A 111202-nucleotide genomic window follows, 5' to 3' on the forward strand; every position below is an offset into this window, starting at 1 on the left:
AGATATGAAGACGTTATAGTCCATTAACGCCTTAAAAGCGGAAAAAAAATGACATAGTATAGTATGGCAAAAAATTGAAAAAATGAAAAAGTATAATAAAGCATAAAACCAATATGAGAATGTTATAATATGGTAAGGTATGAAGACATCATGGTATTATAATGCCCCAAAAGCGATAAAAACGACATAGTATAGTATGGCAAAAAAGTGAAAAAAACAACATAGTATAGCATGGCAAAAAAATTGAAAAAATGAAAAATTAAATAAAGTATAAAAACATCAAAAAAACTCATAATATAGTAAAATATGAAGAGTCATAGTCATTTAACACCTTAAAATTGAGAAAAATGACATATTATAGTATGGCAAAAAAGTGAAAAAACGCCATAGTATAGTATGGCAAAAAAATTGAAAAATGAAAAAGTATAATAAAGCATAAAACCCTCTGAATACTTGATAGTATGGCAAGATATGAAGACGTCATAGTCAATTAACACCTTAAAAGTTAAAAAAAATGACGTAGTATAGTATGGCAAAAAAGTGAAAAAACGCCATAGTATAGTATGGCAAAAAAATTGAAAAAATGAAAAATTAAATAAAGTATAAAAACATCAAAAAAACTCATAATATAGTAAGGTATGAAGAGGTCATAGTCAATTAACGCCTTAAAAGTGAAAAAAATGACATAGTATAGTATGGCAAAAAAGTGAAAAAAACGACATAGTATAGTATGGCAAAAAAATTGAAAAAATGAAAAATGAAATAAAGTATAAAAACATTAAAAAAAACTCATAATATAGTAAGGTATGAAGAGGTCATAGTCAATTAACGCCTTAAAAGTGAAAAAAATGACATAGTATAGTATGCCAAAAAAATTGAAAAAATGAAAAAGTATAATAAAGCATAAAACCATCTGCGAATGTAATACTATGGTAAGGTATGAAGACACCATGGTATTATAAGGCCCTAAAAGCGAAAAAAACGACATAGTATAGTATAGCAAAAAAGTGAAAAAAAACGACATAGCATAGCATGCCAAAAAAATTGAAAAAATGAAAAAGTATAATAAAGCATAAAACCATCTGAGAATGTTATAGTATGGTAAGGTATGAAGACATCATGGTATTATAAGGCCCTAAAAGCGAAAAAAAATGACATAGTATAGTATGGCAAAAAGTGAAAAAATGAAAAAGTATAATAAAGCATAAAAACATCAAAAAAACTCATAATATGGTAAGATATGAAGACGTCATAGTCAATTAACACCTTAAAATTGAGAAAAATGACATAGTAAGGAATGGCAAAAAAGTGAAAAAAACGACATAGTATAGTATGGCAAAAAAATTGAAAAAATGAAAAAGTATAATAAAGCATAAAACCATCTAAGAATGTCATAGTATGTTAAGGTATGAAGACGTCATTGTAATATAAGGCCCTTAAAGCGAAAAAAACGACATAATATACTATGGCAAAAAATTGAAAAAATGAAAAAGTAAAATAAAGTATAAAAACATCAAAAAAACCTCATAATATAGTAAGATATGAAGACGTCATAGTCAATTAACGCCTTAAAAGTGAAAAAAATGACAGTTTAGTATGTCAAAAAATTGAAAAAAACGACATAGTATAGTATGGCAAAAAAATTGAAAAAATGAAAAAGTATAATAAAGCATAAAACCATCTCCATGTCATAGTATGGTAAGGTACGAAGACATCATGGTGTTATAAGGCCCTAAAAGGGAAAAAAATGACAGCATAGTAAGGCATAAAAACATTTTAAAAAATGTCATAGTATACTAAGGTAAAAAATCTTCGCAATATAGCAAGGCATAAAATGTCATAAAATGTCACAGTATAGCAAGGCATAAAATGTCAAAAAATGTCATAGTATAGCAAGGCATAAAAACTCATAGTATAATAAGACATAAAATGTCATTGTATAGTAAGCCAGAAAAAACTCATAGTTTAGTAAGGCATAAAGAGTCATAATATGGTAATTCTTAACAATCAAGTATATACTAGAAATGTATCAATTTCTAGTATCTATATTTCTCTGCAATCCATTCAAGCCAAAACAACTCAGTCTAGACCAAAAAGTGACTCAAACCTACCATTTCAACACAACACTTACTCTGCCATTGCACGTCGTAAAATAGCTGATTGAATAATTGTCACAGCGTGTGAGTTGATAGCTCATTTGATACTAAAGTATATGTGATACTCCCACACTTCCCTGTTTAATCCTGAGTGCTCATTTTGTGGTGCGTTTACGTCATATCAGAAGAAACCGAAGAACGGGATGTTGTTACCTCAACTGTTAACACATGTCGGAACACCCACATCCAAAACCAATTGTATTCATGACTTGAAAATCGATGAACTGGAGCACATGTTCACTTTTTTTTTACCAAAATTTGTGATTTTTTTGTTAACTTTTTGTGTTAATGCATCCACAGCTGATGATGTATATTACACTTTGTAAAACCTCCCTAAATGTCATAGTTCCTTTATATGCATTCAACCACTAATTGTTACACATTCCATATTCCTCTTCTATTGGTTGGCCCACTTTGGTCCAGACTAAAGGTTTTTTGTACCTTTTTTTTTATCAGACTGTGTCCCAGTGATAAAGTGAAAGCTAGGTAGGCCTAAGCAGCTCGGGCCATTAACACCAACATGTAACAACACAGAGAACAATGTGCTGTTGACTTCAATGATCTGTCTTGTTAAATGGTCAAATTCAATCTTACATGGTTTTGATCAGCTGATGTGGTGCACATGTGATGCCTCATGTGTCCTGCCTGGACTGACACAGACCTCCCTGGAGAGAAGCCCCTGGGGTGCAAACCACTACAGTGAAGTTGCACAATATCACAGCAATATTTGGATCAGAATTAATTAGCATGATGGCAAAATGAGGCACAGATGAAAATGGCTGTAATCATCATATTTTTAAGTCAGCAAATGTAGATTGCAGTGCAATGCCTGTTATTTCCCAGGTTTTTACCCAATTTACAACATGATCCAGCTTAAAAATATTTACATTGAGCTAGGAAGGGAGGAAATCATTCACTGAACTAACAGACAGCTATCCCCTATGAATTACTCTAATTTATATCATTAACTGAAGGTGGCTATGCCTCTCTGCATGTGAGCTGCTGGGAAGCATTTTCTTTTTCCATCTCCCTCAACAAACTATTCCTTTAAGCTGAGATCCAGTTTCTTTCCAGTCATGCAACATTAACTGCACTTTAAAAATCAGTAGCTTGATGTTCATTCTCACAAATTAGGCCATTAACGTCATTGGTGTGCCAGGAACAGCACTCACATTTCCATGCCAATGTATCAATGGAGGCTTAAAGAATGAGTTCCTCTTTTATAACCACCTCAGCCCATTTTTTAAAATTATTATTATTATTATTATTTTGAAAGGGCTTACTATGGATCTTTGGTGCCCCAATGACTTCCAGAAGAAACATACTCTTTAGAGGCATACAAGAGTTGAAAATACAATATACAGCAGCTCCAAATGAACCTGGACAGACCAATAATGGAAAAAAAAACAAAGTGACCACACTTGTGCAGCTTATGTTCACTTTAACCAGTGTTTTATTTCTACACAATAAATGACAGCAAAATGAACATGATACTCATCTGTATGACTCTTCCTTATGAAAATATAGTACACATCAGACATGTTTTGCCATGTACCAGAGCACCAAAAATATATATAATTGCAACTGTGAAAACAGAGAGAAACATCGACTGAAACATAAAAGTCCAATCTGTTGTATATGTGCCTGAAAAAGTGCATACTGTGTAAGAACCAAAGAGAGAGGAGGCCATCAGAGGGAGGGAGGGAGAGAGGGAGGGAGGGACTACTGAGTCTGATGGCTACCTTTACAGTGTTGGTGAAATTCTCAGCAAACACAAAGGCATAGGGATAAGACTCAACAATATACAGTATGGAGTGAGGAGAAATGAAAGCTGTTGGTTGGTGCCAGATCAAATTTGAAAACTTCTCAATGCATAACAAAGATCAGTCAAGCTTGATTATGAGGATCAATTTCAACAGACTCCTAAGACCCAGAAATGACCATTATGATTTTATTCATCTTGACAACAAATAAATAATTTATGACTCAATGGATAAATTCATGGTTTAGACACCTGACAACAGTGCTTGTACTAAGCCTTTATGAACAAATAAATGCTGACAGCGAGTGGTGTGGTAAAGCATCACAGGTCTTTTTTTTTTCTTTTTTTCTATCTTTGCAGGTGATACTTTGACACAATGCACAACATATTCACGGTTCATCTCTTTGTATAATAGTTATGATAAAAATCAATCCAAGAGAGCTACTCCCAAACAGTTAGTACATGGTTTGCAAATACAATCATCATATAATATTATTTACATCTTAAAATATATTTGTTGAGCAATCAGGTACGAAACATTGCAGTAATACCACTAGATATCCACATAATATGTAAATACACTTTTTTTTGTACTTCCCACTTAGAAAAAAGGACAATTCACCTTTTTTTATTTATTTAGGGATTAGGAAACAGACATAAGTGGACCATTCTATAACCAGAGGCCTGTGAGAGGTACTTCATGTGTTACAATACACAAAGAAAATGTCTTACAACAAGATGGCACATCAGTATTTTTCTCCACAATGATCTGAGCAAAAAACATTAGGGCTTCAGACACTCTTTATTATACTCCCCATCGCTTCGTAATGAGTTAGACACTACAAAGTTTCTGCCATTTTTAGAAGAGCAATACAACAACCAGGTGTGAAATTAGAAACAAAGAAGCGACTGTTGGTGGAAAATGTGGAGAGGTATCAAAGCCTGTCAAAAAAGACTGCTACACAAATCATATTATGTGATAAGCATAGGCTCTAGGTGAGAAGAACTGTGTTCCTTCAGCCTAACTTCAAAAGGCTCTGTAAGCTGGGCAAACATCCTCTCTCATTTTCACAGGGCCAGCTTGACCCTGGCCGCCCTAAGCAGGCATACCTGACAGTGACAGATGAGGCAGTGTGTCGAGGAGTGGGGAGGTGGAGGTAGGAGGGTGGTGATGGTGGGTGGGGGTGGGGGGCGGTGGGGTGGGTGGGGTCGGGGGTAGGGGTGGGGGGGTCCTAGAGAGGGATGGCTGCCACCCCTAGAAGAAACTCTGACTCATTGGCCTCGGCTTGTTGCCAGTCAGCACCGGCCACCACTGGCCCAGGGGCAGCCTCTGTGAGTACACATTTTCACACCTGGACAAATACCTAGACTGGCCAGGAAAAGCAGCCCACCCATCCCTACCTCTCTCTTTGCCCACCCTCTACCCCCCCCCTCTAAGAGCGCTCTATCTGGAGCACCATCGGCTGCCTTTTGACCTCCAGTCCTTCTTTCCCTTCATTTTTGATCCCTCTCTTTGCCACTTGCCCATTTTCTCCTGCCCTCAGCCGGCTGTGTACATATATTCCTTGTGCCTTACCCTGGCTCTGAAAATGTTGTTTGCTATATTATGGATTTATGTACTTGACCATTATATACTTGGTTCTCCTTTCACAACTCCTTGTAAGTATGGCTAATGTGTGCATTTAAAAAAAGCAAATCAAGAAGAACAAAAAACAGAAAACAAAAACTTTACATTCTGGTTTTAAAGGGAAAAAAAGATACACTGCACTCAGTAACATTTTAAATGTGGCAAATCCTCATTGGATACAAGCAGTGTCCATCTACACTTAATGACCAATGAGATTTCGTTCATGGTTGTGGGCTTGAAGTGTACTGTATGTCTGATCAACGCTTGACGCCAATGATCACAACCGAGTGTGATGACAGACAAAATGACAGTTTTGACTCACAACCAATAATGTTTTTGTTTATAAGAACAATGTAAAAAATAACTTACATGGACATTAAATATAACTTAAAAAAGTATAACACTCTCAATAAATAGTTCTACTATTTACACCATTGTTATGAGACGCAAAAATGTCACTAAAATACCAAAAATATAGAAGCAGCAAACATTACAGGCATGAGGTACAGCAAGGGATCCTGTGAAGACTACAGTAGAGAGGTGATGTCCTCATCCAATGCGCAATCTTATACTTTCTTCCATGAATATCTTGTTTAGCTATGGCTTATGGGTACCTTCTCCAATATTAAGAATATAATTTTTCAAGTTGACATGCAGTCACATTCTGTAGCCTTTCTGATAGTAATAACAATAAGCTGTTTTGGTATCCAGGTGATACAAGTAATTGTTGAGGAGGATATTTATAGTCAAAGTATGTGGAAGCAACAACAGGTTGTATTGACTCAGTTTATAGGATGAAGGGAAGGATCCAATGACAGATTTCGGATTCATCCATTCAAATGGTTGGAATTGGCTTTCCAGTGACCTCAATGGCAGATGATGAACCACAGTACTGCATGTCATTGGCATAGTGTAGTGATTGCAGGTCAGTCTCTCCCCACTGGTAACAGTTCTATGTAAAGCAGCAGTATCTGGAGTACTAACATTACATATAATTTGATAATATCAACATAATACAAGTCTTTTTTTATTCTTTTTTTTTTTTTTTAACCAGGGCTATATACTTTTCATATAAAGTGTTAAATGCAATCTTTGAAGATGATGTAACCTTTAGAACGTCCTTACAAAGTTTCATATTTCATAAAAGTTACAAATTCTTTTAAGAGTCCCTTTTTTAAATGGGAGTTTCTTCATTTAAGCTTTTCCTTCACCTTCAGCATCTCTAGGTTTCTCCAAAATTTACACCTTTAACCTAAGATAAACATCAGGGCAAAACAAAAGACAAACAAATTTGCAATCTAGCTAGACCTTAAATATGTGGACAATATACGGTATTTCTATAGATAATGCATTGGTGTGTACCCTATTTTGTAAGATCTGGGGCCTCTAAAGATGACGGAAGATGAATATATGGTTCATAGTGACATTGATAACATTGAATGCAAAGTCAAGAGGAGTATCTAGGGTCAGATACGACTAAAACACTAATGATAGGAAAGCTAATAGCAACACAGGGAGTCAAATGACCGAATATCATACAGTTTGTTTCAGATCACCATTCTGACAATAGCAGCTTCTAAACATTTTTGAAAGATATACTTTTTCTTCTTACATGGCAACTAAAAAGTGCAGTAACTGAGGTCAATAATACAAACACTGATTAAATATGACATTTTGTAAAAAAAAAAAAAAAAATACATGAAAATGAAAACAAAAAAAAAACAAACTAAAAACATTTCTCAACACTCCTGTCCATCAAGAACATATATTTATATTTACACAATATTTTTTTTCTTTGTATTTGGTGGAAAATAATACCTTTTCACTTTCTCCGCATGTTGTGGTATTGTCTTAGTTCTTCACTAACATTGGTTTGAAAAATGACATGAAATTGGTCTTACATCACCACTTGTACAGCATGTTGTGTACACATTGTTTCCCTACTTATGAGAATGATCTGGAATGCTATAGCAGCCTAATATGAGTCAGAGGGACTGTGCCATTGACCCAAAATGAAATTAAAAGTTATAACCATGCTGACTGTAACCATGGTTATTGTTGCAGCCAAGTAGGAGCAGCAAAATTTGGACCAATATGCCAAGCAGCCTTCATTATCAAATGTGCATGAGAAAAAACTAGTGTGTATATGTGTGTGTGGAATGATGAGTAACAAAATACAAAGCTGTTGTAGCAGCCATATAATCTAATGACGTTAATTGGTGGGGACGGACACCCAAGTTCACAATACTGAAAAGTGCTGATCACAACCAAGTGCACTTTTTTACTGCAGAGACAAACATAATAGTAAAATGACTAAAACAGAGAATCTTAGGGACCTTTGATCATATTGTGACTGCTAATGCTGTACTGACATATACATCCAAATGTCATTTTTATAGACAACATTGTTGCCTGCAGAGCTGGAGCTGAGAGTCCAATACTACTGGGAGGGGAGAGAATGAGAGAAAAGTGTATATGTATTCTCATGGGTGTGTGTGTCACATGTGGTATCCTTCCACCTATACTCATTTTCACTAAGAGCCATGGCCTATGTCCAGCCCTTTTTTTTTCTGTACTTTTGTGTGACTGTGCTGTGCAGTACTGTGCAATCAAAAAAATAAAAGAAGCCACAGACTCCTGAAAAGCATTGACTACATTCTGAAAAGGGCTGGGATCATTTTATTTTCAGTTTAAACATTTTAAATCAGTGCTTGAGGTAACAGTGTTCTCATCAAGCACCATGAGGGAGGAGTTCAAACTGAAACTAAAATCACGCCAACCCGAAGTGAGGTGTTATCGATGACATTCTTTAAGTCGTGGTCAATGTGTGTAGTATTTTCTTGGGCAGTTGGGTTAAATGGGAATGACAAGTGAAGGTTCTGGGTTTTTTTTTTTTTTTTTTTTTTTTAAAGTTCTTAGTGCATTTCATATGTGGTGTTGTCAACATGTATTAATGTGAGCTGAAAGTATAGTGTACTAACATGCAAGTGTGAATGAATGCTAGAAGGAGGTACTGTAAGCAGCAAGGCAGACAAAGCTGTCTAACCCTATCAGATATCATGATGTGACAATGGCGAGTAGCAGCAAACACAGTAGCAGAAGTCATGCTAAAAATGTTTCGATTATGCATTCAGGATTTTGCTCTCAGGTTTTTTTGTGTTTGTGTATTTCGTTTTGGCTTTTGTGTTGAATCTGTGGCTTGAAACTTAATTAAGGCGAGACACGGCAGGCAAAAACTTTGTTTTTCATACACTGGTCAATTTTGAGATTTTGGGCTATTCTGCTTCCATATCATGTCTCCTTTTAGACTAGTCGAAAGATAACTTCCAAAATACACATTTAGGTGTTTATTTTACGACACTTTGTCTATTTGTTTCTGTAGATTTCTCCTAAATTCAGTTAGCACTCTAACTCAACATGTAGTACCGCAATCATTGTGCACACCATGTCGTCACAGGTGTCGTTGTAAAGCTCTCTCTCTCTCCTGCAAAATGTAATGGGATCCAAACATGGTCATTTCCTGTGTATCCTGTGTAAATAGTGGTTTCCAATAAAAATGTATGGAATTTTACAATAAATATCTTTGAAGGCCGTTTGCTCAAAATGAATTTTTTCCTCATACTCTGAGCCAGAAATCTCCACTTCAGCAGCACTTACAAACACCAAACTTTCCAGTTTTACTCTTGTCTGTATTCTGTAGGTTTTTACAGAGGGGTTTGTACATATATCATTCATAGCCTGATTTATATAACACTTTATTACTAAAAACATAGCCAAAATGAATTTGTTATGGCTGATAGTCATTTCTGATTCATGGAGAGATAAAAACATCTATTCAAAACCACCTCTGTAAAAACACTTTACTCTAATATGTCAACAAAAGGAAACAAGAATTTTGAATCTAGCGTCATCCAATGTTTAGATTTCTGTTAGAAATTAGATAATGCGTCATTTGCATATTTAAACTTCACAAAACTTGTAACATAAGAAATAATTGTCTTAATGTAAGGAAACAACTGGGAAAGTTTCATGGTGATACCTGTTAATTAATTTTTTTTTACTCTATTCACCTGTAGTGTCTTGCCTTAAGAATATGGCTGTCTCATTCCCCACCAAGCTAGGAATAACCTCTATAGCCTCTGATGTGCCTATGAAGAAACACACTTTACTGAAAAAGGACATAGAGATACAGAATGTCTAACCAGTTAGAAACCAGGAATGATATAAGCCCAAACTTCTAGCCCCTCCAAAAAGGTGTTGAACATGCCTTCAAAGTGTGTGAGGATTATTTTTTAACATTTGTTTTTGATTTCCTTCATATTTGCAAAAACACAGAGCCAACATCAACACAATCCCCAACTTGCACATTTTAAGGTACCTTAGGTTCAATCGTGTGATTGTAGAACAAGGTCACTAAAATAGACACTGAAGCCAGCACAAAACTGAACAAAAGGCATGCTACCTAGGCTTGGTTATGTTTTTGTTTAGGTTTTTTTTTTGTTTGTTTGTTTGTTTTCTTATTCTTTCAAAAAAAGTGTCTGTTTCATGTAATTTTTTTTCTCCTTGCTATGTTTTTTTTTTTTGTTTTGTTTTTTTATTGATGATATTGCAGGGTTACTTTCCTTTTTAGCTGAGAAATGAAGTTTTCTGTGGAGTCTCATGGGTCCCATCCTCTTTTTCTAGATCTTTCTGTGAGGTGGAGGTGGAGGCATTTCAGCTGGTTGGGGTTGCAGTATGGATGGAGAGGTATGCCTGTTAAGCAGCATGTGCAGGAAACTGGAGGCCGAGAGGAGGATGAAGGAGGGGTCTGCCTCGGCCACTCTGGCTGTGTTGTGTTGGAGCAAGGTTCCTGGGACGTTGAACAGAGGTCCCTGCTCAGGTTGGTCACCCCAGGGAATGGACGTGTTCATCCTTTCTGTTCTCTATAGCGTTGGGATCCCGACAGGAGCACTCATCCCGTATGTCGCAGGACATGGGGAATGGAATCACCTGGGCAGGAGAGACAAAGATACTTACAGTCATTAAGTGTAATTACCTTTGACTCTACAACCCATGTAATCATTACAAATGCATAGTTGGTGGTCGAACGAGGTTGAAACTGACAGCAATACTTTTAAGTTAAAGACAAGATCCCAAGTTCCATAAACACCAAATACCTGCATGTCAGGCGTAATTGCATCTGTTCTATAAAATCGAGTTCTCCACCATAAACATCTACATACACATCTTGCTGTAGCAAGTAAATAACATACATTGAAATTGAAATGAACATACATTCCATTAGTGCATTTGGCTCAGAAGACCAATGATATATCACAATCTCTGAATATCAGAAAAATCAATAACCATGGGTCTCTGATATTCTGATGTCAAAGTTAAACACTGTAGGTGAAAATAGAACCGGAAGATCATTGGCCATTGCCCCCAGCGTTTGACGTCACTGCACAACGTTGGCAATGCGTCACCAGCACCAGCTGCTGCTGCCTTGTCTGCTCGCCTCTCGGGGGGCCTGCTTCAGCTGTTTGAGTACACAAAATGTGTCCCCCTTCTCCAGGCCAAACAAGGAACACATGTGGTCCAAGTCATGGAAGGCAGGCAGCAGACCGAGGGCATGTATGCATTTGTGTTCTGGTGGCTTATCAAATCAATCTGTGGGGGCCTGTGGCCAGTGTCACTTTTTCTTATTAGGGCTAAGTGGTATTGCCTCTTTTGCACAATGGATCTCAGTATACAATGTAAATGTAATGACAATACCAGCCACTTTACCCAACACAGATATGTAGTTGACAGCACGCCTCATGCCAAAGACAGCTATTAGTTCAAAGCTATTAATGAAAGCTGTCTGGCTGCTATGGGAGGGGCTGTTTCCAGGGGAGGGTCATGGCGCAATTATGTGAATATGGAGTAGCTGCTACTGTAATACCATCAAATAAATTGCATCAAGAGCTAATACTATCTGGGAGGTTAGTCAAGTAATTACTGAATGCATTAGCAAAGAATGACTAAGAAATGAAAACTTCCCATCCACTAAAAGACACATTCATAACAGTAGTGTCCACTGCATTGCACACTGTCAGCTCCAAAGTTTTGGGACTTTGAGGCTGACTCACTTCCTGAGTGACTAATTACTAAAAAAAAACTAAATTCATCTTGTTTTGCTAGATATTAATGGAAACGTCATTGTGAGGGGTAATTGTTTTCAGTTTTTACACATTTTCACAAAAATACACGTATTCCTAAAAAAAAGAACGGATCTCTTAGAACTTTTCTTTTTAAAAAAATATAGATTAATGTCCCCATGTTTCCCACTACGGGAAGATTCTGACCACAATTAAAGAAGTTTCTTAGCTCAGATGATCTTTCAGTAATAGAAATTGGAGAGAAAAATGGATAAAAAATAAGAGTATATGTTCATTTATGGGAAATCAGATTTTATGCCTTAGTCTCAATCTCACGTTTTTCTTTGGATAGCACTGTAAAGTAAATGCCTCTATGCAAAACACAGGAAACAGCACCAACAGTTTGTGAGAGTCAGGGATTTGTAGACAGCAGTCCTGTGGAATGACATGGGGGAGCATGCTAGTCACTGAGGAGCAGTGACGCAGGCTCCCCTTTGAAATAGCGTATTAAATACGTTGTTTGTGTGTGTGAGTGTGTGTGTGTATGTGTGTGTGTGTGTGTTGAGGGGGGGGTGGTGGGGGTGTTCCTAATGTGAGGGCCAGGTGGGCAGTGCCCAGACTCCTCTGAGAAAATGAGGCCTACATGTGACGACTTTACAAGCCCAGGTCCGGACACACTTCAGAAACAGCTGTCAACCGTGTGAGCAGTGTTTCCTCTGTGGCATTTTGAAGCCAAGAACATGGGGCTCCTCACTCTCACCTAACTCTTTCTCAGTTTAATTACACTATCTCTCAGTTTCACACTTTCACCTTGTCTACTTTAGAGTCTCTTCCTTACTTTACCTTGCTTTATCCCTCCTCTCTCTCTCTCTCTCTCTCAGCACAATCCCCCACTACGCCTCCCACCTCCCTTCTACACCTCACTTCCCCTCCAAGGCCACTTCTGTTTATCTCTCTATCTAGAGAATGACGGTGGGTGGCAAATTTGACATGGTTTCCTTTGACCTTGACCTCCAGGGTGGCTGGGCCAGCTGCCACATCTGGCCCTGACTTGAGGTTCTCTCAGGGTGGCTGGGAAATGGGACTGGCTGGCCTTGTGAGCCTGGGGGCCCTCATGCTGCCCCATGTCCCAGGGCTAGAGGAGGGCTGGGGGAGGACACCCACTAACAGCAACATGAAAGCCCTTCTGAAGAACGCAGACCTTGTCAGAGCCCCATCCTTCCATCTCAGGAACAGGTCAAAATAACACAGAGTTCCTCTCTACATTTCTGTGTGTGCAGAGTGTGTCAGTCAGTGCGAAGGGAGGTGGTGTAAGGGGCACAGGCCTGGGGAAAAGGGAACTGGCTGATCTAGGGATGCATAACACACAGTTCATTAGCAAGTAGCTGAGGTTATTAGAGTTTATTACAACTAGCAACATTTCTGTCAGAAACTTCTTAGGCAACACGGTACAACTTTTAACTTAACCTTTCCCAGCTGTGTAGAAAAGCCCTGCATGTTATCCTTCCTTCCCCTCACTCTCAGATGCATTTTGCCCCCTTCACCCTCAGCCCCCACTCCCCACACACAGATACACATAGAAAAGTTGGGAATAAAGGAAGCTATGGAATACTGCTGCTTATTTAATGATTGGCCATAAGCATCACATTGCAGTGGTTTTACAAAACACAAAGTAAGATGGTAACAAACAATTTCTTGATTCCATGACCAAGAAATACCCCTAGTGCATGTGCAGACGCCTCAGCCCCCTCCTCCGCTTTAATTGCCCTGGCAGAGCATTGGGCAATGGGAAATAAAGTCAACTTAGCTTTAAAAAATAAAGAGCTGTTGATGGCATGCATTTTTGGCATCCAGTTATGTGAATATTTGATGCATCTAATAACAGAAACGAAATCGCCGAGAAGGAAATGACATTTTAAAAGGGAGCAAAGAGATTTGTCTATGTGAGTCACCAACTCAGACGGAGAGGTTAGTGGTCAGGGGTGGCTATCACGGACCATCAGCTAGGACACAAACATCAATCGTGGCACATAGCAAGTCACGTAGTGAGCTTACTTGTGCCAGACTGAGAGTTGTAAACAGGGGTGAAAGGCTGGGAGAGATCTCAGCACTTACCCTAGACCCCACCACCAACGCAGACAGAAAAACATACAGGCACATTTAGAAATAGTTGTTTTAGAGAGGCCAAGCCGTATAACTATATAATCGGTGCCCTCTGCGTACGGCTTCCAGCATCCAAGAAAGGAATTCCTTCCAAACTAAGGGGGGGGGGGGGGTTGAGGGGACCTACAAAAAGGGTCTTGCGCAGGCAACCCTCAGAAAGGCATACTCTTGCCTCCTCTCCTCCCTGCCTCTCCAAATCCAGCCAACAGCTTGCAACTATTAAGGGGAGATCCTGTGGTGACCTTACGTGCAGCCAGTCCTTGCACCTTCAAAGCTCCTGGGGTGGAATAATACACAGCAAGTCATCCAGAACTCCTTAATACACAAATCTCTACCAAAATAAAAGACGAGAGCAGCATTTGCTGGAAAGGGGACTAAAACTAAATGAGCAACTGAGTTCCATTGCCCCCCCCCCCCCACTTATTCAGCTTTTATCAGGATGAAACTCAGAGCTCCGAGGAAAAAGAGAAGAGAGGAAGCACGAGGAATCTGGAAATATTTAGGAATTGATAACCTAATTCCTACAATAGCTTTTAAGCTTGTGTGGAAAGAGCAGAAAATGCTCACTTGTTGTATCTGGAAGAAATTGTATCACATTCCAAAAATTATGATTTTTTTCATTTTGATGCATTGAATCATTTCATATTTGAAAGGCATGGCATTTGATGTTGGGGAACACAGTAATAAACAATCATGTGACTGCTGTAAAGAAGTCACTTAAGCATCTTCTGCTAGGGACGGGTGAGCAGATGTTTCCATCAGTGTTTTGTATCTCCTCCATCACTGGAGACATAATAGTGGTATGCACATTTGGTGTTGGGTCAGAGATAAAAACAAGTCAGGCAGAGGAGGATTTGTTTTTCAACTTTGGACTCTTTGGACAGGCTTAAAGGACCAAAAGAGATATGTATATGACTCTGGACGATGAGGGAGGATGAAGATCTGTTGTAAAATTTCATTTTGTCCCTTTCTTTTTCCTTTTGCCTCATTACTAAAGATCAGAGGGAAACAGTGCATGTAAGAGTTTGGCAAAGGACCAAATAATAGGTGTGTGAGTTTGTGTGGAAAGAGTCATACCATTGTCTCAACACACTGGGGACAAGAGCACTGACCAAGATTCCCACTGAGTCACCTGACTTCTGCATCAAAGCAACTGGTGGCTGGTGTGTCTGTTCATGTGCTGTATATGTTTGTGTTGTGCGTGTGAGTGACTGTGAACGGGAGAGAGAGAACATGAATGAGTGTGAGTGTGTGTGTTTCTCTCACAGATCATAAGGAAAGGAAGCAAATGTTTTATCTTTCAAATTGTGACATAATTCGGACTATAATCCGTTTATATTATAAACTCTTCCTAAAAAATAATAAAGTATCTGCTTCAACAAAGGTTGAATTACTGATTTTAATTTGAAAGCCTCAGCTATAGTAACACAAGTCCCTGGTTACTGCCGTTCCCCAGCAATAAAATCAGCAATAAAAAATATCTGAAAAGACCAAAAGCAACAATAACAGGGTTGTGAAGCTGTACTGAGAGATAGACTACCGTCTCTCATTACTTTACAGCTTCCAAACCCTATCTGTAGCACCAAGCCCAGCAGAGACTCCTGAAAAAAGGTTGCAAATATACTATATAGTTTCACTTTTGTTAAAGATGAAATCATTTCCTAAGACATACAGACTTTGGTTTACAGCAAACATTACTTTATAGGAGTAAATACTAGAGTTGCAGGATGATTTTCAGATGTGAATTAATAGATATTTGCTGTGCAGGTCCATATTAACTGTGGGATTCCCATATACGCATGGAATACACTAGAGTGACCATGTACATTGTAATGAAGCAACCATGTGGCTGATTGATGTGTTTTTGAAAGTTTTTGTAAAGGAATACAGTAAAGAGGAATAGCACTTGATAGCAGGATCAATTCATTGTTGGTTTTGTTTGTTCATGATATTTATTAACAATTAAAATACATAAAATATCACTAGAATTTGCTATAGCTATCATTCAAAGACACTATACTATTTTGGTGCCTGTATTTTTATTTGATATCCACTGCAAAGAACACAGCAAATCAGAAAATTACACAAACAATTTGTTCAAAAGAACAAATCTTTTGGGTGAACAAACCGAACTGAATCACGATCTCTTAATTCAGTTGAGCTCTGAGTAAGTTGCAACCGAACGTGCAGGGATACACTTACTGAGTGGGATACACGCAAGTGAGTGAGTCTATCCCTTCAAACAAATAACTTTCATATGTGAGCCTCAAGTGTTGCTCAGTGATTATCGGGGCTAGAGCTCCGATCAACGATTTAGAGAAAACTAAATTTTTAATGAACTGATTGCAGTGATTTGGGACACACAAAAAAAAAAAAAAAACTGCTTTACACATCACTACACACAATACTTTGTTGGTCTTTGAAGGAGCCTGATCTCTGACACCAATATTTTTTTAGGTCTTCAAGGGAGCAGCTTCTTAAACTATAATAGTTAATTAAATGCAATCCAATGAAAAGGTTAATATAATTTATTATAAGCACTTTCGATAACTTTTGATTTACTTAAGCAGACTTATTGCAGTAAGAAAAATTTTTCTGTGAAAGTTTTCTGTGTGTAAAACAGTTGCTATGAGCCGCAATAAATACAGATAGTTCCTAGCTGACATCAAATGAGATCCACCGTAACGCAGACAACAAAATCTGTGCTCAGGAACAATTAGACAAGTTGGGACAAAGTATTCACTTGTGGTCTGGACAAGAACATTGATTTCCCGCTAAAGAAGAAAAAACTGGCGTTCTTTGTCACCCAGCAAGTGTATTACTCAGCAGCTCGGAGGCGAAGGTCTGTCATAAATGAGTTACAGATTCCTTTTGTCATATATTGTGTCATTTTCCTTTGTTTTTGGAGGTTTTTATGCAGCTCTGTCCCTGTTGCCTGCCACGCATGTGTTCAGTTTGGTGGAAAATCAGAATCAGGTGCAAAGTATCCTGTTTCTGTTTTGACGGAGTTGATCAAATAGGGATAACTATGAAGGCTTTGCCCGAGAGGAATAAACAACTAAATCTAAATGCCTAACTAAACGCAAGTACCAAAACGATAACAAATACAGAGGAAATTTTAAAGTGGACAAAAAAATATCAAAGCAACGCAATAAAACCCCCAGATAAAGTTGTCAGGCTAATAATTTAAACCTGACATTCAGGTTAATTTGAGTTTCATGCAAACAAGGTTTATATTAGCCAATGCACCAAGCAACATGTGTGTGCAAGTAAGCAGCATCAATTAGGCAATGGGCTAACAAGTCAAAAGGGATTATATCAAACATCTGGCTTTCCTCTGTGCCCTTATCAACGTCACATATCAGCTCCATTCCTTAGTGTTTCCTTTTTGTTGTTCACCCACAGTAACCTTCCTCGCCCCTTTGCTCCTGGCAGCCGATAAATCAGATTATGATTGGTTATTTCAGAGTAATTTTTCGTATCTTTCTGAACAGTTTCCAAGGGACCCACAAGTGGAAAACACCAGCCAGACTGTTTCCTTTGAATAATGCCAAGGTAAAATGCCTTCAAGTAGAAATTGGACAAGCAGCCTGGAGTTCTTGAGCCCAGGTGATCCACTTACTGTATCATAGCGTAGCAACCCGCTGAAAAGAGCAAGGTTTCAGTAATCGGAATGGACCTTCTCCTCACCTAATCCATCTTTGCTGGTGTGACAGAAGTTAGTACCAAGTATTTACTTAATTTCCTCCATTTGCCTGCAGTTATTATTTCAGCCAACTGGTAACACCTGTTTTGCAGACACTACTATTGACCATAGGCATGTAGCATCCTTGGCTTGGAAATACTACAGCAGTAAACCTGAGCCAGATTCCTCATCAAGGCGTAAAGTCCAACTGCAATTACATTTAGTCATCCCCCTTTTTTGCAGTCAAATACAGGCAGTGCTATTCTAAAGGCATTATCAACATTTTTCTGTCATTTTAAGGAGGAAAAAAAAGTTATTTGGGGAATTATCAGAAATACTCTTTTTTCCTCTCAGCAACTGGCGAGGGGGTTATGTTCATGTTTGACTGACAGCAGCTGGTGGGCTGAACCCCAGCAGAATAAATAAACTTTCACTGTAGCTTATAATCCGTGAGCAGACATTGTTTTATAAGCAGCAGTATTGAAGAGTGAGGACCACACCAGGCCTATAAACGGACCAAAGTGATATTTGCAGATATGTTTATATGCTGTTTAATGTGCAGCAGCTGAGTAGCTAATTAGCTGAGAAGTTACAGTAAGTCAGCAGAGCACTTTCCCGCGTTTGAAATGATTGCTTGGTTGGTTGCTTGTTCGAGGAGCTAAGGTGCAGGACGAGGCACGTATTCATGTTTGTGAGCTCGGTAAGATGGAGCAGGAGAGCTAATGTGGGTTAACTCCAAGTCTGTGTTGTGTAGCAGGCTGCCGTCTGGCTGTCAATGATAAAGCTGTGACATTACTAGTCTATGCAAAGATAAATGCAAAAGTTAGGGGATGCCAACTTGAAACCAAAACGGAGAAAAAAAAAATTTTCTCTCTTTTTGTTTTATGTTTTTCTTTTATCCAAGGTGAGCGTAGGACGTTTGATTTAGAGAGCTACGTTTGCAAAAACACGCGATGTAATGTCAGTTGGATTTAAAGGCTAAATTCAGACTAAGCACATAAATTGTTCCTTTGGATTAGTCTTAACTGTTTTCAGGAAGTAGACCTTAAAGTCAAAACCATCAAAGGCATTTCATTTTTAAAACCAGAGATTACTTACTTGACATCCAAACAGACGATGTTCAGATCAAACCTCCCTTTGATGAACAACATAACAATTCTTAACTCTAACAAGACCCATTGCCTGCCTTCCTCTCACCCAGCTCGACCTCTTGTTGCTGCAGTAATTCAATGGAGTCTATCCTCCCATTGGGGTCTGTCAGTAAAAGTGAGTTATGCAAGTTCTGGCTGAGCCCCTGCACTGGATTGGGGCCAGAAGATGTAGAGATGAGATAGCGTCAATCAACAGCAGCGAAACCACTTCAGGAGTGAGGTCACTTCCCAGCAGGCTGCTCACCGACTTTCCTGCTGCTATTGAGCGGAGGATATGATACCTTCCATCTGATAGTAAAGTTATGAATTAAGGACAAAAACAAATCACGGACCGATGGACCTCTTTCTAGTCTGAGTCTGGTTTATGTATGTTCATAAAAAAAAAAAAAAAAAAAAAAAAAAAAAAAAAAAAGTAGCATAGCGCAATCAAATGAAGCATGAAGAGTAGTTGTTTGGCCTCACTAAAGTTGCCAGACATTTGGTAATTAGTGATAACTGCAAAAAGTCTCAGTGATCTAAATCCTGTGCAAATTTGCCTCGTCCGTTATTTCCTTGCATCGCAGATAATCCGACACATTGTAGACACTGATCGAGCGAGTGAGCGACATGCAGCATTACAAAAGGAGTAATATTTTATGATAAGTGTTATTTTTCTGTCCTCGACTGGACAAGGATAACGCCGGCTCTAGTCAAAACTGCACATGGAACAGACCAGAAGAGCAGATGCTGCAGCACAGAAGCTACAACACACTTCCAATCAGATCTCCTGCCAGCAGCTGGACGGAATGAGCCAGACAAAGCACCTCCTTGAATTAAGAGAGTTAGGATGACCAAACTTTTTGACATCTTAATGCTGAAATACAACACAGCCAATTCAGTGTTAAGAGATAAAAAAAATAAAAAAAAGATAGAGTGAAGAGGAGCAAGTCAATTATATTCCAAGTTCATATACTCATGACCCCTAAGTGTGTGATGAAAAATAAGATTAAAATGACTACCTGCATTTTGAGTAGTGGTATAAATACAGACACACAAAGATAAATATAGACGTTTTACGCATTAGGAAACAGAATACCTCAGAAAAACAAAGACTACTGATGAAGTCTGAAAACTCCCACTCTCTTGGATGTGGAGTCAGTAATCTGTCTACCAGTGATATAAGGTTGGACACAAAGCAAAGGAAGGAAGAATCTGTTTAGAGACGTTCCAAGAGGTGAAATAAACCAGTCTTCAACAGCAAATTCTAATCTTCCATAATACTTACCTTTTGTAGGTAGAATATATTATTCATAAATGCCAAAACTTGATAAAGGAAACACGCAACCTTCACTGGATGAATGGCAGTGAGAAAGGAAAGGAGGTCCAACTGGGTAAGGCGCAGGGAAAAAGAAAAACGCTCACATGTGAGGTTGGATTTGTCCCTGAGCTGTATGAGTTGGGAAACTTAACTGTTGATCAGTGTGACCAACCTCAACATCATGTCTCTGTCTGAAGGGTGAGATTTATTCTGAGGTACGAATATACCACTAACCTTCTTGGTCTTGACAGTGGATTGGCAGCAGTCTCCTCCGTCATAGTTACAGAAGGCTCTGTTGTTGACCGAATCACAGTAGTTGTCTCCCATAAATGGCTACACAAGAAAAAAGCAGCGTGTCAATTAGACAAAAAATACTGGGTGGAAAAAAAAGTGCTAACTTTTATATTGCTAACGTAACTGGTTGATAATGATTAAAAGGTGAATTACTGGAAAAAGCCTTTTGTTTTAGTAGTAGTTTCCTTTTCGGGGCCTTTTAGACGTCTGCGGATAGATTTGCTGATGAATCCGATGCATTAAATTTCCCTCATCTTTCAATGTGACTTTTTAAGCCCTTAGTGGGCCAGACCCGTAAGTCAAACTGAGGACACCATAAACTATTCGCTACAGAAAACACTCCAATAAGGTGATTTATTGGGTTGGCCCCACCCTCCACTTGGGTTACCAATCAGGTTATCCAGTTGGCCTAAAGGGAGTACATGATATCATTCTTCCGTGAAGTGGAATAGAATTCTTTCACATGTAAATGCACCATTTTTAGAGGAAAGTCGGTTTTAACCCGTGGTCACATGATCACGTGTACAGATTTTCCTGCGAGGTAATAAATCAGTAATCACGCCAAATTACAGAAAGTTAATACATTTCAGTGAGCTATATCAATGAGTACCAGATACCCACACAGCAACCTGTCCAGGTGGTTGTCCTCAACAACTGTTATCAGAAGAGAAAAAAAAAAAAACATTTCTTTCCAGAGTGTGTTTAAACACCACTGTATTTTTAACTTTACCCTCGCATCAGATAGCCTGTAGAGAAAAAAAGAAAACTAGTCGCTGATCTCAGTTGCACCTGCAAGTATGTTAAGAGTTATAAATCCAAATATTCTGACAAGAGATCAGTCCTCACCCACCAGTTGGTCTAAGTGTTTTACTTGCATAGCATCAGCCAATCCATTGTCTGTCTAAACTCCTTTTGGCCAACCACAGTGAATAAAAGTTTGTACTCCATACTACATACTATATATTCAAGATCAAGAAAGGTGGAAGAATGTAAGTAGTGGAGGTTTTGTGTGATAGATGAGACTATTACTCCACAAGTACAAAAGAAAAAAATATCTAATCCAGGTCGAGCCCTTACCTCACATCCTTTGATACAGTGGAGCAATTCTGGGTGTGGATACCACTTCAGTCCCATTGTGCACACCATAGTCTGTAAAATAAGACAAAAGTTGAGGTGGGGTTGAATTAATTAAGAAAACTGGTTCTTTCAGTGGTTTGGTCTGAAGATCTTATTTCCCTTATGTGCAGCACATGAACAGTTTTGCCAAGACTTTGTTCTGTTGACCTGCATTTCAGTCCACAAAACCCTAATCCTGACTAAAGTTGCTGGGTACTTTCTAGACACACACACACACACACATACACACACACACACAAACACACCTAAGACAGTGAAACACAGGAGATATCAACAGGGCTCATGTGCTACACATGGTTGCTTTTATTGTGAAGCCTTGTTTGATTTACACTGAGCAAAGAACAAAGCTGTATAAATTGATTTTGACAAGATATAACTTGATAAAAGTGGTGTTTTTTTACGACTAAGTCATGGCCCCAGGAGGGCAAAGATTTGAGAGCGAGAAAGAGAGATGGAGAGACAGAGGTAAAGAGCACCATGCTCTCAAATATCTTTGCAGAATGTGTGGAATCCCATCCTGTTCTCCCGCTGTGCTCTTCATTGTAATGCAACAGAAAACATTTGTGCTCAGGGGAGGTGGACAACACTGTGCATGGAATGTGTACCTGCAAATCTGTTCATACAGGCATATACTATGAAAATACTGTATGTTCAAATGACTCTCAGTGGGCATGTGTGCCTGTGCTGTACGCTGTATGACTATGTCTCCATAAAGTGTGTAGGGACAGTTGTATATACGAGTGTACTTTAGCCAGAGCGTGGAGAAGGGTTTTGTTTACAGCTTAAGTGCGTCTCCAGACTTGGGATAGTAGTGTGCACGATCAAAAGTGCCATCCACAGCAAAGGACCGGCTGACCTCCGATGGTTCATTTCTCAGACCCCCTGTGTCCCAATATCTCACAAATTTGACGTGCTTTTCTTTTGTTGCTGCAAACTAAGGTATTTTTCATTTCAGCACTGTCAGCAAATCAATGCAAAAAAAAAGAAAGATGGGGGGATGAAAGTAGAGAAAAAGAACAACATTACATCCGAGGACAACTGAGAGCTGCGGGAGTAACAGTTCTACTACTGTGATGTAGTACTGCATGGCAGAATGCAGGCACGTCTGCGCTATGTGCATGCATGTGTGTGTGAAGGGCTGTGATGCTTCGTCCATATGTGGTAGAAGATTAAACACATCAGTTTGTCTTAGAAGTGAAACTTTTTGCATCTACTGTACTTTTATTCTCTCTTTCTAGTGTTCTGCTATGATGATGTCATCCAGAAACTCCTTCTCTTCCCCTCTCTCTCATTTTCTCTCTCACTCTTTTTTTTTTCCCTCTCACAGCAAGGCCGTAAATCATGATAATCCATGATCGTGGCCTGGCTTCACCCCTCGCTACGTATGGGATCCTCACCCTCTGAAGCCTCCCCGGGGCGCTGATACCACATAAAAATAGATCCCTATCTCAGCGCCACCACAGACGAGGTCATGTCATATAGAAAATGACTAATTCCACAGCAAGCCCGACAGGGTAATTTTGCTGATAAAGGGGGAGGAGGGTGCCGGGGGCGCAGAATCGTTAGATATAGAGGGACAGGAAAAAGAAGAGGAGGAGGTGGAGGTAGAAAAGCAGGAGAGAATTCTAAGTGGGTCACACTAAGAACCGAAATACAACTAGTTTAAAGGCAATAAATCAACATCAGTTATTAAGGTGGGCAACATTGACCTCCAACTCAGCAAAGTAGAACTAGAAAGTGCATTTCAGGTCATGGATTCTCTTGAAGATACTGTATGAAGAATCCCATCCTAGGGTTGTTTAGAAGTATAAAATATCATGATGTCTACTCATACTTACTACACTCCTACTATTACTACAACTGTTAGCCATTGTCATGATTGATTTCTGTTTCCACCCCAGCAACCTCCTACTGTTTTTGTTTCTTGAAACCATCTTATATATCAGCCATATGCATCTGTTTTGCTTAGCTTAGGCAATTAAATGGGCAGCACTCTCAAGGTGGACCATAGAGGATCTCCTACCCTTTGACATGAGTGTAAATACAAATGGAAGATTTTACAAACTGACTGCTATTGGAAAAAGTGTCGCTGCTGTGCTTGTGCATGTGCGTGGGGACATGAAATTGATCCTCCTTGCATTTCCTGTATTCAGTGTTGTAGTACTTGAGTCCAGGACTCGTAAATTGACTTGGACTTGAGCACTGATGAGTTGGAGTCGGACTCGAGCACTGACTGCATTTTGACTCGGAAGTTGGAGACGAGGACTCTGCCTTTTTTGTTGTTGTTAGTTTTAGTGCGTGCACTTTTGTGCGCTTTTGTTTGGCCATTGTGTCACACACAGTAAATTTGGGTTAGGGTTAGAAATGGTGACAGCTTTGTTATTTGTGTGTGATGTAGACCTCTTTTATTTGTACGTCAGCTCTTTGATTGTGCCAGTGTGGAGCACCGGAGCCCATCTTGGAACTCGACTTGGATTTGGACTCAAACGCTGGGGACTCGAGGTTTAGTGACTCAACTGCCTGTATTAAGAAATAAACTTTACATAGCGGCTCAGGACAAAACATGTGCACACTACCTGAAAAATCTCCACCCTCTCCAACCTCTGTCCCTGGTGCATCATGTCTCGAGCACTCACCCCACCAACCCTCATTTCTCTGACTGCTCTTATGCTATCAACTGCCCCCAACAGCATCGGCTCGAGTCTCAAATTACCACTGAGGACAAATCCTATCAATTTCACAAATCCATGAAAAACAGATCATTTCATGTCCACGTGGCCCAACCCACTCCTCTCTCCCAACATCTACCACAAAAAGCTGCTGACTCAGTGTGACTGAAGCAAAAACAAAAGGAGTTGTGGGACAAAATACAGTGAGAAATACAATGTGTTCCCTTTTCTCCTTCTCTAGTTACAACACTTGATGCTATTTAGTAAGATCCTCCTCTCAGCTAAAAAGGGCATTGAGCTGAGTAAAACACCGAGAACAAATTGGACATCACTGACATTAATCAAGTTAAATGGGGAGGTAAAATCAGAAGAGTACACACACTCACGCCATATTCCTACCACCACCTCTTGACCCTGCCAAACAAGCCCAACCCCCCTTCTCTCGCCACAGGGACACGGTGTGCAGTTCTGTGTTTAATGACCTCCCCTGCCATAACCTCTAACCTCCGTGTTTTCCTATCTGCCAGTTTAAGCAAACAGTACTTAACCAGTACAGTCGGTAGCTGTGAGATATATATAAATCAACTAGTGAGCGTCATAGGTTTATTTCAGAAAATTACAGTGATTACTGATGATTTGCCATTTGATAAGGTTTTACAACTTGGCCATAGCCAAGAATTCAGCAGTAAGTTTTCTTTCTTTTTTTGTTTTTTGTTCTGCTTTTTTTATTTCCAGTAGTAAGACAAATACATGGGAAACTGAATGTTACAAATGGCACGATTACATGTTTGTCAGCGTAAGGGCAACAGTTAAATCCCAGAGACGCTTTTCCGCTTATTATCTCTTCAAGAAGGTTAATGAAATGTCTTCTTGATGACTGCGATGCAAGAGGGCAACGGCGTGTTGTCGCACTTCAAATCAAAAATAGAACAAAAATGTTTGAAGGGTTGCCATGCTGCTAAGACAAACATTTGCATGGCACTGGGCACAAAAGACAAGCATAAGACGGGCATCTTGCATTGTGGGTAATAGAGCCAGGATGTAGACACTATACGTGAAATTCCTTACAGGAGAGATGTGGATCGCAGAACTTTGTTAAGTGCGTCTGTCAGAGCTGTGAGGCGGACACAAACACACATACGAAAACCTACCTTGACTTTGTTCGGGTTCCTCCAGTGCTCTTTAAGTACACTTTCGACGGTCATGTTGCTAGGGAGGATCACCACGTCGTTGTTACTCTCTCTGCAGCTCAGCTCACACTCCTCACCTGTGCGAGCGCGTGAGCGAGAAAGAGACAGAAAAACAAAAACAGTCAAAGTATGCCCCGGCCACACCTAGATCAAACATTTCAAATGACATATCCTTACCCCTTTAACCTTTTTCTTTTCAAATGATTATGATTCAAAGTGCTAGCTTACATAACTGTGGTTCAGACATGTTGTTGACTCTCATTAAGAACAAATTAAAATGACTGTAAACAGTACAAACTGAAAAAGAATGAGTAATGATGACACAATGAAGAATAATAGCACACACAACAAAAGCTGTGAGTAATACGAACAATGAAAGATGACATCAGCAGTAAGAAAACTCAATTGTTATTATATAACAGTAAATTTGTGCATACAGACCTATGCCGTGTCCTCGCTTGCATGAGTACTGTAGGCTATAATGGAGGTTTTGAGGTAAAGAACACTGGCCTTTGCTGTGTGGGCACAGGCGGAACGACCCTGTCCAGTTTCCATCCTTCCTACAGCGGATCACATTGGATGCTGCACCCTGAAAAACCCACATATATTGACAGACAAACAATTATACTCACACACACACACACACACACACGTGCGCGGACACACAAACACTAGCAGGCCAAGGACATTGAGACGGCAACCCGTTGCAAAGTGGGAAATACAATCCAATTTTTTTTCAGGCGTCTAAGCCACAACGCCTGAGAGGCAGAACAGATTAAAAGGTGTATACATTTCAAAAGTCTGTGGCAGCAGGACTATTCTGGAAATCAATAGCAATCTAATTAGCATGGCGTCAAATTGAGTAGGGCTGAGGGAGACGGGGAGAGAAACGGGAATGGAGAGACAAATGCTCAGACAGTGAGGGTAATGTAAGAAGAGGGCAGAGAGTGTATTTGGGGAAACAAATAGGTTTTTACTCATTAATTCCCTAGTTTTGCATCTTATCATTAGCTATCAGATCTATATTATATGATATTAGACAGGAGTATGCTTATAATAATGTGTCTGTGGTGATTTTAACCAAACAATATTTAACAAACTATCCAACAAACACAAATTGCTGATCAATACTTCTATGCCATTAAACCATGTTGAACCTAAAGGTGATAAAAAAATTAAAAAAAACTGTAAAGATGCGAAGAAGAGAGAAAAAAGAGAGAATGTCTGCTTTTTATACACATGAGCAAAAGAAGATAAAAACATAGGTGAAGCAAGAATAGAAAGAGAGGAAAGAGATGGACAGACCTGCTTGCATGGACCGTGCAGCAGCCTCACCGTATGGGCAGAGCCTCCTGTGGCGGCGATAGCGGAATTACCGGCAGGATCTGAGCAGTTGAGTCTGCAGACACTGTCAAAGCGGAAGCCATCGGTACAGTGATAAGAGCCATGGAAAATTGGAGGTGGGGGATCACAAGTCACTGGCTCGCATGCCCCCTCTAGCCAGCTGCCATCCTCCGTGCACTGCCGCTTAAATGCACGCCTAAAGGGAAAGGAGGCGATTAATGGAACTGATTTCAGGCCTTATATACTTTCACCCGGAAACTTTCTGATGAAAGGCCAACTAAATACAACAACTACTACGTCTATTTCTTTCTCTACCTCTTAGGTTTGTTGGTGACATGGTAGCCTGGCTTGCACTTGTACTTGCAGAGCGTGCCCACTTTGAGGCCTGTCTCGTTGCATCGCTTGGTTTGCAGCACAGCATTGGGTACAGGAGGAGGGGCTGGGCAGCGAAGCTCACAAAGGGCCTCTGGAAAGGACCACAGTCCGTCTTCTAGGCAGGTAAGGGTGTTGTTTGTACCTGAGCAGAAAAATTAAAAAAAAAAAAAGAAACACAGGTTGGCAAACAGTAAATAGTAGTAGTTATTGAAAGAGCAATTAAAAAGGATGTTGATGAGGATGTTTAAAATGATTTTAAACTCCTGTAATGCAGTATGTTGAACTACATACAATCTATTAAATCTCTTGTTCATATATATATATATATATATATATATATATATATATACACATTTGTGTAAATTTTTTTTAGTAAACTTAACAAAAGATTGTTCGAGGATGGCCTGAAAATATTTATCTGTGCATGCTCCACTATGCATCTCACCTACAAGCTGGGCAGGTTCTCGACACTGAAAGGTGATCTTCTTGCCGTAGGTAGTGCCGTCTGGGAAGTTGAAATGGGCAGGATGAACATGGTATTTGTCAGGCAGACCACAGTCCACAGGCTCACACGACACCTGTTTGTTCCACTTCCCATTCGCACACGTTATAGTCACCGAGGAGTCCGACTGGAAAATAACACAAGATATAAAGTGAGTGACAGATACGAGCATTCATTTGCACATTGATGGGACAGATTGATTTCCTGCACACATCCTATAAATGTCTACCTCACAAAAAAATGATGACAGCAATTCCGCGCTCACTCCAACAGGTCTCTAATCAGCGTGTAACCGAACAAAGCTTGATCGAGCTTGGCTTACTGTATGTCAGTAAGCTTCACGGGCCACTCAGCAGCTCAAGTAACTGCTGATAGCATTTGTAAGGTCAAGTCATGCCACTCAGACAACTGATATCCAACAACTGCACGATCAGCCCGAACAGCAAACAGATTGACTTCGATAGGAAGGTGACAACTTCAGAGAAACACACACAGAAAGGGAATCTTCCACAATTGGAATACAACCCACTGTGAATGCATCCTCTTTCTGAGTTTCTGTGTAGTCATGGCACTAAGTAAACGGTTATATGCACCGATAAGTTAACATGTTTGACATTGACAAAGAAAATGGAGGGAAAAAGTAGGTAGGCAGTTGTTGCACAAACATTAAGTTAGCTAATGTCCTCAACTATGCTGCTTTGCTTTTTGATTGACAGTGCCTGTCCATGCAGTGGCCTGTCAACAGGAAAAAAAACACAACTTTTCCACTGTTTCTTCCTGTGTAAGCTTCTTAAAATCAAGCCAGACTGCCTCACATATTCAAGTCTCCAAAGTGCGCTCTGTGCGATTGGGTCCTTACATGTTGTTGGAATGCGGGAGGAAACTGGAGAACCCAGAGGAAATCCACACAGGGGGGAGAACATGCAAAATCCACAAGAAACGGACTCAGGCCAGGAGTCAAACTCAACAGTGGTAACAGCGCTCTACTATGACAAATGAAGACAAGCTCGAGTTTACGGCACGATATAAGACCTAATATAATAGATTAACATCCCTTCCATTCATATTATCGACCATCAATAGTCCTTAATTAGAAACAGCAGCCATTCTACTACTGAAGGAGGTAGGACCCAGCAAGGCCTGACTGAGACTTGCAAAGGCCACATGTCTTGCATTAATTGTGTATGTGTGTGTGTGTGTGTGTGTGTGTGTGTGTGCGTGTGTGAACTCTTTTCATCCTCATGAGCACATATAGATGTGTAACCATTCCTGATCAAGAGTCAGAATATAGCATTAAGGACATAATATTTGCTGGTATAAGAGTTCCTGGAAACAGAGAGGACAACCAGAATGTTTCCAAAACATTACATTTCAAAATGGGAATCTCTTGTTCCTGGGATGTTGTTTTTTTTTTTTCACCAGAAAAAGAATCCTGATCTTAAGTCTATTTCCTATTAGAAATAGCTCTGATTCCTGTAAATTATTTGGCTTGTGGTGTGATATTTGCAGATGAGATGAGACCAATATGGGGAGCCACCTCATCGTGCAAAACTTTGACTGTTTTCATGCTCTTCCATTAAATAGCACTATGTGACACGACGTGAACGCTTAAATTGATAATAGTGCCAAGAAATCTCACAACAAAACTGTCAGAGCTCAATCATTGTGAGTTTTCCTTCCCAGAATAAAAAAGGAAACCTGTGTTTTTTACCATTCTACCCCTGTTTTGGTTGCCTTTAATTACACACATCTTTTGAGAGAGTGGCCAAATTTTAAAGGCAACACAAGCTGGACTCAGTTAGCACTACATATCTATTGCTTCATAACCTTCTCTCTCTTCCCCTGTATTTCTATCTTTCATCTTGATCTCATTATATGATACTGCAAAACAGTATCAGGTTCCCTCAAAATAAATAAGCTCCTTTCGTATTTGGATATCCAACAAAGTAACATATGCATCGCATGTGAGCGCCTGCTGAATAAGAACTGGGTGTAGAGTTGAATGAGTCAGTCATGATGGGAGGTTGTGATCAAAAGTCTGCATGGAAGAAATGTGGAAGGATCAATTTAGTGTTAATGTGCCGACTGTAAATATGTATGCAAGTGGAATGTTAAATAAGTTTGTGAAAATGTGTGTGCGTTAAGTTTTACCCATCCTAAAACGTGTGTGTGTGTAAAACTGTGGTCAAGTGTACGTACACAGATACTCAGAAAAACACATTTACATTTACGTACATCTGCCGAAAGCCGTCTTAATCCGGCATGTATCCCCAAGTGTGTAGGTGTATATATAGGGTTGTGTTCCTGTGTGTACTATTATGTGTGTAAGTGTGTGGGAATTTTCCTTCCTTTAAAAAATTTACAGCTGACTATTTTTCTTCCAGTAGCGACTTTAACAACCGTTGGCTACTCTGCCTAATTCAAGCCAGACAGACTAACAGACAAATGAACTGACAGACTGACAGCCTCTTCCTTCAACTCAGGGGTTTGCCTCAACTCAGATTGCACACAAACGTAAGGCACACACAAAACATATGGTAATAGCACACAGCCGTTCATTGATAGGTAGACTTATTGCAGTGATGCTAAGGAATTAAGTATAATTTATTATTGTCTGGTCCTCATGGAAAAGCCCTTTTGAGGCTGTTTCTGAGGAAAAAGTTTTCTTTACTTAGAAGCAGAGGTTTTATTTGCCTAGAATATACACACTCACTGGTTTAACACAACACAACTCCACAACTGACTCTGGACAAGAATGTAGTCAGAGGTGTTACTGAGAATTTAACAGTACTGAGAAGCAGACATGCTTCTAAGTAGATACAATTCTGGGAGGCTTAGTTTTTCTTTAAATGACAACCACATTTGCCTGAACAGAGTGGATTTCAAACCTACTTGTGTTACAAATCACCATGTGAGAGCTTTTGTCTTCAGTGGAAGAATTAAATGTACATTTACACAGGCTTTCCATTAGCAGACATGGAGGACTCTGTAGGTTTGACCACTCTTCACTGCAGAGCAGCACATTGAAAATTTGTATTCACATGCTCGTCCAGTCGGGGAGAGTCAGATCCTAACTCAGCATCCACAAAGTCAGCAATGTTAAAGGGCTCTGTCTGTGCTTTAAAAACTGGTATTACACTTCGCAGCCTCCACCCTCATTCACCAAAGTAGGCTTATAAAGGTTGCTTATAGGCTTACAAAGGTGAACACCAGTGCAGGTTTTCCCTGCTGTGGCACTGTAAGGTCTTAGTTATACTCGCTTGTGGAAGCATACTGTGGACACCACGCACATACAGTTGCTCGGAAGATGCATTCCATGCATGCACAGTAGACCGTTGACTAGGTATTCCACGCATGTGCGATACCAATCAAATAAAAATGGAGACATCCGTGCAAGAAGAACAAAAGCTGCGGACCCCCTCACACAGCCTCTCTTCAAACTTAGCATCCATGTTTGTTGATACCCTTGTAGAATAGTGGGCGCACAGACAAATTGGTGGGTACGCCTGAGTACACAGACAAGCCTTGCATACACCCTCTGTGAATTTACATCACGTAGACCCTTGCGGACTCTCATGTATTAACGGATGTGGAACGTATTGGCTTAAATGTGGCACAAATGACACACATGATGGTCAGCACTGTCTGGTTGAACCCTGTAGACTTCCCTCAATATAAATTGAGACCAGGCACAAACAGTAGTGTCCACCATTCTATTTCCTGGCTGGGAGGCTGGGGAAATAAAAGGAGGCTGGGGATATCAGCGGGGGATGAGGTCTTCAAGTCATTTTAAGTTATAGTTATAGTGAATTATTAATAACCACAATGATATTTGCCCTTTGCATTTGACTCATCCTTACTAGCTGCTTACGAGCAGCTACTCTGGACTCACTCCAGCTCTCGGGCCAGTGCCTTGATAAAGGTCAAAGACAGGAGTACTGCTCACACAGTACCTTGCATGCATGGAGCACCCACAGAAAAGCTACGCATGGGTAAGGAAAGCGTCCAAATTTCACATGATGGACGAAATGAAAACTGGTTTCAGTGTTCCAACATGGTGCCTAATCGTTCTAATCAAAGTTGCTCACTGGGTAGATACACTGAAAAAGATATTCAGGATTCCACATTCGGGTGTCAATAGGATGTGCAGATAAAAGCCTTTCTCCGGCTGAGCTGGCCGACTGCCCACTCGTATGAATATGATGATAATACATCAATATGGATCTTAATAGCTCGTAAATTTACATTGGACATAATGGCTCAAATTATGGTGATAGCAGGAGTTATTTCTAGGAATTATTAATGTGGGACCATTTTCATCATCACTCGGAGACCTGAAGAGGGTTTTTCTGTCATTTAAAGAAAATGGATGCTCAGCTGGGGTAAGGCCATCATATAGAGGGCAGGTACAGTATGGAGGTGTGCTGGGCTTGTGTGAATTCAGATGAGCAAGTACTGTTTCATGGTGGACAGCAGTCAAGCCTGTGTGAAATAAAACTGACATACACAAATCAAACAAGTGAGGGAAACAGATTTCTTCTGAAGACAGCATTCTTTAAGAAGGTGGCGTTCCCAGAGCTACTTTGACATAATTGAAACAAGAATGTAATTGGCTAAAGAAAGGAGACAAGACAAAGCTTCATGCTGGACTTTTCGACCTTAGTTTGCAGGTGTGTGTGTGTGTGTGTGTGTGTGTGTGTGTGTTTTTGTAAATACTTGTGTGGCTGAAAAAAGAAGGAATGGAATAAATCAAGCGATGTGTACTAAGGGGATGTGGACAATCTGTTCAATTTTAAATTTTAATTCAATTTTATTTTGTTCCATTTTTGCTGTTTTACTTTTGTTGTGAAACTTCAAAATTCACTTTATTTGTTGATGTGGGTTTTCAACTATTACTCTATTTGAGGAGGAGATTAGAGTAGACTCAGTAGACTAAGAATCTGGCCAGATCGATTTATTACTGACCCTTTGATTCATAAAGCACTTTTCCATTCTTACATTTTTTCAAGAGTATTCCCAGTGTTTCTTTCAAATCTGTATTGTTCTAGTTATTCAGGTCCTGCAGCTATGCTGCTGTTGCTGTCAAAGAAACAATACAGTGCTGTCTCATGCTGGATTCTATAGCTAACAACAAAACCAGCTTCAAAATGTTGCTTTCTCCTGTCAGAATAAAGAAACGTACATGTCAAAACAACGACAAAACAATAAACAATACAACTGAAGTTTATACTAAATATGAAATGTTGCCCATGTGTTTATTTGCAGTGAAACTTCCAAAGGCTTTTGGGGAGAGACTTCCACTGCCCTTGGAGGGATGTGCAAGTGGAATCTTTTTCCAGAGAATCATTTCATTCTTTGGGGATAAAAGACTTGACTTGGAATGGATCAAAAAGCGAGTAATAGAAGGCACTCCTGCTATGGTAATTATAAACATAATTCAGTCTGCACATCTATTTTACAGCATAATCTTTTTTTAGCAGCGGCCTGTCAGCTGAGCAGAGTGATTTACTTGTCCTTATCAACTTTACGTGACTGGACTGAACATGATTTTGGAACGTCGCGAGAAGATTTTGGCAGCTAGGTTTCTGTCGCTCCTTCTGAATGAAGATGTAATGTGAGGTTTGAATGATGCAGTTCATCACTTTAATCATCCCACCAAGGAACTGATTATAACATCTGTAAACAACTTACAATTCCAAAACGTGGAGTAAATAATTCCAAGAGAGTTGTCATGTTTTGCAATTCAAAATGCTACAATCCAATGCATTTAAAAAATGAGTGCGACATGGGCCATTTCACACAGAGCAAAGGTCACAGAACACAAATATGATGTCAAAGAGGCCACATCTAAAAACATCTTGCCATCTGGTAAAGAAAATGACATAGTCTAAACTGACCTGATGTCGTTTAGTGGAGTGAATGGATGCAAAAAAGTTATTCATAAATAGCAGGTCCTCTAAATACCTTTGAAGGTCTGCCACAAATGATGAGTGACAGCTCAAAGTCTAAGAAAATGTTTTTTGGCACAGCCCCACTTCCTTTTCTGTTCTCTCCTGCCCCCCTTCACCCCACTTTGTCTGTACTTTGGTGCCTCTCCCTCTCTGAAAAGGATAATTTATCACTAGATGAACTGACATTGATGAATAGCCACATAGCGCACTGTCAATCAAAATCTAATGCAATTAGAAGTCTGTGCAGACTCATTGGAGAACTATTCTGATAGTGATTGTACATACAGTATGTATGGATGTGCATGTAAATGTGTTTCCGTGCATGTACGCAAACATATAGTATATTTGTGAAGGACGGAGGGAAACTCTCCAGTTATGACAAGTTACAGATCCCAGCAGCAGCCATGTGAAAGATGGGAGGAAGAATGAATACCAAAAGAAAAAAAATGAATTAAAAGATTTATTCTGTAAACACCCCCCACCCCCCCACCCCCCAGCTTCTTGTCTTAAATTTTCTGTCCATTACTCGTGCCACACCATCACAAACAAAAACACCTACACATACAGCAGTACAGGCATGTTTTTTTCCAGACTGAAATACACATAAAAACAAAATCTACCTTGTTCTCTGAACCTCCCGTCTCTCTGAGGGAGCATTAATAGATTGTCTTGCAGACTGCTTTACAGAGCCATGGAGAAGGATAAAGTGTTCATATGGCCTTTACAGCAGCTTGGCCCCAATCCAAAAGGTTTACGATGCGGTGTCAACTACCCTGTTTGTTTGTTTACTTGTGGTGTGGTGTGCATGCATCTGTGTGCATACTCTATCTGTCCGCAACTGCGTCCTGTTTATGCAGGAGATTGTCTGTACTTTGCTGTCTATGTGTTGGCATCAACATGGAAGCATTTAATGTGTTCTGCTGTGCGAGAGCGGCAGCAAATCTCTGCCCTTAAACAGAGACTTCAATGTGTGCGAAATGAGCAAGGATGGAGCGAGGGAGGGAGAGGGAGCAGACACTATGCGATGATGTCATCGTCCCGGTGGAGTAGCGATACAAAGTGACTGTTTGAGGTGATGGTGCGGCATGCTCAGCAAGAGACTAAACACTATTATGTCTGTGCTTGTGCTGAATATGTGTGGTGTGTGCGTGCATGTGTGTGTTTGTATATGTGTAGCAAGAGGAGGAGACTGGGGCATCTCCGCTGCTCAGTGCAGCACGTATCTACCTGGATGTTGATGATGTCATTCTCCCAAGAGGCTTGCCGTGCCAAGCCTAGTTTTTGCAGGTGACAAAATAAATGCAGAGATAGAGAGGAGAGCAGAGGAAAAGCGCGTTTGCACCTCTCTCTATATGGCAATTTGTGTACTTGAGTTTGCATCAATGCATGTCCAATGTGTGCATTCGCAAATTTATGTTTGCACGCATCCTCCCATATGCTGCAGAAATGCTTTTTGCACTTAAGGGTCTGCATGTGTACATTTATGCATTCATGTGCCTCTTTATGCACTGAGCTCTTTAACTGCCCGCATGCATTTAAACAAGTGTGTAGAGCAGTGTGCTTACCTGGCTCTTGATGATGTCATCATCCTGGTGGATTTGCAGGACGTAGCCAGAGTTGCAGGAGATGGTGCAGCGGTCCCCATTGTAGAAGTGGCGGCCAGGGCTACTGCACTTGAGCTCTGCATTGCGGATTAAGGGTTCCTGGCAGTCAATGGCTTCGCACGAATAATGTACACAACTATGAGGGAGTGTTTGTGTGTGTATATGTGTGTGTGTGCAGGGTGTCAGGGTGGGGTGGGGGGGGGTAAAAGAAAGCAAGAGAGGGAGGGAGAGAGAGAGAGAGAAACTAAAAACCACATTTAAAGTTACAACCAACATAAATTTAGTGTATAAAATAACACTGCAGACACTCAAACATGGAAGCAGTCACACATTTGTTCACAAACAGAAAAGCTACGCATTGAGTCAACCACATCCATCCATCAATGACTGTTTAATATATCAAATCAATAAACCACATGGAAAAAAGATTGCTATATTTGCTATGCGCATGAAAGGGGTGTCTGTGTGCACGACGAGTGTAGTTTGAGAATTAAGAGCGACAGGATATATTTCTGTGCAGGCTACAATGGCAGAGTTTGGCCACAGCTCTGTGTTGGTAGCCTGATGGAGAAGGCATTTCATGCTCTTGGAATGCTTGGATGCCCAAGGCACCTTTTTACAACAGTCCGCATTCTACAGTATAGGGTTCCCTTATGAAGCCGACAGAGAGAGAGAGAGAGAGAAAGAGAGAGAGAAAGGGACAGAGAGAGAGAGAGAGAGAAAGGGGATGTAAGAAAATACAGGTCTGGAGAAACATTGTTAAACTCACTCCTGCACCAATGGAATCTCTATTTTGCTCTTTTCATCCATTTGTTTTCTTGCTTCTGTTCAGACTTTCTATGCTTTTTCTCTCAAATTATTAATGATGCAAACCTCGTATGTACCTATATTATCCCTTATGTCTAACACCTGGTGTTAGAAGAAAGTTAAAGTAAAACCAAATGAACTCATAATTAAAATGTTGACAAGATGCTAAGGCACAAGAGCAGCAGTCCCTAACGCCTAGGGTTTTTAAGGACAAACTAGGGAAGCCTAGAAGCCTCCTCTGTGGACACTTTGGCTTGGAACAAAATCTCTTTGTGGTTTTCTGCTAGTCACTCTGGAATTTCTGACATAAATTACAATTAACTACCTGGAAAACTTTCCTCCTACACTGTGCATGAGAAGTACAGTATACAGCACAATAGCATAGTATGTACGACAAAAAGAAGAATAGAATAGAAAAGAGAGAACAGAACAAAAATAGTGTGAATATCCCATGTAGACTAGAAAACAACAATTCTTGATGTGGTAAGAGTTGATGAGTGTAAAAATTGAGTAAAAACATCAAAGTGAGAAGAAAAAAAACTGGTGCGAAAAACTTCGACAAAAGGGAATACATATATGTGCATGTGCTTGCAGACAAGCATGGAACATAAGACTGAGTCATGTTAATAGCTCCAGTTGTTAACAAGTCAGGGAAAAGGGGATGTGGTGTTTTGTGGAGGCATAAGTATTACGGGAAATGTGCTGCTCAGCCCAGGAGAATGAGAGAGGGAAAGCGGGAGCAGGAGGCACAGAAAGGGGAGAATTAAGAAGGAGATGGCAAACAGTTTGAGGGAAAGGACGAGGGGTGTGAAAGAAAAGGATGGGAAGACAGCACGGGATAACAGATATGATTCAGAGGACGGGGAGTCGAGATGGGATGGGAATATGGATGGAGTGAGGCAAAATGGAGAGGAGATATAAGAAGTTTTTTGAAAGTGGGGTATAGACGACAGAATGAAGATGATGAATTGGAGTTGATTAAAGAAAAGAAACAGATCAATGACACAGAGAGCCAGGATTCTCTCCTGATGTGTGGACAGACCCGCCAATAATAAACTCATCGCAATACTTTATTACAACATTCAGCTTGTAGCGTGTTCAAGTCAAAACTGCTGAGGATAAGTTGGCATGTCTGGTTGAATTGCCATCGTATAAACATGTAGTTTTCAAGAGCCTCTGGATATTAGATAAAGTGGAAAGAATATGAAAGGAAGGAAAGTCAGCGAGAACTCTGAGGGAAAGCAACTACTCTGTGTGTGTGTGTGTGCATGTGTGTGTGTGTGTGAGCATGTGTGTGCGGTAACAAACAATTTCCTGGCTGATGCAGATACACAATAGTTTTAATCTATTTAGGTGCTCTTGGATGTCTCACTGGCACACAACAAAAGCCACAAACAGCTCTATCTCTCCACACAGACCCCCCGACCATCCACTCTTTGTGTATTGTGGTGTTTATTAGTGCATTTCTTGTTGAAAGGGCTGTGGGAGCATCATCAGTATGAATTGTCTTATGCATGACAGTGGTGTGGAAATTGGTAAATTGTGACTCCTTGTGCGTGTGTGTGGTCTGGTTTAGCTATACTTGTGAGGAGGGACTTGACATCATGTGTTTAGTAGTTAAAGTTAAAGGTACGGCACACTCAAAATTGTGAGTTTTATAGCTGAATAGGCACTAATTCTTTTGTTGGCCTTGCTAACATCTTAAAGTTATCACCTTTGATGCCTGATTGAGAGGTCATTTATTTAATTAACAGGATAGACATGAGAAAATGGCATAACCTCAGTGTAGTATTGACTATTGCATAAACTATTGGAGAAAAAACTATTCTGGCATGATTTTTGAAAGAAAAGGGACATTTTTATGCAGTGTGCACTACAGCCAATACAAAACAATGTAAACAAGATTTAGTGTTGGATGCAGCGTGGTTAGGAATTTGTGGGCTGCAGCAAGAGGTCCAAATTGATTATAAATTCCCAGTTAAATTATATTTGTTACATAGAAAATTTTACTGTTATAGCTATAACTTCGGTCAGACGTCTAACATTAAACAGCTTGTTGGCGCCATTAATTTACACAAGACTCTCTCTCCCTCCAGCTCAGATACACATATAGAAACACGGTTGTTAACGTGTCTTGTCTCTTTTACCTTTCGAGTGAATGGTAACCTTGACTTGCATCTCATGTGTATGTGCAGTCTGTCCTCTTTCAAGGTGGTAGAGAGGACAGTTTTTGTCTGCCTTTTGTCTGCTCTGAATGTACAGCACTGCATGTCTGTCTGTCCTGGAGAAGGGATCCCTCCTCTGTTGTTCTTCTTTTTTGTCTCTGAGACAAATGTGTAATCTGGGGCTGTATAAATATGTATATAAAACTGACTTGCACAGTATGTAACATACGTAAGTGGGTATATGCAGACTTGGTGTTAGTTTGTGTATCTGTGTGTGACAGCATGGTCGTGTAAATGCACATAATCTTACGACTTCAATATGAATGCTTCTGGACTGTAATGTGTGTCTAACATATGCAACACTCATGCGCACCAGTGCTCCATTTCCATGTTTCTCGGGCTCACCTCTGGCCTGTGGGGTTGTAGATCTCATTGCTCTGGCAACCACTTATAGTGATGGGGTCAAAGGACTGGAAGGAGCGCAGACCTACACCCGAGATGGCCACAAGGCGAGAGGCAAACATGACCAGGATGGCCTTGGTGTGGTAGAAGGCCACGGACAGGTCGTGGTTCACTGGGATCACCAGAGGGTTGGTGCGGCAGCTGAGACGCCACTCACCTGTGGAGGGAACCAGAGTGGAAAATGTTAATCACACCTTAAAGGTGAATAAGGAGAGAATAAAAGGATGAAAGAGAGGAGTAGATCGCATGTTGGTGTACTTAAGGTTTCATTCTGCATCATGTAGATGATTGCTTTCCACTCATATGTATCATATTTAGTAATCTGACACCAAAGCTGAATTAAGAGGGTTGTAATATAAAGATAAGGAAGTTCTCACCAAGACTATGGATGCCCTCCTTGGTGTCCACTAGCTGAACAGTGATGTTACACTGAGTCTGGTCAATGTAGCCAGTCCCATCAGCAGCCAGGTGTATAATCACTGCCGCTGCCACCATGGGATGAGAAAAGTGGGCCTGAATGAAGGAAAAGTGTAAAGTTAAGGACAAAATCTTTAATAACTAGATGTCTGTGAAAGCCTTTCCTCGAAGCGGCCTGCGGATAGTCTCATTTTTATTCAAATGCTATCAGGAGTTGGATGTGTTTCTGCTTGACAGAAAAGAACTAAACACTTACAAGGTCTCTCCTTGGTCCTTCACCCTCTCAAGTTGCAGCAAAACGAGGTGACAGTACAGCAGTTTGACATGAACTATTGTTCCCCCACCAGGTAACTGAGTGCATTTCCTTTTTAGATGTCACCTGGGCCATATTTGATGGATATACAGTAAGTCTTACCTTGAGCCAATAGCTCGGATATCCCCAGGCTGACTCATGGGCCTCACGACAGGGGAACCATGCATACTGGGACACTCCATCTGATAGATCGAACACCTTGGACTGACATGTCTAGGGAAACATAAGAGAAAAGAAGGAAATTTGTTAATTTGGAGGCATCCTTCAAAATAAAGTCTGTTTTCTCCATTTTTAGATGGATTCTGCTATGTTATACATGTAAAAAGTCAAAACATGTGGTATATGTGATTTATTGGCTAACAAGCAATTACACTTTGAGAGTGTCAGCTGCTCCTGTTGTCAGTTATCATCTCTGAGGTGCTTGGACTTTTTCCAAATTGTCTGTCATCACAACAAACCTTAAAGTTTGACAAAAAAAAGACAACATGCTAGAATTCTGTTAAAATGAGCGCAAGCTGTGTAGCTAACTTGTACGTATTTTACACACTGTACTTATCTATGAAAAACCTTAAATTTGGTTACAGTCTGACCTTTTGACAATGCGGTGACCCTTGTTTTTCCACAACTGTCAGCTGTTTGTCAGCTGTTTGGGCTGACGTGCAGCTGACGTGCATTCATTGAAGCACTGTTTGTTTGTGTCTCGTCAACAAACCCAGCACCCTGTCATGTGTCGCACGCCCCGTGTCCCTCTCCCCTTCCCTCTGATTATTCCTTGTGCTAACCTCTGTTTTTGTGCTGACTTCTTTAACCCTGTCATGCCACACCTGTCCACTAGAAGCCCTCAGAGAGTTTTCATGATTTTATGAAGCACCTGTATCGTCACTACTCACTACTGTCATTACTCACTGTGGTGTATGCCTGTTCTCCCTTATTGTTTGGCATGTTGTCTAAGCTGTCTCGGCATTCTAGCCATACTCACCTGTTGCATGGATTGGCAACTAACCTTTAATGATGGTTATGATTGGTCTGGTGACGGGCAAACTCAATAATGTCTAATGAACTACTGCTGTTGTTAGTTTCCACACAGAGACAAACACAAACAGGTTGATCTAATAATCCCTTTAGATTTATATTACACTTTTGCATTGTAGAAATAAGGGTCAGCTTAAACCCTATACCTCAAAAGAAGCCTGTATATGGGAAATAAATAAATTGAGGCCTAGGATATAATATAGGTAATGTTAGAAGTAATAAAGTGATACACTGTATACAGTCAGAAATGCTTATCAAACCAAACTGTCATAGAGTGAAATTTAACTGAACTTCGCCATAATGGGACTTGGCCTCCAATCTACTATTTTCAACTTTCAATGCCCAGAGGCTGTTGAGGCTGTTCTATTTTTTGCTGACTACTATGGCAAGCCACCTGTGTGTACCTACGTAGATTATTCAGGAAAAAACAGCTCAGGAGTGGTGATTGGCTGCTAAACTTCTCACATTACCACTCCTTATCAGAAGCAGAGATAATGGCAGAGCAAAGCTTTAAAAGTGAAAACAATGCAACTGAATTCAAAAGTACTACATTGCTGTGGCTGTGCTGACATAAGTTCAAAGGCCCCACACATTATCACCTCATTAGCTATGCTGGGATGATGTTCGGCATGAGATTTAAAGATGGACGGGGCATTTTGATTAAACGGTAGGAAAAGTGGGAGAGGTGAAATGTTAAAAGATTACTGAGCAATAGATAAAGACAGACAAAGGGGAGAGAGGGCAGATACCCAAGGACAACGAGTTTCGCCCGCTGCCCTGAGCTAGTGAAATGAGACACCAGTAACATGAGAGTTTTGCTAGAGAGGCTACTGTAAGATCCTGCCACCGTGGAAAACTGGCCAGACCAGCTATCTGTCCATATATCTGTCCCCTAGATCTGTTGACGTGACCTTTCTGCTCAGAGCTGAAGTGGCAGAAATGAGAAATGCAGGTGAGAAACACCTGAGACTTTGGACTCCATTTGAGTGCAGTTGTGTAGATCTCCATTTTTCATTCCAGGTTTTTGTGAATGCACAAAACCATCTGTGAGATTTCCAGTCACTAAAAAACAGTCATTTGCTAAATGTTTATGTAATAAACACAGAAACTAAATTGAAACCAACGGTTATTTTACTCTGGCAAGTGCAGAGCTTCCCAGAGTCCAACATTACTTCCCAGCCCAACCCCAGCTTTGGTCTGGCCTTGACAAAAAACACACGCACCAGTCTGACTAACTCTCCCTGACTGTATGACTTAATTACCAATATGCTTTAAAGGCACTGAAGGTCTGCTAATGAACTGAAGTCAAGAGGAACTGTTTCCATTGCTAACCATTCACTGGCAGAGCAGGTGACAAAACCATTTCCATGTGAAAACTGATGACTTATTCATGTAAACACAGGTGGCACTAGCTACACCTTCCTCCACATCCCTCCACCTCTCATCCTTTCCTTCCCCCTCATCTCCTGGTGTGTTTTTCTAACAGCCTACTGTTGGAGACAAACACTGCTTGGCTTGCCAAAACCCTTGCCCTCAAGCAAACACCCCCCATCAAGTGTCACACCAGTAGGAGGTAATTCACAAGTCTCCCATGGCTCATTACACTTCCTCCAACTTCCTCACCATGCGATAGCAAAAGTCAAAACACTGAATAGATTTGTCATTGATGTGATTTAGTCATTAACAGAGGGGGTAAGGTTGGTGATGATAATAAAAATCCATCCATCCATCCATCCATTCATCCATCCATCCTTAGCAGGGTCCCAGAGGGCTTGAGACTATCCCACCACATATTGGTTGAGTGGCTGGGTACCCTAACCTGGACGTCTTTGGACTGTGGGAGGAAACAGGAGTCTCTGGAAGAAAACCTGTACAGGCACTGGCCAAGTTCTGGATTCAAACCCAGGACGTCCTCACTGTGATTTGAGTTTGTTTTTGTTTGTTTTATTAAAGCACAATGTTACAGTCTGTTGTCCATTTTTAAATGTGTTACGTATTTCATTTTCAAATGAAATGTCCATGTCCATGATGACTTCCACATTGCTCCTGCTCTTACATGCATCAGTGTCTTAGTCTGCTTTTGCACACATTATAAAACTCCAAAGACACTTTCATCAAGAGCGCCAGAGTGCAATCTAAGGTTCAGCCTTTGATCACACCACACACACACACGCACACACATGCACGCACACACATACACATAACCCAGTTTTAGCCTTTGTAATCAGGTTAATTCAAGTTCATTCATGTTCAGGCAAACAAACCTTTGAAAGGATTTTTTTTTCTTCACTGCTGTTATATCAAAGTGAAAAAATTACTGTAAAATGCTTAACTTTGAGAAGGTGTATTTAAGAATCAGCAACCTAAAGGCTTTCATAAAAACAAAAATAATAACCAGAATGATAAAAATGATAAACTGGACAAAAAACAAACAAAAAAAATCATCATTACACATTTTGTAGCCTATTATATATATATTATATATATGTGAAATATTAGTATAGAACGTTTCATCTTAATGCTTTTGTGTTGCTAGGAAATGTGAAAAATCCAGCAAGTTCTTTAAACTAAGAGCTGGCAAGCACTCCTACAGTTGAAAACAAATGTCAGACTACAGGAGATCATGGATGAAGATTCCTGTGTCTGGTTTGTACCATGATCAGGTGTTATTTAAGGACTGGTAAATGCATTCTCAACAGTTAGTCCCTGAGGATAGTAGAAGGCACATGTATTGATTAATGCACTGAGAAAAGAGGGAGGGGAGCCCAGAACCATTTATAGCACTCACTTTATCAAAGGTTAAGTAACAAAACCTGATCATTTTACACCGAAGTGCAAGTTCACAACATATGGCTACAATTGTCAATATACAAAGGCTACTTCAACCACTTTAACAAGAGTGGCAGCAGCACAAACACTGTACCACTAACATCTGCACAAAACATCAAAGCATTAACTAATTCTACTATAGAGAGTCTACCTGTTATTGACCAAAGAAGTCAACTTCTCTCTATGTCTTTGACATGCCCTTTTTCGGCCTCATTTTATAATCTGTCTCAGAAAAAGCATGATTTTAAAAATAAACTTTTATTGCTAATACATCATCTGAGTCCAATGAGACCAAATAAAAAACAGATGCGATTTCCTTTATCACAGACCTTCTGCAAGCCCTGATCAATCAGCCCGCCCCTAATATTAGGAATGTTCACCGAATAGCATTTGGAAGAGAAAGCAGTTGATGTCATGCATGTTATTCACCGTATCTTTGTTAGATGTGGTATTCAAAGCCACACGTCCTGTGCACACAAAGGTTTACTCTTAAAATAAAGACGACGCAAAAGTTTGCATGTGTGTGCATGTTGTTGTTAATAGATACTGTGTCCAGTGTGCTTGCATTGCATCACTTTATTGACCCCTTCAGCAGAGAGGCCAAACAGGCGTCATAAACAATGCTAGGAGGTTAACACTTAATGGATGGATCCTACAGGAAAGGGAAAGACAAAATATGTAAATGTAGTAAAGAAAACAGCACATATGCATCTAAACTAAGACCTGTTGTTGTTTGCCCACTGTCAGTCTGTTGTACCTATAAAATATATTACCTGCCCGAAGATCTTTAAATTAATCACTTGATTACTACTACAATTTCATAGGAGGAACTGTTGACAAAAGACAGTCCAAAGAATCTAGTTCCTCAGTTGGAAAAAGTAAGAGAAGGATATAGCAGATCCTTTGTTTGTGAGGTTAAAAAAATGGACGATTAAAGGGGCTATTTGTACGTTTTCTTACCAGGATGTGGTTGTGGTGACTGTTGCTTATCAAGAGTGTCAGTCATTGTTGCGTTTACAAGACAAGAGGTTATAATACGCCCTCTGAAAAGTGCTAGGTCTTCGGGGCAGATTGGAGGCTACAGTGCATCACTATCAGAAAGTGACAAGACAGGCTGGGGCTAGCTGGTTAGCATGCTAACCTCAGTAGAAGAAAACACATGGTAGAGACAAGTCTTAACATTTGTGTTGCCTCTTTACTGCTGAACACAGCTCTTGGCGAGTAAAGGAGTAAAGTTTGATGCTGAACTCGCAACGTTTCTTCTAGACTGGTAAGTAAACAGCTGTTAATGCTAACGCTGGCTATGTAGCAATAGCAAAACGTACAAATAGCTACTTTGAAATCGTTACAAGTGACGAGAAAATCGAATGTGGTAATGTAATGTTGTAATTGCTTCTAAGTGGAAACCATTACCGTTGTGCAAAGGGGATGCCAATTCAGTAAAACAACAAAACAAAAATGCTTAGTTCTGATTGCCTCTCCTATCCCCACTCATGCTAAACACATGGTTCCCTTGTTCTGATTCATAACAAGAATGTAGCAGTCATTATTACTTAGTACTATTCCAGGTACGTAAGTTAAAGGTTGAGATGTCTATTTGGAAAGAAACAACTTCTCGCCTTCCTTGGAAAACAGTCCCAGCAACACTGGAGATATCAGTTCAACTTCTTAACTCAAAAACACACACACGCACACACACACACACACACACACACACACACACACACACACAGTTACACACATGGTCTTAATTTGTACCAGCTGGCTAGTCAGACTGGCAGACAACAGCCAACCCCTGGTCTGTAGACACAAACTGGTGTTTGTAAATCACCACTTCAGATAAAAGGAGAGCTAAGTGTCTTGAGCCAGGGGAAACCAAAGGAAATAAAGGTGAAGTGAAAGAGAGAGTGCAACTGTCAGAGTCATTACCTTGAAAATATATCTGTACTGTAAAAACATTCATTAAGAGCATAAAACAATACATAAACTTAGAAAGGGGGAAACAGTGAGCTCCACTGCTAGCAAAGACAGAGTAATGACAATAATAATGGCCCTAATAACATAATGTACCTCAACTACAGCCTTTCCCCCCTGTGACAGAGATTTAGTGCCAGTGTGACGTTAGATCACTTCTTTCAGAGGGATGCCTGCACATAACACATATCCACGTTCAAACACACACAGACTCAAATACAAACATACACATATGTTACACCCACCTTGGCTCGGTTACTGATGTTGAAGCCTCCAGATTTTCAAAATGTCCTATCTTGGATTCAAATCAATAAACCTCACTGACACGCACACAAACATGGGCCATATGTTCTCGAGAAGACTACTGAGGCCCTCAGACATTTAGGAGGCCCCACAAAGGTCCTTCCTGTATCCTCCAAACACCAGAGGACGGCGAGGGAGCCTGAGGAAGAGCTTAGTGCAACTGTGGCCTTTTCTGACTCTCTACACTCATTTCTCTTTGCTTTGCGCTGCACACTACACAACGCAAAGAAACAACAGAGAGAGATTGTTCTCTTTAATGGCATGCCCTCTCATCCACACCTAGCAGGGTCAATAATTAAACTAGTCACAGTAACAAATTAACTTACAAATATTTCTGTGACAGTGTCTTGACAAATCACTCTCAGAATGTTAAGGTGCTGCAGCAGTTTCATCTATAGGTACTGGTATTCAGCATGATGCTCAAAAATGATTACATAGAAGCTTCCTGTTAAGTATTGTTGAGTTGTGGAGCGGAGATCATAACAACGTATCACGTCTACCCTCAGACAGACACGAGGACGCCATCATGACAACATAATGTCTCACATGCTATGTACCATGTGGCAAAATGCGAAAAAAAAAAAAAAAAAAATCACTGCTAGATATCATCAGTGGATTGGCTTGTAAGAGCATTTCTGTTGTTAAGACTGTTGGAATTTATCTCTGTCAACCAACTTTCCCACAACTCCTCTTGTCTACACCAATTTCCATGTTCCCATTCCCCCGAAATGATTCCAACCCCACTGTTTTAAGTCTCAGTATTTTGGGCATGGTTCTCGCCTTCAGTCAGTCGTTTACTTCAGCAGTGAACATAATCACTACAACATCTAAAATGTTTATTCTTTTTTTTTTTTTTTTTTTGCCACCCAGTGTCATCTGTGTAAGGGCTGGTACATCAGGAACTGTGGATACCTGCAGAGCATTTTTATTTCAGGTCCTGTTGTGTGACTTTGTGAGGTCAGGCTGTAATCTGGTTTGTTGGACTTTGGACACATGCAAATGCAAAGAAAAGCACTTCATAAGAGGATATTTATCTTGTCACACAACCTCCTAAAATGTGTCTATTTCCATCAACAGGTATTTCTTTTGCACTCCTCTTTCTCTCTTTGTTAAAGGCGTATATATAAAAATTTGAAGCCTGAGCATGGGAAGCAGGAGTGAGCATCTGTGAGGCATTTGTGAAGAGAAAAAGAGAAAGAGCAACAGAGAGAAACTAGTATGAGTTTCCAAGCACCATCCCATGGTTTACAGGAATGCTGGTGAGCGCCTGGTGTGTGAGGTAATGTCCTGTCACCCAGCCCCACCCATACCCACTGAAGCTCACCGTCTCATTGGTCCAGGGCTAATGATGGGCGACTTCCATGGCGTACTGAGAATGGGGCTGTAAAAGTTAGTGAGTGGCTGCAATTATGCAGTTTACCTATCCCAGTCTCATCAGGGCAGACATGGGTAGTGACTGGGTGGTAGGGAACACAGACCACAAACTAATGTATAGGGATTGGTGAGCATACAATGCCAGCAAGTTGAAAACAGATGGGTCTGCGGAGAATTTAAATGTCCCTCATTCAGTGGCCCCCTATGCTCAATAAAACAGGGCCAAAACCCTGCATATTAACAGCTTGAAAATGTTATGGGGGGGTCATCAGTGCCATGAAAAAAAATACACCAGCCACAATGAGGTTTCCACATGGCAGGACCACAATAATAATTGAAACGGGAAAAGTAAAAGGGAAAAAGGAACGCCATCCCAGAGGTTTCTTTTTAATGTTACCACACGCTTAAGTCACTGGCACCGTGCCTGACGAGGGCTGTGTGGTTTGGGGGAATGTTTGGTGAGAGAGACAGTGCCAGAGTAGCTGGCCCTCCTGTACTGCTGAAAGCAACAGCTCGGCTACTGTATGAGCTTTTGTTTTTGTGGGCATGCGTGTGTGTGTGTGTGTGTGTGTGTGTGTGTGTGTGTGTGTGTGTGTGTGCGTGTGTGTGTTTCAGCTTGTGCAACCGTATGTGTAACTTTTCTTGTGTGTTTGTTTGCATGTATATGCATGGGGAAATGTGTGCAAATGTGTATGTACACTCTGCAGTAGCCTATATACGGTATGCATGTATCCTTCACTTAAGTACACAAACACACACTGCCGGCTTTTTTGGGACCTGGGACAAAACTGGGCCAGTTATTGTTTCCTTGTTTTTACTAGTCAGAATCGTTTCCTTTACAGTGCCTCTCTTCTCCCTCTCCTTCCCCTACTTACCTAAAGATGAATGCAGTGGAGGTTATTTAATCCAGACCTCATGCACATATGTTTGTTTTACATCTCGAGATGGGTGAACTTCATATATAGGCAATTTCTTGCAGCGTGAGAGAACTAAAATGTTATCCCTTCTGTTGCTTATGTATAATTAAGGGGAGTGTTCTCCAGGGGTGCCCAGTGGTTGCGTCAGAGATTGCCTGGGCAGCAGCCCTCTCTGGAGAAATCACCTGGCTTGCTGTTTGATCTTAAAGTTTAAATGCACATGCACCCTCCCTGCTAACACAAACTCATCTACACACATGTACATGGAGGCAAGCAGACTGCACACATACATGACTACAAGCACATGGGCACACGCACACGCGCACACACACACACACACACACACACACACATACACACATACACACACACAGACACACACACACAAACACACACACACACACACGCACACACAAACACACACACAGGTTAGTTGCTAGGGCCAGTTCTCCAATCCAATCCCCCTAGAGCAAGTTGAGCTGGCTCACCATATTCCATGGTGTGGTAGTGGGGGAACATTATGTTCTGCTCCACAAAGACAGCAGTAGTACATTTCAGTCCCCTATGGACCTGCCCTACAATCCTGCATGGAGTCGGCACTGTGAGTGTGTTTGTGGTGTGTGTGTGTGTGTGTGTGTGTGTGTGTGTGTGTGTGTGTGTGTGTGTGTGTATGTTTGCCTGTGTGTCTCTAACTGTGTACCTGTGTGTGAGCTTGATCAAGGGAAAAGGGATAGTCTTTTAAATAAGCTTGAGCCACCTTACTGTATTCACAGGTAGCCCCGAATTTTAGATGAGAGGCCCTCTACAACATTGTGTAATAAGTCGGACATTGAAAGAGGGAACAAAAAGGTTAAAAACAACACAGCTACTAAACCTGGATAGAATTTTATACTGGCAGTTATGCATTTTTGTGATCATTAATGTGTCTCAACTTTATTAACTTCATACATTCTCTGGTGTCCATATGGTATTTTGATTGGATCAAACTGCTCATTTTGAGGACATTTTAATGTGGGAATGGCCAATGGTTTTGGACCATTTTCTACTTTCACAATAATTTTTATTCAGTGATGTATTTTCTTTTGACTGCAGTAAGACTGTCGGTCAAACTAATTTCCAGATTGTTGTACCTCCAATTACAACCGCTAACCACATCTGTTCCCCCGTCAGTCATTTGTCATTTATGGTTCTGATTCCCTACATTATGTCATATGTCATTTCAGCCATCATATAATGTATCGTTATATATCTTTCATCATTATTTCTGGTTTAACAGCACTTGACTGCCGCATTTCTCAATCTGCATGTTATTCTTTTCCTCTGTTTTGGCTTTAATCCCTATTTCACAATGGAATTACCCCTTATTTATCATCAACTATAACTATATCACTAATGGTCAATGGACTATAGCCTTTTTCTAATCTTAGAGACCACTCAAAGCCCAGGCCACATTTGCCCATTCACACTCCCATTCATACACCACGCCCATACACTGATGGAACAGCCATCAGGACCAATTCAGGCTTCCGCATCTTCGATGAACAGACTGGAGGAGATCGGGATCAAACCACCGGCCTTCTGATTAGCGGACGACCCGTTCTACCTCGTGAACCACAGCCACCTCAACCACGACCATTGCAGTTTTTTTTTTACCTCTAGAAGTCAGTGCTGGGATTCACACTCCATGACCCAAAAATGAATGTGTGTCATCCTTACAAAGATCTAGCACACGATTACATTCTGTAAGGTGGACTGCAGGCTACTGAGCTATTGTGTACAAATGGGCAGTATGTGTTTATGGCTCCATACACCATTTATTCTTATGTTGCTGAACTCTCCCTCAGCAGTGGTTTGAATGTGGGTAGCATTCGCCCATCCTTCTCCTTGGTTTTGCTCTGATGCGAGAAGATTCAAGTTAAGCAAAAAAGTTAAACTCTCATACACTAATGCTGCATATCGAGTTTATCATTCACCATTGCATTCAATGGATAAATTACGTGTTTCAGTATCCCTCTATGTTTGTTTGATTTACATTAGAAATATATTGCTTTGTATACCCCTTATTCACACACACACACACACACACACACACACACAAACAAAAGTGCATAGCACTTGAGATTTCGTGCAGATACATGATCTCTCTTTCTCCTCAAGTGCCTTCTTGCGCTGTTGTTGCTTTCTTGCATCCGCAAAGATCCCTATCACTGCTGCCCGCTTTGCTCTCTCTCTCAGACACACACACACACACACAGACCCACACACACAGAAACGCTGTCTTTAGACATCAAACGGAGCTGATACACAAAGCCAATACAGGACTTGTTTACTAGATCAGAAGGAAATGATGTACTATCAACTTCCCTCACCCCCAACACACTCATTCAGAACATAAAACACTCACAAACACACAGAGAGTAAGTTACACTTTAGCATTGTTCTGTATCAGGGAAACACATCTCTAGTCCAACTCTACCAAAGACCAGTGAACCATGAACACGGAAACATGATTAAATTAAACCACAAAGGAAGAAGTGAGTTTTTAGCAAGACAGGACAATGTGCTGTTGGTTTCTGATAAAACCAATTACTACAACTGGCACAGGCTCATTTGCGAGCCATTTTTTCAAGTGCTTGACAACATGGTAATACGGCAAAGTTTGGGAGAGTAGTTCATTTTTTTCACGTCCAAGTTTTTAAATTAATCTATCAGATAAAATATGGCTCCAGTTCTTAGTCCAGTTTGTTACTCTCAGACCTGAGAAATGAGGGAATGCCTTTTGAGGAGACTGGTGCTCTTCCTTCCAGTAGATATCCAGAGATTTGGAGAAACCAAGGGGCTATGGAGTTGTTCTGGTGGTTTGTGGTGGCCCAACACCTTGCTTAGACACTTAATATTGGTTTCCTTTGTGCACTCCCCTTGCACTTATAACCTCTTTCTGGGCCTCAGTTTGCCTCTTGCTCTTTATTCATCTCTCTCCCACATGAACAGACACCAGCACACAAACAAGCACGAGAAGGACAATAATGGTACATATTGCGGGATGAATGCTAGTGGTTAACCAGACACCAACTCCAGCAGAGAACTTTACTGTCATTTTGGCTTCATGCTGCAGTAATGACATTGTCTCGGGAGTGTGGTTGAGTGAGAGGGTATTCTGCAGTGCATTTGGAAAGTATTCAGACCCCTTCAGTTATGTTGCTGCCTCATGCTAAAATAATTTCATTTCATTTTTCCCCTCATTAATCTACACTCAATACCCCATAATGACAAAGTGGAGACAGAATTTTAGACATGTTTGCTAATTTATTAAAAAGGAAAAACTGAAATATCTCATTGGCAGAAGTATTCAGACTATTTGCTATGAAATTTACCTCAGGTGCTACTCTACACCATGAAGTCCACCTGTGGTAAATTCAGCTGATTGGACGTGATGCACACACCTGTCTATATGAGGCACCACAGCTGACAATGCATATCAGAGCAAAAGAAAGCTGCCATTGAGGTTGAAGGAACTGCCTGCAAAGCTCAGAGACAGGATTGTGTTGAGCTCAGATCTGCTCAGATCCAGGGAAGGCTTCAAAATTTTCTGCTGTATTGAATGTTCCCTAGAGCACACAACCTCTATAATGGAAAAAAGTTTGGAACAACCAGGACTCTTCGTAGAGATGACCAAAAACCCGATGGTCACTCTGGCTGAGCTCCAGGGATCCTGTGTGGAGATGGGAGGAACTTCCAGAAGGACAACCATCAGCACTGCACCAATCTGGGGTTTATGGCAGAGTGGCGAGACAGAAGACTCACCTCAGTGAAAGACACGCGAAAGCCTTCATGGAGTTTGTAAAGAGGCACCTACAGGATTCTCAGACTATGAGAAACAAGATTCTCTGGTCTGATGAAACCAAGATTTAACTATTTGGTCTCAATTCCAAGCATCATATCTCCAGTGGTGGAGCATGGTGGTGGAAGCACCATACTGTAGGGGTGTTTTGCAGCAGCAGGGACAGGGAGACTGGTCAGGGTTGAGTGAAAGCTGAATGGAGCCAAGTACAGAGATATCCTTAATGAAAACCTGGTCCACAGAGCTCAGGACCTCAGACTGGGCTGAAGGTTCACCTTCCAACAGCCCTTATCTCTGACATTGATCCTGTCCAGTGTACGGATCTTACTATCCTTATTTAGCATCATGGTCATGACTTCACTCACTTTAAGGTTAGTATACAGAGAGTGGGTGAATGACAAAGAGAGAGCGAGTGCACTATTTAACCCCAGAGCCATTTCGGCAGCAGCTTAGTTCCTGGCAGAGTTACCTTTCAGCTTATTTATGCATGGTCACTCAAAGTTCTCAACTGTTGTGTCTTGAGAAAAGATACTATGTCTCAACATGTTCCACATTTATACCTCAGTGACTTGAAGCAGGAGAGTGAAATTATTAAAATGATTAAGTGAAGTAATAGAACAATTAATCTTTTTTACCCAACAGTTTCTGACAAGGCTACAGTTTATTCACTTTTCAGACAAATGAGTACTGATCTGAAGGATAAGAGCAAGAAGGGAAAAAAAAGTAACTACAGTACACTGTCTTCACCGATCTCCCACCAGCATTTATTTCACACCAATCAGTTCCCTTGAAATGACTCAAAAACTCTGTTGTCAGATAGATTTAGTCTCAGGAATTATTGATCTGCTACCCGCAGAAGGAATACTTTTCATTCACATACCAATGTCCAGCTATGCTCCAACACAACTGAAGTCAACTCAGTGTCAATGAGTTGGATGCTGCAAGTTCTCACCAAAGCTGACATTCTTATCATATAGAGCCTGCAACAAGGTGACCTGATGAGTCAGGTTCATACTGTTTTTCCACGCCAAATTTAAAGTACGCAACAAGTAATATATTCGGTGTTGTCTCCCTTGAATGCAGAAAAATAAGCCTTGCAGTCCAGCTGCAGTCGCCATTTCTCAATCCTCGCCATTTTAATATTGATGACAGTCATCTTAAAGTTGCCAAACAGTCTATTACGCCAACAGTTTTCTAACTTCCCGTCAAGGGCAATATGTGAGTCTGTATCAGCAAAGCCACAGCACTTTTGGCAGACAACACTGCTCAGAAAAATTGCATCAAAACCTCAATAAAGATCATAGATCAACAGTATACCATCCTAAGTAACTATGTGGATCTGAGGCTCGGACTTTGGATCTCTTGGTTGTTATCACATCAAATGCCTTTCTCATCCCTTTGCACCGACAGATCTTGAAGGTCACCCAGGAAAATCAAACCCGTTATGTAAACAATCACCCACAAACCGAGAGAGCTAGAACAGAGCACTCTAGAGAGGTAATGCAGTCCAGATTCCTTAAAAATGACTATTTGTTGGGCGATCTATGGCAGATTCCTGTGTGCCATCAAGAAAAACATTAGCAAAAACAGCAATTAAAATACCAGATGGCTAGAAATCATCAAAGATCCTTCAAAACAGACAACATCTTCGATAACTTTGTTTTGCTACTGATCAGCCACTGTGGTGTTTTATATGTTGTTCTAAAGTGGCCACATTTTAACTGGATCCACGAATGAAGTCAAGCCTATACTCGCCTGCTCTTCATCTCCAGAACCAACCCTCACATGCTTCATCTGTGGCAAGAGCCTCCAGGACAGTCGCCATAGCCACACGCATCCAATTGCAGAATTGCTCAGGACCATTGCCTGAGCGAGGATCTCAACTCAGTTATTTGAGGCTGTGTTATGTTAGCTTTATTTTCCAGGGGACTACCACAAGCAAATAAATGTGCATGACGGTGTATGCATGTGTTTGCCAGAACACGCAGTGTTTTGGTTTTTTTGTTTGTGTGTGCGCATGCTCGAAACTGCAAGGACACAGTGTAGTCAAAGTTTATTTGGAGGTGAAGAGATGGCATTTGATGCTGCTGAAGCGCATGTTACTGGAGTGAAAACAGTGATTACATCAACATGATGTCGGTGACAGGAATGGGCTTTGAGGACACTATTTTTGATGTAACAGTGTACTTCCTGGATAGGTGACAGAATGTGTGAGAGAGGGAGAGAGACTGAAAAGGAGAGGCGGAGAGGCAGAGAGAGATAGTGACAAGACCGTTAGTGTTTTGTTAACCTGTGTTTGCATATTTTCCACACATGCACTTGTGTGTTCACATAGAGTGTACAGTCAGTGGCCTTGTAACGAGGTGATCTCATCACATATGACCCTTGGGGAACAGTGTGTTCTCCACAGTAAAAGTACTTTTTGTATGAACAATGTGTCCTTCACAGCAGAAATCCTTTCTTTATGGTTATATGGACATGTGCCACTGGTGTCTCATTCTTCTCAGAGAATAAAACATCTGCAATGTTGTTAGTTGGATCACATTCCTTTTTTTTTTTTTTTTTTGCTCAGACCAAAGCAGTGCCATATAAATATCAAATGCTTTCAGTGGTGTTGGTTAATCTCCTACCTCTGTTTGCGTAAATCCTTGCCAAAGTGTTCTTGAGCAAGGCACCTGACCACAGCTGTTCGAGAATAACCAGTACATTGGCCTTGTAAAATGCATCATCAGTAGTGGGAACAAGCTCCAGTTCCAACATCACACACTTCCAACATCACACACATGCCTCAGAGAGACAAGAGACAGCACTGTCAGTGTAGAGGAGCAAAGCCTTAATAATGTTTGAACAAAAACATATCTCCTTTGTAGGGTTAAAATATTTGTGATCATAAAATTTAACAATGGATATTGATGTCACTCTTAACATCAAAGTAAGTAAGTTAACATTTGGTTTTAATAACAAATACTCTGAAAGCTATCAAGAGACTGGACAAGTGATATAATAAATAGTGGCTTTAAAGGAGATAGTATACTTCAACAACAAGCCTTAGCGTTGACCATCCATATTAGAGAGGGGATTAAATAGGATTGAGCCTAATGCACTTCTTTTTGTCCAAAGCTCTCTCTCTGTGTGTGTGTGTGTGTGTGTGTGTGTGTGTGTGTGTGTCTCTGTGTCTGTGTCTCTGTGTCTGTGTGTGTATGTCTCACCCTAATGTTTTGGGCAATCAGGTCTTCTCTGCGTTGCGACAGCAACAGATCAATGCTTCCACTGGGCTTAGGTGGAATCAATGGCTTCTTCTCTTGTCTTCAATAAGCATTACTTTAATGAGAGCAGCAAACATCCGCACCCACCATGGGACACATCTAATTAAATGCCCCAGTCTCTAAAATTATTTAACTGGTAAACTAGCAAAATAAGTTTTTTTTTGTTTGTGTCGAGCAAAAATTGAAGCAGGAATACATGACTATATCTGTATTTGGTTTTATGTCTACATTTGGAGAATTTAATGCTTGTCAACCTCTGACATGATAAATTACATCAAACTATTTTGCTTTTTTAACTGAGGGCACCTGTAATGTGCATTAGATGGGAGGAGCTGTGCATCTTACCTTAGTAACAGCAGGGTATCCAGCAGCCACCTCACCAGAGCAGTAAGGCTTCTCCTCATGGGAAACCTCGACGGTGGAGGCCCATTGGTCCAGGAAACCACTGGGGGTGTAGAGGCCACAGTCTCTCACACCAGTCTCTCGTTCAAAGTCCTCACACACTCCATCACCATCATAGTAGTAGCACATGCTTGGCTCCTCTGCAGGTGAAAAGAGAACAGGGAAAAGCTGTAACTTCGAATAAACCACTGGATGTGTTTTTTGTGACTTTTTTTTAAAGGTAAAGCGAGGATTGAGTACAGTTAATGTCAGCTGGTCAGATTCATCATAACCCCTTCCACCACATTTCTCTTCCGTGTCTAGCATGTTTTCATTTGTGCAACACCATGCAGGTGAGGTTTTACAAACTCCAACATTTACTACCCGCCCTCCCTCCTTCTCTCATCCTTTTTTATAGAACTTTCATACCCCTTGATCCTTTGGGATACAATTTCTAACCTTATCTTTGTTATTTTGGAAGGTCAGGAGGGAGAGGACCAGATAAAAAAAAAAACAGGGGAGGAAGGTAAGGGATAAAAGGTGCATGGGGAAAATAAGAGGATAAATTCTTGAGTGTGTGAGGATCTACAAGTAGAGATGAGAGAATATGTTAAGGTCAGGAGGAAAGACACAAAAAGAAAGAATAAAAGGGAGAGAGGGATAAAATGAGCGAGAGAGACAAACACAGAGGGGGGAGGGGGGGGGCAGCGGGGGAACCAGACAAAGTCAAGAGGTAAAGAAAGATACAGCAGTAATTTTTCCAGACATCCCACCCGGAGTTAAGGTCTGGAACTGGAAGCTTATGGACTGGAGGAGAGGGGAGCAGAGCAGGGAGGTTGCCTGGGCCTCATTGCTCTCAGCTCTCAGCTAAAGCAGTGTCAGCCGGTGGGGTTCCAGTTAGGGGGAAAGGCGGCATTCTGTGCCAAGTTGGCCGGGGCCTCCTCCTCGAAATTCCAGCCCTCCCCAGCACAGCCAAAAACTCAAGTTAGTTCTGTGCTCTGCCAATGGTGAAACGAGGGGCTACTGAGGGGGCATACAGAATACGCTCCCGCCACTCACTCAGCAGGAACAGAGGCAGAGAAGAAGGGAAGGGAGCGAGACTGGGACAAGAGGAAGCTCGAACAGTGGCTCGTGAAAGCTGCAGGAGCAACAGAGCAGAGTGTGAGCTAAAGAGAGAAGAGGAGGGAAAGGATGGAAAAGGAGAAAGAGTATCGCTACAGTATTTGAATTTGGACAGGGATAGAATAAACAGATAACGGAAAAAGTGGAAAGGTGATTGAGTGCAAGAGCAAAAAAAAAAAAGAGAGAGAGAGAGCTCTACAGTTGCAGAAAGAAAGAGAGTGATGAGTTGACCAAAGATGGATAGAGACAGAGAAAAGAAAGGTGCAGAGGCTGACAAAATAAACTGTACCTGTTTCGTTTGTTTGTACCTTCCAAAACTATCACTTCGGTGATAGAAATAATATGTGAATATGGCTTAAGAAAATCATATTACATTTCCTTTATGCTTTATCTGCACCTGCGTTTACTATGGCTTGAAGCCCTGTTGACACATGGCCAATGAGACTGTAATGCCAGGTGGGGTCATGTGAAAAAACTTGTCGATTTCATCAAGTCCAGATATAATTCGGCTCAGTCGTGTGAATAGCCTATTAAAGCTCATCCAAACTGTAGCACGCTGGCCCTGTTGTATACTCAGTGTCAATTCTCCATCCAGCTCTCTCTTTTACTCTCCAGCACACTGACAAGCAGGCACTCTCTCACACATACAGACAGATGGACAGAAGGTCCCGTCATTATAGTGTCAGATTTCTGTGCAAAACTACAACTATGTCAGACAGTGTCAGACTCACACACACACACACACACACACACACACACACACACACACACACACACACACACACACACACACACACACACACACACAAACACGCACACACACTTACACACTTCCCTGAGCACTGCAGTTGGTGGAAAAACAGCACAGCCAATGCAGTCATCCAGCAATCTGACAGGGATTAAGTGGCCACTTCACAGAGGCTCACATATGTGTGTGCATGCATGCATGTACTGTACATGCACAAGCGCACGCACGCACACACACAATCACAACAGGGGGGCAAAATGATTGTCAGACAGCAGGAGAACTGGACGGGAAACCATCCATCTATTCATAAAACAAAACAACATAGGAGATGCCAGTCACTCAACTATGTAAAATAAGATCACTCAGCCTTGTAAAAAATAATGATTTCCAGATTTTTTTTTTTTTTTTTTACAGGTCAAAGTGATTATGATATCTAATGGCATTCATATTATTCTGTCTTTTGAGAAAGGAAAGACATGGGGTACTTGGATAAAAGATGCCCAGATGTCAAATCTGTTCATTCACAAAGTTAGTCTGTGGTTCTCATCAAAAACTTTACAGCCCTGCTATTTTGTGATATAATGCAAAAAAAACAAAACACAACTGTGTCAGTCAAATCCAAATGAAAACAGAATTGTAATGTTATGTAAGAAACTGGTGGTAAAATCTTAACTTGATAAATGCTGCATGTACAAGTCATTTAATATATCACTTTTATATCAGCAGTAAAATATGACTAGATCCTTATCAGTCAATATTATTCAAGTTATCACCCTTTAAAAAATGTGTTAGACACAACGTGTAATAATACTCATTTAGTAGTTTTCCTTTCATATTTCAATAACTTTTTTTCCCTACAGGATTAGTTTAAATAAAGCTGTACTCTCTTTCCAGACCATATTAGCCCTGGATACATTTCCTACACAAGCAATGCTTTGCCATGTATTACAACCACATCCTACTACTGGTGCCAACAGAGCAGATCTGCTTGAGAAGTCAGGGGTTAAATACCTTGATCAAGGTGCACTAACGGCAAACTAACTCTCTTCAGTTCCCAGAGAAATAAACCAGTGACTGCAGGCAAGAAGTATATCATCACCCACAAGACTCACCAACACAGTTGAAGAACGGCTCCTTCTTGCACTGACTGGAGCAGCCATCCCCATTCATGGAGTTCATGTCATCACATTCCTCTCCTTTGGAGCTAAAATAGCAGGGAGAAGTACTTAAAAAAAAACACACACACACACATACTGATAAATACCAAATTAAACACATTCAGAGTTATTTTTTTCTGAAAATGTTTCATTCCATAGGCTGTCTGTATGCAGGCATTTTAGTATACATATATACATATATATATATATGTATATATATCTTTTGATTGTGTGTGTGTAGATGCCTGTTACCTCTGGATTCGTCCGTCCCCGCAGTAGGGCGACCCCAGTTCGTGCACCAGAGGTGGGGAGGGCTCACTCTCACTCCGGCTGGATATGGTTTGGACTTGGTAGGTGTACGCAACATGTGGCACCACATCCCTGCACAGAGAGAGGCATAAATCACAGTAAATCCACGTATTTTGGGATTATGTGAAGCCTCAGATAAAGAAACGTCAGATAAAGAATCAGAGCTAAGGAGAGAAAGAGTAAAAGATCGTGCTCTGAGCGATATACTCGGACCAGGCCTGTGGAGAACGGGTCGATGGGACTGCTGCTCTTTTTGCTAGTGAGGTGTGCGTGTGTTGCAGCAATCTATTAGTATCTAAGCTAGCCAACACAAATAAAAACATCTGTCTCAGCACACACTTCCACTCATCTACCTATCCGGTCACGCGCTGATAAACGTGCGTTTACCCACTTTTGGGGTCCAGTTCTGTTTCCTTATCATAGTGATTCAAGGAACCATCATGATGAATACACAATGGACAGGAGAAATATTGGGGGACTACTCACTTTGCCGATGTTAAGTCGCCATGATGGTTTCTTGAGTCACCATGATAAGGAAGTCTGAAAAAAAAGTCTGAAAGGAAAAAAAACATAAATGAGAAAACCCCAGATATAAACCAAAAAAAAAAAAAAAAAAAAAAAAAAAAATCAAAGCTGTAAATGAGAAACCAAAACCATAAGCAAAGCAACAAAACAAAACTCAAGAAAAGAAAACTGTAAATGAGAAACAACATTAGTGCAAGTGAGGGTGCTGTCATGACATCAGTTGTCCTGATTTTTATCATGTCAAGTAGCTACTTTTTCTCTTTGATCTGTTGTTTTGCCTTTACATGTTACTTGTATTGCCAATAAGTTCTGTTGGATTCTGTCCCTGTTTAAACTATAAACAGGCATACTGGTTCCTGTGAGCCACTGATCAAGTGAATGATACACATCGAGGTTCTGTTCAGGCTCATCAAAAAAAAATCTTCTGCTTTAATTGCTCAAAATAAATAGAAACATGCAGCTGGGATCAAGTAGCCGGCTTTATGAATCTAGATTATTATGTCCTGTTTCGTGTTAACAAGCTTCTGAACAAGAATTGAAAAAACATGTAAAGGCAAGTAAATAATTTGAGCGTTTCAGCATGTATTGATCTATTTAAATTATTTTAAACAATAGAAATGGATAACTGATCTTCACATCAGCACTCTCATTTGCAACTGTATTGTTTACAGTTTTCTTTCCTTTTTGAATTCTTCTTTTTTTCCTTTTGCTTATAGTTTTGGTTTCTCACTTGAAGTTTTGATTTGTCGCTTATGGTCATGGTTTCTCGTTCATGGTTCTTTTTCTTTGGCTTTCAGAGTTTTTGGCCCAACATTTTGTGAGCGTGTGTGTGTGTGTGTGTGTGTGTGTGTGTATATCGTGTAAAGACTGATGACCAAGGGATTGACATAATTTCTTTGAATTCTAATTTTGACTCAGACGAGCTCTCACTCTAATAAATAATTAAATCTCTTCTATGTTTTATGTGTGTGTGTTGGTTCTGTATTATATGCATTGATCGTTGTCTGAAGATTGTCCTCCGCACACCACCGTTCCCATTTAATTTTCATGTATAAATGTAGTTCCAATTCCCTACTGTTTGAATGACAGCTGATTACTATGCTAGATTACAAAGGGAAATCCATTGGCTCCCTTATCTACTGTATATAACTGACAAGAACACATTCCATTGTTTATTATAGTAATATTTTCATTTTTACTTGTTTGCTCATGCTGGGACAATATTTAACTTTGATAGATGGAAGAAAAAAAAAACTAAAGAAACAAATAATTATTGACAATGGAACACAAGGTGGAATCAAGGGATATCAGCAGGGAAAATTATACAGTTTAAAGTTCAAAAATCAGCAATCAGCAATATAGAGAAAATGACTACTGCAATGCACGCTATACAGTATGTTCTCTGTGTAATTCAAAGGGGATAGGCATGCATAATTGTGTATAATCATGGCTAGTATCGGTTATGTACATGGGCAAAAATTATTAGGTTTATTAGGTATATGGGTGGGGGACAACATCAGTAAATGAGGGTAAATAGGAAGAACAGCCATAGATCATTTCATGTGGACCATCAAGTACCGTAGACCTAATTTTGGAATGCCCTCTGCAACGCTGTAAGTGCAGTGACAAGCATGCAAGGATATTGTACTGCTTACATGAATAGCAGAGTATAAGTGGACTCAAACAGTATCCCCATTTAACTCTCACAACACATGCAGGCATGTACACACACATTCCTACACACACACACACACACACACACACACACACACACACACACACACAACATCTTTGTTATTAGTAACCCACTGCCTGTCACCTATAGACTTCAAGCTTAAACAAGAGTACACAGGCATAAACCACTATTCCCTCTTCTTCCATAATAATAATAATCCCGAGTGTGAGTGCAGTGCAGCACCAGCGGCAGACACTGCTCTGGTTCCACAAAGGCTAAAGCTAAAGACGGCAATCAAACCAAGAAAGTCTCTCTGTGATGTTCGGTGAAGCCATACACTTTGATGAGCTTGAAGTCAGACCATTCAATTTTTGATATGACATCAATGAAAGAAGCAGATATTCAGCATACCCATGTACAAACATATTACACCCACAGCAGATTGAAAGGTGAACATATGTGCATTTGTTTGTGTGCATATATGCTCTGCCTTTCGTGATTCATGTAAAAAAAAAAAAAAAGAAAAGAAAAAAGAAAAGAAACACAAACAAAAGATTTACATCAGAAAAGTTTCAGGTCATTTCTGACTGCGGTACATGGCTTTTGTTTTATTCCCCTCATCTTCGTTTCTCCATTTCTCCTGTGTTTGTTCATCACATTCCCAGCAGACGAAAGCAGACCAAGTTCAAGTTAGCTGTGTTGTCCCAAGTATAAAAACCGATGAACCTAAAGATCAAGTAACAAAATGAATTTCCCCATAGCAGAATTCGTGCCTAGGATGAGATATTTATGTTGGCTTTATCATTATCAACACAGAATGTTTGACCTGACAGACTCTCTTTTATACTACACTATGTCCTTTTCTGCAGCGTTGGCTCATGCTGGTGCAACTCCAGGCTACACTCAAACATGCCCCCTCTAATTGAATTAGTTTAGCCCCTGGAAAAGTCAAGCTGTGGGAGACTTTATCTTTGAGGAGAGCAAACACACAGAATAGACAGAAAGAAGAGAGAAGCAGATATTGCTTTGCAGAAAGGAAGCCCATGAATTTCCTTTTAGTGGATAATGACTATGATACTGTAGATACTCTAGGTAATCCAGTGCACAGAGAAGTAATTGCTCTGACTGATCAGGCCACACTGAGAGACATGGTCATGCAAGAACAGGCGAGAAGAAAGAGTCAAGTGGCGGGATTCGCGTGAGTAGGAGATAAGGGGACATAGAGAACAGGAAAATACATAGAGAAAAAAAATTAAATTGAGGAACAGATAAGGAAAACGGAGCAGTAAATGGTGATTTCTAAAAAGAGAAGTTGTATAAATAGGGCATAGGGGCTTCTGTGGAAAATATGATGAGGTAACAGTCATCTATTCCTCATTATCCTGAGGTTTATTCCATGTAGCTTCCCACAGGTATTCTACAATTATAGTGAGAATCAAGATAGATCCCAATAGCTTTGATTCAGCTGATGTCAAGTTAATGTAGCCAGTTACTGGAGTTTTGGAGACCGATGACACCTGAAAAATGACAGCATTAGTTGCCTGTTTACACTTTTCTGACAAGTGACGTCTTGCGATCCGAAGAATAATGGCAGTCCTCTTTCAACAGCAAAGGTGGAAGTTGCATGATGTTGGTGTACCGCCACAAAAAGGGAGGTAGTCGAGGTGGATGACTAAGCGCACAACCACGATCTCTTAGTCTGTGGTCTGCGTACAGTCAACGCTCATTTTCTTTTGTAAGTCTATCTAGGCTAAGAACTGCAAACCGGTTGGCAGTGCCAATAGCAGCCTTCTGCAAACATTTTCTTGAACCAGACCCCACAACTTTCTCCTGAATGCAACTGCTAAAGCCTTGATTGAACAGCCTCAGAAGCCCAGATGTCATTTAACTAAAAGTCCTTTCTTTCCCTTTCAGGTTCATAGTTACAGTTCAAAGCAACAACTGTTGAACTCTACGAGACAGCAGCAGTAGAGTTATCTATACCGTTCCTAAATTATTTCCCCAGACTACACTAAGAATTCCAATGCCACTGTATCATGAATCATTACTTCCCTTATACCATCAAAGCGCCTGAAGACCTTGATTCTGGACTCCTCTGCCTTGTCACTGTGGTTCCAGATTCAGTGTTTGGATTCTAAACGGTACATCCACACACATAGGTTTTCATTGAGCATTTTAGCTCAGATTTTAGCATTTCAGCCCTGTATCATGAAAAATCTCTGTCCATACTACCACACCTGAAAACACATATCACATGACCATTAACGTACACTGGGCATGTGCACGCCGGTGTAAACAGGAAGCAGATTGTCTACACTTAAGTTGGTTAGTTGCAGAAAATACTATGCACGAGGAACAGCAAAGGCAGTTGTAGAATTATAAAATTCAGATGTATTTAACTGCACAACAGCTGCTAGCAAAGACAACAAGGTCAGTAAGACAAGGTGTCACATGATGAGATTTCATCATTGGTGCGTCCAGACACTTGTAATTTGTTAGCCATGTTAGTGGCTGGTGGTCGAGGTTGATGAGAGCCAATCAGGGAGCAATCTTGGGTCTCTATGTCAATGTTTCCAAAGGTCTCCGTTTCTGCCCGTCCACACTACTACGCAACCCCTGGAGTTTTCAAACTAAAACAGGGCCAGCAACATTTCCAAAAGTCTCTGTTTTGAGGGCTCAAAAACTCTGGAGTAGTGTGGATGCCACACCATTAACAGCGTTTCCCTGTTTCCCTGTTGTTGCAAATCCATTATATGTAAACAGAGAAGACAGGGTTGACCTCGAAGCATCTAGGTAAACACCTTTCCTAGGCAAAGGGCTCCCCTAGAAACATGACAGCACTATTTGTTCAGGTCACTAGCAAAGGGCACTACACTCTGTACACTGAGTAATGTGATTACTCATTATAGAGCTGTGAAAGAGCAAACACAAAGCTAGCCATTGCTCATATCAAAGCTTCTTAATGACTGCAAGAAAACGACTATGGAAGATCCGATTCCTTGTTAGTTCAAAAATGGTAAATAAAACAAAGTATTTCTAAATGGACTGTAGAGGTAGATATATACAGACATAAGGGTGTATCCATGATCTACTCTACCAATAGTGTTTCTACATCCTGCACTGGACTGAGAGCTAAAGTATGCTACTAAGCAACACGTAACCTAGGTGTCATAATTCACCTTTGGCTCTATTGGGTCAATAGTGCTACTCTACTATTAGGTGCATGCTTGATTTCTCCTGACCTCACTGCTAATAGCCATGCTGTTAGGCTGCTGTTGGCAGCAGGGAAGAAAGAAAGAGAACAAATGGTGCAGTTGTATCACAGTTCTACAAATTCTCCATCCCTCCACCCCTTAGAAGTGGGTTAGTGGGATATACTACAGTATAAGAACAACATTTAGAATGGTAGGGACGTAAATATACAGTAAATTTGTTAAAGAGCTAATGACCAGCATCATCTCTAGGTCTCTTTTGATGTGGTACAGTAATTTGACACATGCGTGTATGTGATAGACATGACTTCTGCCAGCCACCCAGAATTCATAAAACCACACTTTCATCTGTAGCTGATTAGATAAGATATGTAACTGGTCTGATATACAACTCATACTACAAAGGATTTTATTCCAGTTGCAGACAAGGTGTCACGTGATAAGATTTCATCATTGGTGCCTCTTTGTGCATCCAGACATTCTTCTCAAGACCCCCGTAGGAATAGAGGTTTTATCTTGGCTCAAAGTCAGGCACAAGGCACCGTAATATGCCGTTCAAAGGTGTTTTGATAGTACCAAGTGATTACACATGGAAGCATGTGCGAATGTATGTGCCTGCTACTGAGAGCAAGAAGAGGGTTAGTGTGTGTCTGTGCTCATCTGTGTGTGTGTGTGTGTGTTCCTGCCTTCACTGATGTGTGCACTAGGCTTATGTGTGAGCATGCATATGGATGTGTTTCCGTTCTGTAGCTGCTTGTTGTTCTTGGCTGAGCAATCCCAGATGAGAAAAGCAGATAAATTTAAGAAAGTTGAGGAGAAATCTTAGATTGAGCCTGCAAGAACAACAAACAGGGCAATGCTCCCTTTGTCGGTGTGGCAGCTGACATGCATTTGAGGTTTCACTGCCATTCATTTTACACCTACGGTCTAACAAACCAAGACTACATGTTTAGATCTATGAGAGGTACTTTAAAAGAACAATTTAAAGGCAAATGCATGCATTTAAAGAATATATGTGATATATGCATGGCCTTTATGTATATATATATACTATATATATTAATTTTAAATTTGATGTTAGTAGACTAACTTTCAGTCTATCATTGAAAAAATAATCATTTTTAATAAAGTATGAAGATTTTGGCATCACCTTTTATTCACCCATAAATTTTCATACACCCCCGCTTCTCTATAGGATGTTGGAGACTGGAAATGAGTCTTGCATAATCCTCCTAATATGAACCATATTAGTGAGTTATAGACAGAGTGAAGAGAGTAGTCCTCATGGACTTCTACACATGCCATATTCCTGGATAGGAAACTGATAATATACTGTATATGAATATATATAATATATATTGTACTATACACAATACAATATTGTAAATAGATATTGTGTTCAGATTTGTACAGGGTGACAGAAATATAAAGACTGAAAAAAGAGAACTTCATGAAGGTAGGATTCAGACGCTTTTCCTCTGTTGAAATATACTGACGACATTTGTGGGTACTTGCAATAATGACTCCTGAAGCTCTGAGCTGTTTTTCATAATTAGCCAGAAAGTGGGAAATACAAAAAATATAAATAAGCAAATCCTGTATTTTCTCTTTAAGAGGACATATAAGATTGTAAGATATAAGACTGTATTCTCAAGAAGCAGCAGACTTGACGGCGGAGTATAAGGGGATGGATGGAGGATATAATGGGGAAGTGTGGTACAGAAACAGGGCAGAGTCCGATTACAGAGGGGATGAGCGGTAGTATTGATGGTGGGGGAGCTGCCCTCTCTCTCTCTTTTGGCTGGGAGGTCTCTTCACATCAGCCCTGAGATAGGCTTTGACTGAATGACAGCTCTGGAACTCACGTCAGGAAGAGGATTAGCCCATGGGCTAGGGTGCCTCACAGGGATGGGATCAGTCTAACCCAACCTTCCAACCTTCTCTCTTCATACTTTCTCAACCCCCAAAAGTTCTTCTCCTCACCTATTGCCCCCATGGGCCTAACAATGATTTACCCCCAACTGGTCCAACCTTCCACCCCTCTATCTCCATTTCACCCTTCTTACTCCCCACCATAATTTACTCTGTCACCATGACCTCCCAGCCCTTAGCCATTCCAAACAAACTACCACCCATGGATGGAGCCAAAGGAGCCAAGATGTCAGCCGTTCCTCTTGCTCAGTTTGCCCCCACTCAAGTGAAGGCCAGTGGCCTGACGCTAGGAGGTCAGTCTCCCCCCTTCAACAACACCTCCATCACTCAATCCAGCCCCATGGAAACATGCTGCAAGAAGAAGCATCTTACTGTGTGGTCAACAAAAGCATTTCAGCAGCTGGACCCGGGTGATGAAAAAGAGCACTTAACATTGGATATGTGGCATGCCAAAACATCTGGGTGAACTTTACTCCACTATGTGAAAAGCTATGTTCTATGTTTTTTGTGAGATAATGAGTGTAATGAAGCATTATCTTCAAATCATCATCAAACTCACATCATAGAATTTGACTTCTCAGGCATATTTCTGACTCTTGGTTCTCCTGTTGAATCTTCATGTAAGAATTATTCGTTTTGTTGTCGTTTGTTGAAGGATATCCCACTAGTCCTATGCACTGGAATAGAGCTGGAATGACTGGTTGATTAAATGATTAGTCGATCGACAGAATTAATCAGATAATCAAATAATCATTGCAGACATTTGTTTAAACAAAATTACCAAACATCTGCTTCGTCCAGCTTCTCAAACATGAAGATTGGATGCTTGCCATTCATGATAGAAAACTGACACTTCTGGGGGTTTGGAGTGTTGTAATTATAATGGTAATATTTCACTTATTTCTGACATTTTATAGACAAAATGATTACTCAATTAATCAACAGAATAATAGGCAGATTCATCAATAATGAAAATAATTATTTACTTACTATGATATGCAAACAGACCCCAGGGCACAGTGGTACATTCACATGCTGTTTAAAGATATTTATCACCATCATCATTTATGATCCCGCGTCAGTATCATAAACTCAATATAAAGCCCAGTTTACGAGCATTGATCAATAACCAACAGTAACTCAAAACATTATACGTAAAGTACCCTATCACTATTAGTATCTCTTCTGTTTTTGAGAAGAAGAAGAATCTGTATTTTCATGTTTCGTTCCAAACTATTTGGTAAATAAATGTATATAAAAACTACTATATATGTTTTTAGTAGTTGCATTTATTCTTCATCTGAAGAGTTTGATGGCTGGAACACACATACTTACTCGCTATAAAACGTCTCTGACCATCTAACAGAGACAAGATCCCATATACTCTCACAACAAAATAGTCAGCCAGTGCCACTGACCACTACCACTGGAATGCAACCACAGCTAGTGAAATATACCACAGCAGTAAAACTACCTACAGTACATCAGTAATCACTGAAGTGTGCCAAAACCCCCAAATAAATACATCCCCACACTGCAGACAGCTTTCCATAGACACTGCCATTCAACCAAGAAGTTGTGTAAAGACACTTTCTGGAACTTAGGTATCATCACTCCATCTTGCATAACATGCATACTCACCCTTTCGCCTCTTATCAAGCACTTTCCTTCTCATGTGAACCACGCTGACAGCACGATAGTGAGATGGCATAACACGCAGCGGTGCCATGTATAGCACAATCTTTATCGAGTCAGCACATTCCATGAAAGCAAAGCACTAAACTCTCACCACAGTGTGCAGATAATACCTTCAACAAGCCATCTGTTTGCCCTTGCTTCATGGAACACGGGAAAAAACAAATGTGGGCAACGATTGACCTGTGACTTAGGAAACAAATGTTGGGCAGCAGATTTGAAACTGCAGAAGCAGTGGTGGCTTGCTAGTGCTCCTGGGGGTATTGAAAAGGATATCTGGTATTACAAAAAACATATTTTTGTGGATGGTTTCCACAGATAAATAAACACCTTCTTACTGGCTTGTCTAAAAACCCCTAATTACATCACACTAAAGCAGGAAGCAAAATGCTAACCACTCAGCAATTCTCAACTTCTAAAATAAAATACTTGGGGTAAAACCAATTGTTTCCAGCCAAAGCATGACTGATGTATTGTATGGCTTCCTTTCTCTGCTTAGAGGAAATGTTGGTCTTTCTTAAACCTTGACAAAGACCAAACTTCTGTCTTATGTTAGTTATTTCTAAACTCAGGAATGTCAGGGAGAATATCCTGAGTTTTACACATGCTGCCTACTGACATTCACCTACCAGATCACTCACCTGTCTGTATATCGGCGGGTAGGTTCATTCAGCATCAGACTGTGTGGTGTATGGGTGAAGGGTGGCTGGCGCAACAGGCGGTAGCGTAGTGGTTGGCAATGTCTACAAAGTATGCAGTCTGGCTTGGATGCCAAGAGGGTGGCATCAATCTCTAGGTGTTGCTCCATAGTGAAAAACTGTACCCCATACACTTCTTCTTCGGTGTCCAGCTTCAGAGTCAGTGGGGTGTCACAGAAGACATGACTGGGGCCAAGTGGAATGTTGTTCCCACTGACAGTCAGCAGCAAGATGTTGTGGATGGCTGGCAGCGCTGCTTCTTCGGGGCTGAAGAAGGTGACCCACACGGTAAGAGAGTCTGGTACCAGCGGGTAGGGGAACTCCAGCTGAAGCATGCAGCCCTGGAGGGGACACTCCGACAGGCCGACAACGCCTTGCTCAGTCCCTGCATTGGGGCTCCAGGTGCGGACACTTGGCTCACAAGCCTGCTCCACATCTGGAGGCCCTGTGGGGATAAAATTACAAAAAGGAGACACACTGTCACACACACACAACATGTAAACAACAAAGAAACTTCACTACGGCAACATGAAACTAAATATAAATCAGATACAATAAGCAAAAGCCAGCTGGTTATTCCCTACACACACATTATGAATAATTGTTAAATTACATAAAGACGTATAATGAGGAATACAAGCGATGCAGAAAAGTTCTCTGCCCAGGTAAGTTATACTAAATTATAGCTAGTAGCCTTTTTATGAGTACTGACAGAAAGAATTTGCATTAGTGATCTTTTTCGTGTATCTACACTTCTTGCAGCATCAAGGTAGAGGTGAAACTGAGAGTTCATTGTGAGTCCATCTGCAGAGGAAAGGCAGAGCTGAGGTGTGTACCTTCTGAGAGAGGCCCTGTGCAGGGTTCGCACTTCAGCACAGTCATTACAACCTCTAACAGTCACACTCCAGCCATATTTGGAGTCCACACACAGCTAACTCGCATTATCCCAAGTGACGTACACTAACATTCATCAAGCACTTTTAGAAGCCAGCAAGCGGCAGACACTATGTTCTCCCTCGATTTCCTTTTGTGCATTTCCAAGCTGGCAACCAACGAAGCCATTTGCTAACCTCATTTCTGGGCACCATGCAAAATTCCAGTGTTTAATCAAGTGAGGACTGAATATGGTTTCCAAGCCACATTATCTCAACACATTTATTATTGTACTGTAAGTGTGTGTGTGGCCAGAGTGGAGGTGAATTAAAGAAAAAGAGAAAGAAAAAAAAAGGCAAAGAGAAAGAGAGGGAAGGAGAAAGAGAAGGGAGGCTGGGAGAGAATGAACTAAGATACTCCAAGAGCTTGGCTTTTTGCTCGGCTCATGTAGTCCTGGCTTTATGGGTGCATTTTCATTGAGTTTGCAAAGAAAGCAGCTGTAGCCACTGAAAATATTTTGTAATGTCAGCTGTTATGATGGGCTCTACTCCTGCTCTGGCGCTGTTGCTAATGTGGTTGGAGATTTAAGAGGAGACAGAATAGGGGTGTCATCCACTGCGTAACCTAAGGCAATGTAAACCTATTTGAAACATGCAAAGATGTATCTATGATTGGTAATGCAATGTGTCTAAGCAAAGGGTTTGAGATCCAGCATCAAAACCACAATGATTTATATGTAATTACCAGCTACCTGCAACAGGTAATCAAGATTCTCTGTGAAAGGATAATTACGATATTTCATACCAGTGTTTTGGTCATCTTAACTTCACAGCAGGGCCCCCAAACATTTATATCAGTTAGTACTACATAAACAGCCCAGCTCTGAAGTGTTTGACCTATAATTTCCTCAGAGCCAGGGAGAGGGGGCCTCAAGATGACTGAACCATCCAGAGCTGAGCTTTGAATATGAGCCATTCATTCTGTGTTGATTAGCTGATCCCATCTGGGTGTTAGACTGTCAACAAAAACACCCATTCTGAGAAAAATGAAAATACAGCGAGTATGACCGCAGTGTAATTGGTGCTAGGTTCACATGAACATCAGTCCAGAGGTCTGGACAAATGAGACTGAAATGGACAAGGTAACATCTCATTTTGGGGATGAGCATCAGCTTCCTTCATGGAGAAGTAGCAGTTACAAATCAAGATTTTTCTCATTTGAAAATCTGTATATTCTGATAATGACCTCAGAATGGATGGTAATGGTTGTGTATAGGGTCATATGACCTGCAACTGCTGCACCATCCAGCACTGTTCCTGTCTCTGGTAGCTTGGGATATTGTGGAGGCTGTGTATCTTCCTGATTTTTATTTTTTTTTGCTGTGTTTTTAACATTAACATCCACTACTAACTCATGAATTATTAATATGGGAATTCCATAATCAGCAACTGTGCTAGCCAATTACACTTAATCTTTTTCACGCACAGGTAAAGAAAAGAATACTGATATTGTGCAGTTCTGAAGGTAAGGTGATCAATGTTTGACACAACTTACAGAAATCAGCTAAAAAAAAAAAAGACTAGTTGCCAAAATATAACTCCAGGATAGATGCTGATGCCGTCCCACTATCCAGTCATAATCCCTCTGCTCTGGAGAATCATACTGATCCACAAAAAGACCAGAGAGGCGGATGAATAAACAGACAGGGATATGTCCGGGCATGCACACTTTATGCTTTCTAAGAAGTGTCTGGCTCTGGCTCTCACTATCGATGACTCACTGTCACACACTGTTACACACTTCCTCACTCAGAAGGCAGACATCAACCCCCTCCAACCCTTTCGCCCTGACACACACACAAACAGAGAGACACTCCACAGACACACTTTATGAAGGCAACAGACACTGCAGCTTGGGAATCAATGTCACATCACAGGGTATTTCAGAGGTTAATCTGTCATTGCTGAAGGCAGCTAGTGTTTTTTTTTGTGTGTTTTTTTTTGCTGCATGTGGAGCAGATGACACAGGTGCTACTTTTGGGTACACATCCATACAGATTGTTTTGACTGAAGGAGCTAACATACCGTAATGAACTGATGGAGGGAGCCAAGGAAAATCATTGAGGAAGAAGGTAATGAATGACCAGCGGTGGATGACAGCAAAGTCCGGGAAGAAAATTTTCAAGACAGATGTTTATTTAAATAAAACCAACTCTTTTTCTTTTAATAACAAGTTTACCAGGAGACACCACCAATTAACAACCAATTGTTGACTATATTTCACTTTTAACTTTGCGACCTAACAAGGGTCAAACTTTCTTGTGTCCTCTCCTCTGCATGATATACAGTTACTGTTCATTAAGGGTGTAAATGCTTTAATTAAATAAATATTCACTCAGCTACATCAGACATGAGGTCATTTTGTCAAACATGGCCAGTGTACTTTGCCTGAACTTGGCAGGAAAGACGACGATACTCTCTTTCTTTGATCATTTGTTTTTCTGTTAGCCAATTACGTGATATAATAACGGAACACAATGAATGATAAATTAAACACAGGGATCCCATTAATGTGTCGAGGAGAACTACCTATCACATTACTTTTTTTTAATGTCCCAAATGGGTTTATGTAAAATCAAGGGATAGAGAGCGAGCATATCTTCAGTTCACTGACTCAATTAAGGACAAGTTGTGTGTGTTTTTTTTTTTGTTCATACTAAATTGAGCCCTCTGTTCTTGAAAAGTGTCAGGCCTTGCTGTGATGCCACCCAGGGTTTGTCGGCCTGACACTTTTCAAGAACAGAGGGCTCAATTTAGGCCATGCTCCAGGTCCACACTCCAAACAAGGATAACTGTATTTCTCTCAAGGAGGATTCTAATAATATCGTGGACATATGCATACAGACACACTTATGTTTGCTGTTAAGATTTTAACATTTTGTGCATTCCGTATACTGCAAATGCACATTAAGAGCATGTGCACTTACAGAATAACAGGAATGTGTATTCAAGTAGAGCTACACACACACACACACACACACACACACACACACACACACACACACACACACACACACACACAGTCCCACACACATCTGATAGTGAACATACACATCCTGGACCTTTCACTTCCATTCACGCACACTGCTGTTTTCAATCAACTCAGGATCCTCCCTTGTAAATGTCACTAACCACATGCAGTTCTCTTAACTATCTTGGGTGGTTTCCACCCCACCCAACCTTCTTACCCCTTCCTCTGAATCCATATCCATGTGTGTTTTTGCTTTTTTTTTTTTTTTTCATTCTTACTTTTTTTTTTCCTCCTGCCATATTTCTCCGGGGCATAGAGTAGTAAAGATTTATGAGAGGTACTCTGGCTCTCTCTTACCACACCAGTGTTTCCCAGTCAAGTAGTGTGAGGACACAGCTGACAAGTCCTTCAATAACAGGTGCCATGCACATTAATGGACGCTGATGAAAGCATGTAGACACATATGCACCGTCACACAAACACATATGTTAACATGCTTATCTTCCAATTTAAGGATGTTATGTCAATAGATAATATGCCAATAGTTTAGTTTACAATATCTTTGAGTCAGTAGTTTGCCAGACTGTCTGTTGGAAATGACTAACTGCTGGACACATATACACCATCACAGCAGGAAACGGCAGCTGTGGTATCCAGTGAGAAGCTGGCCCAAGCAGAGTTAACAGGGAATGGGGAGCTGCCACAAACAGGGACCCCTTCCAAGAGGGAAAATAGAGTACAGTTTACACACACAGCATGTTAGACAAGCCCAGACTTGCCTTTGGTGCACACACTATAGCCAGTGTGAGGGCAAGGTTGAGTGACTTTATAATATATAGAGCTTCCACACACACACACACACACACACACACACACACGCACACAAACACACACATGCACATAGACATACAAACATTACGAAAAGCAACACAACCAGAGACAGAGACACAAATTCAACTGTTTGGCACAATATTATTTAACAATTGCTCTTATTAATGGTGTTGAGTCGTAGTTAGATTAGTATTATGGGGTTTTTGTGTTTTTTTCCATTTGTTCTGACATTTAGTTTCATGGTAATAGACAAAAAACAGATGGATGAATGCATGTATGATGAATGTATCTGGATTCCACACTCCACACCAAAAGATGGTGGTTTTATTAAAAGTACACTAGTTATTTTGTTTGTTTGAAAGGGGGTCTGTCCCTATTAGAAATATATATCCCTGGTTGACAGAGATGTTATTTAGCTGGGCAACCATCTAATGAGCTTCATAACCATTGTAGGACTATGTGACTTTACTTTTTTCTTATATTGTTAAGTGATAGCTATTACTAATAATAGAAGAGGTTGAAGGTAAAATTTATCCTGTTATTGCTGGAGTCACCATTGTAATATCACTCAATCAAACTCATACATAGATGTACAATTACACATAAAACTAAAAACCAGATAGATGGTAGCCTACAATAGACAGACGTGTAATACACCAATATGACATTTCCACACAGATCAGGGATCTGATGCTGCCTGAAGCAGCTGACAGATTTTGCTGATTTGATATACGGAGGAAGATGGTTTCAGAGTGTAAGGGCCAAAACAATGAAAGCCCTGTCAGCTTTTTAGATTTAAAGGTGGGATAATGGATGGATAATAGACCTTGGTCAGACTAGCTACATGACCTCACAGTGATGTAAGGGTTCCACATCTCAGGTATGTGTGGATGCTAATGGCTGATTATGTGCAGCCTTATTATTAGTAAATAAAATCTGTGCTAAAGTTTACTAGAGGTCAATGAATGGCTGCATGAAGAGGATGGAATGCAGATGAACTGATTTCTAACACATTTCACAAAAACATCCTACATTGATTATTTCATTCACCTATTTGGTTATTTTCAGAGATTTCAGCAGAATGATAAACTGTCTAACTTAGCATTTATACCTTGCTTACAAAGCAGTGTTCTGGGTAATAGTTTTACCCTGCTCTTCAACAGTGTGGAATGAGGAAGGTTTATCAAAGGTAATAAGATCAAATTCATGTAGTTTGATGTGTAGATGTAGTGCTTTACAGATCTTTACAGAAGTAGAAGGTTATCATAAAGTGTATAACATGGATGTAATATGGGAATACAACAGCATGCACACATAGCTGCACATAGCCACATGCATAATATCCAGAATATGCTTGAAGCTGCGATTGCCAGGACCAGAGTTATCAGAGGTGCACAGATGGGACATCAACTATTTTTATAGCTTAAATACCTCATCCCTAATGCCTGTCCTTGTATAGTTCTAATGTTCTAATATGGATTCACTAATAGGACAAGAACAGAAAAAAAAAGAGAGAAAACTGTTTTTTTTTCCCTAAAATCCTGCTAATTTCAGCATTCACTCCACTCAAATCCCCCTAAAGTGAAATTTAAAAAAAAAAAAAAAAATGGGGAATTACAGCTAAGACATGACATTTAACCTTGGTTTTGGACCTGAGCCCTCATATGGGAATTGTGGTACCATATACAGCACCATCCCACTGGGAAGCGACCTCCTTGATCCCTCCATGTTGTCCCACGGCCCAAGTGTCATGAATCCAGTGAGTCATTTGCATGTTTTGGGGTTGAGTCAGTGACCAAAATCTTTGTATGTTTGAATATTGACTCAGAAGATCAACAAAAAGCAAACCTCAAACCATGTTATCATATGGTAAACAGTAGATGAAAGGTGGATGTGGCTTAGCTTTTCTATTAAATTTACTTTTAGTAGAAACAGCTTTTTGTCAGGAAATTGATTTAAGACTGGCATTCAGTGCACAGTGAAGAATAAAGAAGGAAACAATATTTACAGTTTTATTATAATAAGCATCAGTGAGAGTGCACTTGAACCACCGTATGTTCCAAAGAACTGTCTAACTTGCAAACCATCTACCACCTCACACTGACACTGTCCAATGCCATGACACCTAACAACCTGTAAGTATATTATATGGTGTTGCATTGTACCTTCAGCCTCTCGCGGGGACCAGTGTCCAGAAGGGGCACACGGTCGTGGAGATGAGGAGTTGGAGGCATACTGCAGCAGAACTTTCCCCTCAGTGCATTTATCACACACTGATCCCACTTCTCTAGGAAACCAACACACAAGCACAGCAACCAACTTAGATACAGGCCAAATACGCATCATTTATACAGTATGTAAAGACACAGTAATGAAAGTTATTGTAATTATGTGGCAAAGGAGGAGAGTTTCACACAGTTTTTTAGATGGCCCCATCTTAGTCTGTAAATAAATCATTTAACATTAAATCAACTCCATCCATCACCATGCACACCAGCATCTGGTTGGCAACCCATCTAGCTCATTTCACCTGTCGTAAAAGTGTCCAGAAATTGGTGGAAACCATTCCAGGGTGATAGAATTATGATGCTGCTCAACAACTTGCGGCGCCATTGGCACTGGAGGAGGTTTGGAGTAGGGTTGCCAGGTCTGGTAGATGAGATCCAGGTAGCAGTGCATTCTAGCCACCTGGTTCAGTGTGAAAGAGTCTGTACAGGCATCATCTGCAGATGAAAGAGGTTGCTGTGAGGATTGGATTTTGGTTTGATATGTGACAGGAAAGGGAAGCAGGTATTAAATCAGTCTACGAGTCTGATCACATTAATAAAAATAAACCACTTATTTAGCAACATTCATTTAACTCTGACATCAAAAAAGTTAAACTTTTGCACAAAAGGAGTGACATGAAAGGTTGTGCCACCCGCTGTGTTTTCTGCATGAAAGGTCCCTGCTAAATTCCACACCTGTCTCAGTGTGCACACAGACCCAACAAATTCCTCCACGGTGATCTTTGTATGTAAGTTTTTTGCATGTGAGAGGCAGAACTGTAACAATTTGCCCAGGTGAGCAGCAAAACACACATGGAGGCCCCATCTCACCTGCATAACTCATGTAGTTGTTAAACGGCGTGTGTGTGAAGTGCCGACAGCCGCAGGTTTCGTTGCCCGGCTCGGGATCATGGCAGCCTTTGTATTTGGGGGTGGGGTTGGTGTCTGCGCACAGATCTCCAGTCTCCATTGAGGGCTCAGTCTCCAAACATGCATCATTGCACGATTCGATCTCTGATATACCTCGGAACACATGGTAAAGCCCAAGGCTGTGACCGATCTCGTGGACCATTGTGTCAGTGTGACCAAATGTACCGTAGAAGGAAGGATTCAGCACAATTCCACCTGAGAAAATACAGACACACACACACACACACATGTAAACACTGCAAACATTCAAGGGAGGGTTCACACAATACAAATGCCTATTCTTACTGTAGTGTAAAGTAATTGTGGACCTGGAGTAAGATTCAGACAATGCATTATTCATGGGCCTCCTCAGCTTCATTATCACCTTCTTCCCTGTTAGAGCTGTGATGAAGACAGAAACTGCTTGGGGCTTGAACTGTAATTACTCAAAATCAACAATCTGGGCTGCCGAAGAAAGGATGTGTGCATGTGCTTAAGAATGTGCACGTGAGTGTGCCTGCCTGCATGTACTGTATGTATGTATGCGCTTTTATTTGTCTCCTACCCAAATGTGTGAGGGCCTCTTTGTCCCACGGCCAAGTGGCAACCCCTGCCAGATCTTCATCAGAAGAGTTGGCAAAGAAGACATTCAGGTGAGTTGAGCCATCCAAATGCAGAATCTCTTTCAGCTCTTTCACATCCAAATAGGCTCTGGAAAATAAAAAAAAAACACCAGAAAAAGAGTATTTCACATTAAGTTAATAGCTCTACAATTAGGATAGTCTCTTCCTAGTGAACGCACATTTCACCAAGGAAAAGTTTTACAAATAACAACAGTGTTCCAAGCCAGAAAGGAGCTTATGTAGCGTTATTGTTCAGGAAAACAGAGCTCAGAATTGGGTCCCTGTTGAATTTTTTTATTGGCAATTGTAACGGCCCCTTAAACCAACAGAATGAGGAGGAATAATTGACCCTGTGAGGTTAAAACCAGTTGGCGTTATAACCAATAGGCCCAAATAAATAGAGACTTTTAATAAAACCTCTCTCCTCGCGCTGCCTGAAGAATATTTTCCCTTTGTAGACTAGAGTCAAGGTCTTTACTGCAAACCATCTTGCAGTCTGAAAATCACAACAACACTCGCTCATTTGGACATGACCAACAGATTTTTGATAATGTTGTGTCTAGAAGCCCTGGCACAGGCGCTGTGCATCTGCAGTGCAAGCTTAAAGAACTTTTTAATGGCTGTGAATCCGGCTGGTATCAATTTTGACCCGTCGAATCATTTCTTCCCATTCCATTAAATTTCGCTGCAGTTCCTGCTCACTTACATTTGCTCAACAGAAGGGAGATTACAGACCGTGCTGTTGTTGATGTTGTCGTCTAGGAAGTGCAAGAAGCAAATAAACAGTGCGATGAGCGTATAGTGTTCTTTGGGTTGAATTCTCGTTTTGCGGAGACTCTAAAAGCCAAGCCACAATGTTTTCCTGTGCATGATGATGTTGGATGTTTTATGCTAGAAGACAGTGAATCATGCAATAACCAGCACAATAAAAATTTAATTCAAATCCATTATTTTGTTTGTTTTTGACAATTCTCTTAAGTGCACTTCTTCTTCATCTCGACGTACAGTAAAAGATGTCAAGGCAAGACGCACCAAACGGGTGCTGGTGGGAAAAGATCCACTTTACTATTGAATTGCCACATGCAATGTTTTTTTTGTTTTTTTCATGGTCATGCAAGTTGCACTGCAGTAAAATGACGCATTATTATTTATTTGAACTGACTCCTGAGTGAAATCTGCTATGTTTCCTGCATGGCCATCTTATACACTTGTATTTCATATTACATATTCAAATCTTCATGATAGCCCTAAATACACTGAATGCTGTATTATACTGTATATGAGAAGAAATAAAAGATACTGTATGTATCCCTGTAGGAACACTGCTTCAGTTTTTCTCCTTTATTTTGGTTCCATCTATAGCACAAAATGTCTTTTAAGATTTTATTTTTCTGATAGCTTCTCAGATCAGCCTGATATTTCAGTCAGCTGTTCAGGTATTCTGATGTCTCCCTATCCATGACATAATGTTTTGTCTCCGCTCTGGGAACACTAACGGCAGCACTAATGACTGCAATCATTCAACACAATGAGATGTCTTTCCAGCAGTGAAACTGTCATTCATTTTATGAACACATCAAATAAGTTTTCTCTATGAGCTTGGCTGGTGGTCCTGGCAAACAGCATCAACGCGCTCAGTCATCTCCTGGAAGAGCCAATAATCTGTTGCATATGCTGAAGTGATAGTTTATTCTTTTCCTTTGGCTCTCGGAGGCTTTGGAAATAGATACACAATGGATACAGAAACATGAGTTTATCAGAAACAAAACAAGACATTGGCCCTACTATCACAAATTAGATCCTCTTTGGATGTTTTGACCCAGTTTGTATGACCCACTCGCTCGCATTATGTTTTGTAGGCATATTTTGTGCTTGGATCAGAAGTGCATTAAATTCTAAGATTACGATTCATCCCAACAAAAGAGTGCACTAAGTGATTTCACTGTCCTTCCTCTTTAATTAAATGTGTACTAACTTGCATGCCCTCTTTTGTGAATGGCAACTTGTCTACACATCGCTAAGACAGTGGCTAAATAATGGAATAATGAGTAGAGTCCTGTTTTGCCTGGATGAAAGGGGATAGTTACCTCATACCTGAGCAAAAATTGGTGTTTGTGAGCTGCATAGAGATGGACTGCTCATATCTGAGCTGATACTAAGCTGTTGTTTTGCACTTATTTCAAAATTTCAACATTTTTGTGAGACTAAAAGTCATGCTTCGTCTTTTTTAAAAGTGCAGATCACATTTGTCCCACTGAAGGGAACACAGGTAAACACGAGGATGAAAGCAAAACATTTCAAAGACTCGCACCTTTGTGAAGTGCAGAACTCTAGAGCGTGCTATTTATATTTACTCTTCCACTCAACATCTGACTCAACATGAAGTATATTTACACTGTTTTATATTGTAATGTTATGGGGTCGTGTAGAATTCCACTGGGCAAAGGCTTGATTTCATTTCATTTGTGTATCAGCTAAGGAGTTGAGATGACCGCTGACAGTATCGCCCACACAATGGTTAAGATTTCACTACTGTGCCAACTATCATTTCACTGGCACCATTTTATGTGATTGAAAAAAAAAAAAAAAAACGCATTAAGAGACTCACTGACATGCAACACAATTTATGATTGATGGTCGTGTGATAACAAAAGTGACATCTGCAGAAATAGCAGCTGAAAGTAGAGGGGATCAAATTTGACATCTCGTGATTTCAGCTGTATTATAGTGGAGCATTTGATTGCCAAAAGAAGTGCAACTGCTTGAGTGGTACCAGTTGAGGTTCAGTGTCAAACTAGTTTCTCTTTATAGGCCAGTTTTTATTCAGTATATAAAAGAAATTTCAGTTATTTTTATTAGATCATTTATTCTTTTAGATCATTAGAGCATTTTATTTGGGGTCTAGAATTTGAGCAACATTATAAGAACCACAAAATCTATTTTGTTCTCAGCATTTTTAAAATGTATTAAATAAGCCAGCCAGCTACGACCAATGTGCTCTTTTTCCTTTTTTGGTGAATAGTTTCATGTTTGAAAAGCAAGTGTCTGCATAAAATATTAAAAATTTGAGTGTAAAACCAATCTGTCTCATAGCGTATGTTCAATGTAGCCTAAAGGAAGCAATTTAAAAGTCACTAACACTGGTGTTTGGCAGTGTTCTGGAAGAATTTACCCTAGTGAGATCATGCTCCCACCGCGACAAGCCTACTAAGGTTACCACCAATGCACATTTCATATGCAGCTCCACGAAATGTTTCATAACATCTCTAAAACCTTTGTTGGACAAGGTCTCTCTGCCTCAAATCACAAGTTGGATAAGGAGCCGCTTAGAGAAGACACAGTGTTCCCTCGACACAGACGTGAAATATATACATGAGTAAAAAGTTCAGTGCTGCAAATGCTTTCCTCAAGTCTACACGAGAGCAACTGGGGGCACTCACTGGGGCCAGGTTTAAGGAGTGAGAGAGAGAGAGAGAGAGAGAGAGAGAGAGAGAGAGAGAGGGAGAGAACAGATGATATAAGGTCTCTCTTCCTAATAATTTCAGGAATTTCATTATTTCCTTAGAAAATATTTGTCCAGAGTTTTCGGACATGCATGAGGGGGGATAAGGGTCAGAGGGGTTTGATGCTGAAATGATTTGAGTCAGCAGTGAATAAAAGCAGCAATTCGACTACAGGGTCAAAACCTAACTAATCCGAGTTCAATTATTGTAACGCCCTTGGCCCTGTTACAAAAACATAATGTGCATCACATGTTGATCTGATGCGCAGAGGGACTTTCAGAGCAAAGACACACAGTTTGAGTATAATAATTAAAAAAAAAGGCAATTTGTGTGTCTGCGTGTGCATACATGTGGGTGCTTTTTTTTTTTTCTTTATTTCACAATATGTCTAATGAGTCATGTTGGTAAAGATCTGGGAAACGCTTCGGTTTGTTGCCACTGTCGGAAGTCAGTACCCAGTGACTTCATCGTGTAGTCAGATGAGTTTGGGCCATTCTATCTGTCCATCCACATCTTACTCAAACCTCCCTGCCAATAACCCTTTACCCCGCTTTACCCCGCCCCCGGTGCTCTCTCTCTCTCTCTCTCTCTCTCTCTCTCTCTCACACACACACCCCTCAACTATTTCCCCATCCCATAGCCCCTGTTCCCCTCTCTTGCCTCTCATCATACATTTTTTCACTAGAGATGAGCCACTTGGGAAGGACAGGATTTTCCATGCATTTAACCACACCACTTTTTAGACATGTCCTGGGAAAAAAAAAAAAAAAAAAAAAAACTTACAAAGACTTACAAAGAAGGAGAAATAGAGAGTGAGAAATTGAAGGAGCCAGAGAAAGAGAGAGAAAGGTAAGGTGACTGCAGAAAATCAGGCTTCAACAAAATTCAGGCACCACTGCAGGGCATCTGTTGCAGGGAGATCCAGGAGTGTGCAAGGCAGCTCAAACGGCCGTGTTAATGCTTTTATATCTGATACATATTAAATAGGGGATTATGACTTCATCCATTTACACCCATATATAATTCATATAAACCCATAAATTTGCCTCGTATACGTATGTCTGGAGCAGCATAGTGTGAAAGCTGGGGTGAGCTGGCATGGCATGACAGTCTCACGGCCAAGAACACTTTTAAAATTGGAGGGGGCCCTCCGCTCCCCTGTCATCAAGTCAGTCAGCACCACAGCCCCTAAACCCATCATTCATCTCTGCCTTTATTACTATACTTGCTCTCTCCTCTTTAACCTCCCAACTTGCTCTGATTATTTTTTTCCCCTTCCATGGAAGACACATGCATTAGGACTGTGTCAACGCTCAGATTCCAGAGACCCTGCAGCGACTGCTCGTTGGTGAGAGCGGAGTTTGAGGAAGCGGGATCTGGAGACACATGGAATGAGCAACGGGAGAATCCATATGCTCACCCCACCTCTCCCCAGTTGCTATCTGAAGCAGGAGCTCTTAATCGAGGACCGGGGTGAACGCTCTCAGTCCAGGCAGATGTGTGTGAACCTCTTCATCTGTGCCCTCCTTGACTCCTGGACCACAATTACCTCACCAAGTCATTATCAGCTGAATTCCCTGGTGTGCCATGCTTTCAAAAGACCACCAGATGCAACTCCCTGGCCTGACTGCAGTGGTCCAAGTGAAACCTCCTCCTCCTTACTCCACCTTCCCCTCAGTCGCCTAGTTATGCAGAAAGACTACTATCAGCGCCCATGAGAGCACAGGTGAAACCTCAACAACAGGTGCTTTTAGAAGTGTGCTATGGCTTTAAAGGGGAAGTGCAAAGTCCTGGTATTTACGCCCAAGCACTCCATTATGTTTTATGGGATGGGGGCTTAAGGTTTAGACGACCAATTGTAAAACACCCAAGTCAAGGGCCCTAGAGATTAGCTCCCTGCTCTGAGCTGGAATACAGCAAGGAGAGGGAGTGAAAGAGAGAGAAAGGGTGGTCCATCCATTAACCTGCCACGTTGAGAGGTATTGACTTAGGAGGGGGAGAGAGACAGAGGCCAAGGGAAAACGGATGACCTATTAGCCTCTGACAAAGCCAGGCCAGAACTTCATTTCCCAAAAACATATTGATGCGGAAATGGTCCAAATATCCGCCTTACCAACTTTGTGTATCCATCTTGCTTTTGATTGGGAGATGTTTCCAAAAAGCCTTGAATATCAGCTACTGGCAAACACCATCTGACTCTGAAGTATTCCGATATTATAGAATTTACTTCAATCCAGCTGCTCAGGTATTATTGGTCTTTCGTGGACAGTCAGACACACACACATTATCATCTCAAACAACTTGTTCAGGGTGCTTGTTTTCTGCCTCTCTGCACATACAGTATAATGTAAATTGGCACCGTATGAATTACAGGAACAATTTCAGATGTCCTTAGCTCCAGACATAAGAATGTTCAACCTTTCAAATAAATGCCGTCAGATAACATCAAATACCACTGAAACCGTAAGAAGTGTCAAAACCGAGGGCTGTGAAAACAATGCAAAAACATTTCCCTCAGCCAAATGTGGAGGGGGGGGGGGGTTATTATCAATGGTATTTTGTGAGGAAAGACTGTTGCAGGACCACAGAGCTGCCTGTGTCCTGTGCTAGCCAGATTTTTGAAAACACTACATGTAAGTGGTAACAGGCGCAAACGCTGCAAAAATAAATGCAGGACCTCACAACTATTGTTCCCCTGCATACACAGTACATTGTTCATCCAGAATTCCATAATTAAGGAGGAATGTCAAACTGTTTGTAGTGCAGCTCTCTGCAAGTCTCTCTAGACATACCATAATCAAAGCAAAATAAGCAACCACTTGAGGAGATTATATCTATTTTTTTTTTTTCCTCGACTGAAAAGTCTCTTGTCCTCTCTCTGCTTGTCTCCTTCTCGCTCTTGCTGGTATCCTTCCTTTCACAAGCCCATCTTTCAAATGCCCACAAGGAGATTTGAACATTGCAACGGCAAGTGTTTTGCCAATGGCTGATGTCTAAATGAAGTAGTTTGCCCGCCACTTGATGAATGAGCTTCTAATGATGACTAAGCTGAAAGGGATGTGGTGGGAATTGAGAGATGGAAGCAACGGCAAACCCACCTGCTTTTCCCCTCTGATGTTGCTAATTAGATGTCATTATTTAGCTATTTAGCGGTCATTTTAAACAACAGGATAGTGCCAAACAGACAGTGCTTCCAGCTTAACTGTGATTGAAAACAGCCTGGTTTCCTTGATTCATGCTATCAGAAAGACTCAAACAATCCCACACACTAGGCCCTACTAGTTTTTCTCCCTTTCGCTTGTCCCCACATAACAGTGGCAAGAAATACCGACAAACATCTGAATTTCAGTCATTTTTGTCTACTTTTCTGGCGTAACCATAAACACCCCCTGCATTGTCCACAAAAATGTCTCAGTCTACTGTGTTGAGTTTCAGTGTACCAAGAAACAAACAATCCTGCTATTGGAGGTCTGGCACAAAACTTATTACAGCAAATTCCAGAGATTTATTCGCCTTGCCAGCTTTTACTCATCATCTACAAGCCACAATGAGATTACCAGAAAAACAAAAACTTTCATGCATTCATGAGGGCCTCTGCATTCTCCTCAAGTAGCCGCATGAAACCACATAATCTCTTGCTTCATGTACAATACACCTGGGAGGTTCTGTAATACTGGTATTCACGTGCAAGTGAAGTGAACTTCCTTCCCTGTTTTTCCTGGAAAAATTCTTTCAGGCAGCCACGTTTAGGGACCCATACCTGCCTCCCCAGGAAACATGTCTGTCGCTGGTTTCCTGGAGAGAGTGGTATGTCTTTGAAATGATTTCCATTGCTACAAGCAAAACCCATATTGGACTCTCTTCTCTGACCTCTAATTGCCCTTACACTCTGTTTAGAGTGTCACTCTTTCCGAACGAACTCCCTTCTCCAATCAAGCCAGCTTAATTAGGACCATGGGTATAGGAGACACAGAGTAGAAAAAGGTGGGGAGAGTTGTTGAAAAATGGATACAAAAATGAGCGGTCTGGCCTGCGCATTTGCTACCAGGAAAGTCATCCGGTTGCGTTTGTTTTGCCCTGCTTAAGTGTGGAACACTGATTGAACCAGGCCAAGGCTAGATTGGACTAGCTGCCCCCAGAGGATTTCCCAGGCCACACAGGCTGGGAGTTGAGTTACACTCAGGCTCAGCCCCAGTGGTCAGGAAACAGTAGGACTAGACATGAAAACCTTTCTTCAGGGACACATGTACGGAAAGATTTGTTGTTTGATTTACTTGAGGCATATGAGGCCACGGTGTTGGGTGGCTTTACCAAAATTATTCAGTCATGTCAACCAAAAAATGTATAAAATTTTATAAACATATGACTTAAACTCACCAAAACTAAATACCAACAATATTCCTACCTTAATATCTACCAAAGAGGATTACCAGTGCTGAAAACATAACAGCATGCAAAAAGTGAAGGAAGTGATCTTACTTGTGTGGAGAGGAGCGATTGAAGCATGTCTTGGTCACATCGGTCACATTGGGATTACAGCAGTCACCAAGGTCATACAAGAAGTTTTCCCAGTTACATTCAGGGTCACATACACCATTCCCCTGTTTGTGCTCAGGGCAACGGCTCCGGTGCCCAGACATGCAGTCACCTGCATCAAACCCTGTCAGTGGATGGTTGCATTCTGGGTCGCATGCATCATCGCCGACTTTGCTGATATCACAGTTAGCTAGAATCAGCCGGTTACGAAGGGAGGAATTGGTCACATTGTGAATGCTGAGCTCCCAGGTGATATTGTAGGGGCTAAAGGCATCATTTAGCTGCTGGTGCTGCAGGCTGATCTGGTGGTCGGATACAGTCGGCCTCATCCGTGCATCGTCCCATATATTTATGACACGATATCGTACTTTCTTGGGCCGGCGGAATGTCCAAAGCTGGTTGTAGTTATTGATGACCTCAACGTTGTCACAGACAGTTTGACCACAAGTTGGGGGGTCCAGCGTTGTGTCCAGTAATCCCTCAGCATTTCCAACTCCACCACCGCCCATAAATCGCCCACCTCCTCCCTGCTCAGGCAGAGGAAAGCTACCATCTTTTACAGTCAGCCACTTTCGGCCTGGGTGCTCAAAAGTTTCACGAATGACCAGCTGAGGTAGATCTTGGGGGTCATCGTGGCCCTGCATATCCCTGATAATCTGCCTCTGCCCTCGGGCCTGCCTCCATAGACCCACCCTTTCCACTGCTCCCCTGTAATTATGATTCAGTGCATTCCCCCCAATCATCAGCACTTTGCACTTTTTGGTCAAATGACTGAAGACATCACCCGATTGCTCCCGGCTGACGCCTACTTGGGCACCATTGACGAAGAGCTTCATGTACACGCCATCATATGTGACTGCCACATGTGCCCATTGGTTGGGGACGTAGCGAGCATTGGAGTGGATTGAGGTCACTTTGTGGGCACGGTCAGTTTTAAGGGAGAAGAAGAAGCGGGGTTCACGGTTCCCGTGTTCACTAACTGCCTGGATGCCAAGCAGCCAGCCGCGGTCACTGGAGGCATAGAAACATTTGTCGTACAGGCCTAGAGAGAGAATGGAGAAAAAGAAAATTTAATATGTGCTTTAATATGAGAAAATGAACAGAAATAAAAAACATTGTTTATCAATCACATTGAAGATAGCTGACACTGTCCACATCCTGTCCTTTCAATCAAACATTTTTTACAGTCTGCACAAGTCACATGCATACAATCCCTAATGCTAATTTTATTCAAGTATTTGGTATTATATATTGCAATTAGATTTCACAGTATATTTTGAATTCTCTAAAGATAATGCATTTCCAGAGGGATGCTGAAAATGTAGCTGAGGTTAGAGAGCAAGAAATGCATTAATATGATATATTTTTTTTTTGATATCTAAGGGCAGGTTGTCCTGGAAATTGGGTTGAAGTGCATGTTTAGCTAAGGGAGACCCCATGGAAATATCTCGGTCTAGGCCTTTCGTGAACACTGAGCGCATTTAAAGTTGTTCGTGTAAATGTCCCTTGCCAGTAGGGTAGCCAGAGAAGGCTAGTTTTCTGCTAAAGCCTTGTTTTTGTAGAGGCACCAAAACACCTTTTTCCTGTTTCACTTGGACCGTGTATGTCAGCTTCAGCATGGTAATGTGTTTTCACTTCTTAGGGGATCTCTGAATGCTAACTGTTTGTTTGTTTAGCGCTTGTTGAGGTGCGTGTGTGTGTGTGTGGGTGTGTGTGTGTGTGTGTGTGTGTGTGTGTGTGTGTGTGTGTGTGTGTGTGTGCAGGCACACAAGTGCACGTCTGTGCGTGTGCATGTGTGTTTGTTAAAGCATGTTCGTGACTGTTGCATATATCCAAACAGTCCAGTCAAACTGTGCACAGGTTCCAAAGCACTTTGACATGCCTCACAAGGTCCATCTCAGCATGTGAAAGTCCTGGTGTTCACAGGTGATCCTGGGGAGAGCGCTGGACTGGAGCTGAGTACATTCCTGGGTTTTGTTAATATTAAGGTAGCACTTGTAACCACTGGCTTTCTGGCAGTTATATCTTTCCATTAAGAGACTCCCATATGAAGAAGGTATGGAGTATCCTTTACAGTTGCTTCTAAAAATGCCTGTAAATACCCTTCATATTTGTCTCTGCTAACTTTAGTATGGTCTATAATTGTAAGCTGATTATCATAGTGATGATCACATCTTTGCCTCAATGTGCTTGTCCACTTCAGATGCCTTTGTTCCCCATCGATTAGGCTATCAAAGCCTGCAATAAATGGCTGGCTAATGGTGATTGCACGGACATCTTGCTAACTTTGACCTGTTTCTAATTAGATGAACACTCCGGTACGCATTCATTAACTTGGTATTTCAATGGACTAATGTTCAAAGAGTGAGGGTTGGGTTCAGCGTCAAGGTCAGTCTCTTGGTGGATGACGTTTTCAGGCTTTCCACTACACTGGAAGGAAAAAGCCTTCCATCTGTCAGCTAGCGCACTCAAGGCTAAAAGGTGTGCTAAAATGCTCGTAGGGCTCCTAGTGTAAACAGCTGTCATAATTCTGCCATGCTCAATTAATCTAACACACTACACTTTTCCAGACCCTGCACTGCGACTGCTCGGGCTCACACAAACATACCTACGCACACATATGCACATTCTAATACAGATACGCATATATATACGTGCTCATGAACAAATACACACCCCCACATATGCACAGAACAAATTGAAACGCTGAGGTACACATTTGTGTCCACTCAGAAACATAAACAAACACGCACATGAAGGGATCTGCATGTGCACACGCTACAGTGGAGAGCTGTTCCTGTCAGGTTCAAAGGCAACCTTCCTCGCACTTGCCATTTGTCTTCTTCCAAGAAAAATACACTCAGGAAAAAAGAAAAAGTTAAGTAAAAAAAAATACACATGCACACACAAAGAAAAATGTCACAAGGACTTGATAAAAAGCAGGGAGGAAGGGAACAATGAAGACTCCGTTTACTTTTGAGCTGTTCTGGCTCGGAAAGGTCAAAGAAAGGCACTTTTCATAGTCATACGAAAGTGACCGCCACAGCAATTTCCTTGAGGAGACAATGGAAAATTCCATTGATATATCAAAAACAAACTTAACAAACATAACAAAGATATCGATAATGAAAATGTCATCGTGCCACTTTAAAACACTTGACTTTAAACACTTGACTTGGCTGTCGAGTTTCACTCTGATTTAAATCAACGAAATGCTGGTTTAAATGAGTCATAAATGATCTACCACCAGTTGCACTTCAACATGTTTTTGAATGTCAGGTGACATAAATTAACACCACTTTGTCCACATTGTAACTTACACTGTGACACTCTCACTGTCACTCTCCCAATTAAACCTTCCCATTTAATGTAAGCACATGAATCAGGATTTTGGGGGTACTCAACAACACTCATAAATAAGGCAGTCAGTGCATGACTGTAGTAGTGGCTCAAACTAATAACACTGTGAAGATGTTTTCTAGTTGAGTTGAGTTACAGTTAGTCAGCCTCTCTGCAAGCTCCAACAACGTGCCAGGTGATTAGTCATGGTCTCAAGATTATTCATAGCATCCCAGTTACATTTGACTATAGTGAAACAGGAAGAGGAAACGAATTTTAGGTGCCGATGCAGAAAAAAAAAAAGGACCCTCAACAAGATTGTTGTTGAACATATTGTTATGTGTCTCATCACACTAGATAACAGCAGCAAGATATGTCTGTTATCGCAGCAATTATCTGCCAACGTCTGCATATAATTGTCCCTAGCAGGTCATGGAAGAGAGCCTCCGTTCCTCTCGTGATTTATTTCCCTCTTCCTTTGATGCGGGACAACCCAACATGACCCGGATACAAGGGCTAATAGGGCACAACAAAGTTTGCATAACATTTGGACACAGAACTTGATGTTTCTGATTTTGGATGTGCTGTGTTTGAGTGGTGTGTGCTGTGTTGGTGTGTGTGTGTGTGTGTGTGTGTGTGTGTGTGTGTGTGTGTGTGTGTGTGTGTGTGTGTGTGTGTGTGTGTGTGTGTGTGTGTGTGTATAAAGTCTTATAATGGTTCAAATGCTTTTAAACCTGGGATCAATTCTAACCACATGTAACTGTCAAACTCGGGAAATGGCAGCACAGCCTTTTCTGTAGAAGTCTTGTGCTTCACTTTAGAGGGCACAAGACAGTCCACACTTGCATTTAATGATGGTTTGATCAATCATCCGTTTGATCAGTGATTGGATCCTTGAACATGCTGTTTTCTCCCCAGAAGTGGTCGAGCAAGACCATATCCAAATCTGTCCTATACCTCTCCGAGGAATTGTCAAACAAAATTTGGTAACCTTCAATGAAAAATGAAACTTTAACAGTTGTTAACTTGAAGTTTCTTCGTTAAACATCATAATGAATTGATCATCTTGGGAGGTCAGTCACAACCTTTTCATGTGTTTTTCTTAAATTAAGATATTTTGGCAAACACTCTGCAGAAACAACTCAAAACCAGACAACAAGTCACTACAATTGGTCATGGATGCAAAGATAACATTTGAGTTTCCGTTAATCAAGCAGAGACTGGGATGATACCCTAAACTTCCCAACTGCACAGAAAACAATAACATACATGAAGTAAGAAAATAAAATGAAATCTTGAGGAAAGAGAGCAAAAATGAAAAAAAAAAAAGAGAGAGGGAGACAGAGAGAGAGATGGTCAAAAACAACAGAGTAAAAAAAACAGATGCTGCAAACAACACTGTGCTGGGATCAAAACAAGGGGATGGAGCATTTTTAGAGGCACTGGGATTTTTGAGGCCTGAATTGGATTTAAAAGATTAGGCTTTATTGAATTTGTTTGATCATCATATTTGTTCTCTTTGGGGCCCCTCTCTGGCTCACTGATGTGAGCACACTTGGAGCAAATCTTAAAAATGAACACATAAGATTATACATGAATGGTAATCTCTCTCATCTTGAGTGAAGGGGGGAGGGAGGGACGGGTTGGGCACAACAACAACAACAACAACACCTGTACAAAATAATGTGATCCAACACCACATCTGCAAAGCCTACAATGTTCGTTTTCTGTTAACATTGTGTCAGAGAGGTGTTTATTCAAATCTGCGGTCGATGCGGTGGTGGTCGTTTGTGTTGTTGTTGCACTAGATTGCATTATACTGTACAGATGTTCCTGTTATTGTGTCCATCCCCTGAAAATCTAAGAGTCACTCAGGTCACAACAGACCCTCTCACCCCCCACCCACCCCACCCCTCTCCCCCACTTTGAGACTGTTACAAGGGATTGGCTTTGCAGAGCACATCCCTGCCAACTGGCTTGCACTACCTAAAAGTGTACTGTATCTTAATACAGACACACACACACAGATGCACGCGCACGCGCGCACGCGCGCGCACGCACACACACAAGTGATTATTTATGTGTGTGGGTGGGAGGGGGTTGTTTTGAGAGAGCCAGACAGATAGAAAATAAAAGAGCAAGTAAATTTACTCATATGGTTTAGTAAAGTCCCCAAACGTGCAGACTGGCATACAGGAGGCTGAGGAGGACTGAGTTCAATTCAGTTCAGTTCAGTTCAAAGGCAGCCATCTGCACAAGTACTGTAGCAGGCAATGAGTTGTGTATGCAACGCTCCCTATCGGCAAGGAAAAGCAACAAAAGAAAACTGTCCAATACTGTAATGCATAAAAGCGCTATTGGTCAAAACAGATGATGCAGAGCGGTTTTTCACACATTTCTGGTGCTCCTTTACGCATGGCTGCAGACTTGGCAGGACAAAAAAATAGGAGTGCGCACAGATGACAACTACAAAGTGTAGACCTTTCCTCTGACGGCAGGGATCTACTCAAGTGCCTGTGTATCCTCCTCTGCGCAGTCAGTGCTTAGAAATGCATCATCACTATCTGATTGTGCCTTTAATTAGGAACTCGGCGAATAACCCATGATTCCGCGCAAGCGTCTGGAGGTTTTGGAGAGACTGTGCTGAACACCAGTGGAAGCGCACAACCGCCACTGCACAAACACATTTAAGCAGGACATTTTCGCTCAAGAGAATGGGGGGGGGGGGGTTTAGGGGGCTGCCTGGATCTCTCAGCCCTGTCTCGTAACTCCGGTAGCCTATCCAAAGGTGTCGATTTTGGGGGACACTTTGCGGCTTGTCTGAGCCGCGAGCTTTGAGCGCCTCCACATTCAACGGATCTCTCCCGTTTTGTGCCTGACGTGACGTGCTCGCTCACAAAGTTTTGGCCATTACATCATAGTTTTAAAATAGCCAAGTCGGCTCAGAGAAATTACATTTTACGCACAGTGACATCAGCTGCCGGTCAAATGATGCAGTAGCCTACATCTGCTGCCCGTACTCATCACTTAGATTTTATGATAATAACGCGCATGCAACATCTTTCTGAAGTGAAGGAATGAGAGGAAAATTCATTTGTGAAATATAATCATGTTGCAGCGATTATTGCTCTGCAAGGTGGCAAACTTAAATATGATCAAAATCTCCACCAGTGACCCTACGCTTGCACTACCTAAAATATCCGCTGTACTTTTGAGAGCATTACATCATTGTCTAGTCTGATAGATGAACTCATTTTCAACTCGCTGAAACTGCATGTTGCTTTGTTTGATGGGCTACATGACACTGGGATAATATACTGCACATATGCATGTTCAGTTAGACTCCTTATCAGATTTAACTCGCCAGTTTTGGAGTTACACTAATATAAAGAGTTGGGGTTGACAATAGGAAGGAGGATGTGTAGACTATCCTACCTGCAATCACTGTGGGTGATCGTTGACCTCCCTCCGGTTTGATCCACATCTCCAGAGTGAAATTTCCTCTGGGTATCTCCACGCCAGGCTTCAGCCGTAGCTGATCTCCCATGCCGGTGAAATAGACAGCGTTCCCCCGGTCTGGAGAGTTTTCCTCCGCATGCGAGGAGCGCCGACGCTGGCGAAGCACCCGTCGCTCCAAGCCGGGCAAAGACCGTTTGCCCCGGGGCAGACGTGTGGCACAAGCCCCTGGGATGGTGGCTTTCGCCTCCCTAATGCGCACCAACTCCCTCTTGGATCTCCCCTTTCTCCGGGCTGTCCCGCACTCTGATCCAAAACACAAGATGAGAATCACCAGGCAAGACACCCAGGGTGATGTCCAAAGTTTCATTTTTCGGGAGAGGAAATGGCCAAAAAATATTTAAAAATAAGAGAAAAAAAAATAAAAGAAACAACGGAATAACTAGAAAAATATGTATGTCCACAAATGTTCTCCTCTTTGGAATCCTCTCGAGTTTTTTTCCCTCTCTCTTTTTACAGCGGTAGAATGTCAAACCGTAGAAACTGTCTAAATAAACCCATAAAGCTATGCTGTTTTTCCCTCTTTATAATGCTAAGCCACGACCCCCTCTCTTAAGCAAAACTACTCTGGAGACATTCAGGGGACACAGGAATATTTGATTCATGTATGTGTTCCACGGTGCCTTTTCAATGGGTCCCATTTAGCCAAAGGGATGACTAATAAGTAATCAATCAAGAGGGGGGTCCGGCCGATGCCCCCCTCATCCCCTTTGGACGGTAGGAGTTACTCGCAGAAATCCACAGTTGTCCGCCAAGCTCCTGTCACACCTTTTTGTTGTTTCCTTATCCTACCCGTAAAACAGCATAAGAAATGGCACATATTAAATTCCAAAGAAAAGTGACAACAAACCGACCTCTCATATTTATTAAAGGAAACAAGAGGTAAATTGTGATCAAAAATGGAATCCAAACTTCCCTTTGCCTGTGTGCCTGTACAAAAGTTGAAATGCACTATAATATCTGGTGAGGCGAAAGAGAGAAAGAGGGACAGAGAGCTGCAGAAGTAAGCATCGCGGTCCTCATTGATTGCCTGAAGCAGATACACTTGGAGGAGTCGGAGCTCGTCGTCCGCTTTAGAGGCAGTTTCTCTCTAAGTCTTTTTAAGAACAACTCATGTTTCAAATGTTCCGGGGCTGTGGGTTTTTTTTTTTTTTTTCAAAGTGGGAAGTCACACAGGTAGGCAACTCTCACTGACGGTAATTCTCTCTATGGCACATAGTGATGGGATGGTGTTTACGGAGTTTGGAAGGCGTATATGTATCCCTCTAGCGGTTACAATTTAAACAATCCAACACTTCCACCAAGTCCACAACACAGAACCATAACCAAGCAAGTCTGAGGAGATAAAGGAATTACTCCAGTCCGTGGTATCCTTAGTTGAAACCCCCCCCCCCAGAAAGCTCTGCTTTAAAGTTAATGGCATTTTCAGTCATAGATTTTGACACTCATATTCGTCAAGATATACATGGAAGCTTACTTAAAGGGCTGCTCCTTAAAGCCAATGTTTAAAATGTAGTATATAATACAGAGACTGTTCCAGATTTTATCTAGAGATCAAAGCTTTTATTTTGAAGTTTTAAAATCGACAGATATTTACAAGCTCCAAAATAAAATAAAAAAATAAAAAAAATAAAAAAATACCATGTGTTTTATGCAATGTGGGGAAAAGAAAGCTATTGTGCTGCTCACTGACTTTTTGGAAAGTCCTCCATTTTAACTTTGGCAAAGTGTGATGTATTCTAACTCTTCCTGTCAATGTTTCCCATTACTGTCTTTTCAAAATGAAGTAGATCAAATATGAAATGGCACAACTACGAAGCCGAAGCAACCCCTGTCCCTTCTTTACTTAACTTAATTTGATGGATCATATGTCCTTTCTTCTTTCAGTTTAAAAGCCACATTTTGATGTTTTTAGCGGCAGTAGAAGAGCACTTCTGTGTTTTCTACCTGTGCATTTCTAGTAAAATCTCAGTTAACTCCAATCTAAGTTTATCCCAAGTTACTAACACCGCAGCAGGAATTTTGTCAAAGGGATTTGAACAAAAGAAAAATGTAAGGGATTTGTATGTTTCAGGTTGAGTCACACATCCTAATGTTTACTGACATGTCACTTTAGATGGATATGAATTTCAAAACCACACTCTCAGCTAAGGTTTGTAAGCCTTTGAGACCAGTGACAAAGCCCTCCATGAGTCTCAGCTGCAGAGTGAAATGATAACAATCCTTTGGTTAATGTTACTGTTACTCCCAGAAGATTTTGACACAGAAAAGAGGGTGACTTTACCTTCAATGGCTGCTGGTAGAAACAGTCGGCTGGAATGCCAGTGTTTCCTCTCTGTTCTCCCACGGTTGTTTGTCGTAAATGTGTGTTTAGACAGCCAAAACTTGCCACCTACCATAAAGGGCAGAGAGGACAAACATTAAATATTTGCTTTCTTCTTCGTATGCTGTTGCGACTTTAGGCCACATATTTCCTTTTGTGTTGTGAGCAGGCAGTGGGGGGGGTGGGGGGGGGGTGCTGACATATTGAAAGTTGTTTGACCTTGAAAGTTTCTGCAAGTGTAAGTTTCACAAGGATCACAAATTTAAATCTTGTCAAAAGGAGACAGTGGATAACTTTGAGTGTCACACAACAGGCTTTCAGATTTGGTTGTGTGGCAACGCTTCCGTCTCTCTGGACGACTGTTTGTTTGGGTGCTTGACCTCTGATTCCCATGAGACCGCTTTCCTTTTGATGCATACATTGTGTACAAATTTTCAACTGGCCTGTGGCATTTTCTCTCAGCAAAATACCACTGCTCACAGAATTGAGCGTAATTTGGTGTTGCAATGTGCTGCAAGTGGATTTTCATAGAAATGTACCTGATATGAGAAGTTGACACTGACGTAAAATGAAAATACAACCCCACCAAGGTGCCATAGTATCATGACAGAGGGTGAAAGACTTTTCCAGTCCTGTAATTACATTCTTCACTTCTCCGCCTGAGATCTGACTGTCACTCTCTCCCTCTCTCTCTCTGTAAAGGAACATGAGTGCTGAAGAGAGAATAGATGACCTAATGTCTTACAGTCAGCATCCTCCCAGGTTGGTACACTATGTACAGGCTGGAAGGACAAAAAGAAAAAAAAAAAAACAAAAAACCTCTAAAACATGCTCACATAAAGGTCATTCACCATCCCTCTGTTATGCAAGGAGATTGAGTAGAACTGTTTTATTATAGTCTCGCACCCACCATCCAAACCTTCAGGGCACGTACCAGTCAACATGCACAAAGTTCAAACTGTGTGCTTCCCTGGCTCTGTCATTTCCCGGTAAAAAGAGCGTCACAGTAACGCTCCTCTCTCTTTGAAAACAGGCTGATTCCCAGTTATTCCTGGATTTAATGGTCCAGGAAGACAACATCCCATCTTAACCCAGTGATCTGTGATGGTTCATGTCACAGAGCCCCTGTGCTATTCTGCAAATCCCACAGCAAATCTGAGTCAGGCCATAAAGTAGAATCCACCACGTCACTTTCACAATGTTACAATCAGCCAGGGGTCAACAAACACGAACCTTTGTTCGTCACGTCAAATCAGAAAAAAACCAAGCTGTACCAGCATACAATGACACATGGAGGAGTCATGAATAAGATAATTATCATATAATATACTTTTTTAAATGCAAGAGACTCCCAATTACTTGAATCACATCTGACCTTTCTGATGCACAATCGTCTCTAATGTCCAATCCAGACATCTATCCTCATATGTAAAATGAAAGCCATGATATTAAACAGTTGAGTAGATGATAAAGCGTTGTAACAGTAGGTGACACTGTTTGGTTAATCCACATTCAGTATCTGAATGCATGCAAATATTTTTGTCTTTTTTTAACCCCCCCCCCCTCTTGCCACCCACTTTTGTTCCAGGGAGATTACATCTGTGTGGTCTAAAAGTAACAGCTTGGTGACATGGGTAAAATATGAGCGTGTGCCGTGAACACAGAGCTCAGTAGAAGAATATATGAGTTTGATGTTAGTTTTATTTTTTTTTTTAGATATTGTTTTCATCAATGATGACAATGTTAAAAAAAGAAAAACTGGATTAACTTTGTCTGACGACATGTAGATCATAAGTAACCTCAAACTTTAGCTCTAGCCCCACTGTGCTCCCTTGGCAATGCAGTCATTGCTATCTCCCTATCACCTCTGTTTAGAGAAAAGTGGTTGCAGTATTGTACAATAATCCCACTACGTCATCCGAGTGACTGTGGAGCAGCGCGAGTCAAATAGGAAAAAAACATTGTCCTATAATCCATTAATGCACCCAGATTAATCTGTGACTGTGGCTGCTCTAAAGTGCAAACCTAAATGCTTTTGCCTCATTTTTTTTGTGTGGATGATCTTTTAGAATAAAATGATATACACTAGAGTGTCAACAATGTTAACACATTAAAGAATAATGCAGATTAGGTTTACAGTAAATATGGGGGAAATTCTGAAAAAAAAAAAAAAAGCAGTTATGCAAAGCTGCAGTGACAATAGGATTCCATAATAGTGGCCAGAGCCTTGCAAGGCGGTAGCTCTTTCTAAATATAATGCCCTTACAGAATACCCATTAGAGCCCTTAAGAGTATAATCCTGTGCTACCTACAAACTCATACTAGGTTGAGTTTTCAGTGGTTCCATGAAAACTGGCATGCAGGCTGTTTCTGATAAAAAAGAAAGCACTTCCCAATAAGAGATGTGCTAACTGAAATGGAGGTGTTGTTTGTTACTTTTAAACAGAGTATCGCAAAGATTACAGAAAATGTATACATTCCCTTAAATCGGGTTTAATCTTTTCTAATGCTTATGACAGCTGTCATTTATATGCGCTTAGCATGGAAGGGCAGCCAGTTCAGCTGGACAGTGGTATACTATATATGGACACTGAAAATAGAGACTGCTGTTGTGTTATGGTTTGATAATCAAAACATAATGAGAGCACCGGCAGAATTGGTACATGACTTAACATCCACAGCAGAGAGCAGTCAAATTACTTCCTGGTACGATGCGTAAAATCAATAAAATGTCATAGTTTGTTGATGAAAACTGAAATATCAATTATCTCATCTTATTCCATCTGAATTAGTGAAATGAATTAGTTTTATTTACATTAATTCATTTCCAGCAAATTGAATTATCTTGAGTCAGATAGTAGATCATTCTGGATCACAGTGAACCCAGAGAAGTTAACTCAAGCATATGGTTGTGTCCTAGTTCTATATCTGTAATTTAATCATCTCTCCAAAGTGCATTTGTATCTCTATGCTATGATGTATTACATTGTAGTCTTTTATATATAAATATATACACTGTATACACATGCCATCCTTATCCCACCCAACCCTCCAGTCTCCCCCTTTATCTTCCCTTATCCAAGTGCTACATCATTTATTAGTCATAGCTTCCAGCTGTAGAGCAGCAGAAAGTAAGAGGAAGACAGGATGTGACTATGTTGTATCTCTACCTCAAGCTTTTCTTACCACAGAGAGCCCTGTCTTTCTATGCTCTGACTACATCTGACTACTGGTTTGCACCTTTAAGGCAGATTCTTGCTGTCAAATCACAGCTCCCAGTTGATGCCTAAAATGGTTTGGGGTGAAAGGAAAAAAAAAGAAAAGAAAAACATTTTTAAGACACAAAAACACACCAAACCCTGTTAATATTGCTTGGTAGTTTCAAGTAATACTTCACTGTAGCTAACTGTTGGTATCTGGTGGTGCAAAAGATACATTTTCTTAAGTGATATGATTGTATGGTTGTATGCTTAATCACGCTGCATCTGATTATTATATTATGTTACATAACAGCTCATGAAGGCTAACCAAGGTAACATACATGGTATCTTTGTATGCCTACCTTTCAGTCGGTAGGGAGTCGCATCCATTGTTGTGGTTTCTTGATCAACTCTGGTTTCCACCACAACTAGGACAAAAGAAACATGGATAAATGTAGTTCACTTCTTGAAAGTTTCCCATTTAGTCTTTCATTTTTTTGTCTAAATATTTGCTGTCCACTCTATAATGCCAAAATAACAACTAAAAAAAAAAAACTAAAAAAAAACTTCAAAATCTTTTTCTCCCATCAATTTAGTTAAATGGTCGGTCGCCAATGAAATACTTACCACCACCGTCTGGTAAGCTGTGTGGTTGAATGTGTAGATTGGTTTGACAAACTTGGCCGCTGATACACTTTGCTCGGCCTCAGCTGGCAAAACTCAGTTCTGTGGCTGCTTACTTTCTCTGAGATCACTTATGTTGTGTTGTAGTGTAGCTGCCCAGGCAACACAGGTGTTAGCAATGGCATGTCTTTCTTTTTATGTTATGAGCCCTCCGTGCTTTTATGAAGTAAATATGGGCATTGAGAGAGAGTTGGAGGTGGCAGAAAGTTGGTCTTTCACTGTTGCCACCAAATGGAGGTGCATTGTTCATGTTTTTGGAAGTTTTATCACATAAAAATCTGATATCAGTGTTTTCAAAAGGCGCAATTTTCCCATGCAAACTGCAATGCAAGACTGGCATTTTCAACTGTATCCACTTCGCAGAGCCAAAACTCAGAAGAAAAGCAATGCTTTTGTTAAACCTAACCACACTTATCCACAATTTTTAAAACAGTAACTTTTAGAATCACAGTGCTGAATTGTTTCTAGGTTTGCACTGACACATGGTTTCCAGACACATGATGAGGCAATTCAATAAAATTCACTGAGAAAGGTGGAGGCTACATAAGTTTATCATCATCCCAGTGGAAGTCCAGGGGCTAAATAATATAGACCAGTCAAGACAATGATGTAACACTGAATTGCCTCTTTCATGTTAATATTTCTGCACTCTGGAGACACTTTGAGCAGATCAATAATTCAAAACTATTAGAGATAAATGAAATAACATGAATACTCGGTCTAACACCCAAAGTAAAAAACGAAACATTTCAGTTGGACACTTCAGGAAATGCAGAGCCATGTTGAACATCACACCATTGTCTCCATATGTAAATGTGAATGAGCAGTGTGTTCCTCATCATCTTCACATCCTGGATTTTAGCCGCTGTTGTGTGCCGTGCGGTAACCCATTATGGCTCCCCGACGGCAACCAAGGCTTGCCCTTCGTTTAACTCTACTGCTTGTGGGGAAGAATTATATGCGCAGGGGTACAGAGTACGGCGCAGTCAGCACACCACTGCTTTGCCACCACTACTGCCCCTCCGTCTAGACGTTAGAGCACGTCCATATGGAGATGGTTAAAAAGCTCATTAGCCGGCCTACTTGAAATACAGTTGCAGTGACGCTTGTCCATAAAAACACAAACTAGAGTGGTTTCTGCAGTGGTATTAACCAGGTTGAGGCATCAAGCCCCCAGGACTGACAACAATTTGGCACAGGCCTCCAGTTCACCAGTTGATGGCTGAAACTGAATGCTTTCCAAGAAATAAATAAGGAAAGAAATTATTTCTTGGAAGATTTCTGAAACTTTTTGCTTGAAGTAGTCTGATCCATCGGGGTGAGGAAGAGTGGAAAAATGTCTGGTAAGGTGAATGGGATATGGCCCATTGGAAGAAAAATGGCTTGGTCTTATTGAAAACATGTACGGGGACCAAAAAGCTTGTTTTAGGGCAACGAAAGATTTGAGGGAAAAAAGTGCTAAGACCAAATTCATGCAACACCAATTGCCAGTTTGTCACTACTGAATTTTAAGCATTACATTCACACACTGGATTTACTGAAGTAAAACTCAAACCTTCCTTCCTTTACTTATTTGAAATACACCCATAAGAAGTTACTCTTTGTAGTATATCTCACCCCTTTTGACATTTGGAGAGTTGTAGATCAAAGCACCTTAAACACCTACTCTACAGTCAAGTGGGGCCCTACACAGGCCTGATTTAGGCTAATTAGGGAACCTGATTCCATGGGAAAATTGCACTTAATTGTGCAGAAAGGAAAGTAATTGTTTCCCACAGATATGCACACAAATGTGATGATTTAACCACAGAATTACGTTGTTGTTTTTTTACATTAATGTAAGTAAAACATGACCAAAGCCTCAGTCCAATCTTAATCAAATATTTCAAATCAATAAAGAGTAACTTATTGTAACTTTGATGCCGCGATACTCACATTTTTTTCCATTAATAATGGATCAAATGACTATGTGCATTGTGAAAATATAGTGACAAATCCTTGGAGAATTGTCAACCAACTTTGCAGTGTCCCAAGACTCAAAATCTCACCTGTTAAACCCTCTAAACCAAACAATGGCTAGATAAAGTTAGCAACTAGCTTGTGAACTTAGTGGAGTAGTAGCAGCTACAGAGCCAAATATTTACCTTCAGAGTTGGTGGAGAGCAAAACAGAGCTCAAAGGAGAGTGAATGCTGGATTTAAATTCTTCAGGTGAACAAAATTGGCCCTTCAAATCAATGCTAGTCTTCCCCTGCGTCTACTCAGTGTGTAAATAAATTAACAAGTTCACCATGTCAACTTTATCATCAATAGCTTGTTGCGCTGCCCCCAAGTGGCCAAAAAATTAAATTAGGTTTAACTTAATGTATATAATAGGATCTTAAAGCCACCAAACTTACCCACAACCAAAAAATGTTGTTGTTTTTTAATTAAAAATACAAATAGCGGGGCGTCGTGTGGTGTAGTGGTCTAAACAGGCGTCCCATGTGTAGAGGCCACAGTCCTCGCTGCAGTTGGCCCCGGTTCGAGTCCCGCATCGGACGGCCCTTGCTGCATGTCATTCCCCTTCTCTCTGCCTCCCCATTTCCTGTCTCTCTCTACTGCACTATCAAATAAAGACATAAAAAAAGCCCAAAAAATGTACTTAAAAAAAAAATACAAATAGCAAAGACAAAGATTTTGCATGCATGATATAAAATGAATTGCACCATTCAGAAATCTTGCACTTGCACTTGCTGAATGACTGCATGAGGCAGCACAGTGGCTGTTAAAGGATGAATCAAATTTGACAGCAGCGACCACAGAGCAGCGCTCAAGATACAGATAACAACTGTAAATCATAGCTGAAGTGGTTGCAAAGTGGAGGTAATGCTGTAGTGTGGGCTTGCCTCAACCCAAACTGTTTCACCCAAACAAAACACCTGCGGAATGGAGGTCAGGAGTTCTCCACATCACACCACGGCATCCATTTTTAAATCTGTATATGCTTCTGAGCTGTGGATGCAAGACTGACTAAAACTAAATCACCGGACGAGCCCAACTCAAGTGCCTGTTAACAAAGTCAACATTCTCTCAGAAACCATTGTACGCACATCTCAAGGCTTCACACCTATTAAAATTTTCCCCCTTATCAATACAACCAAGCCTCGTTGCTCAATATCTTTGAGTTTGTGTGTTTCATTGGCAAGGGCAATATTTACACTCATCTTAACAATAAAAGAAAAACTATGTGCTAAATGCTCATAAAGCATCAGATTCATAAAGTGGCACGTGTGTCACGGCTCTGTACTGTATATGTGTATGCGCGCGAGTGCTTGCACACCAGTGATCATGTACATGGCTGATGGAGGTGTGTTTTACCTGTAAGCAGAAATGGGAATAGCTGCACAGAATAGGTGGGAGCATACGTTTGCAGTGTTTCTCCTGTCCCAACTTGCATCCTTGTTGTTGACAGAGATAGATACCGAGTAGATAGATAGATAGATAGATAGATAGATAGATAGATAGATAGATAGATAGATAGATAGATAGATAGATAGATAGATAGATAGATAGATAGATAGATACTCAGTGTATAGTGTTAAAGCCAGGGTCTCACAGTAGATGTGTAGTCACCCTTAGCCCTCTATAACCAAGAAAAATGGCAGGAATGTCTAGAATGTGCTTGGTAAACAACATTAACAAAATGTCGTGGACTTTGTAAAGAACATAAATACCTTATGTTCTTTGGGTGTGTCGCAAATAATCAAAGTGCTTTATGATGTACGTAAACAACGCTGTGGTTTTTGTAGACACACTGTGGTCACGCAAGATGTAATGCATATTTCAGTCTTGCCAGGAAAGGGAACATAATGCGTTTAGTGCGATGCTAAAGTCACTAAGCAGAAAAACACATGCTGCAGCATAAGTAAACAATGCACAACACTACATCGAGATGAGCAAACAATGGGCACGTGCTGATTTGCAGTCAACAATGCAATGCCGTACCTTAATGTGTCTAGGCCAAACAATGCAAAAGCCGATTATGCAAATTGGGGTTGTCGAGGGCAATGCAATGTAACAATGGCACCAAGTTGATTGAGCTGGGCTGTGTGTGTGTGCACGCTACCCATCCCCTTGGGTTTCTTTTTCCCCCACAGATGCCCTTCGCAAAACCCCCTATCCCACGGTCTCTGTTCTGAGGCCTCATTATAGGGGCCGCTGTCAATCAGAAGGTCAAGGGTCATGGCAGAGGATCAGCTTGATCAATACCCCCTGGCCTGATCAATCAACTTGTCTTTTAGTTTCCACCAATAAGATACCAGCTTCCATCAAAACAAAGGAGTGAGAGGCAAAAGAACGCCGGAAAGAATTAGGAGGAGTAAGAAAAGGGAGAATGTAAACAAGCTTGCCTCGCTGAACAGATCCCAGAAGCTTCTTTTTTTTCCCTCAGTTTAGAATGACATTGTCAAGGACTAGGACATTGATGAGTAGTGTGCGTCATCATGATGCACCTGTAATGCCCTTGGGTCCCTCTGTGTTTGCTCCAGATCTGAGACACCTTGTGGGAGATCTACATCTCTGGCTGCATAGTGATCATTTCCTTATGGCAGTAACACGCACGCATATGCACTCTGCCAACTCGATCTTCTTTAGTGGTAGTAATAATTTTAAAAAGGTTAATATTTGTGGAAGCGCATATTCATCTCAAATCGTTACAGTGGAAAGACCCTGCTTTTTACAAAAAAGATCAATTAAGCTTTACGATTACAAAAGCATACTTCCATTTAATTATAAATCATCTCATTTCATATATCCAAATTACAAGACACAAGCAACCTCTCCTCATTTCCTTTTAGCAATTGCAGAGTTAAGAAAATTGAAATGATCCATTAGCTTTGATTATCAAACAGGCTTAATAAATGGGTCATTTTTCAGTATCCTCTCATATTAAAATTGCCCACTGTGTATTTTCAATTGAGTGTCTGCTTCTGTGCCAAGGAATTATTCTCCCTAAGGAATAATTCCAGCCACCAAGTAGTTACAAATCATGGAAATGAAATGATGGAATATAGAATAGAAAGGCACTCAATGCTAAATCATTAAAAACATACCTTCTTTACCTCAGCTCCAGAGCGGCGCCTCACATGACATTAGTTGGCTTAGAGCCAAACATGTAAGAGCGCGCTGGCCTGGGGTGTTCTGTGGTAAAACTATAGGCAAAATCCTAACAACACAGCAACGACACGCAGCAGTAAAACAGAGTTAAAAGGTTAGTAATATTATTTGAATGCTCTAAAATCAGGCAGAACAACATACTTAAGTGATGGCACATGAACTGCCAGAAGCAGGAACTACTTTCTCCTCACTACTGCTCTACCTTCAGATCACATGAGACTCAGTTACATTTCATGAAGAGAAGAAATGTAAAGTCATCAACCAACTTCATCCCCCTCCACCAAACAGAATACTCCTGATCTGTTCCATTTTCATTTCGAATTTTTTGCCTGATTCATTAATGTTTCACAAATTCTATTTTTAAAAATACAAAGTGACTGATCACCATAGTTTAACACTAAAGAAATGAACTAATTATAGTTATACATTTTGGGGAAATACAGAACAGAGTTAGATGAGAGGCGTCAATACCACTGTCATGCTGGTATGCTGAATGTGAGACAGTTAGCTTAGCTTAGCATAAAGTCTGGAAGCAGGGGGAAACAGCTAACTTAGCTCTGTCCCCTGAGCTAAAAAAAAAAAAAAGTCAGCCCATCTCTTCTAGAGCGGTGTGCAGGATTATTTCTTGGCCAGGTGCAGCAGGAGAGTTCAGAGAACATGTAAGTGCCTCACATGTGAGTCAATTTTTTTCTAAAAGCTTATTTCAGTTTTGAAATAAGCATGCAATGTGGGACACATTGCTGAAACAGAGAGGAGAGTTCACTATGTTACAAGTACATGGTATGTGTTGTAGCTTAGTGAGCTATCAACACGGCCCAAGGGATTGTGTCTAGCAACTCATTTGCAGGGAAAGAAGTCTGAAAGGTGCAGTAGAAGGTGAACTGATCGAGCAGCACAAGACTGTGCAGACACGGGGACAAAACAGAGGAGCAAAAACCAGGCAACAGAGGAAACAGATTGTATAATGAGCCAAAAAAGAGAGGAGTTGATTATTTTCATCTTCTGACATCTTGAGTAATTTCCCAGCCAAATAAAACAATTTTATTGGTATGTGTAATGTTACTTGTCAAATCCCAGGTTGTCATGGTGAAAATCAATTGCGAGAAATTATGTCAATGAAAGAAAAAATACTTAACAAAAGGCAGAGTCATGTTGGGGACACAAGCAGAGATATGCCCTGGCAGTAACAATGGTTGTAAAGACTAGCATCAGCAATCCTGAATACGGCAATTTAACAAAAGGGCAATGACATCTTCATACAAAACAATATAGGCCTGTTCACCAAAGCCCAAAGGTTAGATGTTCGTCCTTCTCTTGTCATTGTCTTCAGCTGTCTGAAACTGCATGGTGAGGCTGGATGTGCTCCCCAGATCATGGCAACGATTAATAAATAATAACGGTGAGATCAGGGGGACATCACTGAAGGGCTATTTATATCCACGGAGCAAATTTAACCTTGACCTCCTTTTTCACAGTGACCACACTTGCCTTCCTCAAGCCAAGAGTCAAACATCATATTTTCACACTTCAGCGTCATCTCATAACTCTGACTTAGATATGAAATATTCAAATGCTGCTCTGCCTACTGTAATAGGCAGTGAAATTCCTCATCATGAGCTTCACAGACTGTGTGCTCTTTGTTTCAGGGAGGAAGTTGCCAGCACCTGTGGGATGGAACCCATGGGGAGTCAAAAAAAACAAAAAAAAAACACCTGGATGCTCATCATTTGTGCCAGTGAAGGCATCATCATGTAGTTATCATATTGTATCTTATGAGACTTTCACACAGCCCAGCATCTCTGGGAGGTGCAAGAGAAGCCATAAACTCGATCTTTTCGGCCTACTGTGGGAAAAGACTTCAATCTGAGTCAGTGTGTGATGTGCGTGCATGAGTATATATGTGTGTCTGCGCAGGTGTGCAGAGGGTGCAGAGCAGGCAGGCGAACCGACAGGCGCACCGGGTGCCTGTGAGGTCAGGGGCTAGGTGGAGTGTTAGCGGGAACGACACCTGACAGCAACTGGGTGGATGTGCCCTGGCAGTTCTGTACATTCATGTCACTACTGATAAAAGTCAGCACCTGCTGAGCAGGAGAAACTACAGTGCTGGTGCCACCGGGTCCTCCATACAGGACAAGGAGAGGAGGATGAGAACACTTCCTTCCGCCTGTCCTTCCCTGTCCCTCCAACGCTCACTGAGCAGACAAGTCGGGACAGCTGTGATGGCCATTGGTTGGGCAGGGGTGAAGGTGCCAACCTTGTCAATGCCAGAGGTGGGAGCAAAGCTGCATGGCGCCGCCTGATTTGGGCTTGGAAAACGAAACCTGGACGCCCCTTTTAGTTGTGTAACAGCCAAGGGCAAAGGGAAGTCTACAGAACTTTCTCTGTTACTGTAAATGCAGTTGGACGGCTACATGTGCTTTACTTGGTAAAACAAAACAATCAGCTTCAGAGGCTGACTTTTTTTTTTTTTTCTCAATGGATTATTGTCAAAAAGCTAAACATCCACACTGACAAATAAAATGTTTAAGTGGAGTCTAGCAAATGCTAAACATGAGGGGATGTGGGTACAGTCATGCATAGTAGCTCATTGACTCACAGCTATAAACTTGACTCACTATCCACTTCTTGAAGTGTTTACATGTTTTCCTGCTGTCAGGGCATTTCCTCGTGTGCCCTGGATTCCTCTCATTGTCCAAAAAAACATCCAAATCTTCCAGCTCAGAAACTTCCCATATGTAGGAATATAAGTTTCGTTCATCTCATGACACAAACAACATATGTTATGTATAGTGAATATACTTTGTAACTCTGTAAACACAAGCACAGAAGACAACATTAAAGCAAAGCGTTCTGGATTGTTGGATGGATGTCTGGCTGTGTTTGAAAGTCACAGCTTGTCCCAAAACATCTTGGCCTCCCATATTCTGAAGGCAGAGAGACTGTCCTCTCTTTACAGCCTAAGCTGGGCTGCCTGGAGCATGACAGTTAGTGTTTCCACTCGAGCAGTGAGCACAATAAAAGCAGCACCTGGGGGGGTATGAAGTAATCCAGAATTCCTTAATGTTTTATTTTGGTAGTTTGGTCATTTCTGAGGCCTTATTTGTAGTGTTGCTGGACTGGATTCATTATATTGCACAGGTGATGCCATTATTGTAACTGATAAAAAGTCAGATACTGCCACCTAGTGGTCACATACTGGCACACAGAGGGAAACCCCTTCACATTCAGCCGCTGCTGCATTTATCACAGTCCCAATGCAAAAGTCCAAATCCATAGTTTTTAGAACTTGAACAATGGCATCTAGAGAAAATCTATATATGCTGCCTTTATGATTTGGTGTGCTTGCAGCCTCACAAACTCACTTTCTCAGAGAAAGAGCTGATCTGCAACTGTACAGGTCCGTAACCCAGAACGAAACGGAAGCAATTGAGCAGTGGGTGGGTTGTTTTCCCCACATTTTGCTTTCCTAAATGACTGAAAATGAGGGCCGGCTCACAAACACTTGGTGGCCAAAAGCAAAAACAAACTTAGCATCTCACTGTAGTAATAGCTTGTGGAAAAACGTCACCTTCAGCAGCGGGGTGTGGAGGAAGGGAGGAGGTTGTTGCAGTTTGTGTGTATGTGTGTGTATGTGTTTGGGTGAGGGGGTCGCTGGGGCAGTGGAGGAAAAGTGGGGGAAGCAAACTTGGGACGCATGTGCTGCAAATTAGGCTTTGATAGGCAGCTCTCGGAGTAGGGAGCAGCGGAGGAGACAAGAGTGCGGGTGTTTCTGCATGGCTGCAGACTGCTGCACCTCGGGGGCCGACTGACCCGGGTGTGAGAGGAGGAAGAAAGACAGCAGGCTGTGATGAACACTTGCTCGCTCTTTCCCTCCTTCTGTCTCACTCCCTCGCTCTTTTGCCCTATCCGTAGCCCCTGGGGAACCCTTTGCACGCACCTCTAAGCAGCCTCTGTATACTCACTCCCCATGTGTGAGTCTTCAATCGCTCTGCCCTTATATAAGGCCTCTTTCCCCTCTACATGTGTTTGAGGCCCTCCGTCTCTCCCTCTGCTTTATTTCTCTCTAGGTGGGAGTCCTCATTCATACTGAAAATAAGCAACCAGCCTCAATTTACAGGAAGGTATTCAAATATCTTATCAAGTTCTCACGATTCATAAATACAGAAGCTGCTTTTCTAAACATTAAACTTCACCCCTTGACTGGAAGAGAAGAGTAAGAGCTTTAACTCTAACTGTTGAATACACACTTTAACAGGGATAAAGCTGGACTTCGTGGCATTAAAATACTTTCCAGATTCTTCAGCATCCTCCCTTTCTCAACACAAACATACACACAGGCAGCTACCATTCGTCTAACAGCATGTACACAACAGTTTGACACAGATTTGGAGTTTATTCACACATCACATACTACAGTGGGTAATGTATTCAAGAAACATTGAACAGCGCTGCCATATATGACACAGGAAAAACAAAACAAAAAAAGACATTGAACCCTTTCTTTGCCATTATATAAAAATAGTGTTGCTACAAAAGTATAAATTAGGCTTACTAATAAGACAACTCAGATTTGAATCTACACAGGAATCTGCTGCCAAAGTGCGATAAAAAAGACAAAATGAATAGAATCAAAACACATTTTTTGCATTTTAGCAGAGTATAAAAGGAAGAAATGCCTGTAAAATAGGATGAAAGCAACACTAATTTCTTAACCTGAATTGATAATACAGACTATAATCCATAGTTAAAACTGATCTCCATGTTAGCATCCTTATACCATATTTTACAAGTGAACTTTTATTATCTGAATAAGTTAAAATCCTGAAACAAAATAAAACTTACAGCTGATTTCAGTTTTCTAATAACAGTATCTAAGTTGAGTTTTCTATCATATCAAAACCTTTTGAAATGCTACTGTAGAAAAAAGAGGTATAATGTTATTGGTGCTCCCTACTGTATCTCTGAAATGAAGGCGCCCCCTTGTGGCATAAAAACAGCAGTTCTCTTGTATTTACACAATACATCCTCTGAAAATGGATGATGTCAGCCCATAAACACCAACCCATGATCAGCATCGATACTCCCACCTTGAAAAGGTTAAAATTCAGTGCGGGGTCACTTCTCTATCTCTTGATGAGCGTCTTAAGGTAACTTCTACTCAGAGCCAACATGATTCACTTCCATCTGATGAGAAACACTGGCTTATAACTTTATATATCAGTACTCTTATTAAAAGCATGCATATCTTAGATATAATTCTCATTTAATCAACAAAAAGAATGCTATTTCTAAGTAAAATTAAGTTGACATCATTACGTCAACGATGGCATTTTGTCCCAGAGCATATCCTATTTAAAATACGTATTTAAAAACTGTAAGAAAAATCCCTTCATCAGTTCAATCGAGGATCACTGCTAATACCGCAAACCAATGTACAGTATTTCGACTACTTCTTTGACCAAAGCTAATTTTTGTATGAACAGCTGATTTCCAATCACTAAATTACAACATTACCTTCTCTGTACTGAGGTAAAACATTGGATTGGTACTTAAAAAATTAAATTTAAAATATAATTTACAGCAATTTTCTTTTTTTTTTCTACCAAAATATAAATGTGTAACATAAATCAGTTTGAAAACAGCAGTATACATATTGATTTCAGGAATGCAAATTATCACAATGCAGTGATGTCTGGGTTACACTGAATCAAGCCATTTTCCCCAAGAGGAAAAACAGATAAAGTGTGTTAAATTGTTAGATAACCAAATCAACCCAGACATAATTATAATTCCTTCTGAGAACCTAAATAAAAAAAACATATGTTTTTTAAAAAACAAAAAAAAACCCATTAAGGAGAGAAAAACATTTCTAAAATCAAAGCTGTTAGTGGAGGTAAGGAGGGCTACAGTCTTTAAAAAAACATCATGTAGTTGTGAGACATAAACATAATTTAAGACCTTATATTTATTTTTGTTCACTACACCGTTTGCTCCAATGCCCTTTAATTTCCCGTGTGCAGTGCACTGACTTCCTACTCCCTGTGCCCTTACAACTGAAAGGTACAGTCACATTCACCTTATTTTGAACAAAACTGTTCCGCACTCAGCCCCGAACACAGATGTGATGTCACACAACTCCAATGTGGGTGATAAATAAACGTCGATCAGAGCGATTACAAACTGCAAACATTCCACGAGGGTGATGCTGCAGTTTGTAGTCTTGTTAGTGTGATATTGAACAAAACAAGATGATGACACAGCGTTAGAACAGTGACTTCTCCATTTCAAGGTACAGTGTGTCAGTGTTTTCTATTGGCCATGCACATCTGCAAGGTCAAAGTTGAAAACGGTGAACTCTGATCGGAGGAGATCGCAGGTTAACAGGAAGTGGATGCTTAAATTTCTCCACCATAGAGGCTTACACCGAAACGATTGTGAGGCTGAGAAGTAGTCGTTGGGCAGAAATGTAATGTAGCAGCACCTTGAGTTGCACTGCGGCCTAAAGCTGGAAAACATGATTTGACTATGAGTGTTAAACATTTAAATCAGGAGTAGGTGATATAGCTTCTGCCAAAAAAAAGTGAAAATAAAAAAACAACAAAAAAAAAAAAAACAGTCAACTCTAGTCAAGCAGGTAGAGACATTCCCTGTTCATTCATGTGGAGCCGTCAAGCCATTAAACGGTACTGCAGCCTTTAGAATCAAAACACAATATTCTAACCGCACCACAAAATAGTATGATAACTAAAATCCAAATCCTGATGTTTATGTCATAACATTAGTATTGATATATGCGGCTGTTCCAATACAAAGACCTGCAAATGTGATTTCTAATCTGCAACTGAGTCATTTCAGTACATGTTTAATACAGTGGATACTTGTGCTTGGGTGTGTTATTGTTGAAATTATTCCTGACCTGTCTTACGAAGTGAGAGATGACTCTAAAAGCGTGCATGCTCAATCAGTTCAACCATTTTAAAACTCGGGAACATTAGAATAAAGCACTTGTCAAATACCACAGTTGCCCACATTTTTTTTTTTTAAGTCCACATTTGACCACTAGAGGGCACTGTTTCCAACCATCAGCCATTAAGTCCCTTCTACAGAAGTGAAATAAAAAATAAAAAAAAAAAACTACAAGCTTTAGAAAAGATGGTGAAACGAAGGCCATTGAACAGCAATATAAAGGCATGATGTTGGCTCTGACTGAGGGGTTTAAGGTGACCGCATGAAAGAGACTTAAGGCCCAAAAACACAGATGACAAACTAGTATCTGACTGATTAGTACCAGAGGCAACAAACAAATTTTACAGTATAACTTCCATTCATCCAAGTCATTTTAGGAGGTATTAGCTCACGTAAATGTATTCTAGAATCCATAAAAAAATAAATAACTTGACTTCATTAGTATGCAAGTGTTGACTTAGTGAATGTACTGGCAGAATTTGTTTCATCCTGAAAGAAATAAACCCTCAGTGATCCTTTTTCTTTTTTTTTTTTTTTTTTTCTTCGTTTGTTGCAAGTGGCACCAACTGCATTTGGGGTGGAACGTTTCACAAAAGTCACGGTTCAGTACATACCTCGGCATTGAGGTCACAGTTTGGTGTGTTTTAGGTTCATTGAGGAAAAAGTGGCGGTGCCTGCTTGGGTGCACTCATTCCTGAGAAAATCCCGTTGATTTCACAAAGAGAAAAATAATTTACTGTTAATAATAAACTGTCGGAAAGTCATGACAACAGTCATTTTTAATAGTGAAAGTCGGAAACTATGCCCTATGATAAAGCTTATTGCCTTAAAAAAATGGAAATTCGTAGCGCACATAAGGAAGACAATGTTTATATTAGAATGATAAATGAGGAAAGTATAATAAATAAAATAATAATCTAACTTTCCTGTGGAAAAGTTTTCTAGTTAAGCTTTGAAAACAAACGCATACACAAACATAAACAAACACACACAAACACACAGTGGCCAACCACACAAGGATTTATGCAATTATGAATTAAATCCTTGCCTACAAGCTTACCAAACTGATGGCTAATAACATTACTGCTGTTTATCTGAGGGCGATGCACAGGCAAAAACATCTTCCATGTAAAAAGAGGTGTATTGATGCATCTTATAGACACAACTGTAGGTGTGTCTTTTTACAGAGCTGAGTGGTGTGGAATTCCTGAATTACCAGCACTGGAGACTATCATCCAGCCAAACAAAGTGGCCTCTAGATGTTAT

General features: G+C 40.8%; 1 protein-coding gene across 1 annotated transcript; it reads right to left on the reverse strand.

The window, feature by feature from the left end:
* Positions 1–10429: 10429 nt before the first annotated feature.
* On the reverse strand, positions 10430–91917 carry pappa (pappalysin 1). Its single transcript, XM_022769472.1, has 22 exons — positions 91527–91917; positions 84696–85794; positions 76656–76801; positions 76013–76306; positions 75445–75637; positions 75080–75201; positions 68124–68625; positions 58387–58515; positions 58090–58181; positions 55072–55268; positions 39293–39403; positions 38838–38973; positions 38404–38617; positions 34988–35162; positions 27415–27598; positions 26910–27111; positions 26556–26790; positions 25692–25839; positions 25212–25327; positions 21332–21403; positions 20195–20293; positions 10430–10534 (listed from the first exon to the last, which is right to left on the reverse strand). The coding sequence occupies exons 1-22, from the start codon at positions 91915–91917 to the stop codon at positions 10430–10432; spliced, it is 4962 nt and encodes a 1653-aa protein (XP_022625193.1).
* Between the last annotated feature and the right edge of the window lie 19285 nt (positions 91918–111202).

Source organism: Seriola dumerili, unplaced genomic scaffold, assembly GCF_002260705.1.
Source record: "Seriola dumerili isolate Sdu_G_001 unplaced genomic scaffold, Sdu_1.0 BDQW01003009.1, whole genome shotgun sequence".
In the NCBI taxonomy this organism is placed as follows: Eukaryota; Metazoa; Chordata; class Actinopteri; order Carangiformes; family Carangidae; genus Seriola; species Seriola dumerili.

Coding starts and splice junctions, on each gene's coding strand:
- pappa (XM_022769472.1), bottom strand. CDS start 91,917: ATGAAACTTTGGACATCACCCTGGGTGTCTTGCCTGGTGATTCTCATC. Junction 85,795..91,526: donor ATCACCCACAGTGATTGCAG/GTAGGATAGTCT, acceptor TTCTCTCTCTAG/GCCTGTACGACAAATGTTTC. Junction 68,626..75,079: donor GTCCCCGCGAGAGGCTGAAG/GTACAATGCAAC, acceptor TTATCCCCACAG/GGCCTCCAGATGTGGAGCAG.